General features: G+C 43.7%; 1 protein-coding gene across 1 annotated transcript; it reads right to left on the bottom strand.

The window, feature by feature from the left end:
* Positions 1 to 28,205: 28,205 nt before the first annotated feature.
* LOC126158378 (uncharacterized) lies at positions 28,206 to 139,288 on the bottom strand. The gene is made up of 4 exons (XM_049916439.1): positions 139,179 to 139,288; positions 63,224 to 63,590; positions 28,842 to 29,004; positions 28,206 to 28,252 (listed from the first exon to the last, which is right to left on the bottom strand). The coding sequence occupies exons 2-4, from the start codon at positions 63,587 to 63,589 to the stop codon at positions 28,206 to 28,208; spliced, it is 576 nt and encodes a 191-aa protein (XP_049772396.1). The 5' UTR covers position 63,590; positions 139,179 to 139,288.
* Positions 139,289 to 144,179: the final 4,891 nt, after the last annotated feature.

Raw genomic sequence — 144,179 nt, 5'->3', positions numbered from 1 at the left:
GTTAAAATTTCGTTGTTGCGTAGCGTAGGGGGAATGTGGTGGTACAAGCGTGGCAGAGTACCACCAGGAGCAGTGAGCAGAATTGAAACGGGTTGCGGGGAGTGGGAAGGGGATTGGGGGGGGGGGGGGGAGAAAAGAGTAGTGCCTGTTAGAGCATCCAGTTTGGGGGAGGGGAGCGGTTTCGAAGGGCTAGGCGCAGTGCACGACGTTCGAGGGTCTGTAAGGCTGGTAAAAGGAAGGAGGAGGAGGAGGAGCGGAGGTACATGCATCTTTGCATAGCAGTTGCTCGTCGAATAGGAATGGTTGTTTGTAAGAGATCCTACAGTCGCTGTTTTGCCGTGTCTTCCACGAACTGTCAGTTCTCAGGGGAGAAGATATTCCGTAAAAATTAATTTAAATATCACAAATAATATTTTTCATTACCAAAAAGGTTAAATTTTCATATCCTTAAATTAAATTCCTGATTAAATACTGAGTGAGATTTAAAGTCCTCTGTTATTTTGTCCCATCCTGCACACCTAAGTACTGGCGCTTGTAGACTGCGCTAGCTCGAAGACAGTGTCTTGACTCTATGGCCTCAAGCGACGGTTACTGTAGAAGGGGCTGCATCAGATAGAAGGCTGTGTTCGGTGGTGTGTTGGGCATCTCCAGTCGGAAGTTATTGCTTTAGGTATGTAGTTGGGACGAAGTCTCGAAAGTGATATCGGAGTGCATTGATTTTTTCTTGTCACTTTAACTTATTTGTGCTTTAACACAGTGAATTACAAAATAAAAATAAATATACGTGACTCTGGGGATCATCGTGTTGCTACTAAATTGTGGGCAAATGTCATTGTGGTGAAATATCGATACTGTAGTAGGAAAAAAGAATTGCACATCGGTTTAAGTCTGTCCCATTCCAGGACAAGACTGTCACCTGCGCAACCGGTATGCAGCACTGCCATTTTTAAAGGTAAGCTGTGGTACACTTTACATTTGCAGTAGTGATTTATAATATTTTTCGGAAAGGCTACGTGCAATTTTGCGGTTGTGCAAATAGGAAGTTGTGCGCTACAGCTGTGCTAAATAAATGTCGTGTGACTAGGGCCTCCCGTCGGGTAGACCGTTCGCCAAATGCAAGTCTTTCAATTTGACCCCACTTCGGCGACTTGCGCGTCGATGGGGATGAAATAATGATGATTAGGGCAATACAACACCCAGTCGCTGAGCGGAAAAAATCTCCGACCCAGCTGGGAATCGAACCCAGGCACTTAGGATTAACTTTCTGTCGCGCTGACCACTCAGCTACCGGGGGCGGACACAGCTATGCTGATATGTGGAAATGCAATCCGCCGTTCTGAGTCATACAACTCAATTTCATTTTCATTTTCAGCCTGTGTTATATAAAGAGATGTATCAATGGCGAAACTATGTTCCTGCTACGACTGGTGGACTGCAGCAGAACAAGTGTCGCAGTTTCAGTAAGCTGGGGAGGTGGAAGAAGTCTATATCGGTAACCCCTTGCCCGAGTAGTTTCCCATATCCACTCATATCGAACTCTGACGTACGAAAATTTGTACGCCGTATACGCTCTATTATTAATATCTTCGCAGAAATTGAATCGGACCCCTTGAGAGTACCGACCATAAAAACGTAGTCCACCTGCTTCGATTTCCTGCAATTCGTTAAATAATCTGAGCGCATGAAACTAGAACTGGCATTTGACTAAGACACCTAATCTTCTGAACTGCGTTCGTTTCTCATATATATTCCACCAGCACATTCTCTTCGTGAACTGAATACTATTGTGGCTATTACTTTCGACTAGTAGTTATTGACACAAATAACTGCAAGACTATTGTCACTTTATTGTTATTGGTTTGAGTCCTGTTTTTGTGAATATGTAGCTCATATAAAGGTGAAATAAAGACGCTACAGCGTAGCAATACTGTTTTCCCTACTATTTTTTTTTCTTGTATTTCACTTTTCTTATATCTGTTTCTAAGCTTTTCCTATGTACACTGAGGTGACAAAAGTCATAGAATACCTCCTAATACCATACCGGACCTCCTTTTGCTCAGCGTAGTGCAGCAACTCGACGTTCCATGAACTCAACAAATCACTGGAGGTCCCCTGCAGAAATATTGAGCCATGATGTCTCTACAGCCGTCCATAAAGGCGAAATTGTTGCCAGTTCAGGATTTTATGTACGAACTTACCTCTCTCGATTATGTCCCATAAATGTTCGATGGTTGGTCAAGTCATTCGCTCGAATAGTCCAGACCAATCACGAACAATTCTTGTCCGGTGACATGGTGCACTGCCATTCACAAAAGTCTCATCGTTGTTTGGGAACATGATGTCTATGAATGGCTGAAAATGGTCCACAAGAAGCCGACCATAACAGTTTCCTGCTGTGTAGTCCGAACAACATACAGTCAGGCCAAAAGCACCACAGGCGCAAAGATGAGACCTGGTACCATTGCCATGGGCGGCGCTGAGGATGAAGGTATCGACGTCGCCTCGGCCAATTGACGGCCGAGTACAATCCGCCAATGAGCGTACGAAAACGGACAGAGGCCTACTCGGAAGATAGAAGAGCAGCTCTCGCCCAATTTGTTATAGATCATCGTCCCGAGCTGACTTAGAAAGGGAACGTCGTTTAGTAATCTCTTATAAGCGAACAGACAGTTGCTGTAAATTGTATTTGATATGTACGGCGAAGTTTACTGCGATTAATTGCACTTAGCCATTGAGGGCTTTTTTTGTGTTATATTACATGCAGTGTTGCAGACTTAATCATTTAATATGTCACAAAGATAAGTAAATCTTTTTAACTCATTTTTGTGACTTTGTTACTAATTTGTTGGAGTGTTGCAGAACCTCCGTTCTCATATCCTGTTACCTGACCGTGGGGCATAGCTGTGTAATAGTGGCAGGGAGAAATTGTCTTAGCGGTGTACTGCACCAGAAGCCGTTTCACGAACTCACAGATACGACCTCAACAGCTGTAGCGATGAGGCCTTTACGAAACTGAAGACGAGGGTCTACAAAATTTCCAGTGAATTACCGGTTACGATGGAACAGAGGCCATTCGACTTATACATAGCCCATACCAGTACAGGGCCACCACCAGCTTCCACATTGATTTGTTGCTTGTTGACAATTGGGTCAATGGCTTCGTGAGGTCTGTGTCACACTCAGTTCCTGCCATCAGCTCTTACCATTTGAAATCGGGATTCATCTAACCTGGCCACGGTTTTCCGGTAGTCTAAGGTCCAACCGATACAGTCCCAAGCCCAGGAGAGGCGCTGCAGCCGTTGTCGTGCTGCTAGCAAGGGCACTCGCGCTGGTCGTCTACTGCCATAGCGTATCAATGCCAAATTTCGTCGCACTGTCCTAACAGATACGTCCGTCGTAGGTCACACACTGATTTCTGCGGTAACTTCACGCTGTGTTGCTTGTCTGTTAGCACTGACGAACAGCGCTGCTCTCGGTCGTTAAGTGAAGGCCGTTGGCCACTGCGTTTCTTGTGGTGAGAGGTAATACTTGAAATTTGGGATTCTTGGCACTGTGGATCTCGGAATATTGAATTAACTAACGACGTCTGAAACTGAATGTCCCATATGTCTAGCTCCAGCTACCATTCCTCATTCAAAGTCTTGTTTCCATTTGTTTGACTATAATCAAGTAGGAAACCTTCTCACATGAATCACCTGAGTAATGACAGCTTCGCCAATGCACTGTTCGTTTATACCTCCATCTGTGTATGTGCATACCGCTCTGGTCACCTCAGTGTAGCTAAAGTTGGGTTGGAGTCCCACTCTCCTTTTAAATGAATGAAATAACACGGAAAAATTGCTATCTTGGAAACTTTTTCGGTCTAAGATGGACTGCCACAGTTTCACATAAGAGATCTCCAGTAGAAGCTTCATGCCATATACACGGTGGTTTCAGTGTGCTAAACCCTGTTATTAGTACTACTCCTTCAGAAGCACCACGACGCACAACGGGGTGAACGTAAATTTGTGTGCATGAGAGTAACTAACGGTTTGTGACACTGCTAGAATCTTCACATTGTAGCCGTAGGACCTACAAAATGATTACACACGCACATTAAGGTAGGCATATAGTTCTTTTGGTTATTCATATGTAAACATCTAAACAGCTGGCCGGTGTGACCGAGCGGTTCTAGGCGCTTCATTCCCGAACTACGCGGCTGCTACGGTCGCAGGTTCGAATACCACCTCGGGCATGGATGTGTGTGATGTCCTTAGGTTAGTTAGGTTTAAGTAGTTCAGAGTCTAGCGGACTGATGACCTCAGATGTTAAGTCCCATTCGGGAGGACGACGGTTCAATCCCGTCTCCGGCCATCCTAATTTAGGTTTTCCGTGATTTCCCTAAATCGCTTCAGGCAAATGCCGGGATGGTTCCTGTGAAAGGGCACGGCCGCTTTCCTTCCCCATCCTTTCCTCACCCGAGCTTGAGCTCCGTCTCTAATGACCTCGTTGTCGACGGGACGTTAAACACTAATCTCCTCCTCCTCCTGTTAAGTCCCATAGTGCTCACAGCCATTTATTTTTTTTTTAACATGTAAACAGGACACAGAAAATCCAGTATCAACTCACACCAAACATGTAAAATATGTAGCTAATGCACACCAGATTTCCGCTACGTCATCGATTAAAACAAAGGAGGATTGAAATTGTAACCAATGACATACTAAATTCACCATCTTAATAGTGATTCAGATCTTTTTTTCTTTAGGCCCCATGCACTTCCTCTTTCGCCCTCACTGCTATTTCTCATTCCTCCTACTCTTCACCACATTCCTCCTCACTTTCTTCATATATGACGACGTATCCTTTCTAGCGTATGGATTAGTACCTCTTTGCAAACCCTCTATTGAAATTCTACATCCAATCTAATGTAACATGCGTCGCAAACCGCCTCGGCTGCTGCTGAAAACTGTTGCACACTGACGCCGGGAACGAAGCCGCCTGTATGGACCTCGTGACTGGAGTCAAGATTATCAATAAAATTACTAAAATGCTGTAGCGAATGAAGTCAAAATATTCAAAATTTGCATTCTGAAAGGTAAAATTCGAAATTTGTGTGTGATCCAGTCTGGCCATTTATTTTGCGCTCTCATAAGGTAGAATGCAATACATTAACGTAACGCTGCAAAATCTTTTGTCAAAACAGAAGTAGCTAAAATATTCAGACAAGGAACGGCTTGTCGAACAAAGGAAAGTGAATCAGATTTCCAGGAAACCTAGTGAACCTTCGTCATTAACATTTATAGTAAACTAGACAATATACAGAATCTTAAGTGTCGAACCAGATTCGGTCCATAGACAAATGGTGTAGTCAGATGGTAAATTCTTGGTGAATCCTTAGTTGATAGGCTATAAAACGTGATCATTTAAAATTTCGTGAACAGAAGTCTATACGTTCAAATATCGTAGGCTGATGGAGCCGTTTAAAGAAAGAAGAACTATGCATCATGGGACAATGCCTATCCGAAGCACCGTTAACATTATTTCCTTTTGTTTTTTATTTTATTTACACGTCAAGTTCCGTAGGACCAAATTGAGGAGCAAATCTCAAAGGGCGTGGAACGTGTCAGTACATGAAATTACAACATAAAATTAATAACAGATAAAAATAAAATGTTTATGAACCCGAAAAAAACGAGCCATAAGTTTAAGTAAACGCAGTCAACAGTACAACAAGAATCAGCTTAATTTTTCAAGGAACTCCTCGACAGAATAGAAGGAAACTCTTCAGTTTCGATTTGAAAGCTAAGATTTTTGAATTCTTGTTGTAGCTTATTGAAAATTGATGCAGCAGTATACTGCACATCTTTTTGTACAAGATTTAAGGAAGTCCGATCCAAATGCAGGTTTGTTTTCTGTTGAGTATTAACTGAGTGCAAGCTGCTTATTCTTGGAAATAAGCTAATATTGTTAACAAGAAATGACAATAAGGAATATGTATATATTGAGAGGCCAATGTCAAAACACCTAGACTCCTGAACAGGGGTCGACAAGAGGTTACACCACTTATTGCCCGAACCACCCGTTTCTCAGCCAAAAATATCGTTTTAGAATCGGGAGAGCTACCCCAAATTATAATCCCATACGACATAAGCGAATGAAAATAAGAAAAGTAGATTAATTTTTGTGTCGAACGATCACTTTCCAGATACCGTTCGAATAGTAAAAAAAATCATGAAGTTTTTGAACAAGATCCTGAACGTGGGCTTTCCACCTCAGTTTACTATATATATCAACACCTAGAAATTTGAACTGTTCAGTTTCACTAATCATATGCCCATTCTGCGAAATTAAGAAGTCAAGTTTTGTTGAATTGTGTGTTAGAAACTGTAAAAATTGAGTCTTATTGTGATTTAGCGTTAGTTTATTTTCTAAAAGCCATGAACTTGTGTCATGAACTGCACTATTTAAAAAGGAGCCAATGTTGCACACAACATCCTTTACTATCAAGCTAGTGTCATCAGCAAACAGAAATGTTTTAGAGTTACACGTAATACTAGAGAGCGTATCATTTATATAAATAATGAACCGGGGTGGCCCCAACAATGATCCATGGGGCACCTCCTAATTGACCGTAGCCCACTCAGACCCCATATCACACTCATTCTCAACACTGTGTGCAACACCTTTTGCTGTCTGTTGCTAAAGTAAGAGGCAAACCAATTGTGAGCTACTCCCCGTATTCCGTAATGGTCCAACTTCTGGAGCAAGATTTTGTGATCAACACAATGAAAGGCCTTAGTTAAATCAAAAAATATGCCTAGCGTTACAAACCTTTTGTTTAAACCACCCAGTCCTCACAGAGAAAAGAGAATGTAGCATTTTCAGTTGTTAAACGACTGTAGCATTTTCAATTGTTAAACGACTTCTACAGTCGAAGTCGTTTGATAGCAAGTCGTGTGACATAAAATGATCGATTATCCTTCCATACACAGCCTTTTCAAGAACTTTAGCAAACACTGATGGCATTGAAATAGGTCTAAAATTGCCTACATTATCCCTTTCTTCCTTTTTAAAAAGAGGCTTCACTACTGAGTACTTTAATCGTTCAGGCAGCTGACCGTTCCTAAAGGAAAAATTTGACGGTGGTGTTCTGAATTAAACACAACCCATTAACGATATGTGAAATCAGTGATATATTTCATGGAATCTGCTCCTAATTTTTCTGAATCTCTATCTCCCCTACCTGTAAGAAGAATGTGGATTACATCCCAGGCACAGTTCTCGATTTGGATAAATTCTAGTGTCCGATACCACTCGTCAGCTTTGACCAAAGACGTCATACGTAAGGCAAAGATGCTGCAACGGACAACCTATGAATGGAACGGATCATACTCGTAAAGAAACTAATGTAGCATGCCATTTAACGCAACTATTATTTACGCGCGTATTTCATTTAAACGAGTTGACTGAAATAAATAAGAACACGAGAGCAATTACGAGTGCATAATTTTCCACACGTACTACAAAAACAATGTAAATAATGAATTGTCGAGTAGCAACTTATGTAGGAGGTCATTTCTAGTTACCGATTCCAATATTACTGTCTGTTGCGCAAAAATCTTATAACATATCAGAAACGTGCTTAAAAAATGATCTTGTTTGTGAACTACAGAATACGACTACACTTTCAAAAAATGAAAATGTTTACTCACATTACTGCACACCCAAAGAAATAAAACGCAAAATGTTACCAAACCTTGCAACCGATACTACACGAAAGTCACGCCAGCTGCAGTAGCTTCTAACAACAGTCAGTAAAATCGACACACCAGAAGTGACAGTAACGATAAGAGAAGTGTAGCAGAAACATCGAAAAGGAAAACATAAAAGTGGCTACATAAAAAGAAACTTACCGCATATTAAATTTCAAAGGAGTCAAAGATCGAGGCTGACAAGAACGAAACAAGGACATAACAAGAAATAATAATGTTAGAAGCTCAAACTGTAGTGAAAGAAGCAAAATCTAGAATAACAAATGAAAAAAGTAATAAGAAACACAAACTGCCAGGCACGAATGAGGTACCACCCAAATCAGTTCTTCCCTATCGCCCGTCCTCAATTACACACAAAATTTTAAAATAATACAAAAAATTAAACCACGAGTCAATCACCCAAATCCTCTGGCAAAGAGACAGCAATACCACTCGGCCCACCATTGTAGCCAGAAAATATTAAAACGACAGAAAAAGTAGCACTCTCACAATTCAGTAACATAAAAAAACTGCAACATAAAACAAGAAAAAAGTATCAGACCCACCAACACCTAACTAACAAAACGAGGCTTGTACATTTTGCTGACTACTTTTATAAATGCAAGAGATAAACAATAAGCTTTAGGAATACTCTTCCTCCAACAGTATTCATCTAAATGGCCTTGCACACTGAAATCCTTCTCTTTCCCCGCCCATCACCATATTTTACAGCCCCCCAATACCCCTCGATAGTATTAGTTCATGCCCTCGTCTTATAATCTTTAAACTGAGTATTGTGATTCACGACCAAATGATGATAACCCCTTTCACCTAACCCTTTTACGAAGCAAACCCATCCGACATGACTACAGAACCTTCTTCCACATGTTCTTTTATTAAAGATGTCAAGACTTCCTTTGTCCGAGTTGGTGCAACCCTAAATACAACATTAGCACAATATCCTCCAGAAGCTACTACTCAAAAACCCAAAGTCCAACAACCTTGTGGCTCCCTTCGTACTTTCTCTTTCCAAAATGTGACTCATCTACATCTACTTCAACTATAGCCCCCCCACCCCCAATGACACCCTATACTTTATAAATTCCCCGCACACTTCTCTAGAAACAAGTCGACTACAGTGCCCACGAAACACCTTCTTCGAGCATGACAGATTTGCAAGAATATTCATAGCAAATATAGTAGGTTAGCATGACAGTTACTTCTAAATTCAACCTCGATCTTTCGAACAACGTCCCCTGCGTATAGATCTCCATACGTTATTTTTTCTGCACCTCCACATGTATTCCTCGGAAGTTCGCGATAACGAACCTTCGTGAAAACCAGATAATTTCCACAGACACTGCACTTGCAAAATTCAGCAATGACGCCCGATGATTGCAAAAAATTTTATAGTTGATTTATGGTCACTCATTTTCTGAAGCAGAGTTTTCGCAGTAAAAACAATTGACTCATCCATAACGAACAGCGTGAGGAATGAAGACCTTATAAATCACGACTACTTATAAATCACGACTACTTTCATTATCAAAAGATGCCGAAAACAAATTACGAGATGATAACAACACAATCTGCATCGAATTTTTAATATCCGCGCGTAACGAGCAAATCTAGTGAAATCATTTAACGTTCATCGACAGCAATCTGAGGCACAAACAAAATAACATCACACAATACGTCATTGCTCAAAGCCGACGAGTGGTATCGGACATTAGAATTGACCCCTCGATTTTACAGACTGTAGATTATTGAATTTTGCGATTTTGATGGGCACACAACAGGAAACAAATTTATGCGAGGACCTAACAACCTAATTTAGATGTCATACTGGTGAAATGCGTCTGAAACTCTTATAATAACGCATCACGACGGAACAGAAGGAACATTTCCACTAAAGATACAATAAGAATACATTGCTGCCGTAGTAATACTGGCCAGAATGGCCATTTATCCGTCGGCAAAAGCATGGAGCATCTCTACTGAGAGCGAAATATCGTAATACCAGCGTACCTGAAGCAAAAACCTACCTGCATCGTCTTGGTGGGTTGATGTGAAGCAACGCTGCTGCGCCATAGCCAGCGGTCGCTTAAAGGAATGGGTGAGTGGGTTCCTGCAGTTGCCTAGCAACTGACGAGCCCAAAGAAGCTCTGGAAGCTCTTCGCTAAAGAATTGTTGACAGTACCTAATATTCTAGCCCAATCACGTAAAACATAAGTAACGTAATTCGTTTATTTACCACGAAACCGCGTCGTTAGCTTTCTATGATTTCCATCGATGTTTAAAGACTTATTCCGGGAATGATTCTGCTACTACACTGCAATGGTATGTGAAACTGCACCTCCTGAGTAGAAAATTTACTTCTTTGGCTACTTAACAGAACGACGCAACTTATTATTTACAGATTTTATTGTATTTATGCGTATGGAAGAACAACAGTTTAATATGAAATGGGTGGCTTAGATCAAAGATCTATGTTAAGCAATCAGTATTAAATCAGTCTGCTTATAGACCGAATTGTATCCAAAATGTTTAACACTGATTCATGTGGTGAAAGGCTTCGAACACACAACAGCAAGTCAACTGAATGACAAAAAAGTCGTACCAGTAAGATCTTGGAACCTTACACGATATTAACACTTAAGGTATTCTTTGACTGTTATTGTTCCACTGTGTGTTCACGAGTTCCCCAGTTATAGATGCAAGAGTTGCTGTTTGCTATCAATACATAACACCTTGTGCAGTCGTCGTCATTCGATTTAGGCCAATACATATAGCCTTTTTGCATACAGCTTCTCCTACTTCACAGTGAGTTACGACATCTTAGTCGGTAACTGGAACTAATCCAGAATGAATTATCACTCTGCAGCAGAGAATGTGAAACTTCCTGGCAAATTCAGACTGTGTGCCAGACCCGGATTCGAACCTGGCACCTTCACCTTTTGTGGAAGAGTGTTCTACAAACTGAGATTTCCATCTCAGGATAGCTTAGTGAATTGAGTACTCGCCTACAAAAATCGTAGCTGCCTGGTTGGAATCCGTGTCTGGCAATCAGTTTTAATTTGCCAGGACTTTTCAGCTGGAAATACCTTACACAGCTATTGTCATTCTCGTTTCACATTGATAGTATCGTTCATATCCTATCGTACTGTATTCCAGAACTGAAGCTGGTATAGAAGACGGTTGTGTACGCCTCCTTCATCTGGAGGCCCTCTCGACGGTTGATCTGGCGTACCTTGTTCAGTGCTACTTTCGTAATTTCCTAAAACCTGTTATTATTCTGTCACGGGACTCTGCCTATAATACTTATTTTACGTTAATGTAAGTTAACGTCCATCTTATTAGTAAAATAGCTCAGTTACAAGAGGGGAGGTGGGACAGTATTCAGCAACTGGGTACACTAAGTTGCAAGTTGTCGTAAAAACAGCAGATTTAACAGTGGGATATGATTTAATCTTGATATTTTAACGTTTCTATTGGGTGTTTCCAAGAAACCTTCCGCAGTTTGGGGAACGATCCATAATTACTCTCAGGTACTTAAGGTCAAACTTGTACAATACCTTTTCCTTGTACATTGTCATATACTGTGATGTTATTCTGTTGCTGAAACTGAGTGCATATACTTCTGTCTCGCAGGGTGTCCAAGGCCATTATGATAAACATCACACAAAATGAGGTACGTATATTTCGTGATAAGGAACAAATGGTAAGAAATGAATATTTCAGGCCGATCTAGGTAGAGTATGATCAATGCGTTTTAGCCACCTATTTGTAAACCATCTCTATTTGTCGACAAACTAAAATCCTGCATCGACATTGAAGTAGCCACTTTGAATGAGAAACAACACACAACTGTCTGTGTTATGTCCACGGTCGAGTTTACCACGTCTACATTTCACGACAGATTGTTGCAGATGAAGTACTACTCGTCACAGGAAGCAGCTGGTGAACATATGATGTATGGTGCAAGACGGGACGACCTTCTGGATGAATGAAAAGAGGAAATTTTCGCAACATGCGTCGTAATAATTGATAATAAGTGGAAAAGTGTCGTGATGGACAGAAATGTATAGAAACTGACTCGCTGAAGTCGCAGAGAGAGAGTGATGTTCTTCTGGGCAGAAAATGGTTCAGGCATTACAACTGAAGGAGATGATGATGATCATGTGGGACATGATTCATCGATTAATACCCCTCACATTGCCCATGAAAAGCACGCCTTATAAACTTAGAGAATAAAATGCGGAGAGCGCTGGCGGAGAAGGAATTATATCCGTCTAGGAAATAGCCTGTGCAACAGTCCCAAAGATTCTCAACTAAGACTTCGGTGCTCCCTGCCGCCGTTGGATAAGCAGCTGCCAGCAGCAAGTCGTACACTCTTAGCTCACTTATTTGTTACATAGTTTAATTCTTAATTTCTTTGCGTGTTGTTGGGTACTTGCATTGTTTAATTCATAAATTTCGGGCGTATTATAGTATTTGAGAGTTATAGCGTCGCGCTTTAGTACCTGATTGTAGCGCAGATTGTAGTGCAGTCTTTAGGCATTTGTACAGGTTAGTTCATATATTCTTTGTGTGTTTCCCTTGCGTTACCTAGGCACGTGTTTCAGTAACTGTTGTTCAACATCGATTAGAATGGATAGGGACTGTGATTGCTGTGTTTGGATGAGGGCTGAGTTGCCATCCCTTCGCTCACAGCTGCAGGCAGCGCTGACTTCGGTCACGCAGTTTCAGGGTGTTGCCAATGGGCGCCACTGTGGGGAGCCGGACTTGGGTATCAAGGGGATGTCAACCTCGTCCCGTCTGTCCCAAGATCGGTCTGCCGCTGTGGTTGCCCCGGTTGCTGCCTGCAATGGGGCTGAGCCCTCGCCTGTGGTTGATTGGGAGGTCGTTCCAAGGCGTGGCAGGCAGCGAAAGACGTCCCTGGAGGCTGGTCAGAAAGCCTCCCCGATGCGTCTGACAAACAGGTTTCAGGCACTGTCTCTGGCTGAGCCAGATGCAGCTGCCTGCCCTGTTTCAGAGGATGATTCTCAGCCTTCAAGGTCCGGGCAACTGCAGAGGGTGGGCTTATTGGTAGTTGGGAGCTCCAATGTTAGGCACGTAATGGGGCCCCTTAGGGATATGGCGGCTAAGGAGGGGAAGAAATCCAGTGTGTACTCCGTGTGGAGTCATTCCTGATGTGGAAAGGGTCCTTCCGGATGCCATGAAGAGCACAGGGTGCAGCCAGCTGCAGGTGGTGGGACATGTCGGCACTAATGACGTGTGTCGCTCTGGATCTGAGGAAATTCTCTCTGGGTTCAGGCGGCTATCTGATTTGGTGAAGGCTGCCGGTCTTGCTTACGAGATGAAGGCAGAGCTCACCATCTGCAGCATCGTTGACAGAACCGACTGCGGACCTTTGGTGCAGAGCCGGGTGGAGGGTCTGAATCAGAGGCTCAGACGGTTTTGCGACCGTGTTGGCTGCAGATTCCTTGACTTGCGCCATAGGGTGGTGGGGTTTCGGGTTCCGCTGAATAGGTCAGGAGTTCACTACACTCAGCTGGCGGATACACGGATAGCGGAGGCTGGTGGCGTGGACTGAGCGGTTTTTTAGGTTAGAAGGCCTCGGGAAAGTACGGGGTGGGCTGCAATCTCAAAGGGTGCATGGCAAATACAGGACTTGCTTGGATCAAGGAACAGTCGGAATTATAGTTGTAAATTGTTGTAGTTATGCTGGGAAAGTCCCTGAGCTTCAAGCGCTAATAGAAAGCACAGAAGCTGAAATCGTTAAAGGTACAGAAAGCTGGCTAAAGCCTGAAATAAGTTCTGCAGAAATTTTTACGAAGTCTCAGACGGTGTTCAGGAAAGACAGAATTGGTGGTGGAGTGTTTGTGTCTGTCAGTAGTGGTGTATCTTGTAGTGAAGTCGAAGTAGATACTCCGTGCGAATTGGTACGGGTGGACGTTATACTTAGAAGCCGAACTAAGTTAATAATTGGTTCCTCCTACCGACCCCCAGACTCCGATGACATAGTTGCTGAACAGTTCAGAGAAAATTTGAGTCTCGTAACAAATAAATACCCCACTCATACGGTTATAGTTGGTGAAGACTTCAACCTTCCCTCGATATGTTGGCAAAAATACTTGTTCAAAACCGGTGGTAGGCAGAAAACATCTTCCGAGATTGTCCTAAATCCTTTCTCCGAAAATTATTTCGAGCAGTTAGTCCACGAACCCACGCGAATTGTAAATGGTTGCGAAAACACATATGACCTCTTAGCCACAAACAATCCAGAGCTAATAGAGAGCATCATGACTGATACAGGGATTAGTGATCACAAGGTCGTTGTAGCTAGGCTCAATACCGTTTCTTCCAAATCCACCAGAAACAAACGCAAAATAATTTTATTTAAGAAAGCGAATAAAGTGTCACTAGAAGCCTTCCTAAGAGACAATCTCCTTTCCTTCCGAACTGACTATGCAAATGTAGACGAGATGTGGCTCAAATTCAAAGATATAGTAGCAACAGCAATTGAGAGATTCATATCTCATAAATTGGTAAGAGACGGAACTGATCCCCCATGGTATACAAAACAGGTCCGAACGCTGTTGCAGAGGCAACGGAAAAAGCATGCGAAGTTCAGATGAACGCGAAATCCTGAAGATTGGCTAAAATTTACAGACGCGCGAAATTTGGCACGGACTTCAATGCGAGATGCCTTTAATAGGTTTCACAACGAAACATTGTCTCGAAATTTGGTAAAAAATCCGAAGAAATTCTGGTCGTATGTAAAGTACACAAGCGGCAAGACGCAGTCAATACCTTCGCTGCGCAGTGCCGATGGTACTGTTACCGACGACTGTGCCGCTAAAGCGGAGTTATTGAACGCAGTTTTCCGAAATTCGTTCACCGGGGAAACGAATAGAATATTCCAGAATTTGAAACACGAACAGTTGCTAGCATGAGTTTCATAGACGTAGATACCTTAGGGGTTGCGAAGCAACTCAAATCGCTTGATACGAGCAAGTCTTCAGGTCCAGACTGTATACCGATTAGGTTCCTTTCAGGTTACGCTGATACAATAGCTCCCTACTTAGCAATCATATACAACCGCTCGCTCACCGACAGATCTGTACCTACAGACTGGAAAATTGTGCAGGTCGCACCAGTGTTTAAGAAGGGTAGTAGGAGTAATCCATCGGACTACAGACCTACATCATTGACGTCGGTTTGCAGTAGGGCTTTGGAGCATATACTGTATTCAAACATTATGAATCACCTCGAAGGGAACGATCTATCGATACGTAATCAGCACGGTTTCAGAAAACATCGTTCTTGTGCAACGCAGCTAGCTCTTTATTCGCACGAAGTAATGGCCGCTATCGACAGGGGATCTCAAGTTGATTCCGTATTTCTAGGTTTCCGGAAAGCTTTTGACACCGTTCCTCACAAGCGACTTCTAATCAAGCTGCGGGCCTATGGGTTATTGTCTCAGTTGTACGACTGGATTCGTGATTTCCTGTCAGGAAGGTCGCAGTTCGTAGTAATAGACGGCAAATCATCGAGTAAAACTGAAGTGATATCAGGTGTTCCCCAGGGAAGCGTCCTCGGACCTCTGCTGTTCCTGATCTGTATAAATGACCTGGGTGACAATCTGAGCAGTTCTCTTAGGTTGTTCGCAGATGATGCTGTAATTTACCGTCTAGTAAGGTCATCCGAAGACCAGTATCAGATGCAAAGCGAGTTAGAAAAGATTTCTGTATGTTGTGGCAGGTGGCAGTTGACGCTAAATAACGAAAAGTGTGAGGTGATCCACATGAGTTCCAAAAGAAATCCGTTGGGATTCGATTACTCGATACATAGTACAATTCTCAAGACTGTCAATTCAACTAGGTACCTGGGTGTTAAAATTAAGAACAACTTCAGTTGGAAAGAGCACATAGCTAGTATTGTGGGGAAGGCGAGCCGAAGGTTGTGTTTCATTGGCAGGGCACAGAAAATGCAACAAGTCCACTAAAGAGACAGCTTACACTACACTCGTTCGTCCTCTGTTAGAATATTGCCGCGCGGTGTGGGGTCCTTACCAGGTGGGATTGACGGAGGACATCGAAAGGGTACAAAAAAGGGCAGCTCGTTTTGTACTATCACGCAATAGGGGAGAGAATGTGGCAGATATGATACGCGAGTTGGGATGGAAGTCATTAAAGCAAAGACGTTTTTCGTCGCGGCGAGATCTATTTACGAAATTTCAGTCACCAACTTTCTCTTCCGAATGCGAAAATATTTTGTTGAGCCGAACCTGGATAGGTACGAATGATCATCAAAATAAAATAAGAGAAATCAGAGCTCGAACAGAAAGGTTTAGGTGTTCGTTTTTCCCGCGCGCTGTTCGGGAGTGGAATGGTAGAGAGATAGTATGATTGTGGTTCGATGAACCCTCTGCCAAGCACTTAAATGTGAACTGCAGAGTAATCATGTAGATGTAGATGTATTGTTAATTCACTATGTTACAATGTCCGCCTCCGGTAGCTGAGTGTTCAGCACGACACAGTGTCAATCTTAAGGGCCCGGGTTCGATTCCCGGCTGTGTCAGAGATTGTTTTCTGCGCTCAGTGACTGGGTGTTGTGTTGTCCTAATCATCATCATTTCATCCCCATCGACGAGCAAGTCGCCGAAGTGGCGTCAAGTCGAAAGACTTGCACCCGGCGAACGGTCTACCCGACGGGAGGCCCTAGCTACACGGCATTAATTTTTGCTGTGTTACAATGAATGGGCTGGGATTAGTGGTTTTCAGATGACCATTTTCTATGAGCTCTGTTGTTGGTGTGAAGTGCAACTCGTTTATACCAATAGAAAACCAATTACTGTACCCCTAACATTAATTGCTAGTGTCAAAGTACTAATATTACAGTTCTCTAAACGTTGATCTTTGACTTTAGAGTTCAGGGACAAGCTATATACATTGAACATTTCTGGGTTCCAGGCAGACTATTGTTTCCTTCCTCTGGCATGGTAATTAAGAGTTTTTACTCGGCCGGCAGAGCAACAGAATTTGTTGTTGGTGATATAGGCAAGTGTTTGGTGTGCAGATGAGAAGCGTAACAGCGCTTGTATGTAGGGTGTTACATACCTTTCACATACTGTATTTATGCTCAGTCGTGTGCTCCTTGATATGACAGACCTCTAAAAGTTTTAAAAGTGGCTATTGGTTGTCACTGTTGCACACCTTGACACCTGGTACCGCCGATGATAGACTGCACGCGATATCTCTTTGGTGAATAAAATATATTAGTTAAGTGCCAAATTTTATGCCAATAAGAAGTTATTTAAACAGTATGAGAGCCATTACAAAATAATGAGGAACAGTATTCTTACCGGTGAATGATTTCTTTCTGATTTGCCTAATACTCACCTTGAAAGAGCTACTGGGGCTTTTCATTCTTATGGTCTTTTTGCACTAAGTAGGTCGTTGACGGCAGTAATTGTTCATAACGGTGTTACTGTTTTTGGAAAGCTGTTTGGGACACACGAGTATCAAGCAGATGTTAAGTATAATATGAGCCTCTATCTTGATGCCCAACTGTAGATTTGAGAACTGAATGTGGTATGAGGCACACTGAATTCAGACGTATAGCTTACCTCGTAAGCTGTCACAGAAGATTGTATTCAACAATATTCTTCTATATATCAAATAAGTCTTTAAATCTCGCTACGACTGGTCCACTCATATGATTTTCTACTCTGTGAACGCTTCAAGTATACTAGGTTAGTCAGAAGCAAAGGTACATGCTACGAGGGGCGATAGTATTAGTGATTTGAACAAAATACGTCTTATGAACATATGTCCTATTCTTAACAGTTTCCGAGGAAACTGATGAAAACAGTGGGGAACACAACAAGTGCAGGTGTCAGTAAAAGAAACATTGTGATGTAATGTTTCGTTTAATTGTGTACATACTTCTCACAAAAGTTATCCAAAAAGTTGACTGTCAACAGCTAGGCATTTTGTGGCTCTTTTCGACAGCAGCTATATTGCGAATCTGAACTTATTCGCACGTGCCTTTACTTGAGCACACGGGAGCCGGTCACGTCCTTTATCGCTAACAGTCACATGCGAATACAATCAAAGCGGCAGACTAAGTAGCGTTGTCTTTATTGCCCATTTCAATGTGCACTTCACTTTCGAGTGGTCGGGTGACGAGTCTTGCAAGTGTACACGTTGTTTGCTCACGTTTCAGTACTACAGTGGTTGCACCAATGTTCGATGGTGTTGTACAGTCATAGCAGTACGCCATTTGCGTACGAGGCGACGGACGCATGTACGAGCAAGAAATTCTCCTTTACGTCCTCTCTGCGCTTGTAGACTTGGCTGTTAATCCAACCCCAAAAACAGTAAACTAACGGAGAAGAGCGAGTGAACTCGGTGGCCAAGAGATGAGTACACGGTGATAGTGTAACGTCCCCTTAGAAAAATTTCGGAATTACTGTGCTGATAAACCTCTTACATTATTTGCTTTTCAAACAGCTGAGCAAAACTGAACGTACTCAAACATTCACTAAAGTGACACACAATATTTTTAGCGCAACGCAATCTGACTTTCAAAAATATCTACAAAAGAATGGCCCTGACTAACATTAACCTATACCTTTCACAAATCACTTACCTCACCAAAAATCTTCGTTACTCGAACTACTGCAATACAGCGAGAGCCACTACTGCCAAGATTCAAACTACTGAAGGCACTAACTACTGATAGGCATAGCTAGCAAATGAAAGATTTTGATAGAGAACAAACAATGTATTTACCTTAATAGTGTTGAAAAATCATAATAAACATAGCAGTTCATGACATCCAGTGTTACAAATTTCAAAACTCCACCATTTCTCTCCCCACATCCACCACTGCTGGCGGCTCACCTCCAACTGCGCAACGCTACGCGCTGTTCACATCCAGCTGCCCAACACTACAATGGCAGACAACAAAGCAAACTAGCCACAGACTGCACACAGCACAGCCAGTAATTTTCATACAGAGCGCTACGTAACGTTGCCAATAAGAAAACATAAACAGCCTACTTACAATAGATCCAACGCGCATCATACGTGCCAGGGTCAGTGGCCATAAGAATTTTCGAACAGCTCGATGTCGAGAACATTTAAGAAAAAGGCGTATGTTGATTTGACGATTTTTGTTCAGAATGGCCTACACCGTCACCGCCCAACGTATGTACCTTTCATCCTGACCCAGCCTGTATGTTGTTGACTGAATGACTTAGAGACGCAGGACCTTAGGAAATGTTGTGCACCTGTAGGGAGATCTACATACAGTACGAAGGGATATGCTGTCAGAACACGCAAAATGAAACAAGAGAGATACCGACTTAAAACGGCTGTATAAACGTAGAGAAACCGAACGCTGCTACGGATGTGAGCGGGTAGTTTGCTTTATAAACACTCATGTTCTCGATAAATGGCCGTTGGTTCACTGGAGAAAGATCCGAGAAGCTGTTAGCTTAACGGAACGATCTAAGTAATTTAATTAAAGCAATGGGTGAAGGTGGCAGCAGCGAATGTAAACTGTAGAATGGGAGACTGTGTACAGTACTCATTTAGAAGGATTGCTGAGTAGCGATGCTTCGCTGCTAGAGACTCACGCGCGAACAATATTCGCGCTGACATTTCCTTCTGTATTGACATATGCTTTAAAACGTGCTATATATGTAATTCGCATTTCGTCCGTGTTCATTCCTTTTCCTTGGCGACAAATAAAAACTCGCTTACTGTACGGAGGAAGTGTTGTGTGAAACAACTTATGAGCTACTATGTAACAATTTTGCAACGCTTGCATATCCACGAACGTACACTGACAAGCCAAAACATTTTGACCATCTGCTAAATAGCTTGCTTGTCCGTATTTGGAACGAAATAATCTCTGATTCTGGGTATCAGGGATCCGACAGCTGGCTAAGAGGTTTGTGAAGGTATATGGCATCAGATGTCTACTGTTGGTCCTGTAATTCGCGTAAACAACGGACAGCTGATTTGTAAACGCCGTCATGGCGCCCGATACTTAACCAGATGGACTGTATAGGATTTACATCAAGCGAATTTGATCGCCGAGACACGAACGTGAGTTCATGCCAATGCTCTTCAAACCACTGTAGAACGGTTCTGGCTCCGAGACACAAACAATTACACTGCTGAAAAAAGACATCGCCGTCGGGGTAGACATCAATCATGAAGGGATGCAGCTGTCAGCGTGTCTTCATTTACTACCACAGATCCCACGCAAGCGCAAGAGAATGTCTCCCACAGCATAACAATGCTCCCAGCAGCCTGCGTCCGTGGTGCGCTACACGTTTCGAGCTGCCGTTCACCTGGATGACGGAATTTGTGGAGACAACCTGGTTTAGCAAAAACGAGATTCATCCGAAGAGCCGACACGTTTCCGTAGATCGGCGGGTGAATCCCGACCACTGCAATCGTAATTACCGATGTCGTTTGGTCAATATGTCAACACGTAGGGGTGGTCTATTGCGGAGGTCAATGTTGACCAATGTACGATGAACGATGTGCTCTGAAACATTTTTGCGTGCACCAGCACTGCTCTCTTTCGGCAGAGATGCCATAGATCACTATCTATCCTACTTTACATAGCACAAGAGCCACCTAAGCCCACATTCTGCTAAGAGTGGCCAGCCGCGGTGGCCGTGCAGTTCTGGCGCTGCAGTCCGGAACCGCGAGGCTGCTACGGTCGCAGGTTCGAATCCTGCCTCGGGCATGGGTGTGTGTGCTGTCCTTAGGTTAGTTAGGTTTAAGTAGTTCTAAGTTCTAGGGGACTTATGACCTAAGATGTTGAGTTCCATAGTGCTCAGAGCCATTTGAACCATTTTGCTAAGAGTGGCGGACGGCCAACCAATTGGCGGATAGTGATAGTTTCACTGTCCTACTTCTTCCCGTAGATGCTCACAACAGTACCATGTGGACATTCGACCAGCTCCGCCGTTTTTTAGAAATTCATTCACAGGCTCTGCGTAGTAATAATGTGCCCTTTGTCGAAGACGCTGTCTCAATTAATTGCCCCATTTGCAGCCCGTATCATCGTTGTGGTGATCCCCGTCCTTGTCTGCTCCGCTTAAATATTTTTGTTACGCGTCATGTGGCCGCAACGGCACCAAGTAGCAGCCATCGTCGTGGTAGGCAGTCGTCATAATATTTTGGTTTATCACTGTGTGTGGACACAGTCAAGGAACCGGCGCAGGCAGTCGTGAGTGTTTCAGCGCCTGCCTCGGGAACAGGTAGGTGCGCCCGCCCCTGTTTTAAACCGCCCGATGGACTAATGACGGAGAGGTGTGACGGCCACAGTGGTTGTGGTTTTGAGGCTGTTTACCACATCCCACTAGGTGAATATCGGGCTGGTACCCGCATCCTGCCTCATATACACACTACAAAAACATTCAGAAAACTGTCTGACACTTGCACACAGAATTAACTCTAGAAGTAGACAGACAAGGTACACTGATTCCGTCCCGGATACGGTGTTTAGGAGATTGATGACAGCAGATGTTTAGTCTCGTTAAACTCGTAATCAGCTGCAAGAGCAGCTGCCCAAAGGGGACGAGGCTAGGCTGTGTAAGTTTTATGCTTTTTCCACGTCCAGCTAGGTAAATACTGGTCTGGTAACCACATCCCAACTCAGACACACGTTAAAACCACACCTGGAAGATTTCCTCACGTTATGAAATCCGATTTGCTGCAGAAGCAGACAGATGGCGTACACACATTCTTTTTATGAAGAAGTGATGGTTTCTGAGCGCCACCCACTAATATTGCCAAAACACTTATAACAGCACCGACCCTCATAGATACACGACGAAAAGACAAGAAGAAGAAGAAGAAGAAGAAGAAGAAGAAGAGGAGGAGGAGGAGGAGGAGAGCGAGACAAGTGCTTGTACGTAACGAGTTCCATTGGTGGAATGATTATTGAGAAAGAACAATTCTTCATCTTCGTAGCGACGCGTAAAAAGTGACAAGATTCCACTCGTGAGCACAACATAGTGAACTGCGTTTCACGGTAACACCATCAATGTCGATGGGGCTTACGGATGTTTACTGAAGGACTGAGACTATACGTGGTACAAGCGCTTGCTGAAGCAAACAGAGTAACTCACTGCCAGTGTTAAATGGCTTTTTATAAATAATGTGAGTTGATATCAAAACATCAGATATTTTTCCTTGGTGGTCATTTAGCCTGTGTACAGTTGCAGGTACGGTTAGAGATTTTAATACCCTTTCATAATATTTACATTGTATTGAAAAATACTTACACGCCTTGCGTCTTAGAAATTTTTAGAGTCAAACAGATACATGTGCGATAACATTATATTTACTGTACTATGTTTGAAGATTTTTTGGTGCGACAAATATGATATACATAGTAAAATACATTTTTACCATAAAACATTATGAGGAATTAAAGCAAAATACCATGAGATTAAAAGCAGTAGGTTAATAGTAAACGAAGTACCAAAATGAAAATATATTTCTGTGCTTCCAACACAGGAAAGATAATTCGTAGTTACTTTCTATAACGCCGTCATAATCATACGCTTCTGTGGTGACTCTTTAAGAGTGTCATCCTTCAGCAACAATCATGATGCTATGCCCTTGTGTTGTGCATTTTTCAATTTTTCTCTCTCCTTCTTTAACAACATCATCTTTCTCCACTCCCTCTCCTTACACCAATGGTAACAGCTGTCTATGAATGGGATATATTGTTATGGAGCTCATGATAAAGTTGAGGAATGCTGTTCATTATTTCCCTAAGATTTTTCCACTTCTCAAATTTTGGAACAAACTTATCTTGATGCGAAGACTGCAGAAAAGGTATTGATGGAGGACTAATATTGGGCTTCCTAAAATCCGCTTCTACAAACTTAAGGATCACGGTTTAGTGAATACTTGAACTGCACTATTACAGGCTTTTCTTTGCGGATTAAGATCCACCTGATGTTTTTCCAATGTGTTCCCCAATTTTTGCTTTGCTGAAACATCTATGGATTCAATTGAATGAAAGTTCTGTTCCATTTCCACTACGGAACGCTTTCAGATGACTCCATCACTGCCTATACCGTGTCCCGGGGAACCAGTACATATCTGAAGCGTTTCTTTTCCTTTTCAGACAGACTACAACCTTTATCAAATTCCATAAACAAGATATATAGCCATGGTCAAGGATCTTCTGATCTGTTGTGTCAGAAAGTTGGTTTTGCCTCAAGATATACAACCAATATTTCAAAATATGGCCTGTTTAGACGTGCATTAAATATTACAATAAGTATTCTTTGTGTTGAGTGGTACTTAAGATAGGTAAATAAATTAGTGAAATCAATGTGAAGTGAAGTAGAAATTAGAAAATAAATGAAAAACTTAGTTGGTTTTGCCTCAAGATATACAACCAATATTTCAAAATATGGCCTGTTTAGACGTGCATTAAATATTACAATAAGTATTCTTGGTGTTGAGTGGTACTTAAGATTGGTAAATAAATTAGTGAAATCAATGTGAAGTGAAGTAGAAATTAGAAAATAAATGAAAAACTTAGTTTAGTTTAGAATTACACACAGGCAAACAGCGGGCAAAGCAGCAGTGGCAACGGCCGGCGCTTGAAGTCAGCACATTCAGAAGAGAAGAGGAAACTGTCGATTCAGCCGTCAGGGCATCGCCCGACCGGCTCACGTGTTTCTCAATTGTCACATGTGATCAAAGGCCCTCGCCTACATTTCAAGAGCCAATGACCGACGTTAAGAAGATTCTTCGAGAAGCTTTTCAGCGTGACAGAAGAGGCAATGACCGTGAAGTCGTTCGCCTCCAGTGAACTGAAGTGAAAAAATACGCGAGACGCAGTGGGCCCGAAGAGAGTAGAGTAGTTTTCAATCAGTTTCGGTGCTGAAGACCGTCATGCAAGAAGAGACTACATCATACACAAAACCACCAAGTCCGCCGCTGTAATGGAATAGCAAGCAGCAGCCTCGGCGCCAGAAGACAGAAGTTGAAAGGTATTTGACGTCTGATTTTTACGTACCCGGGTGAATCGTGAGGACGGGAAGGAGACGGCCTCACATCAGCAGTCACCTGTGAGCTGGGATGAAGATCTGACAGCCGAAGACTGGTAAGCGGGAGTCCGTTGTTCGAGTCCGGGACACGGGCCTTCCCCCGTCGCGCCGCTCCGCTGGCCGACGCACAACACACGCGGCAGCTTAGAGAAGAGAAACACTGGGACGCCACATCCAAGGTATCACCATCCGATGCACGATTTTGCTCTCAATAATTAAACGGGCCACCGCACGAGGCGCGTCTCCAGTCAGCTGGGCGAGACTGCGAAACGAGATACACACCGCTACGCGTAATCAGACGCCACCGCCGCCGCTGCCGCAACAGAAGGCTTCGCAAACGACACAGCTGCCGCTCTCCGAGCCAGAACATCCAGTAAGAAACCGTTGTACAAAACTTTCACATGTTGTTAAGAGAGAAAAATTAATTTATTTAGTATTTTCACCCTGACATAATGCTATAGAATCAAATGCCCTTTGCAGTAATGTTCATCCTGACAATTGCCTAGCATCAAAAGAGAAAACACAGTTACATTTAGTGACAGAAGTGTTACATTGGAACGATACACACTAGGCTACAGCACTATTTATAAAAAAAAATCGTACTTGAAGCTTCATTAAAGACAACAAAATTCTTCTTCTGTCCTCATTTCATTTGTACTAATTGTACTACAAATTCATTCCACAGGGTCAATCTATATGCAGGAAATCGTTTGTACTTCTTTTACTCAGAATATGTCCACAAATTACCTTAAAAAATGCGCATTTAGATCAGTTTCTTGCGAAACGTCACTTTTACCTCTTTTATTCTCAGCCCCTCAACTGAAGACCTCGTTCCGCCTGAAATATTCAATTTCGAGTATTGGTTCCTTACACTAAACTTGCTATTTTATCTCTCGCACCACACACTGGGGTCCTAGGGACCCCAGAATAATTTTTGTTGTTTATTACGAAGAGTATGTTGGCTACAATTTACTGAAACTTAGCGTATATTAGGTTGGTAACACTGCCTTTATGTATGCGATGTTAACTCAAACATCTGCATTGTTGTTGCGGTAGTGTCAAGCTGTAGAGATTTTTGAACGTCCCTAGGGTCTTGTTTACTCCGGGCTGCGTTCTGTGTAGCACATTTATGCAGATTGAAAATAATAACTTGGCAAGTATACAATATCGAAATATATATTGTGTGTAACTTATAACTGCTTCCTTTCAATGTATCCCTATATTATTTTATTTTATTTTTTAGCGATAATGAGATAACTGATGACGATATACAGGGTGTCCCAGCTATCTTGTCCACCCAAAATATCTCTGGAACCATAACAGCTATTGGAAAACGACTTTCACTGGTATCAATGTAGGGCTGGGGCTCATGAATGTACATATTTGGAAACATTCTAAAACGAAAGCATATGTGTTTTTTAATACAAACTTATGTTTTTTTAAATGGACATCCTATTTTTTTCAGCAATCCGTAGCATGAGAAAGCACATACACAATGGCGTTGATTTCATCGCAATATTCTCATTACATCCCGAGATATTGAGACGCGAAGTTCACGCTTGAAACACCAGACATGCGCTCCTAGCGCACGTCCTGAGGCTGAGGCGTGAACCCCATGCTGCCCGTAATCGCGATGTGATTGACATGTGTAATCAAACCTCCATACTTATCAAGAGGGACACTTACTTATCATATTTTGACTAAAGTTCAGTCTTGATCACTCATGTATGTTTTAATGATACAGGTAACCGGTTTCGGTTCTTTCTACAGAACCATCATCAGACCCATGGCTCCCTTAGGATGGTAGGCAGAGTTCTCCTCGCTGCTACGCAGTTGACTGCGTAGCAGCGAGGAGAGCTCCGCCTACCATCCTAAGGGAGCCATGGGTCTGATGATGGTTCTGTAGAAAGAACCGAAACCGGTTACCTGTATCATTAAAACATACATGAGTGATCAAGACTGAACTTTAGTCAAAATATAACAATTAATTGATCACTGCTTTCCAAAAATGTTTACCAAAAAACTTACTTATCAATCACATCGCGATTACGGGTAGCATGGGGTTCACGCCTGAGCCTCAGGACGTGCGCTAGCAGCGTATGTCGGTTGTTTCAAGCGTCAACTTCGCGTCTCAATATCTCGGGATGTAATGGGAATATTGCGATGAAATCAACGCCATTGTGTATGTGCTTTCTCATGCTACGGATTGCTGAAAAAAATATAGGAGGTCCATTTAAAAAAACAAGTTTGTGTTAAAAAACACATATGCTTTCGTTTTAGAATGTTTCCAAATATGTACATTCATGGGCCCCAGCCCTACATTGATACCGGTGAAAGTCGTTTTCCAATAGCTGTTATTGTTCCAGAGATATTTTGGGTGGACAAGATAGCTGGGACACCCTGTATATAACGCACTTATGGACGAGTTGGGCCGGGAAGATTCATTTGGAGGCCTAGATTCTGATGAAGATCCTGATTTTGTTGAAATACAGGAACTATCAGATACAGAAGAGAGTGGAGGAGACGATGATGATACTCTTGGTAGTTCTTCCAATTCAAACATCATTCTAGGTAACAATGGCTATAAGTGGTCTTCAGCTACACCATCTTAGAGAGGTAGAACTAAATCCAGAAATTTAGTTACTCACCTCCCGATACCAAAGGGTCAGGCATGGTCTATTTCTAGTCCAATTGAAGCATGTCAATTATTAGTGACAGATGAAATGCTGGACATGATTGTCACTTACACGAACGCCGAAATTACTGGCAGACTTTCTTCAATCGGAAATCCGGGAAGTTACCATAACTACAAATACTGTAGAGCTAAGAGCTGCCCTTGGACTCTTCTATCTCTGCGGCGTAAACAAGGCTGCTCACACCAATTTAGAACTTTGATCTCCTAAATTTGACAATGACGTGTTTCGCATTACAGTGTTACTAAGGCTATTTCAGTTTTTGATTAGTTGTCTAAGATTTTATCAGAAAGCAACCTGCATGCAAAGAAAACAAGAAGACAAATTTGCACCCATTCTAGCCATCTGGACTAAATTCATTGATAACTGCAAATCCCTATAATCGCCTTTCGAATACTGTACAATAGACCAGCAGCTAATGGGCTTCCGTGGCAGATGCCTATTCATGATATACATGTCTTCAAAGCCGGACAAATATGGAATTGATTTTGATGTTGAATGATTCCCCGACTTATTACATGCTAAACACTATTCCACACATTGGCAAGTTAGTAACAGAAAAAAATGAAGTTGTCCTATCTTATCATGTGAGAAAGTTATCAGGACCCATTCATGGCACTAATAGGAATCTGACTGCTAACAACTCGTTTTATTTAGTTCCTCTTTATCAGACAATGATTGAAAACTTCGGTTTGACAATGTTGGGAACTGTAAGAAAAAATAAACGGGAAACACAACAATCATTTTTCCGTTCTCGAAATGTCGGAGAAACATAATTTGCTTTTGATGTGAATAGGTCGCTACTGTCATATGTCCCAAAGAAGAATAAAATTGTACTCTTGCTGACAACCATGCACTGCTCAAACGACATCGACAAAACAACAGGGAAACCTGAAATGATAATTTCATACAATAAAACAAAAGGTGGGAGTGAACTTTTGACCAACTGTGCAAAACTTACACCACAGCACGTGCAACAAGAAGATGAACTGTGAGGGTTTTCTGTGGCATTTTGGATCAAAGTGGGATAAACGCCATGATTCTCTTTACCGTTTCCAGCACTGGAGTAAAGAAGCCACGAAGAAAATTTCTGCATGAATTGGCATGGAACCTAATTGCGCCTCGCCTAAGGCCTAGATTGAATACACCTACACTATGAAGGAATGTGAAGAGAACTCTGGAAGAACTATTGGAAATAGATACTGAGGCACCAGACAGACCAGAACCTCTAACCAGCAAAGTGAGACGTTCACTGTGTTCAAGGAAAAGAGGCAGAAAAACAAAAATGAGTCTCCACGCCTGCAAAAGGGCGATCTGTGATTAACATAGAGCCCTAATTTGTACCAAGTGTGCTCACTGATAATAAAAATGGTGACAGATATATTACAGTTTTTCACTTGACTCTAATATACGTTAGTTTCATATTTCTTATGCGTTTTTGCACGAATATGCTATAATAGTAATTTTGTAAACACCCAGTGCCAAAATATCCAGTAAAAAGCAAATAATCCATTATATTATTTTATTTTGTACATTCAAGTTCAGACTCATGTTGAATTTATACATTAATAAAAAATATATGAAAACTCGTTTTCAGCATAGCGTTTAAGTGTAACTTATATCAAATTTGTAAATACGTATGTTACTCATTGTAACAACTAAGTAAAGTCAAATAAGACATTCTGTTCCATCGTACACATTCAAATATGAGGAAGCTAAAAATAAAGAAATATAAAACATCATTTATTAATAATACTACACACATTTTATAAATACCATGTGTTACTCGTTGTTGTAATAAAAAAAATAATCACTACAAGTAACTACTTAGTCATTTACAAATTCCGATACATATAAACAGTCCAATGTATATATTAAAGAGCTTGAAACACACGATATATGCTAACGTTTTATTGGGGACCAGCGGATCCCAATGTGGGGTGCAAGTTAATTCAAATCAAATCTGCTATGCCAGGGTTAAGATACTCTCCTGCCTCTGTAATGTGAGCCGTAAGGACACAGGTCACCGTGCATTGTTGAACACAGGATGTTTACATCGCAGAGGTCTCTGTCAGGACATAATTTTCAAAGAGCTCGGTACTATCGGCTTCACATCACGTCTTAGTTGTCCCGATCCCGAACAAAAGAAGTTATGAAACGACAGTACTTTCTGAAGAAGATCAAACTACTTCGCTGTCGTTCCTTGTCCATTAACACCGTGTACGTACCAGGTGGTGCTGCAAGCGCGCTACATGGTGCTGCTCAGGAGGAACAGTGTAGTGCAGATGAATGGCGGGGACCTACCTTTGGCTGCAGCACGCACGACGTCCAGGTAGCGCAGCGCCATGGGCAGAGGGCTGGCGAACAGGCGTAGGCGCGACCCGTCGGGCCTGGCGAGGAAGATGGCCGTGTGCAGGACCCGCAGCGTACGAGCCTCCACCGGGCTGCCGCCTCCGCGAAGAAGCACCTGAAGAGCGGAAATATTTACGTCTATTCATCGTCGAAAATAGCTCAGTGCTGTATGTTATTCACTAGCTGAGAAACCCATCGTTGCCCCGATACTTACTTATCCACATCTTATATTAGACCATCCCCTCCTCATCCTCCCCACCCACTCTCTGGCCACCTCCTTCTCCACCCCTCCCTCTGTCCACCACCACCTCTCCCCCTACAGCGAAGCTGTAGTGAGAAATAAACATTTTTCCTTTCATCTTTTTGTTCACCTCCACTCCCAATCTCTGTCCACTTTCTCCGCCCCTCTCTCTGTCCTCCACCTCCTCTCCCCCTCCCTCTGTCCTCCACCTCCTCTCCCCCTCCCTCTGTCCTCCATCTCCTCTGCCCCTCCCTCTGTCTACCTCCTACCACCCTCCCTATTTGCCCACCTCGTCCACCCGCCTTCTCCATCACCCCATTACTACCTCCATCTCAATGGAAAATTGATGGTTTTACCCCCAACAGTAATTCTTTTGAGATAGTAATATGTGTACCAAGTTCGGCTGAAATCGATGTAGGAGATAAGAAGATGTTGAACTTACACTCAAGTCTTTTAAGGACATAATACATTTACATAACCAACTACGCTTCATGAATATTACTTTTACTTAAACTACAGGCTTCATTGGGATATAAAGCAATCAACATATTCTATTTAATGTAACTTCTTATAAATTTTGGTACTTATATTGTATTACATGCAAGTTACTATGAATAATACTATTTCACATATGTTTTCAAGTCCTGACTTCCATGCAGTATCGTTGTTTCTGTTTAAGTCTGTTTGTTAATGATTACATTTTGCGTTAATGTAGGAATAATAATCAGTTTTGTTGTATGTTCTCACTTTTGTGTTAGTAGTGATTAAAAATAAATTTTATTCTGTAGTTGACATTTAATGACAGAAGTTGTGACAGATGGTCAGCGATTTTGTTATTTCTGTTGATGTTATTTGTTTACTCATTCCACTCTTTCGTTGTTACTTTAATACTAATAAGTTGTGCTACATTCTGATATTTCATTAATAATGGTCAGAAACGAAATTAATTTACAGTCAAAATTTCGTGACAGCAGTAGTGTCAGACGATCAGCGATATTCTGTAGTTACATCTGCTTGTTGACAATTCTGCCAATGACGTTATTCGGTTATATTGAATGTACATTTCTCTTCTTGTGTTATTTAAGTCACATTTTCTCTTTGTTTGTACTATAGTTTATCCTGGATCTTGGTGGATAATGTCAATAAAGTTGCTGATAAATTGTTCATCTTCTAGATCAATCTCCTCGATGAGGAAATTATGATAAGAAATTATCCACTTTTAATCCTCAACGAACAAACTGTCCTAAAATATAAACAGTTCATCGAAAACCTTATTGATATTATCCATCGAGATCCAGGATAGACCACAACACAACCAGAGACAAAATTTAGCTTAAATATCACAACACAACAGATATCCATTCTATATAACCCAATAACATCGCTTGTAGAATTAGCTGCTGGTGAACCTTCTGGGAAGTGAGGTAGTGATCCAAGAAACTCTTCTCTTCCTGATGTTTCGTCCAGGACTGCGCTGGACATCCTCAGAGGCGCTCCTCCGATGAGTCTTGCCGATTGACCGATCGGACGTCTTAGAGCGACATAAGTACTGTAGAAAAGGGGGTGTGCTCAAAGTAACTCGTGATGAGCAGAGATAATCCTTGTCAGAGGTAAAGCATAACTATCGATTATCGTCTTACCAAAGACGATTTATAGCGATTTTGCAGAGCCACTGTCCATATGTCGCTAAGTTTCATTGCCTCCTCTTTCCTATTAAAATTATCCTGATGCTTATAAATTTCAAGGACTTTTCTACATAGTAGTCGATAATAATTTGACGTTGAATATAAAATGGCTCTGAGCACTATGCGACTTAACTGCTTAGAACCACTTAAACCTAACTAGCCTAAGGACATCACACACATCCATGCCCGAGGCAGGATTCGAACCAGCGACCGTAGCGGTCGCGCGGTTCCAGACCGTTGAAGATAAAATTTCTGTTTCAGAAAACTTTACTATGTGGTTTCCTGACTGAAGAGCATCTCCCGCTACAACTAATTTCTCTATTTTTCCTAATCGGCAAAGACTTCTGTGCTCTCTTAGCCGCCTATTTACGCTCCTTTTGGTACTTCCAATTTAAACTTTACCACGTGTACATGGAATTTTGTAAACACCACATGTCGACAGAGAAGGGCGTTTGTCCTTCACAGATCGGAGTACTTATTCTCTTTGTTGGTCTAAAGACCAGTCTGATGTCATGTTTCTGTAAAATCGTGCCAATCTGATGGGTTACTTCTTTTAGTAAAAGGGAGATAAACTGTATTTTTCGCCGTCATGAGTGGCCGAGCGGATCTAGGTGGTACATTCTGGAACCGCGCGACCGCTACGCTCGCAGGTTCGAATGCTGCCTCGGGCAGTGATGTGTGAGATGTCCTTAGGTTAGTTAGGTTTAAATACTTCTAAGTTCTAGGGGACTGATGACCTCAGAAGTTAAGTCCCATAGTGCTCAGAGCCATTGGAACCATTCTTTTGTGTTTTTCCATCGTTGTGGTTCATCCTTTTCCTTCGGTCTTCTGTCCCTTGGTCGCAAAATCCTCTTTACCTCTTTCTCTGAATAGCCATTTTTCTCGAAAGCCTGCTTCAGACGTTTTATTTAAGCGTCCAGGTGTTCCGATGTGCATATCCGTTCGTATGATTTTCTATTTGCATGGTGAACTGGATTTTAGGATTAATTATAGTTAGATGCTCAACGAATTCGTCCAAAGCGTTTCTACCATGGGACCAAACCACAAATGTGTCGTCTACAAATCAGTAACAGCGATATGGTTTCTTATTTGCTTTGTGCAGAGCCTATTGTTCAAATTTCTCCATACAGAAATTAACGACCACCGTATCAAGATGATATATTCAGTGATAAAACAAAGCAGTACGCTTTACCAGAAATATCGACCCTTAGACAATCTGTCTAAAAGCGTATTTTAAATACGACAGTATGCCATCTTAGACACTGTATAACACTTAAAACACTTGATAATGGCACTTTGAAGCCGAAATCATGATCGTGTAAATGTAACAATGCAAATAAAAAACAGTCTAATGACGGTACTGACTTTAAAGAGGAACAAAAGCGTTTCTCGGACCTCACATCCCGAAAGGTTTACGAGCAGCTCTGTCATCCGGTCGTGAAAGCCTTCATTCTATGTTTGTAGAGTTGTCAACAAGCAGATGTAATCATACAATATTGCTGACCATCTGACGTAATTGCAGTCACGAAATTTCTACTGGAAATTAATTTTGTTTTTGACCATTATCAATGAAATGTCAGAACATAACACACAACTGATTACTACTAGAAGAACAACGAAAGGATATAACCAGTAACAAATGGACAGCAAAAGAGACATGATATTGCACCGAAGTCAAGACTTGGAAATGTATGTACAATCATAATATTCTGGAGTAGCTTGCATGTAATACATGGGTACCAAAATTTATCAGATGTTCTAATACAGATAACCTGATGATGGCTATATAGCCGAAATAGGCCTATACTTCGAATAAAAATAATATTCGTAGCAGCGTAACTGGTTATATTGATATTATTACCCAACAGGCCTAGAAGATTAGAAATGACTTACGTGACATATGCACACATACAGGATGGGTGAGAAGCCCTGTATTCCTGTAACTCGTATTCAGTATCAAACGTTATCATGCATGTAGGTAGCTACGATACTTCTTACTGGTGGTTGGAATACATTTTTGGAATTCTTGTTGATATGTTTCCGCAGCTGCAGGTCGAGTATTAATTTGTAACGAAGGCAGATGTGAGCGATCATAGTTACACTATAGGGGAGTTTAGTGGAAACGACAACACACAGGGCAGACAATGAGATAGATTTTAGGAGCGGTCCAGACAATATTTAATAGGCACCATCGGGAAAGGCAACACATCTGGATTTGGAAAGAAGTGGTTTTACTTTTGGCTGTGTTAAAGACGAGCCCCGGAGTGGAAGGAAGAAGACACGAGAGGGAACATGTGCCAGAGTCTCTAATTGAGCGGTCACCTATGAAGTCAACACCTAAATAAACGTGCTACAGAACTCGGTACACCGATGCCATCAATGCGAGATCACACGCAAAAAGACCTTAACGTCAGACCTCTCCGACCGATGATCGTAAATGAGATATGGAATACAGAGCGGAATGAGCGCGTTTTGTTAGCATATCGTGCTTATTTAACTCAATTTCAAAAAGCGGGGAACCATACCTAGTTTATATTTTCAGAGGAATGTATCATTTATCGCAATTGACGTGTTAGAAATATTGTCGTTTGGGCGAAAGATAATCCTCTTTGCAAAGTCGAGTTAGAAAGCAACGCATGTCATGTAATGACAGGAGCAGCGATGACATCACAACATTTGCTTGGACCGTACTTTTTTAAAGGGACTGTGATTGGCGCAAAGTACTGACACAAGTTACAAACATGGTCAATACCTCATCTTGAGGAAACGGGTCTCTCAGAACGCATATGGTCGCAGCAAGACGGAGCGCCTCCTCACTACCCTCCTAACTTCCTAAATGGACACTTTCCAGGACAGTGAAGAGTGGTTCATCAGCAACACCAGCGCCCTTGAAATACCCACAAAGAATACCTAACCTCAACTGAGAAGACATTATCGGGAGTCATTAAGGAGCATATATCTGCACGTCGTTAAGCTACAAACGAAGAAATGCGCGGACTTGTTGAGGATGAATTTTGCACTATAACACTGGAAATGATCAAAAATATGTCAAGAACAACATGGAGGTGCATGGACATGTGTTTACAGCATTATGGGGTACATTCCGATATACTGAACACTTAATACGTAAGGAAGGATTTGTGTTTAAAAAAATCAGTCAGCATTCGATGCTAGTGGGTATGAAGACTTCTCGCCTACCATGTATACGCCTCACTGTCCGTTGTTTTTCGCCATACAACTTGAGGCGTAGCGTCTTGCTTCATGCCAGTTGAGATCAGAGAACAGTGAACTGAAGTGCAGTATGAGTCACGCTCTGGACAAGTGGCGTCAGATGCTAGAGTGTGTGTAGTTTCTATGCAATGTGGTAGAGGTCACTAGCTGACGGACACTGAGCTGCAGTCGAAATACTATCATTTTCATTTGTAGTTCTGTTTGTTTAATTCCCTAATTGTCTGTTAGTTAACATTGTAATTGTGTTTAGTTTGAGAGTGAATTAAGGTATGAATGTGAAATAATGTTTTATGTAAGGTTTTTATACTATACATTGAGCTAACTGGTGTCTTGAGGAATGTTCGACAATAAAGTGTGTGTCAGTCATTCGTAGCGGGGAGTTTGTTATAAACTATTTGTTCGGTTCATGGTATTGGGGAAATGAGATTATGATTTCGGTAAATTGGTTAAGTTAAGACGGAGTTCATTTTAGATTTGTGGGTTTTCAAAATTTATTTATGTTAATTTACTATTGTATGGCAACGGCCTTGCCACAGTGCATACACCGGTTCCCGTGAGATCACCGAAGTTAAGGGCTGTCGGGCGTGGTTGCCACTTGGATGGGTGACCATCCAGGCCGCCATGCGCTGTTGCCATTTTTCGGGGTGCACTCAGCCTCGTGATGCCAATTGAGGAGCTACTCGACCGAATAGTAGCGGCTACGGTCAAGAATACCATCATAACGACCGGGAGAGCGGTGTGCTGACCCCACGCCCCTCCTATCTTTATCCTCCACTGGGGATGACACGGCGGTCGAAGGTCCCGGTAGGCCACTCACGATCTGAAGACAGAGTGCTTTAATTTACTATTGTGATGCAGTGGTTAATTTTGGTTGGTTCTGTATACATGCGCGGGATTTAGCGGATTTGATCCTGCTTTCCTACTGGCTGTGATGTTTCTCTGGTAATCAGAAATTAGGATATTGGCGCGTATTTTGGGAACTAGAAACTTTTTTTGTGCAGAGAGATGAGTAGAGTCGGGGCTTGGGTCTCATAGTGGTCGGACCTATTGAGAGGTGCTCCGACGAGAATGATTGGGTAAAGAGTAAGAGAGTTCGATTTAACCACTGTGTGAAATTCAGAGCTTTTGGTGACATTTTAAATAAGTAAATTTCCCATGGCGTGTTCCCTACTCGCGAACGTGCACATTTTTCTACATGAGATTGTTCATAGCAACATCTGAGCGAGCTATTCTAAAAGAAACAATCCATTTGTAAATTTTCTGTGAAGGGTAACAATAATTGCGATAAACTGACAACGGTTGTGAATGATGTGTGCGTATGGACTATTCAGACTTTTACAGCTTAGAGTAACGCTTGGTAGTAACTGCTGTATGCAAGCTTACCGTCATACAGAGAAATTTTACGCACTTATATACTTTCATTGAACTATTGATAATCTTCCACCGACAAAACAAATTTTAGTACGACTTGCGGTTACGAGGAACACACCTGTTTTTCCTACAGCTTTTTCCTACTGAGAACTACATTTCGTAAGTTCAAGGGCGGGTGCGTGTGAGAGAAGACATTCACCACAAGGTGAGCGGAACTTTATACGCAGCAGAATCTCAACGCTCCGCCGCAAATTCCAAAGAGGTTGTAAAATTTATCTGTGGTATTCATCCGTGTGGCTTAATGATACGTTCAGGAACAAAGTGATGAAATCATTGGCTCGCTGGAGCGCTCAATCTCGCGACCTGGTTGACAAGTTGATCAGCAGAAATAAGAGAAAAATTGCACTCCATTCTTTTAAAGTATTCGAAGTCAACTAAATACAGGAAATAAATACCAGCAGGTCGTTTAAGAATATTCACCCGTTCTCATCCACACCACCACCCCTACTGGCCCTTAGGAATTTTACTCCCACAGTATTTTTATACAAAAGGAGAGTTCCGTATACACCACATTTGGCTGAAATTTCTTCGGTAAATCCTGAGTTACGCTTCAATGTCACCAGATTCTCATTCCCATCCCTATGGTACGTAGATGGTTCTTAACCCCACTGCGCTTCTTTCCAGATAGCAAGTGATGCGTATATCAAGTATGGTTGAAATCTATGTGGAAGATTAGGAGGAGATGTTGAACATACATACATACTCTGACGGAAAATAATCATAACACCAAAAAATAATTATATAGAGTAATACAGTCTCGGGAATTCATTTTTCTTCATGACATATTTAAGTGATTAACATTACAAGATCACAGATTAATTTAAAAGAGAATTAAGCCATTGCAAGTGTGAAATGCTGGTACATTAACAGGCGGTGTAACCACCAGAAAGTTGAACACCTGGTGGGCTCACCACTCTTTGTTGAGTTCATGTTTCGTTATCACGTGGCCCCAGCCTTTGTAGCACCTCTTCGTGCTGTATGTCTGTCCTCCTGCTATACTTTTTTCCCCTCCCTTGCGGAACATGTCTTGGGTATTTTCGGGTATGCGTTGTACTGCTTCGGTAGCCCGGCATCGGAACAGCCCCTCATCTGCTTTTCCTTCTTTTACTGTTATCCTCCTTCTCCTCTTCCTCCGCTTCGGCGTTTGAGGTCTGTTCTAATTCCTTATACCTCCCTCTGCGCTCACGCGTTTGACACGTAACAAGCGACTGGGCAAGGCGTAATTCGCAGCCCCAAGTCGACAGGTAGAGTTTGCACTTACCTCTTGGTACAGGCAAGGCCCAAGGAGGGATGACTGCCTGAACTGTTACATTCCCAACTGCCAACTGGTTCCTCTGTCTGGAGGTCTCGAGGTGTGACTTGAGGCGCGAACAGTCGTCTGAGGCAGGTGCGCGCCCCTCAGAGAGGGGACCCCCAGCGGAAGGTGCGCGCCGTCGAAGACGCTGGCAATCCACAAGAGGTTACTTTAACGTCTGTAGACGTCTCTCCATTGAGAACAACATGCTGTGTTCGGTTTGCTAAGAGCTCTTCAATCCAGCCACACAGGTGGTCAGATATTCCGTAGGCTCTTACTTTGTTTATCAGGCGACTGTGCGGAACTGTACCGAACGCCTTCCGAAAGTCAAGGAAAATGGCATCTACCCGGGAGCCTGTATCTAATATTTTCTGGGTCTCATGAACAAATAAAGCGAGTTGGGACTCACACGATCGCTGTTTCCGGAATCCACGTTGATTCCTACTGAGCAGATTCTGGGTTTCCAGAAATGACATGATACGCGAGCAAAAAACATGTTCTAAAGTTTTACAACAGATGTCCATGGCCAACCATCTCATTGAACACCTGCCTGCAAGCTGTTGCAATTCGCATTTTCCATCCATTTCTCATTATACCGACGTACTAAGGAATGACGAGATACGGTTGAAGTTCTCTAAGGCTATAGATCAATGAGGAATAGCTCAGTAGGCAGTACAGTTGAAGAGGAATTAACATCTCTAAAAAGGGCCATAACAGAAGTTGGGAAGCAAAACATAGTACTAAGATGGCAACTGCGAAGAACCCATGGGTAACAGAAGAAACACTTCAATTGGTCGATGAAAGGAGGAAGTAAAAATATATTCTGGGAAACTCAGGAATACAGAAATACTAAGTCGCTGAGAAATGAAATAAATAGGAAGTGCAGGGAAGCTAAGAAGAAATGGCTGTAGGAAAAATGTGAAGATATTGAAAAAGAAATGATTATCGCAAGGACATACTCAGCATCCAAAAAGCCAAAGCCCGTAGCTCGTGGTCGTGCGCTAGCGTTCTCGCTTCCCGCGCCCGGGTTCCCGGGTTCGATTCCCGGCGGGGTCAGGGATTTTCTCTGCCTCGTGATGGCTGGGTGTTGTGTGATGTCCTTAGGTTAGTTAGGTTTAAGTAGTTCTACGTTCTAGGGGACTGATGACCATAGATGTTAAGTCCCATAGTGCTCAGAGCCAGAAAGCCAAAACAACCTTCGGTGATATTAAAACCAAGGATGACAACATTAAGATTTCAACGGGAATTCCACTGTTAAATGCAGAGGAGACAGCGGATAGGTGGAAAGAATACATTGAAAGCCTCTATGAGGGGGAAGATCTGTCTGATGTGATAGAAGAAGGAACAGGAATCGATTTAGAAGAGATACGAAATCCAGCATTAGAACCAGAATTTAACAGAGCTTAGGAGGACTTAAAATCAAATAAAGCAGAAGGGATCGATAACTTTCCATCAGAGACTCTGAAATAATTGGGAGAAGTGGAAACAATACGACTATTCTCGTTGGTGTGTAGAATGTATGAGTCTGGCGACATACCATCTGACTTCCGGGAAAGCATCATCCACACAATTCCGAAGATGGCAAGAATTGACAAGTGCGACAATTATTGCATAATCAGCTTCACAGTTCATCCATCCAAGTTGCTTACAAGAATAATATACAGAAGAATGGAAAAGAAAACTGAAGATGAGCTAGATGACGATGGCTTTAGGGAAGGTAAAGGCGCGAGAGAGGCAATGCTGAAGTTGCGGTTAATAAAGGAAGTAAGACTAAAGAAAAATCAAGACACGTTCATAGGATTTGTCGACCCATAAAAAGCGTTCGACAATGTAAAATTCTGCAAGATGTTCGAAATTCCGAAAAAAGTTGGAGTAAGCTATAGGGAGAAACGTGTCATATACAATATGTACAACAGCCAAGAGGGAATAATGGAAGTGGACTACCAAGAACGAAGTGCTCGCATTAAAAAGGGTGTAAGACAAGGATGTAGCATTTCGCCCGTACTGTTCAATATGTACATCGAAGAAGCAATGATGGAAATAAAAAAAGTTCAGGAGTGGAATTAAAATTCAAGGAGAAAGGATATCAATGATAAGATTCGCTGATGACATTGCTATCCTGAGTGAAAGTGACGAAGAATTATATGATCTATTGAACGGAACGACTAGTCTAATGAGTACAGAGTATGGATTGAGAGTAAATCGAAGAAAGACGAAGGTAATGAGAAGTAGTAGAAATGTGAAGAGCGAGAAAATTAACATCAGGATTGATGTTCACGAAATAGTTGAAGTTAAGAAATTCTGCTACCTAGGAAGTAAAATTATTAATGACGGACGGAGCATGGAGGACATCAAAAGGAGACTAGCAATGGCAAATAAAGGCATTCCTGGCCAAGAGAAGTCTACTAATATCAAATACCGGCCTCAATTTGAGAAATAAATTTCAGAGAATGTACATCTGGAGTACAGCATTGTGTGGAAGTGAAACATGGACTGTGGGAACACCGGAACAGAAGAGAATCGAAGAATCTGCAATGAAGTGCTACAGACGAATGTTGAAAACTAGGTGGACTGATAAGGTAAGGAATGAGGAGGCTCTGCGCAGAATCGGAGAGGAAAGGAGCATGTGGAAAACACTGATAAGGAGAACTGACAGAATGATAGGACATCTGTTAAGACATGAGGGAATGACTTCCATAGTACAAGAGGGAGCTGTAGAAAGCACAAACTTTAGAGGAAGACAGAGATTGGAATACATCCAGCAAATAATTGAGGACGTAGGTTGCAAGATTCAAACGAGTCAGAAGACTGGTGACAAAAAAAAAAAAGTCTACATCCCTTCGTTACGCGCTGTCTCCAGGGCACACTGACTCATGCTTATTGGTCAGTTCTATCACCCATTTTTGTTGTTTACGCCCACCATCCCCTTTGGGGCTTGGACCATTGCGTGATCGATAGGTCGTGCGACAGTGTCTAGCAGGACATCTTTGTTTAGGACGGCATACTTCGCGTGGTGGTTGGAGGCGTATGGGCAGTGGTAGTGAGACTGGGAAGGCCAAATGGTTAGCTTGGAGTGAGGCAGTGGAGTTGTACCCAGGTAGGGAGACGAGTGGTGTGCTGGAAGTTGATGGATGGTAGAAGTGTGGCAGTCAAGTCACCGGCTCTGAGCACAGCAGCCTCACCCGGAAGAGCCCCTCAGTTGGGTTCCTGGAATGCGAACCTTTATTATTTATGCTCCAGCTGGCTGCAAACCAGTGGAAGTGTTGGCTGTGTACAGAGGGAACGAGCATCTTGTGTGCTTCAGCGACTGACTCGACTTGGAGCCAGACAGTGGACTGCCGCTGTATTGATGTTGTTGGTAGCCCGATGCTGTCCTTCTCGGACCGTTTCATGGATATATCTGGTGGGCTTCTCATTTGGTTTATCGGATGCGAGTGAGCCAAGCATCGGCAGTAACTATATCCATAATAGCCATTTTCTGTACCAGAACTGTGGCTTTTTAGTTCACTATTTTCTAGTACATCTACATACATCTACATTTATACTCCGCAAGCCACCCAACGGTGTGTGGCGGAGGGCACTTTACGTGCCACTGTCATTACCTCCCTTTTCTGTTACAGTCGCGTACGGTTCGCGAGAGGAACGACTGTCTGAAAGCCTCCGTGCGCGCTCGAATCTCTCTAATTTTAGATTCGTGATCTCCTCGGGAGGTATAAGTAGGGGGAAGCAATATATTCGATACCTCATCCACAAACGCACCCTCTAGAAACCTGGACAGCAAGCTACACCGCGATGCGGAGCGCCTCTCTCGCAGAGTCTGCCACTTGAGGTTGCTAAACATCTCCGTAACGCTATCACGTTTACCAAATAACCCTGTGACGAAACGCGCCGCTCTTCTTTGGATCTTCTCTATCTCCTCCGTCAACCCGATCTGGTATGGATCCCACACTGATGAGCAATACTCAAGTATAGGTCGAACGAGTGTTTTGTAAGCCACCTCCTTTGTTGATGTACTACATTTTCTAAGGACTATCCCAATGAATCTCAACCTGGTACCCGCCTTACCAACAATTAATTTTATATGATCTTTCCACTTCAAATCGTTCCGCACGCATACTCCCAGATATTTTACAGAAGTAACTGCTGCCACTGTTTGTTCCGCTATCATATAATTATACAATAAAGGATCCTTCTTTCTATGTATTCGCAATACATTACATTTGTCTATGTTAAGTGTCAGTTGCCACTCCCTGCACCAAGTGCCTATCCGCTGCAGATCTTCTTGTATTTCGTTACAATTTTCTAATGCTGCAACTTCTCTGTATGCTACAGCATCATCCGCGAAAAGCCCCGTGGAACTTCCGACACTATCTACTAGGTCATTTATATATATTGTGAAAAGCAATGGTCCCATAACACTCCCTTGTGGCACGCCAGAGGTTACCTTAACGTCTGTAGACGTCTCCCCATTGATAACAACATTCTGTGTCCTGTTTGCTAAAAACTCTTCAATCCTGCCACACAGCTGGTCTGATATTCCGTAGGCTCTGAACTTTGTTTATCAGGCGACAGTGCGGAACTGTATCGAACGCCTTCCGGAAGTTAAGGAAAAGATCATCTACCTGGGAGCCTGTATCTGGGTCTCATGAACAAATAAAGCGAGTTGGGTCTCACACGATCGCTGTTTCCGGAAACCATGTTGATTCCTACAGAGTAGATTCTGGGATTCCAAAAACGACATGATACGCGAGCAAAAAACATGTTCTAAAATTCTACAACAGATCGACGTCAGAGATAAAGGTCTATAGGTTGGTGCATCTTCTCGACGACCCTTCTTGAAGACTGGGACTACCTGTGTTCTTTTCCAATCATTTGGAACCTTCCGTTCCTCTAGAGACTTGCGGTACACGGCTGTTAGAAGGGGGCAAGTTCTTTCGCGTACCCTGAGTAGAATCGAATTGGTATCAGCGATTCGATATCAGCCATTTTTTCGTTTGCGCGAGGATTTAGAGAAGGAACTGCAGTGCGGTCTTCCTCTGTGAAACAGCTTTGGAAAAAGGTGTTTAGTATTTCAGCTTTACGCTTGTCATCCTCTGTTTCAATGCCATCATCATCCCGGAGTGTCTGGATATGCTGTTTCGAGCCACTTACTGATTTAACGTAAGACCAGAACTTCTTAGGATTTTCTGTCAAGTCGGTACACAGAATTTTACTTTCGAATTCACTGAACGGTTCACGCATAGCCCTCCTTACGCTACTTTGACATCTTTTAGCTTCTGTTTGTCTGAGAGGTTTTGGCTGCGTTTACACTTGGAGTGAATCTCTCTTTGCTTTCGCAGTAGTTTCCTAACTTAGTTGTTGAACGACGGTGGGTTTTTCCCGTCCCTCACAGTTTCATTCGGCACGTACCTGTCTAAAACGCATTTTACGATTGTCTTGAACTGTTTCCATAAACACTCAATATTGTCAGTGTCGGAACAGAAATTTTCGTTTTGATCTGTTAGGTAGACTGAATCTGCCTTCTATTACTCTTGCTAAACAGGTAAACCTTCCTCCCTTTTTTTATATGCCTATTAACTTTCGTATTCAAGGATGCTGCAACGGCCTTATAATCACTGATTCCCTGGTATGCACTTACAGAGTCGAAAAGTTCGGGTCTGTTTGTTATCAGTAGGTCCAATATGTTATCTCCACGAGTCGGTTCTCTGTTTAATTGCTCGAGGTAATTTTCGGATAGTGCACTCAGTATAATGTCCTTCTAGATTCACGTCTGTTTCCTTATCAGACTTCTGGTTATTGGTCCCACTTCTTTCTTTAGGCATAAAGTTAAGTGTGCACTCACATCAAATTACCGAATTTTTTTCTTCATTTAATGCTCAATTCTAAGTTAAAAAAAAGTGGTTCAAATGGCTCTAAGCACTACTTAAACCTAACGAACCTAAGGACATCACACACATCCATGCCCGAGGCAGGATTCGGACCTGCGACCGTAGCAGTCGCGCGGTTCCGGTCCATTCTAAATGTTATTTGTGAAGTTCAGTCTCAGCTTCCCAAATGGACACTGTTAAGGCGTCGGATTTGTGGTGGGACACATTAATATATTAAATGGGTTCATTTCATGTGCCATGCCCTGCATAAACTATTAATGGAGGGCACAGTTTCATTTCCTGTCTTATTGGGTTTTTATACTACCAATTTTAACTGTATTTTAATTGTTTGTAGGGATTGGAGTAGGCGGACGAAACCGTTACCACTCCAATATTGATATAAAATTGATATCAAAATAATTAACTGATTAGTTTATTACCCCTGACGACAATCATCCCCAGCCAGTACAAGGAACCCCGCCCCCTTCCCCTTTCCCCTTCGCCACTCCCTCAGAACCTGCCCTACTGGTTGGAATTTCGAATTTTAGCGGGAAATTCAAGAAACACTGGGAATTTCAAAATGGTGGGAATTTCTTTCTCCCAAGGCTTTGCTGAACGTCCCACCCCCACCTCCCATCTGGGAATTTGCGGGAAATTCAAACTATCAGATACCCTTTTCGGGACTCTAACCCCAGTACTCCTGGACGGAAAGCCCAAGTGCACCCCATACACAGGGAAACTCTCCAGCTGCAGGTGAGTAAGATTAGATTACTTCATTAATTTAGGGTGGGAAAATGAAGTACAGATCCCTCCTAATTACGTAATTAACCATAAAGATCTGTCATAATTATACAACTATATGCAGAGTGCTCACCAAGGAGCGCTTAAAATCGCAATACAGCTCAAAAATTGACGATGTCATAAAACTGCTGTTATCCTGGTGGCAAAAAAAAATCACAATACCTGTCGAAGCTATTGGCAGATATACTCAAAATAAACCCTACGTACGACGATCCCTTTACTCTGTTCTAAATGTGAACTGCGAGGAGAAAAGCTGCAGTGGAAGATATTATCTTTATTTTTGGTGGGAAATGTGTTCAGCTAACAAGATATTGGGGTCTGAGACAGAGGAGTTTAATGCGTGTGCTGCCTGTTAGCATACAGCTCAGGACTCTTTCTATAGCCTCCTATCTGAGGAATAGATGGAAGTGATAATGGACGAGCGTAGGGGGAATACTTTTCAGCAAATAATAGTGATGCAGTAGGGTGAACTGACGATGCGTTTTACAACTCATAGGAACTATCAGTTAAATAATCCACAGCTGCAAAATACTAACACGAATTCTTTACAGACGAATGGAAAAACTAGCAGAAGCCGATCTCGGGGAAGATCAGTTTGGATTCCGTAGAAATACTGAAACACGTGAGGCAATACTGACCTTACGACTTATATCTTAGAAGAAAGATTAAGGAAAGGCAAACCTACGTTTCTAGCATTTGTAGACTTAGAGAAAGCTTTTGACAATGTTGACTGGAATACTCTCTTTCAAATTCTAAAGGTGGCAGGGGTAAAATACAGGGAGCGAAAGGCTATTTACAATTTGTACAGAAACCAGATGGCAGTTATAAGAGTCGAAGGGCATGAGAGGGAAGCAGCGGTTGGGAAGGGAGTGAGACAGGGTTGTAGCCTCTCCCCAATGTTATTCAATCTGTATATTGAGCAAGCAGTAAAGGAAACAAAAGAAAAATTTGGAGTAGGTATTAAAATCCATGGAGAAGAAATAAAAACTTTGAGGTTCGCCGATGACATTGTAATTCTGTCAGAGACAGCAAAGGACTTGGAAGAGCAGTTGAACGGAATGGATGGTGTCTTGAAGGGAGGATATAAGATGAACATCAACAAAAGCAAAACGAGGATAATGGAATGTAGTCGAATTAAGTCGGGTGATGCTGAGGGTATTAGATTAGGAAATGAGACACTTAAAGTAGTAAAGGAGTTTTGCTATTTGGGGAGCAAAATAACTGATGATGGTCGAAGTAGAGAGGATATAAAATGTAGACTGGCAATGGCAAGGAAAGCGTTTCTGAAGAAGAGAAATTTGTCAACATCGAGTATAGATTTAAGTGTCAGGAAGTCATTTCTGAAAGTATTTGTATGGAGTGTAGCCATGTATGGAAGTGAAACATGGACGGTAAATAGTTTGGACAAGAAGAGAATAGAAGCTTTTGAAATGTGGTGCTACAGAAGAATGCTGAAGATTAGATGGGTAGATCACATAACTAATGAGGAAGTATTGAATAGGATTGGGGAGAAGAGAAGTTTGTGGCACAACTTGACCAGAAGAAGGAATCGGTTGGTAGGACATTTCTGAGGCATCAAGGGATCACCAATTTAGTATTGGAGGGCAGCGTGGAGGGTAAAAATCGTAGGGGGAGATCAAGAGATGAATACACTAAGCAGATTCAGAAGGTAGGTACTGGGAAATGAAGAAGCTTGCACAGGATAGAGTAGCATGGAGAGCTGCATCAAACCAGTCTCAGGACTGAAGACAGCAACAACAACAACAACAACAACAGGGACTATTACCTGTGGTGGAGCTGTTGTGTATCTAAAATGGTCAGTCAGGTCACAGTGCAGGTGATGACTTCAATCGCCCACAGCCATTCCATTTACTGACCATGTAAGTGTCTCACTGTAAATTCGTTACAGATGCCTCCCGCTGCATTGCTGTAATTAGAACAGTGAAGCATTTTCCATCAGTTGTGGTATCGTGCCTTGGTCTTCCCACACCCAATGATGGTTTGTCTTTTACCCCTTCTTACTATGCATCAATGTACAAGTTACAGAGCAGCGATACCAAAGTGGTCTCTCACGGTTACTGGAATATGACGAAGTTGTCGAGAAACAAAGGGAGAACCATTTGTTTGAATTTCGAGTAACAGGGTGCTTGTCAAGCAATGCAGCGGGAGGCATCTGTAACGAATTGCGACGTACGTCAGCCACCAAGACACATACGTGGTGTGTAAAAGACATGACTGTAGGTGCGCGAAATCGTGTCCTGCACTGTGGATTGACTGGCCATTTCAGAAACACAAACAGCTACAGCAAATGGCAGTAGTCCCTACGTGTTGTGGAATTTTACAGGTAATACACTTATTAAGCTCCTCTCTGTTCATCACTATCTCATCAGTTGAAGACATTTCCCGCCAAAATACAGATAGTGCCTTCCACTGCCTTTCTCCTGGCAGTTCACAAGAGATTTACGAGGGTAAGTGAATTATTATCCGCAATTTAGTTAAATTTTTGTTTGTTTTGGTAGTACTGTCGTTTCACGTTGATGATGCATGCTTTGTTTATTTGTTGTAATATCTGCTATTTTCAAGCTGTTAAGTTAACTTCGTTACCGCTGCCGTGCTGTTAATCATGGCTGCTCCGCTGTCTATTTGCACCAAAGAAGAGCAACGTTCAGTGATCCGTTTTTTGTGGTCGGAAGGCGTATCAGGGGCCAAAATTCATCAAGACGTTCGGTACAGTACGGGAACACTGTTTTGCCACAACGAAGTGTCTACGAAAGGCTTGAAAAATTCCGAAATGTTCGCACAAGTGTTACGCACGATGTAGGAGCTGGACGACCGTTACCGACACTAATGAAGAAACCACTGAGCGTTCACGTGAAATGATTCTCTTAGACAGACGATTAACTATTGACGTAGCGGCACATTGTCTGTAAATTAGGCAAGGTTCTGCCTACGAAATCATCCACAACAGTCTTTGGTTTTATAAAGTTTGTGCACGATGGGTCCCAAAACAAGTCACACAGTTGCATAAACAAACGCGCTTTGACATCTGCAAAAACCATTTGGATCGCTATGGTAACAAAGGGGACAACTTCTTAGATAGGATCATTACTACTGACGAAACATGCATCCATCATTACGAGCCGTTGAGTAAACGGCAGAGTATGGAGTAGAAACATCCAAATTCGCCGTGCAAGAAAAAGTTCAAGATCCAAGCATCTGTAGGAAAACTGATGCTTACGATTTTTTGAGACGCACAAGGTCCGGTATTGGAACATTGTGGGGAAAGTGGCACAACAATAAACAGTGTACGTTACAATGAGATGCGTACGGCCAGGCTAAAGCCTGCGATTCGAAGCAAAGGCCGAGGATTGCTGTCAAAATGTGTTGTGTTGTTGCACGACAATGCCGATCCGCATACTGCTGCCCACACTGACCAAACGCTCCAGAAACTCAAATTGTAAGAACTGGATCATTCTCCATATAGTCCTGATCGTGCCCCTTCTGACTATCACTTGTTTGGTGCACTCAAACGGGCATTAAGGGGCCGTCGATTTACCTCGAACGAAGCAGTGAAAGAAGAGGTGCATTCTTGGTTCGCAGCTCAACCGCAACCTTCTTTTATGACGGCATCAGGAAGCTTGTACAACGATGGACCACGTGTGTTAAAACGCAAAATGATGTTCATGTAAGTTTCCTATTTGATTGCAATAAAATTTTATAACTATTTTGCTTATAATAATTGACTTACTCTCGTATTTCTACTTGTAGGTAAATGGATCATTCGACGTATAGTTTATTTTGCGTATGTCTACCACTAGTTTTGAGGGGTATTGTGAATTTTGTTCCCCAGCAGGATAACAGCAGTTGTGTAATGTCGTCAATTTTTGAGCTGTATTGCGATTTGATTCGCTCCTCGTGTAGAGCTCTGCATGTAATTGTGAAATTAGGACTGATCTTTAGATTAGCTATATAATTAGGACCGAACCTTACCTACGTTTCCCACCCAAAATAAATAAAGTACGCCGTCCGATGTGGCCGTGCGGTTCTATGCGCTTCAGTTTGGAACCGCGTGACCGCTACGGTCGCAGGTTCGAGTCCTGCCTCGGACATGGATGTGTGTGATGTCCTTAGGCTAGTTAGGTTTAATTATTTGTAAGTTCCAGGTGACTGATGACCTCAGAAGTTAAGTTGCATAGTGCTCAGAGCCATTTGAACCATTTGAAACAAAATAAAATACGCTAACCTAACCATTCACTCATACAGGAGTATAACAGGGTTTACTTCGGCTTTCCACCCAGAACGATCAGGCTTCGAGTCCCGGAAAGCGCTTCTGATAGTTTGAATTTCCCACCAATTCCCATGTAGGGGTGCAGTGGGATATCAGCATAGCCTTGGGACAAAGAAATTTGTTCCATTTTGAAATTCCCACCATTTTTTGAATTCCCCACCGAAATTCGACCAAAATTTGTGTTTCCTGCCAATAGGGCGTATGGGGGGAGGAGGATTACAGGGGAGGGGGAGTTCGAAACTAAGGGGAGGAGGAGGGGACGTCGACCCATCCTACCAGATGGGGAAAACCTATTACATAATGTGAGGGTAATTAATTGATCAATTGGGGTGGTACGGGCTTTGCCCCAGTAATGGTGGGGCCTCTTTATCTTAATTATTAAGTCTCACTCAGTGGGTACTTTATTTTGCAATTGTTATTACTATATTATACGTTGCTGTGATGTTCAATAAAATGTTATGTTGTATCTGCTGTTAGTCGGGGGTTCATGAAGCAACCAAATGCGTTTGCATGGGATTTAGTGCTCCGCTCCACGTGGCGGTTACTTGTTTAGTCCTCACCCACGTGGCGAGAGTAAGTACAATATGTGGTTGGCAGTCAAACTTCCTGCCCGGTGAATGTATCTGGAACTGTGTTTAGATTTCAGCCGCCTTACAAGTTTCATTGATTTGAATCCGTCAGTTCACTGAAAAATTACTTACTTGTTTTCTTTTTGCTGTAATTTTGCCTATCCCTTTCTTATTGCTGTAATTTTGACTGTTGTACAGCGGCTTTCGGTCTATAGTAGACGCCTGGCCCAATTCTTGTTTCTTTGCTAATTAGTATACCATTTGTGTTTCTTTTGGTGGGAACTGGTTGAAATATGCCTGGTTGATAGAGCAAGCGCAGCGTCCGAACATGGAGCCAAGTCAGCGATCGGCAGAACGGGCAGCCGCGTTCATGAGGTCCTGCACTACTCAATCTCCCTGAGCCCACTATGCCTTGCTAAGAAAGGGCTGTATAGCACGTCGATGTACATATTGTTCATTTAATCGTTACGCGCCTACTGCAGCTCTCCTTTTAATTTTTTTATTTCATGTAAATTTTTCAAGTGTTAATCAGTCAATATGCCAATTGCGTGATTACTAACTTTATTTACTTAAATGTGTTACGCAAGTGTGACTCAGAAAACAGAGATTATTAATCTTACCTCTTTTATGCATTTTTGATTTTTGAACCGGCCAAGCACCAGGAGATTCGAGGTCTGTTAGTTTCATGAAGGTTCTCACTGACTATTTCTACCATTCAGGACAAAATGTTTTACATTAGTTTTGTCTGGTTATTTCTCTTTCGTGTCTTCTGCGTCTTCGCTATCTGTCCGTCTAATAATTTTTCTATATGATGCTTATTTGCGGAGTATACTTCCAATTTTGACTGTAAATCATATTCTTTCGAGAAAGAATTTTTAGCTCCTTTATTGTACTGCTTTAACTATTACTCTGTTTCCTATTAATAAATGTGGTACAGTTTTATCCTTGTAAATTATTCTGTTTCTTAGTAATCAACTGTGGTGTCACCGCAAGGCACCACACTTGCTAGGTTGTAGGCTTCAAATCGGCCGCGGTCCGTCTCCGACCCGCGAGTCGCCACTGTCGACGCTAGCAGACCGAGCGCCGCCACTCGGCTGGTCTTACGAGACAAGCTAGCGCACTGGCCAGTTCTACAGCCGACATTAATAGGAATGGTTCACTTGTTACAGCTTCAGAGATCTCATTTGCAGAGACGCTAGTTAGCATAGCCTTCAGCTAAGTCAGTAACTACGACCTAGCCAGGCGCCACATACAGTTTATGCATTGACAATTGATCTATATGTGTGAAGCAATCAGAATTGTATAGAAGTATTCGCAGTTCAGTCTATAACTGCACTTTTAAATATTATTGTACAAGGTCAAGATCGACGTTCACCGCTAATGCTAAATTAAAGCTAAGTATTTAACTGTATTCCGGCCTACTAACTTTCTAATCACCTAAGATGTTCCAGATCCATTGATCCTCCCGTCAGCCTACGTGATCAACGCGTGCAATTAATGACCACACATCGTGATCAGACAGAGTCAAATTGCGTGACTCAGCCGGGTCACCCTTTTTCCATGAGGCCACAGTTCCGCCTCATACATAACATCAGCACCACTGAATGTGAAACTTCTTGGCAGATTAAAACTGTGTGCTGGACCAAGACTCGGACTCGAGACCTTTGCCTTTCTCGGGCAAGTGCTCTACTATCTGCAGATGGTCTGTCACACAGTTTTAACCTGCCAGGTAGTAAGCACACACTCAGCTGCCGTGTGAAAATCTCATTCTGGAACCACTGAATGTGTTTTTCGAATAGATATTTAACAAATACTGCTTGTGTGTTCTGTTAAAATAAATGGAAAGTTCATACCACGAATGACGTTTAGTCTCCCTTCGGCCCTGTCCTTCCTACAACAGACAGCCTGTCGCGTGTATTGTGTACCACCTGTCCGAGAGGTTCCCTCTTGGCTAACCTTCTCAGTCAAATCAACTTCATCTGTCTGAACAATGGAGTTCCCATGTTCCTTTTAGACCCCACCCACACCTATTCCCATGAGGACTTTTCATTCTTCACTGCCTAGCTTGCATATCGTCTTGAGTGGTCTGTTCTCTCTGACACGTAACCGAGTGACCATTTCTCGTGTGCTATACGTTTGCTGACTCCTACACAGCATGCGTGTAAACCCAATTGGCAGCTTTCTAAAGCCGACTGGAGGCTTTACTCCTCTCTGGCGACCTTCGACGGGCAACATGTACCCATTTGTGATGGTGACCAGGTAGAGTACCTTACGAACGTCATCCTTTCAAGAGCAGAGTGTTCCATACCTCGCATTACTTGTTTATCGCGCCCTGTCCTGGTCCCCTGGTCGATTGAGGCTGGCCGCGACTCGATTAGTGCGCGGAGACGTGCTCTCCGCATTTTTAACCGTCATCCCACGATGGCGAACTGTATTTTTTTATTAAGAATTGCGTGCACATTGTCGTTGCATGCTTCGTAATAGCAAACAAGCTAGCTGATATCCTTTACTATTTCTTTTAACAGTTGCAACCTCCTCTTCCATCGTGTGGAGCAACCTCTGGCGGCTCTCTGGGACCGTGGTTGGTTCCCCGATTTGCATCCTGACAATAACAGATGACGTCATTGTGCGCTATCTCCAACACCTTGGACCTCTGTTTAGCGGAGATCTGGACTCCACAGACTATCAGCCCGCCTTCCTCCCTCGGAAACGAGTGTAGGAGGCTCGAGTAATATCCTTATCGTCTCAAAATCATGAATGCTACAAAACCGCGTTCACTATGAGGAAGCTGGACCATGCTCTCACCTTATACCTTATACCAACCTCCCCCCTCCCCTCTCTCCTGGCCGGACGATGTTAGCATTCAGGTGTTGCAGCATCTTGCTGTTGAGGGCAAGCACATTCTCCTTTGTACGTACAATCGCATTTGCACAAAAGGCACGTTTCCTAAACGCTGGCGTGAAGCCACTGTCATACACACACCTAAGCCCAGTGCGGACAAACATTTTGTTTCTAGCTGCCGCTCCATTTGACTCACCAGCTGTGTTTGCAAGGTGATCGAACTTACGATTCATAGCCGTCTGACATGGTGGCTCGAGTCTCGCAATCTACTAACCAGTGTACAATGTGGCTTCTGTAGTTAACCGTTTCGTCACTTTGTCAACCCATGTTATGAACGGTTTACTGCGAAACTACTAGACTATGACCATGTTTTTTGATTTGGAGAAAGCCTATTACACCTGCTGGAAGACTGGTATCCTCCATTCTCTATACACGTGGGGTTACCGAGGCTGCCTGTCCAATTTCTCTCAGGAATTTTTAAAAGACCGAGGTTTCAAGGTATGTGGGGGTTCCGCCTTATCAGGCATGTTTATCCAGGAGAACGGGGTGCCTCAAGACTCCGCTCTAAGCGTCGTCCTCTCTGCTACAGCCATTAACCCTATTATAGGCTGTCTCCTGCCGGGCATCTCTGGCTCCTTTTCGTGACGACTTTGCGTTACGTTGCAGTTCTCCTCTGACTTCTCTCCTTGAACGGCGTCTTCTGCGGTTTCTCGATCGTCTTTTCTTGTGGAGCATTAACAATTGCTTTCGCTTTTCCGCTGACAAACCCGTTTTATGAATGGGTTTCTCCCACCGTCTTTACATGTGGAGTCTGCTGCCCTTCCGACGCCAAAACAACGAAATTCCTGGAGCGGATGCTTGATAGGAAACTTTCTTGGTCTTACCACATGTCTTACCTGACCACACGCTCTACCCAGTCCCTTAGTGTTCTACATGTCCTAAGCAGTACTTCTTGGGGAGCGTATCAGACCACCCTCCTCCGTTTATACTGGTCCCTTGCCCGTGCCGGCCGGTGTGGCCGTGCGGTTCTACGCGCTTCAGTCTGGAACCGCGTGACCGCTACGGTCGCAGGTTCCAATCCTGCCTCGGGCATGGATGTGTGTGATGTCCTTAGGTTAGTTAGGTTTAATTAGTTCTAAGTTCTAGGCGAATGATGACCTCATAAGTTAAGTCGCATAGTGCTCAGAGCCATTTGAACCATTTGAACCCTTGCCCTTTCGAAAATAGACTAGACGTTTTTCGCTTATTCATCTGCACGTCAGTCCAGCTTACGCCGTCTTAATACAGTCCACCGTCGTGGATTACGTTTGACCACTGGCACCTTTTACACTACCCCGTCTGAGACACTAAGCAGAAGCTGCCGAACTACCGTTCTCATACCGGCGTGATGGCCTTCTCAGCGCATATGCACGCCGTTTGTCTTCCATGCCCGGTCACCCATCATATGCTCCCTTTTTCGATGACACCCTTGATCGCCAGTATGGAGCGTGCTTTTCATCTCTGTTACCTCCTGGAGTTCGCTTTCGGCTACTGCTCTGGCAGCGTAACTTCACGCTACCTGCCAAATTCCCGATTGGTGCGAAACCTTCACAGCCGCCTTGGCTTTGTGTGGCGGCCCGTGTTCAAATGGTTCAAATGGCTCTGAGCACTATGGGACATAAAATCTGAGGTCATCAGTCCCCTAGAACTTAGAACTACTTAAACCTATCTAACCTAAGAACATCACACAAATCCATTCCCGAGGCAGGATTCGAACCTGCGACCGTAGCGGCCACGCGGTTCCATACTGAAGCGCCTGGAACCGCTAGGCCACTGCGGCCGGCGGCCCGTGTTCATCTTGGACTTCATTCAGTTACCAAGGACATTACTCCAGATTGGATCTATCGCTGTAAGTTTCTCGACCTTCGCACGCAACTTAGGACGATGCCTTCGCTTACACTAATGGCTCTAGGACCGACCGTGGTGTCAGGTGTGCCTTAGTCATTGGCTTCCCGGACATTGTTCGATTTTAACAGATGGGCTGTTCGCCCTCTATTAGGCCACCCAGTACATTCGGCGACACAGGCTTTTTTTGTGTCGTATGCTCCAATTCTCTTAGTGTCGTTGTTGAGGGAGTCACCGTGATGTTTACGTGTGTTTCCTTCTGACGACCGTCTGACGGGAGATGCGGCTGTCGACAGTGCTGTCAAGGCTGCAGTCCTCTCCCTCTCTGCTGGGTCTTCCATTGCTTCGGATGATCTCCGTGTTGCCGTCTGTCGGCAGGTAGTGTCACTTTGGCTGCACCACTGGACATCTCTTCAAGGGAACAAGGTCCATCGAATTAAACGTCTCCTAACGGCTTGGCCGACCTTCTCTCGGTCCTCCTGTCACGAGGAGATCCTTTTAGCTAGGTCGCGTTTTGGACACAATTTTTAGCAATCGCCATTTGTCACGTCGGGAACCGCTCCGCCGCTCCGGCCCCCCCCCCCCCTCCCCCCTATTTGTGCTGATTGTCAGCAGCCTATGACGGTTCGCCATTTTCTGAACCAGTGCTCCTTTTTTAACCGCTTACGTTCCAGTGTACGTTTGCCGTCTGAGTAAACGGCCTTTTTAGTGAATGACGCGCTGGCTGTCGATTGCGTTTTACTTTTTATCTGTCGTTGCAATATGGCGAACAACATTTCATCTTTGGTTAGGTACCTCCGCTGTCTCTACGATGTATTTTGTTGGCCTTTCTCCAAACGAAAGTCCTTGGTTTTAGCTGTGTTTCGATTGAGATTGATTTATAGTCGCTTGTAACTACTTTTACACTAAGGTTATGATGTGGACGCTTATGACCAGCTGTTTTTGCGCCCAAAAACAGAAACAAATAAAAAAGCGATAATATTGAATGCAAGCATGCAGATGTGCATGAATTTTGTTGTAGAGGTGCTGGACGTCAGTTTGTGGAACGGAGTTTCTAGGCTTTGCGCTTGGTCGGTCAATACAGAGACGGTTAATGTTGTTTGTGGATACCGCTAGAGTTATCATCCGATGATGTCCCATGAGTGTTCGATTGCAGACAGATCTGATGTCGGTCAGGCCAAGGCAACATGTCGCCACTCTGTGGAGCATGTTGAGTTATATGCGGGCGAGCGTTATTTTGTTGGAAATCACTCCCTGGAATGTTGTTCATGAATGGAAGCACAACAGGTCGAATCACCAGATTTATGTAGAAGTTTGCAGCCAAAATGCGTGTGGTAGCCACGAGAGTGCTCCTGCTGTCATACAAAATCGCAACCTAGACCATAAAAGTTCCACTGTGTCAGCACGCAGACAGGTTGTTTGCAGTCCCTCAAATGGCGTCCTCCTAACCAACACACGACCATCACTGACAGCGAGGCAGAATCAGCTTTCACCAGAAAATACAAGCCTGCCGTCCAATGTGCTCTCGTTTGACACCACTGAAGTCGCAAGTGGTGGTAGCTTACGACCATTGGAATGCACGATACAGGCAGCTTGGCTCGGAGCTGTCCTTGGCGTAATCGATTTTTAACAGTTTTTTGCGTGACTATACTGCCTAGTGCTGCTCAAATTGCTGCTGAAAATGCAGTACGATGCGCCAGACCCATACGTCGATAGTAATGGTCGTACATCTCGGTAGTGCGGAGCCCAGTCTTCCTGCGACCGTACATCCTCGTGATAACCGCTGCCATCAGTCACGAACAGTGGCTACATTCCCGCCAAATCTTTCTTCAATATCGCAGACGGAACATCCAGCTTCCCGTACACCTATTGCACGACCTCGTTCAAACTCAGCGAGGTGTTGATAATGACGTCTTTGCCGGCTTGAAGGCATTCCTAACACCAGCTCACAACGTCCTATCTCAAAGATAACGAACGTGAACTACCGTTACAGCGAGTATTTAAAGCATACCTGATTTTCATCCTCATAGTGGCACTGATAGTGCTACCCTTGTGTGTCTGGCCTGAAATTTGAATAGATGTAGAAACTTGCCTACCAACTTTCGTTTATGTCGCACAACTCCTTGGCGTTGCGATTTTTTTCTCGTCAGTGCAGATGGTACAAAATACAGCGATTCTGTGTTTTAGTAAGACGATGGTCATACGACATTACAAAATCTCTACTCGTCATTATGCCGAAAACGTGATATGGGCAAGTTGTTAAAGCCCAACATTTAATTCAAGTTTTGCAGTTGGATACAGCAGTTTTACGTTTAATAATAAATACAAACCATTTAGATAAACCATAATTAAATGTAACACTGTTTAGTGCACTCACCCGTACTGCATACGTTTCCTCCGCATAGGCTCACCTAAAGCCTCGCCCCCCCTCCCCCACCCCCCTGCCACCAAACTTTCAGAATATCTGTTCTCCAATGCTATCTAGAGGCTCGAAAGGGCATCACTTCCTTACAAGGGCGCGTTACTAGCAATCAACTGAAGGCTAGAAACATGAACTTCAGTCGTTGCAAGTATTCTACCACGGACTGGGCCATTGAGTTCAGCACATAGTGCACAATTTTGCACTTTCCATGTACCACATTGTGGCAGAAATCGCTGTCTTCCAATAAACAGATAGCATGTCTCACATTTGGCACGCCTGAACACAAGGGCCATTACACAAAAATATTACATGTTTGCAAGGTAGTGTAATATAACGGCTTATGTGACCGTTGATGTAGGCAATATAGAGAAAACACGTGTATCAGGCATGGTGATGCCTTCCAACACCGGCGGGTGTTCAGTAGGGTTACATCCACGTCGGGGCGACGGAGCTGTTGCGTAGGATGCGGCGGTGTCGGACCGTGTTCGATAATCGAACTCCGGGAAGACGCAACCAGCACATCTCTAGACAGATGTAGAAGTATCAAGAGGCAGCATTCCACGAAGTCCTAGCCGAATGGCGTGTTGGTGCTTCGGCTAGTTGCTCTACCGGCACTGTTCTTCGAACCGCAGCCGTCCCAATTGGCGAGCTCCAACTACTGACTCCAGTGTGAGGAAAGCTCCAACTGTTTATGGGCCGTGTGTCGGCCGTGCTTACGACGTGGTCAGATTTCCTCGGCTGAATCGATGCTGCTGCGTACGGCTGATGGCGTTGAAACTTGCCCGGTTTGGAAGCGCGCTATCGTGAACATAAAGGCGCCGAGCGGCGTGTGCAAGACTGTGTGCTCACTTTACTGTTTGACTTTGGCGGATTGTGCGGAGATTGGAGGAACTAAGCCCCGCGTACAGCCACTGTACCTTTGCTTTGAACTTTGCCTCGACGATCTGCCAAAACGAAAGTGACACAAGGAGGTAACCTTCTGCATAATCGGGAATTCCGCACGCAGCGATATGTTCAACGGCTGATAAACTGACTCATCTCTCATTATAACAAAAAGACAAAGAACACAACAAATGACAAATGTAGCGATACTTAATAACCACTATTGTGATACCTCACACACTGTTGGTGGACCATCGGTGTTGACACTAACAGGGCACAAGACATCAGTGGTCACAGTATTCAGACTTTTAGCCCTTCAGAAACGAGGCGTCTACATTCCGAAGTAAATGTTGACACACTATTCTATTCTTGGGTGTTTTATATTCACGAGAAAGTGAACTACTGTCACTGCTGTTATTAAAATACCTGTCATGAATCATGGAAGATTTCACAAAAAATTCTTGTATGAATAGAGACGAAACAGATTGTCAAAGACTAGCGTGAGTACTTACGAAACCAGAAAACTCTGAATAAGGATATTTTAGTGTCTCCTACCTTCCTCAGTATGACATTAAAAACTAGTACCATGAAGTGAACGCCACACTAATGTCGACACACTAGCCAGCATGAATCTGGATCTGATGTGGTTTCTCATTCTCGTTTAGTGAAATATCAGATAGTTCTGCAAATTAGTCTCAATTATACTCAAGAAACGACGAAAATCTAAGTTCACTTGGTACAAAGAGAGACAACAAGTGATAAGTTAATTGACACTAAGAAGTGAAGTTTATGTTCATCATCAAACTTTCCGATGCTGACCATGATTGTCAGAATTACCTCATGGCATACGTGTTACAAAATAAATTGTATGAAATTTAATATTTCAAGAGAAGTTACATAATAAGGGCGGAGTGTATTGTCAAGTATAGCCGACAACACCTGCTAATTAAGGCTACTGTAAAAAGCTGAATGATAACGCACTGATCAGTTTTGGGGGTAATGGAAACTGTAAATGCTGCATTTTGAATGAACAGAAATTTGTGTAGGATAGAATTTCGTGTTTAATTAAGCTAACATTGTCCATAATTTTCTGGTGGGCAAGAATACTCTGCTTGCAAAGCGGCGATTTGAGTTCCTGAAAGAATAATATTACTACAGAACTGAAAAACTTACTGAGCTTTCCGGTGGGCCCATCTATTATGAGAACCAGCATCGATCATCCTTTCTATTATGGAAAGTAATTGCTTAATTGTTCTTGAATTCTTCTATCTACACAGTAGACAGATTTAAATTTTGATGAATGGATTTTGCTTTATTGAACCAGCTGAAACTCTCGTATTTTCATGGCTTCTTTCATCGTTACTACGAAGAACAAATACATTCTTAACTATGGAAACGCTAACGATGGGTATTCTACTGCAGATACTGATCTTTAGAAACGATTATCCAATTAGAGGGGCATCGTTAGTCAACCATCTTTAGCGAAAGGGACAAGACACAAGAAGAGTGCAGCAAAATATAGGGATTGGTTCAAATGGCTCTGAGCACTATGGGACTCAACTTCTGAGGTCATTAGTCCCCTAGAACTTAGAACTAGTTAAACCTAACTAACCTAAGGACATCACACACATCCATGCCCGAGGCAGGATTCGAACCTGCGACCGTAGCGGTCACGCGGTTCCAGACTGCAGCGCCTAGAACCGCACGGCCACTTCGGCCGGCCAAAATATAGGGATTTTGAGGTAACATTTGATGACGCAAATCACGACTAATCAGAAGACATTAAAGCTAAAAATTAAATAAATGTAAGCGAATATTTCAGGTCTGGAGTACTTGTCACAACTGCGAATTATTACAACATTTTCTGCAAACATCGGAAACTCAAGAAGCGGAAAGGATGGATAAGAACTGTATTTTCATCTTCTTTAACGATGGAAGGACAGATAGATTTAGAATTGTTGGGCGATCAACAGCTCGTTCATCAGTGTCCTAGTTCAGTATAGTGGTTCTGTTGCACGAGTGGTCAGTCTTATTAAAAAGAAATCAATGGCCATATAACTAGAGCCTCAATCATAACAAATTCATACGATTTCTTCAGTAGATTGTATCTGATGGTTTCGTAGTCATATGTTAACAGTATTAATAAAGCACACTGATGGCATGGATGTGGCTGGTTGATCGCAGAACTAATATGAAGAGCCAGCCATATTACATTACTCGTCCTGTCTATACTAACTCGGACTGCACTTTACACTTAAGTCAGTGGTGCCTAGTAACCGTAACCACGCAAACGACTCGCCTGTGAGCTCAATTTTACGCTTAGAATTTGTGATTTAGTGTCAGATTCCTCTGTTAATAATGACTACATATATTTAATGATAAACTGTTATTGTGACTTTGTAATAAAATGGTTCAAATGGCTCTGAGCACTATGGGACTTAACATCTGAGGTCATCAGTCCCCTAGAACTTAGAACTGCTTAAGCCTAACTAACCTAGGGACATCACACACATCCATGCCCGAGGCAGGATTCGAACCTGCGACCGTAGCAGTCGCGCGGTTCCGGACTGCAGCGCCTTAACCGCGTGGCCACCGCGGTCGGCGACTTTGTAATACCTGAGGCCTCCAAAGTAATGCAGTTCTTTGCATTGTAGTTAAACACGAACTACATAAATTGCTTCATGTTGCAAGAAGAATTGAGCAGACACATATCGGAAGCAGCGTGTTGTAACGCTCTACGTAAGAGATTCGTGAAATGAACCTATTACATACTACGAAATAACATATCACGATATTTTTAGTTCAAATGAAAACGAAATTTAATTTGATATTCGATAATAAGCGTTAGCAGCTGAACTTATTGAACGTTAATTGGTATCCCTATAACACGCGTTTCCCGGAGGTTTAAATCAACAGTGCAAATATAAATATTTATAACTCCTTAATTACGTAATAACAGGCTTATTTTTATCGTTCTGCAGAGTTTTCCACTTTTTACGTGAACAGATATTTTTCCTGTTGTATTAAGCTTTTAACAGGCAAGTAACCATGACGCTGTATATATTTAACTGATCAGTGATCACGATTTCGAGACGATACCTTCGTAAATTCTACAAAAGGATCATTTGGTCATTGCATATCTGGTTCTGTCGAGCCCACGGTTTCAGCGTTACGCAGTGGAATTTTGTTTCTGCTCTCAGGGACGAGTGCGAGTGCATTAGCTGGTTCCATTCTGATAAAAAGCTTGTGTGGCGCCGCGTTCCGGCGGGGTAGTGTTCTCCCATGCGTGCGACCGACACCACGTACTTTTTGCTCTAGGGGCTAATTAATTAATTTCTGATACCAATCTGTAATGGCCTGCAGCAACACTCCGTATGTTGCAGGTGGGCTACATGTAAAGTTCTTTATAGCAAATGTATGAAAGAAAAGCCTCTCTGACGCAAAAATGTATGGTGTTCACTAAAAGCATCCGTCACGTCATTTACAGAGGTGAGTTTCTCTTGCTGGAAGTTGGATGGCCTACCATATTATTGAACAAAGAGATCTGCCGTGCCGCTGGCTTACAGTATTCATCACGTGCAAGGGGCACTGAGGATCTGAGGTATAACAAATAACTAAAGTATCGTACTTCGTTATACCGGATGTCTAAATAAAACAACAATCTACATTAACGAAACTTTTACAAAATTCACGTCGTGTTTATACAGTGACACACACAACGCCAGGAGGATTCACTTACAGTTTACATAAACTGTGTTAATTAATGCTCATGTCATTGTTCTTCGTATCGAGCGGCAAGAATGACATATGAGAGGCTTTCATGAAGACCAATAACACTTTTTGCATATATACACAATCCTCCGCATGAATTTGTTGTGTTGAATATTTCACGACAAACGTTTCCAGGTGTTCGCGATGTTGTGATCTGAAACACGTAGTGAAACGAGTAAAAATGAAACTAACGCAAAATACAGTTATATTTCTGTATTATTAATTACATACAGACCTTGTGCTGCACTTCATTGTAAAAGATGTACTTGGTGTAAGTGATCCGAACTCCGGATTCACAGGTCGCACAAAATTTGGTGTGGAACGAAGCTAAAATAGATGGAATTGCATTCCACTGTACAGCAGGCTACATCCATCCTTTGGCTATGATGTTACTGGATGACAAAATTGGATGGACATGTAGGCTACACATCGTCATTCCATCTGTTAGTGGTTTATTTCGAAAGCGGAGACGATACGAACGTAAACATAGAGCTCCAATACAACTCAAAAGCGGAATGAAAACTGCTTCCTGGCAGCAATGTAAATTCCTTAACTGTTACGGAGATCAAATTCACGCCTTTCTTGGGGCATTTAAAAATTATCACCGCTGGACTACGATCGTGGCGGAAGAAAATTCTTGGTAGACAAAATCGGCAATAGTTTCATTGCGCCCATAAGTTTTCTGGCATCCTTCTGGCTGCGGTTATACTCAATACTTACGAAGGTCAAGCGCTGTGTGACGCAAAGACATTCTCAGCAACATTCCATTTCTCTTTGGGCACTCACTACAGTCCGATTCGCGAGAGATGGCGGTTGGCGCATTTCGAGGCACGGACGGGGTTTGCGTTGCTGATGGTGCCAAGCGGTTTCGACACGCGCAAGCGCGTGCTTCACGCTTGAAGAGATCGTATTCCTGCAAATTATGTCTCTCGCTTACTTATGCGGAATTTATCGCTTACCACCACTAAACAACTCGCTACGATCACGTTTAATACTCGAATTAGTTACGGCATTTAACAGCAGGGGGAACATACTGAACGCTCATTGACTGTCGGAGCATACGTGACATGGGTGCGCAGAACAAGCCTAAATTAAACCACCATCGTTTGTGACTCCGACTACACCATTCATTGATCAAAAGACGTCCATTACGAACGTAGGTCCTGATTTGAGAGTGGTAAATATGATGATACAGGATCGTTTCACAATACTTTCCAAGGACTGAATGCACAAAAGTCTGTATTGTTTCTCTCTACAACGGAGTGTGCGCTGACCTGAAACTTCCCGTCAGAGTAAAAATGTGTGCTGGGCTGGGATTCTTACCTTTTGGAGGAAATTGTTGTAGAGACTCACAACACGTTCTAGGGCTAACTTAGGAAGGTAGAACAGATACTGGCTGAATTAAAATTGTGAGGGATGCGTCGTGAGTTGTGGTTGGATAGATCATCCGGTAGGACACTTGTCCGCGAAAGGCAAAGATCCCAGGTTCGAATCCGGGTTCGGCACATAGTTTTATCGTCAGGAGGTTTCGAGAATTGGTAGATGTTGTGTATCCTGAAGGTTTCGTTTACGCTTGGACTAACATAAAATGACAATCCAAAAGACAAATATCGAAAGAATTTATCTTCCTTTCCAGTTTCCACTGTGAACCAGACAGTGTTTATCTCCACATTTTGATTGGATAATAGGACGTATAATATTTGCTGCAAGTGCTTAATCAGTATGGGTACCTTGATAGTTTTTGTTTGCTAAACACTTTCCTAATCCGACGAGTTTGTGCTGACTTGCACTTCCACTCGCGTACGAAATGCGCTGATTGCCTTCAGCAATTGGTAGCACTTTATAGCTAGCTTACTGCAATTAACATCAGAAAAGCATCAGTTACTGTGAGTAGTATATTTCACGATGTGTGCATTATTCATCAGCACGAAACGTAAGTGTCGATGTTAACACTGCCGTTCATTCGTGCTTAAATGGAGGCTTCAGAAGAAGAGCAAAGGAGTTTAGTGTGTTTGCTGATAGTGTAAGGAGTACAGGGAACGGAAATGAACTGAAGGTTGGCACGTGTGTACGGTGTACAATGTACGACCGTTGGAGAGTCAAGACATGGCACAAGTGATTAAGAGAAGGATGAATGTCGCTGGTCAATGATGCACGTTCTTTAACACCCCACTGCACGACCAATCGCAATGTTCTGAGGGACTAAGCCACCCTTATTGACGACCTGTAAGTAGCGGCAGCAAAAGGAATTCCAAACTGCGTCAGGATCCACTGTAAGTACTATGACAGTTGGACGGGAGGTGAGAAAACTAGGATTTCATGGTCGAGCGGCTGTTCATAAGCCACACATCACGCCTGTTAATGCCAGACGACGCCTCGCTTACTGTAAGGAGCGTTAACATTGGACGACTGAACAATGGAATAACGTTGTGTGGAGTGAAGAATCACGGTACACAATGTGGCGATCGGACGGCAGGGTGTAGGTACGGCGAAATCCTGAATGCCATCTGCCAGCGTGTGTAGTGCCAACAGTAAAATTGTGAGTCGGTGGTGTTATAGTGTGGTCGTGTTTTTCATAGAGGGGGCTTGCACCCTTGGTTGGTTTGCGTCGCTCTATCACAGCACAGGACTACCTTGATGTTTTAGGCGCCTTCTTGCTTTAAGAGCAATTCAGGGATGGCGATTGCATCTTTCGACATGATCGAGGACCTGTAATAGACTGGCCTGCACATAGTCCTGACCAGAATGCCATAGAACACGTCTGGGATGTTTTGGAACGCCGACTTCTTGCCAGGCCTCACCGACCGACACCGATACCTCTCCTCATGGCAACACTCCGTGACGAATGGGCTGCAATTCCCCAAGAAACGTTCCAGCACCTGCCTTCGAGAGTGGAAGCTGTTATCAAGGCTAAGGGTGGGCCAACACCACACTGAATTCCAGCATTACTGATGGAGCGCTCCACGAACTTTTAAGTCATATTCAGCCAGGTGTCTGGATACTTTTAATCACATAGTGTACATAATTTCCCCTGATACGGATCCTAGAATTCACATTCCGTGCTTTCGTTGACGATTTACTAACGGCTCACTGTGCTGAGACGTATCAACACGCAGGAAGCGCTCACCTCGACAGTCTTGCGAGGGAAGAGGTAGTCGACGGGCTCCTGCGGCGGGCGCTGCCCGGGCAGCGTGCCCTTGACCATGGTGCGCACGCTGACCAGCAGCACGGCGGCGATGGCCTCGTCGGGCACGGGCCGGCCGCCCGCGGTGACAACGCGCGCCCGCCCGTCCATTTGCAGCGACAGCACCTCCCTGCGGCTGGGCAGCAGCACGCGCGCCACGCGCCCGCAGAACACCAGCGGCGCCGCGCGCACCAGCGACGCCAGCGTCGACGGCTCCACCAGCGGCAGGCTCGCCCTGGCCAGGCACCCGGGGGCCGCGGCCGCCGCTAGCAGCACCCAGGCCAGCGCCCACCACCCAGCCGACATCATGCTGCGAACAAGTACAGCACTAGAAGACTCGGACTCGACTACCTGTGCACACACACACATGAACGCACGCAGGCACGCACGCATACGTACATATACAGGGAGAAAAGGAGAAGGAGGGGGGAGAGGGGGGAGAGGGGGAGGGGGAGAGGGAGAGGGGGAGAGAAAGAGGGGGAGGGGGAGAGAGAGAGAGGGAGAGGGAGAGAGAGAGAGAGGGGGGGGTGAGAGAGAGGGGGGAGTGAGGGGGGAGAGTGAGGGGGGAGAGTGAGGGGGGGAGAGTGAGGGGGGGAGAGTGAGGGGGGAGAGTGAGGGGGGAGAGTGAGGCGGGGAGAGTGAGGCGGGGAGAGTGAGGCGGGGAGAGTGAGGCGGGGAGAGTGAGGCGGGGAGAGTGAGGGGGGAGACTGAGGGGGGAGAGTGAGGGGGGAGAGTGAGGGCGGGAGAGTGAGGGGGGGAGAGTGAGGGGGGGAGAGTGAGGGGGGGAGAGTGAGGGGGGGAGAGTGAGGGGGGGAGGAAGGCAGGTAAAGAAAGGAAGTGCTGTGGTAAACTGTAGTTCCTTCAGATTTATGACAAAAAAATGACCGAAGGGCAATTAAAATGCTGTATAAACATGAAATTTAGGAAAGAGGACGGAAACGGAAGCCGTGAATTGGAAATCGTGACGGCTAGCTGTAAAGGGCTATGCGCTAAAGCGGTGGCGAAAGTTGAAAATTCGTGCCTGATTGGGCCTTGAACCCTTATTTCCTGCTCCGTGTGATCGGCTGCCTTAAACGCTTCGGCCATCCGGACTCGGTCCCTGTGAGACTTCTAATCTCCCCCTCCTTCCTAATTGCATCCACTGTGCACATTAGTCTTTTATGAAGATTTGAAAGGAGCGGAGGTTACAGTAAACTTTCTAAGTTACTTAGCTTGTCATGTAGAGTTGGCTCCAGTCCTTGTCTAGGGGTCTGATTCTTGAAGCTGGAAACGTCACACTTTAGGTCCTCACGTTTGCATTCAACTATATAAACTTGAAGGTTGTTGTTGCAGAATTTTTGTTTTTACGTAAATATATTTTCTTAGATTTTAGTATATCATGCAGTCTTTTGATTTTTCACATTAACAAAGCTGAAATTACATTGTTCGCACAGAATACAAAAATACGTCCGACCACACGAGAGGCATGCTTACAATTCCCATACTCTGCGGAAAATAACAATATTCCGAACGGTTTACAATTTTTTTCTTAATAAACGAATTCCTACGTTACATTATTAATTTCGATTATTATTTCATAAATGAATCCAGAAATAAATATAGTGAACAGTGCAGTATTCCGTAATTAATAAAAGAAATTTTAAGCGTGCCAATAATTCATAATTATTTCAAATATTTCTACAAAAAATTATTTTAACTGTACATTCAGGACTAGTACTTATTGATTATAACATCGTAACTAAAGCATTTTCTAAAGTAAATCCTTTTCATAAATTTTAGCTCGAAATATAAGATACTGTGTATTAAAGTAAATGAAAGTTTTCGGAAAAGCAACTGAGATAATAGTGATCTGTGCAAAATTAGAAAAATAACACCTGTATGTTGAGGAAAAGTAACGCAAGAGGAGGTTGTCCCGTTACGGATTCAAATTTCCAACTTAGCGCACGGTGCAGTGGAGCATCCCTCTTCCATTAAACGAACTACTCGCAGATCCTGATTCGCATTAGAGTTCTGACGATACTTGCACGTTCTCACTGATACCGACGTCGAGGTACTATCTCCCTCTTTCTCATTTTATATGTTATTGTAAAAGTGAGATGATTGGTAAGTCTGAGAATTTACCTGTAAAGCTTAACATTTACCATCGCTGTGTGTTAACAGTCCGATCCGAAATTTCTGATTATGTGCGTAGATTTCTAACTTTCGTCAAGAGACGTAAGTAACTCTTTCGATTTCCCATGCGAACTGGTAAAAGCAGGATGGAATACTCCCACATCCGTCGTCCAGGTGCAAACATGTTTCTTTGTTGGTAATATTCTGTTCGCAGGCCGCTCACCCCTGCGTAGCTTCAGTCCACGTCGAGTATCGTGAGCGCATGTGCGGTCAACTTTGCGACTCGCTTTAGTGGTGTAGCTTCTTGTTAAGCTTTGCCTCAGAATTAGTGATGTTATGCGCAACAGATTTTATGAACTTGTAAGTAAATCAACGAATAAGAAGGACAACAGTTTTTAAGCAACAACTCAGTAATGTAACATTCTGTTAAGTGATGTGAAAAATGCAAATCCCGTAGCCAATAAAAAAAAATCTGTTCGATACAGACGCTTGAAGCAATATGTGATATTCACAACATCGGAAGTGAAGAGAAACCGATAGCACCAGTATCTGCTGGAAAAGAAGAAATTCGTTATTACGTTTGTCTTCATGAATTTCGTAACGTAATACAAGAGTCCCACATTGCTATAGGCCGTGGCAGCCCGACTCTGATGATTATGGAACTGAATTTAAGTACAATAAAGTGACTGTTGAGTCAGTCGTTACTTTTCTGAAATTATATGAACCATATTAAAAAAAACTGAATAGGTGTGTTGTAGTGAAACCTATCTCACACACTGAAATGAATTCACGATGCCAAATTCACTTAATCGACATTCAGGCAAACCCACGTAATAAGTCGAAGTTCGTACTTGTACAGCAGATTCACTTGACAAAACATTTTCTCCTCCGAGCACTACCTTCGGAAAGGGCTGATGAATCGGCATTTCATCTTTGTGACATCGGGACAGACACCACTCAAATATGTGGTTAAAATAATAAAAATTTAACTCGGTGATGGAGCGCAGTGGATCATGCTATGTCCATCAACGGCTGTGCCGTTTCCTCTCTACTTTGCCGTTCGTATGTGTACAGGGACGGAACATCTGCACACTGTTCTCTCAGCCATTTCCTGCGCTCTGAAACTTTGAGCCGCTAATTCCTCAGTATACCTCTTGACGCTGAGTGCACACTGATATTATCGATAGCTCGCCGGTGGCAATGCTTTCGTTTGTTTGTAGTAGCTTAGAGACGGCTGGCATGCGAAATGTAGTTGGAAAGGTCCCTGAGGTGCGTGTCTGAGTACATCATAGTATGCGACAGGCGAGGTACTTGTGTGTTTGAGAGCAATCTTACGGGAAGTGTTCCGTATTCGTAAATACCTGCCGCTGTGCATTGACTACGGCATGTGCATCGAACTATGAACCACATGGACTACTCGCAAAAGCATTGTGCTGTGCGACGTATGCTGATCGTGAAGTTACTATCGTTTTGTCCGACGTCGAATAAAGTGGCTATCGCGACTAGAAATCAATCGCTATACCTGTGCGATTTGGTTAAGAGAGAATTGCTTATGTGTCTGTATATAATATTAGTTTGTTAACAGTGCAGCCAAGTGAAGTAATATTTCATAATAGAAATAAAGTTCTTCCACAACTGGGTTACTTCTCATGTAAATATCGATGGCCCATTTTCCTTGCGTTTATGTGTATTCTTTGAGTATGAAGAGCGTAATGGATATGTGCACAGTGTTGTATTATGTATACTTTGTGTGATGATAATGGGGTAATGGAGAGGCTGAAACGCGGTGCCGCACATGACGAACTCCTCTCGAGTAGTACCAGGGGTTCAAATGGCTCTGAACACTATGGGACTCAACTGCTGTGGTCATCAGTCCCCTAGAACTTAGAACTACTTAAACCTAACTAACCTAAGGACATCACATACACCCACGCCCGAGGCAGGATTCGAACCTGCGACCGTAGCAACAGCGCTGCTCCGGACTGGAGCGCCTAGAACCGCACGGCCACCGCGGCCGGCAGTACCAGGGGTAGCCGGCCGGAGTGGCCGTGCGGTTCTAGGCGGTTCAGTCTGGAACCGCGCGACCGCTACGGTTGCAGGTTCGAATCCTGCCTCGGGCATGGATGTGTGTGATGTCCATAGGTTAGTTAGGTTTAAGTAGTTCTAAGTTCTAGGGGACTGATGACCACCGATGTTAAGTACCATAGTGCTCAGAGCCATTTTTTAGTACCAGGGGTAAAGCCAAGCTGAACGTCCCCATCTAGCGGGTGGATCACCATCAACAGTGTCACATACCCTCATTTCATCAAACAACGTGGAGTGGAGTGGTTTAGCCCAGGAAATTGGCGCAAAGACTGGTGATAGCGAAGAATTTCATCCACCCCTAGGATTCGAACAGGCTTAGAGGTCACACAAGATAATGTGGCCCATGCGCAGAAATGCTTTTTCTTCCTGGTCGCTCAGTGAGTCTATCCTTCGTTCTGAAGGGGTGGCCGCCTCAGTTGCCTGTCGCCTGCTGAGCTGCACACTTCATGTATAAGTGGAAGCCACCAAAGTAATTTGTAGCCGACTGACTTGTGTACTTCGAGAGTTCTCACTGCTATCTTTGTTCTACACAGCATGGTTTTGCAGTCTCCACTCCAATGAAAGTGCGTCATACCATGTACGGGATACTGTGTGCAGTACCATAAAATTTATATCGGAAGAGAAAGATCTACATTTACATCATACTCCACAAGCCGCCTAATGGTGTGTGGCGGATCGTACTTTCGGTACCACTACCTGATCCCTCCAACGCTGTTCCACTCGCGAATAGTGGGTAGGAAGAATGATTGTCGGTAAACATTTGCATTGCCTCTAATTTCTCGTATTTTCTCCTCGTGATCAATACGCGAGATGTTTGTGGGGGGAAGAAATAATTTGTCCGACTCCTCCTGAAAAGTGCTGTCCCGAAATTTCGATGGTACATCTCCCTGTGATGTGCCTCTCTTGTAACGTTTGCCAGAGGAGTTCGTTTAACATCTCAATGTCGCCCTCTGGCCAGCTAAACAATCCCGTGACGAAACACGCCGCTTTTCATTGGATATTCTCTATCTCCTCTATCAGTCCTACCTGATAGGGACCCCTGATAGATAAACCATACTCAAGAATCGGGCGAACAACCGCCACATAAGCTGCGGATCTCATGAGGAACAAAGCGAGCTGTGTTTCACAGGATCTCTGTTTGCGGAAGCCATGTTGATTTTTATAGAGGAGGATTTTCGTGTTCCAAAAAGTCATAATTTTTTAGCATAAAACGTGTTCCATGATTCTACAACAGATTGACGCCAACGATATAGGTCTATAATTTTGTGGATCTGTCTTACGGCTTTTCTTAAAGACGGGAACGACCAGCACGTTTTTCAGTCGTTACGTACCTCTCGTTGCTGAAGCGATCTACGATACATTACTGGCAGAAAGGGAGCAAGTTGTTTCGTATAATCTTTATTGAATCTTACAGGTATCTCATCTGGTCCTGACCCTTTCCACTACTAAGTGATTGTAGCTGCACTTCAATTCCGTAAACGGTTATCTCAATATGTGCCATTTCGGCGTTCGTACGACGATAGAAAGGAGGAACAGAGTCACTACCTTCCGCGGTGAAACAACTTCGGAAGACCGAATTCAGTATTCCGGCCTTCTCTTTGTTATCTTCCGCTTCGGTACCGGTGTGGTCGCTGAGAGATTGAATAAAGGATTTTGGCCCATTTACTAATTCTACACACGATCAAAATCTCTTAGGGATTTTATTCTCGTCGGTTGACAACCTCTTACTTTCGAAATCATTGAAAGCTTCTCTCACTACTCTCCTTACGCTCATTTTCGCTTCGTTCAGGTTTTGTCAGCTACGTTTTTACTTCTCTTGAATCTGAGAAGTAGTGCTCTTTGTTTACGTAGCACCTTATCTGTTTCAAATGGCTCTAAGCACTATGGGACTTAACATCTGAGGTAATCAGTCCCCTAGACTTAGAACTACTTAAACCTAACGAACCTAAGGACATCACACACATCCTTGCCCGAGGCAGGATTAGAACCTGCGACCGTAGCAGCAGCGCGGTTCCGGACTGAAGCGCCTAGAACCGCTCGGCCACAATGGCTGGCAGCGCTTTTCTAACACGGCTATTAAACCATGGTGGATCCTTCCCATCCCTTAAAAACTTACTCGGAACATACTTGTCTAGGGCGTATTGAACGATGCCTTTGAATTTTTTCCATTTGTTCTCCGCATATTTGTCTTCATCACCGAATATTTGATACTGACTGCTGAAATATTCTGAAATTTGTATCTTGTCGCCTCTGATGAGCAAATATATCTTCCTACCTTTCTTAACATTCCTTGTAGGACCCGTCGTCATTGATGATGTCACTGCCTTATGATCACTGATACCTTCCTCTACGTTAACTGATTCGACCATTTCAGGTCTGTTTGTAGCCAGAAGGTCAAAGACGCTACACTCACGTGTTGGTTCTCTAATTATCTGCTCAAGGTACTTTCCGGACAAGACTTCCAGAACACTGCCACACGAAGTTGAAGTCACCCCATGTTACAACGGCATGATCAGGAAATTTTTTAATGACATTCTGCAAGTTCTTTCTGAAACGCTCTACAACTACAGATCCTGACCCAGATGGTGTATAAAAGCATCCGATCGCCATTTTTGACCATTCCGTCAGGATTCACATTCGTAATCCGTGATAACCTCGCTAGATTTTATCGAATTTTTTACCGGAATAAACACGCCGCCACCACTGGCGACTAACCAAGGATAAACATTCCAATCTGAACGTAGAATTTAGTTGTCACTGACATCTGGTTTCAACCAGCTTCCTGTTCCCAATACTATCTGTGCATTCTAACCTTCAGTAAGTTATACGTATTCTGGTACCTCTCATTGGATGCTCCTGCAGTTTACTAAAATCATATTAAAGTTTTTAATCTCTGCTCTGCGAGGACCAAGATTCTCTGAAGTCACTGCGGCTGATTTAACAGGCAAATCGTCTTTGATTCCAAGGCAGGGGTTCTCTAACCTAAAAATGCCCCATGTGCAAGCCTCACGTACTCCGATACCCTAGCAGCCGCTTCCTGCGTATTGTGCACGCCTGATGAGGGAGTTAAAGTCCCATTAATAAGTTTGCTAGAGAGGACTGCAGCGGCCTCTGGCGTTTCCCGTTGAACACAAAGAATCAATGCACATCAACTTACAACTTACACTTTCACGCCACCCGCTGTCAACATAGTGCTTATGACGTTAGTCCATAGAATACGAGACGTGTAGGACTATACGGCGAGCTACGCCACCTACAAAATGGGAGATTGCCTGATCTACATCTACATACATACTCCGCAAGCCACCTGGCGGTGTGTGGCGGAGGGTACCCTGAGTACCTCTATCGGTTCTCCCTTCTATTCCAGTCTCGTATTGTTCGTGGAAAGAATACGTAGGAGGGAGCAATATACTGCTTGACTCTTCGGTGAAGGTATGTTCTCGCAACTTTAACAAAAGCCCGTACCGAGCTACTGAGCGTCTCTCCTGCAGAGTCTTCCACTGGAGTTTATCTATCATCTCCGTAACGCTTTCGCGATTACTAAATGATCCTGTAACGAAGCGCGTTGCTCTCCGTTGGATCTTCTCTATCTCTTCTATCAACCCTATCTGGTACGGATCCCACACTGCTGAGCAGTATTCAAGCAGTGGGTGAACAAGCGTACTGTAACCTACTTCCTTTGTTTTCGGATTCCATTTCCTTAGGATTCTTCCAATGAATCTCAGCCTGGCATCTGCTTTACCGACCATCAACTTTATATGATCATTCCATTTTAAATCACTCCTAATGCGTACTCCCAGATAATTTATGGAATTAACTGCTTCCAGTTGCTGACCTGCTATATTGTAGCTAAATGATAAGGGATCTATCTTTCTATGTATTCGCAGCACTTTACACTTGTCTACATTGAGATTGAATTGCCATTCCATGCACCATGCGTCAATTCGCTGCAGATCCTCCTGCATTTCAGTACAATTTTCCATTGTTACAACCTCTCGATACACCACAGCATCATCTGCAAAAAGCCTCAGTGAACTTCCGATGTCATCCACCAGGTCATTTAGTATATTGTGAATAGCAACGGTCCTATGAAACTCCCCTGCGGCACACCTGAAATCAGTCCTACTTCGGAAGACTTCTCTCCATTGAGAATGACATGCTGCGTTCTGTTATATAGAAACTCTTCAATCCAATCACACAATTGGTCTGATAGTCCATATGCCCTTACTTTGTTCATTAAACGACTGTGGGGAACTGTATCGAACGTCTTGCGGAAGTCAAGAAACACGGCATCTACCTGTGAACCCGTGTCTATGGCCCTCTGAGTCTCGTGGACGAATAGCGCGAGCTGGGTTTCACACGACCGTCTTTTTCGAAACCCGTGCTGATTCCTACAGAGTAGATTTCTAGTCTCCAGAAAAGTCATTATACTCTAACATAATACGTGTTCCAAAATTCTACAACTGATCGACGTTAGAGATATAGGTCTATAGTTCTGCACATCTGTTCGACGTCCCTTCTTGAAAACGGGGATGACCTGTGCCCTTCTCCAATTCTTTGGAACGCTACGCTCTTCTAGAGACCTACGGTACACCGCTGCAAGAAGGTGTCTCTTGTCAGAAAATGCAAGGCCATAACTAAACGATACATTGGAATTGTAATCTTGGCATACGTCGGCGATGTTTCTTCGAAAATATAAACATTACTGAAGAAGTATAAAATTAAATTCGTCATCCATCGACCAACGAAAGTCAGACCTCTTCAAGTCCCAGTCAAATCCTGATTTGAGTTGCTCCAGTGCTTATATGACTCTTTGTATCTGCATGAAGTCATACATCGGGCAAACTTGTCTCACCGTGGGAGACAGATGCACTGAATACACGTCTGCAGTAAACAGAGATATTTACAGCGACTGAGCACTGTCTCAGTACAGGGCACGTTGTGGACTACAAAAGTACCAAAAGTCTCTCGTCCACTTATTGGCAGTGGGACAGTGTAATTAAGAAAACTGGCCAAATTCTCAGCTCAACTAATCGTGTGAGCAGATCTACAATTTTCGATCTTAGCGCAGTGTGGTATACGTCACTGGCAATATTAGTTATAGTGACCACAAAGAGAAATTGGTGGTCATTCAAGGCACGACACTTTGGTGGCGACTTAAGTATTAGGATAACAACGGCGAAGATTGCCACACGCCACCGCGGACGCGTATTTCGGCGTTCGCTACGAACAGGGGATGTTGCCACGGTCGTCGGCAGTGCATTGTACTAACACTGGGCTTTGCGCTCGTGACGAAGTCCTTGGCTCATCGTCCGACAAGTGGTGTAGTTGCCCTCCCGCTACTGATTTGGAAATCTTCGCCGTTGGCCGACGTAATTGACCCCTCCAAGCCTGCACGTTTTGCTCTTAGATAGGCTCCAGTCACAGGTCAGTACCAGTTGATTGTATCTGAATATGTCGGTCAGTTCCGCTATTGAAATATTGTGGGGATTAAACAGCAAGATCAGAGGTTTCGCCCGAGAACCGTTCCTTCAACTACGGTTACTGTTTAATATCACAACTACTAACTCAGGATTCTCTTGTAGGTCGCACTTGGGTCTATATTGGTCCTATCCGTTGCGATCATAGCTTTAACCTTTGTCTTGTCCATCAGACAGGGAGGGGGGGGGGCAAAGGTTCGATATCTGTGACTTTACGATAAAAGTAACTGTCCCTGTGCTACAGCAGTTGACCAAGCCGGTAGTGCTACGTTGAAATATGGTAGTCGACGTTTTAATTTCGACTGTGCTTTGCAATGCCAGTAAACCGTAGGTGCACATATACAATAGTAATGGGGATACCAATCCCACAAACAGTACCTGTGAATGCCGAACTACTGAAATTTCTTCGGCAGCAGTATCAAAGGCTAAGCCTGGTTCCCATTAAGGCGTGGCAGGACGGCAGGCGGATTTATATCTGAAGCCGCAGCTCCTAGCCGTAGCCAACGAGAGAAAGAACAGAGTTATGGGTGGGCAAACAACGAAACACGCTGAGCAAGTGGCACCTTCGATACAGGAAACACTATTATGTGTCGGAACGGCAAATTGCAGTTTGCATCTGCGGTAGTTTTCAGCGAGTCCATGTTGTCCAGAGACTGTACGTTAACGACTGTAGCAAGTACGGCAATGCGCATGAATGGCTAAGTAATGAAACTACACGCAAGAAAAACAAAATTTTGCGAAGAAATGTTAATTCCTTTAAAGTTGTTTACTTTATTACATACTCTTTCAGATATATCAGTATACGTGTTTCTTCTTTCACCGTCAACAGATTCGATGAATTCGCTTTACGATTGTTCCTACGTCATTATCTAGTCAACGACATTTAGAAAACCGATCGTTCCAGAAGAAAAACTAGCTGCGCTTGCCTAACAGAGCTTAATATTTTAATTGGATGCGACTAAATGTTGTTTGCTAAAATTATAGTACCCTACTATTTATGCAGTAGACATTTCTTTCTAACTGCAAACGTTTATAAATAGCTCCTTCGTATTTGATATACGAAAAGCATACATTTTAATAACACTCAAAGTATTATACTGAAACAATCATTCAGGCAGTGTAGGAATGAGAGAAAGCTGCCTTGTGCAATTTTACAAGGAGGGTAATGATCCGCAACGCTTGGTTTAAGAATTATGAAAGAAGGCTGCATACGTGGTATAGACCTGGAGACACCGGCAGATATCGGATTCATTATGTAATGGTGTGCCAGTGTTTTAGATTCCACATTTTAAACTGCAAACAGTCCCACGGCCATAAGACTAGTAGTTTTACAGTGTACCCTTCGTCACGCACCGTACGATGGCTTGCAGAGTAACTATGTAGATATGTTGACTCTAAGCATAATTTAGTGCTAAGAAGGTGGAACTTGGATAAGTTAAACTGACCAGAAGTCATCGAGAGTTTCAAAGGAAGTATTGATCAACGACTGACTGAGAAAAGGGAAAATTATACAGTATGCACATTAGAAAGCCTTAGTGGCTTTGAGTCATGATATAGTGCCGACAGTACAGGATCAAATCTGCAAAAGACAACATCTATTAGAAATCCTTTGATGAAACACGATATATTAAATTTAATTGACAAAAGGAGGAAATGTAAAAATCCAGCGAATGAAACAGGTAAAAATATATAAAGCAACCAGATTATAGTAACAGAAGTCGAAATGCGTGAAGAGTAAACAGCAATCGAGAATGTGCTGAGAAATGGTTGCAGCCTATCACCATGCTTTAATATCTGTGTATTGAGCCAGCCGTAAGGGAAAAAGAAATTAAATGTATGTAGCAGAAATAAAACATTGAGGTTGAAAATGACATAGTAACTGTGAAACATGGCGAAGGACTTGTGATATCAGTTGAACGGAATGGATAGTGTTTTTAAAAGAGATTCTAATGGATACTAATGAAACTAAATCAAAGGTAATGCAGGTAGTCGAATTAAAAGACGAAACTAGAGAAGAAAATAGGCCATTAAAAGTAGTACATTTTTTTCTGTTTAGGTATTCAAGCAACTGACAATGGTAGATGTAAAGAGGATATAAAATGCGAATTAGCTATAGTAAAAAAATGTTAATATCTAACAAGTGTCAGCAAGTATTTTCTGTAGACATTTGTCTGGGGTTCTGCCTCGTACGGAACTGAAAAGTGGATGATAGACAACTCGGATAAGAGGAGGATAGAAGTTTAGCAATGCGGTGCTACAGAATGCGGCAGTTTGATGGGTACATCGTATGACTAACGATGAGGTACTGAATTAAATTAAGAAGGAAGAAATTTGTAGCGTAATTTGACTAAATGAAGCGTTCGCTTTGTAGGACACATCCTGAGGCATCGGGAAATAGTCAGTTTGGTAATTCAAGCGAGTGTGGGGATAAAATATTGTACAGGGAGATAAAGATTTAACGTCAATAAGCAGGTTAAACTAGTTGTAGGTCCTAGCAGTTGCGCAGAGATGAAGAAGCTTACACAGGATAGAGTAGTGTGGAACACTGCATCAGAACTGTCTTCAGACTGAATACCTCTACAAGCAACTCGTAAGACTAATAGTAATATTAATGTTGTTAGTTGAACAATACCATAAATTAGACAGGAAGTACTGAAGAATATAATTAGCACTATGCCTTTCGATCTCTTCTTCATTCACGACAGCCGGCCGGAGTGGCCGTGCGGTTCTGGGCGCTACAGTCTGGAGCCGAGCGACCACTACGGTCGTAGGTTCGAATCCTGCCTCGGGCATGGATGTGTGTGATGTCCTTAGGTTAGTTAGGTTTAATTAGTTCTCAGTTCTAGGCGACTGATGACCTCAGAAGTTAAGTCGCATAGTGCTCAGAGCCATTTGATTTCATTCACGACAGTAATGTTTGAATAACTTCGCCCTCAAATGCCTAAAATTACGTAATTTCGGGATATATACGACTTTCTTCGTCTCTGAGGTCCATAGAGACACAACATTAATACACGAGAATATCATCTGAATGTTTGAATACAGTTTCTGGAAAAATTATATGGACCATACACACATCAAAAAAAGTTTTCCATCTCCCGGTTCCCAGAACTCCTGAAGATAGTCGTTGACTATGGATATTGTATCACAGACACAGTCACTTTGACTGTTCAGAGATGTCACTAAACCTGCCCATAGATGTTAACAACCATACATGAGCAGCGCCCATTAGACGGAGAGGTTTTTTCAGATGATCAGTTCCAGTCATTCCACCAAGAAGGAGGTACACGGTTCGCGTTGTCCGTAGTTCAACCATGCCTAGACGGTCATACCGCTGCTCGATCGCGTCCGCATTGTTACTATGTGCCAGTAAGGGCTCTCAACAAGGGAAGTGTCCAGGCGTTTCGGAGTGAACCTAAGCGATGTTGTTCGGACATGGAGGAGACACAGAGAGGCAGGAACTGTCGATGACATGCCTCGCTCAGGCCGCGCAAGGCCTACTACTGCAGTGGATGACCGCTACCTACAGATTATGGCTCGGAGGAATCCTGACAGCAACGCCACTATGTTGAATAATGCTTATCCCACAGGACGTCGTGTTACTACTCAAACTGTGCGCAATAGGCCGCATGATGCGCAACTTCACTCCGACGTCCATGCAGAAGTCCATCTTCGCAACCACGACGCCATGGAGCGCGGTACAGATGGGCCCAACATCATACAGAATTGTCCGCTCAGGATTGGCATCACGTTCTCTTCACCGATGAGTGTCGCATATGCCTTCAACAAGACAATCGTCGGAGACGTGTTTGGAGCCAACCCGGTCAGGCTGAAAGTCTTAGAAACACTGTCCAGCTAGTGCAGCAAGGCGGAGGTTCCTGGCTGTTTTGGGGTGGCATTATGTAGGGCCGACGTACGCCGCTGGTGGTCACGGAAGGCGCCGTAACAGCTGTACGATAAGTGAACGCCATCCTCCGACCGATAGTGCAACCATATCGGCATCATACTGCCAAGGCATTCGTCTTCATGGACGACAATTCGCGCCCCCATCGTGCTCATCTTGTGAATGACTTCCTTCAGGATAACGACATCGCTCGACTAGAGTGGCCAGCATGTTCTCCAGACATGAAGCCTATCGAACATGCCTGGGATAGTTTGAAAAGCGTTGTTTATGGACGACGTGACCCACCAACCACTCTGAGGAATCTACGCCGAATCGCCGTTGAGGAGTGGAATAATCTGATCCAACAGTGCCTTGATCAACTTGTGGGTAGTGTGCCACGACCAATACAAGTGTGCATCAATGCAAGAGGACGTGCTTCTGGGTATTAGATGTACCAGTATGTACAGCAATCTGTACCACCACCTCTGAAGGTCTCGCTGTATGGTGGTACAACACGCAATGTGTGGTTTACATGAGCAATAAAAAAGGGCGGAAATGATGTTTATGTTGATTTCCGTTCCAATTTTCTGTACAGGTTCCGGAACTGTCGGAACCGAGGTGACGCAAAACTTATTTTGATGTGTATATTAATGCACATCTTTATAATACCTATGCACTGTCAACATTTGTCAGATACCATATGTGAAAGACGCAGACCATCGACACAACAGTAATAAAATACTGGAAACATGCTGTATACAGTAAATTACGGCTGGCCAAATAATTGATTTATATAAGGAAATTGGTTTGTTAATCAGAATACGGAGTGATGACAATGAAATAAAATTGAAATTGACTAATTTTTGAAAAAAGTTAATTATTTTTAAATGTCTTTTAATAACGAAAAATGATACTGTTACGTGAAAATGAACACAACAAGTTACGTTGTAACTACAGAATGCGGAGTGAAAAAATTTCTATCACCTGTGCGTTGGTCCAACATTCGAATACAGTACAGCGACGATTCTGCGTGCGAGAGATCGGAAAAGTCCGTGACAGGTTTCATTATCTTTGATGCACCAGATGTCTGAGCACAGGTCACGCAGTTACCGAAAATTACCCGGCCGGTGGTCTGTTCGCGGCGAGCTGATGCCCGACAGAGTCCTAGATGAATTCAGAGCATGTGAAGTCGGTGCACATGACATGAACCTAAGGTGACTGACATGCTCTTCAAATCACTGTCGCACGATTCTGGCACTGAGGCACATTCAGCTCTATTGATTGAAGATGCTGTCGCCTTCGGAGACGTTACGAAGCGTGAAGGAATGCAGATACCTCACCGGAATGTTCATGTAGCCCCAGCTACCACGGTGCCTTCGATTAGTACCACACGTCCGATGGAAGGATAGGTGAATGTCCTCCCCCATCTGCTTGTGTCCGTGGTGTGCTGCATGTTTCGAGCAGATGGCGTATCTGGGCACGACCTGGTGTTCCAGTAAACTTGATTCACCCCAGCCAAGTAGGTGACACTTTCCCATCGATCCACGGTTCAATCTCGATTGTCTGGTACCCACAGCAGTCTTAATTAACGGTGTCATTGGGTCAACGTGAGCAGAAGTAATGGTACTCTACTACGTAGCCCAGTGTTCAACGAAGTTCTCCAAATACTCGTGCCAGCACCAGCATTGTATTACATAATTGGAGCTGCCATTTATCCTACTTTACCACCTCTACGTTCTGTGTTGAGACGTGGAATTCAAACACCCTGTCATCTGGTCGCGGCTTCATCGTCCTTCAAGCACTTTCCATAGAGGTCATCATTCCCCTAGAACTTAGAACTACTTAAACCTAACTAACCTAAGGACATACACATATCCATGCCCGAGGCAGGCTTCGAACCTGCGACCGTAGCGGACACGCGGTTTCAGATTGTAGCGCCTATAATCGCTCGGTCACCCCGGTAGGCTTGTATGAAGTCAGAGTTGTACAAACTAAAGATAAATATGAGAGAAACTGTTTTCCTCGTTAGGGAACGTGCAGAGGCACTAAGACAAGCAACACATGTTCTCCGGGCGCTGCAGTCATGGACTGTGCGGCTGGTCCCGGCGGAGGTTCGAGTCCTCCCTCGGGCATGGGTGTGTATGTTTGTCCTTAGGATAATTTAGGTTAAGTAGTGTGTAAGCTTAGGGACTGATGAACTTATCAGTTAAGTCCCATAAGATTTCACACACATTTGAACATTTTTGAGCATGTTTTCCTAACAGTGCACTAATTCACTTAAGTTGACTGTGGGATATTCGAACATTTGTTCTGAATTGTAAATTAGTTGTAATGTGACATGTACGATAATGCTTAATGGTGAACGTGTTAAAAACACGTATTTTTCAAATTATTCTATGAAAAACACATCTTGTAATATTTACTATTGTACATGTGTGAACCTGACACTGTACTAAATAATACAGAAATAAATAACAATACATTAAATTTGTTATATCTCGGAAAGCGTATTCAGTATTGCATATGTCCATGCGAAGCTTTTTGTTTCAAAGGATCCTGTCATATCCCTGAATATTAATCAACCCTAATGATATACCCTGTGTAAGTGATACAAGAATGTAGCACAGACGTATTATAATCACCTGTAATATACAATGAGGAAAGCCGGTTACGAATGACTGATCGCTAGGAGTTGAGAAGGTAGCTATCGCAACACAGTATTCCTGTATACGAAATCTTTCACAAAGAAGTCTTTGGACAAAAAGTTAGTGTGCCGTGTCAAAATCGGATAAAATTCCAAGCTTTCATTCAAGCTATGTCATTGTCATCAGGAGTTCAGTGTGAACGTCGTGAAACTGGCGAGGCAGCAGCTTTTATTTCTAGAGGACGCCATCTGATTAGCTGCAGTACGTTGTGGTAACATGACGAAGATGGCACATGCTGAGGTGGCTCCCTCTACGTCCGCAAATAACGTTTTCGCTCTATCCGTTGTCGCTTGCAGCGCTAACAGTCACATACTGAGGTAAACTAAGATGTCTTCCTCAGTTCTCTCCATTTATCTGTTGTATAACTTCATCCCTTGCTAGGTGCATAGCCGGGGTCATGATGGACAGAGTCTTTACTTTTAAAAACCACTTAGAAAAAATAGGAACATAATGAACATTAAAATTGTGATTACTAGGAAACTAGATGTTTCAGGATGGGACGAAACGTTGATGCTCTTCGTACTCTTACAATGGCGTCGGTTTATTGCAGCACACTGTGGCCCAGAGTGGAAAACACTGCACATGCCCGCAAAGTTGATACACTACTGGCCATTAAAATTGCTACACCACGAAGATGACGTGCTACAGACGTGAAATTTAACCGACTGGAAGAAGATGCTGTGATATGCAAATCATTAGCTTTTTTCATAGTATTCACACAAGGCTGGTGCCGGTGGCGACACCTACAACGTGCTGACATGAGGAATGTTTCCAACCGATTTCTCATACACTAACAGCAGTTCACCGGCGTTGCCTGGTGAAACGTTGTTGTGATGCCTCGTGTAAGGTGGAGAAATGCGTACCATCACGTTTCCGACTTAGATAAAGGTCGGATTGTAGCCTATTGCGATTGCGGTTTATCGTATCGCGACATTGCTGCTCGCGTTGGTCGAGATCCAATGACTGTTAGCAGAATATGGTTGGTTGGTTGGTTGTTTGAGGTGAAAGGGACCAAACAGCGAGGTCATCAGTCCCTTGTTTCAAATAGACTCCATGCTGCTAACGGGACATCTCAGAAAAGGCAGAACAATAAAACGGAAAAAGGGGAAACGTAAACGGGCAGTCACGTTGTCATTAGTAAAAACAAACGAGGGAAGTTGGCAAGAGAACGAACCCAACACTATGCTGAAGCAGCATAGGCAAGACCACCTGTGACTTAAAAGGGACAACCGCTATAATGCAGAAAGTACGGATGGGAATAGAAAAACTAACCAAGCCTTAAAAAGAAGGGGTAAAAACAGAGTAAAAGGGAAAGAAAAGAGGATTCCAGGCAGGGAGGTGAATCGGGAATCTCTGAACACCGCCTACAGTGGGAGACACCCAAACACTCACCGCCCTGCCCCAACACCAGAGGGAGATTAAAAACTTTAAAACTGAGAATAAAAACCACTCTCCCGGAGGAAACCTAGAACCAGAGAGACCATCCGGGAATCGTCAGCCAACATCAAAGGTAAAGTGTGGGGGAGTCTGTACTTCGCACGCAGAGCCAAAAGAAGGGGGCATTCAACCAAAATGTGGGCCACTGACTGGAAGGCTCCACAACCACATAGCGGGGGTGGCTCATCACGCAAAAGGAAACCATGGGTCAGCCTGGTATGGCCAATGCGGAGACGACACAGTGTGGTCGAGTCCTTGCGGGAGAGGCGAAAGGAAGAACGCCATGGGCCTGGATTCACCTTAATGGCACGAAGTTTATTAGACAGTGGGGTAGCCTCCCAAGAACTGGCCCATGACTGTGCAAAGTGGGATTTGATGTGAAGCCGTAAATCCGCTGCAGGAGGGGTTACAGAAAACGGGGGGTAAGTAACTGCTCCCCCAGCCAAACGATCAGCGAGCTCATTACCCGGGATACCCACATGGCCCGGGACCCATAGGAAGTCAATGGAACAAGCAGCACGGTGAAGATCAGCGAGATGGTCATGGATGGCGGAGACCAAGGGATGGCGCGAAAAACACCGGTCAATAGCAAGAAGGCCACTCATCGAGTCCGTACATAACAAAACGCGGTTGTGTTGGGATTGTTTAATAAAGGTAAGGGCCCGGGATATGGCCATCAATTCCGCGGTAAACACCCCACATGAGGGTGGCAGCAGATGATTTTCCGTTCCAACAAAGGACGTGAAGGCATACCCAACATGATCAGCAGATTTAGAGCCATCAGTGTAAAAAACAACAGCATCCCGAAACTCCCATAAAATTTGGCGGAAAAAGGAACGGAACACCACCGGGGAGATGGAATCTTTCGGACCGCGGCGGAGATCCATCCGAATTCGAGGCCGAGGAACTAACCAAGGAGGGGTGGAGGGGAGGGAGCGAGGAAGACAGGACAAAGAAGGAAGCCGGAAATCACGGGTAAGAGACGCAAGGCGCAGCCCAACCGGTAAACCCGCCCGAGGGCGGGAGTCAGGCGGGCGACGTCCATGGTCTGGAAATAGGATAGAATAGGAAGGATGAGCGGGAGAAGAACGGATAGTAAGGGCATAAGACACCAGAAGCTGGGACCGCCGAACAGAAAGGGGGGGGATCCCAGCTTCAACCAGGAGACTATCAACAGGGCTAGTAGGGAAGGCACCGGTGGCTAAACGGATACCACGATGGTGGACCGGATCCAGCACGTGCAGCGTGGAAGGAGCAGCTGAACCATAAACTTGACAACCATAGTCCAAACGTGACAGAACTAGAGCACGATAAAGACGGAGGAGGAGGGAACGGTCCGCACCCCAAGAGGAGTGGGCAAGGAAGCGAAGGACATTGAGTTTACGGAAACATGCTACCTTCAGGAGTCTGATATGGGGCAGCCAAGTGAGCTTGTTGTCAAAAAGAAGACCCAGGAAACGAAACTGTGGAACCACAGGCAATTGTTGTGCAGCAAGATAGAGCTCTGGATCAGGGTGGACCGTAGTACGGCGACAGAAGTGGACCACCCGCGATTTTAAAGGAGAGAATTGAAACCCGTGTGAGTGGGTCCATGCAGAGGCACGCCGTATAGCCACCTGGAGCTGCCGTTCTGCAGATGCCATCGAGGAGGAACTAACCCAAATGCAGAAATCATCCACATACAGGGCAGGAGCGACCAAGGGACCGACAGAGGCCACAAGTCCATCGATAGCAATGAGGAAAAGAAGGACACTCAAGACAGAACCCTGTGGGATGCCCGTCTCCTGGGTCCGTGGAGAACTAAAAGCAGTACCAACTCTAACTCTGAATGACCGATGGATCAGGAACTGGCGGATAAAAATCGGGAGTGGGCCCCGAAGACCCCACTGATGAAGGGTTAGTAAGATGTGATGGCGCCAGGCCGTGTCATAGGCCTTGCGAAGGTCAAAAAACACTGCAACCAAATGGCGGCGCTGGGAAAAAGCCTGCCGAACTGCGGATTCCAAGCGAAGTAAATGATCGATTGGAGATCGTCCCTCTCTAAAGCCACACTGGTATGGGGACAATAGATCCCGAGATTCGAGGACCCAAGTGAGCCGACGGGCTACCAGCCGTTCAAGTAACTTACAGCCAACATTGGTCAAACTTATTGGCCGATAGCTGTCAACAGATAGGGGGTTCTGACCAGGCTTAAGGACAGGAACCACAATGCTATCCCTCCACTGAGAAGGGAAGTCACCCTGGAGCCAGATACGGTTAAACACCCGAAGAAGATGGTGCCGTTGTGGAGCACTGAGATGTTGAAGCAGCTGGGTATGAATGGAATCGGGGCCAGGGGCCGTATCATGAGAAGAAGATAGAGCAGAAAGAAATTCCCATTCAGTGAAAGGTTCGTTGTAAGATTCTGACGCACAAGTGGTGAAACATAAGGCGACAGCTTCAGCCTGCTGTTTTTGATGAAGGAAAGCAGCTGGATAGGAGGCCGACGCCGATGCCATGGCAAAATGTGTCGCAAGATGTTCTGCGAGAACTAATGGGTCCGTACAAATGCCATCTGGGAGGTGAAGGCCTGGGAGGGTGGACTGCCGATGGCAACCTTGGAGAGAGCGAAGTGTAGCCCATACCCGCGACAGAGGGACAGTGGAACCAAGGGAAGAAACGAATCGTTCCCAACATATCCGCTTGCTCTGTTTGATTAAATAACGGGCTTTAGCGCGAAGGCGCTTAAAGGTAGAAAGGCTGGCTACAGATGGGTGCCTCTTGAAGTGTTGCAAAGCTCGACGGCGATCACGGATGGCAATGGCAATGGCCGTACTCCACCACGGGACTGGCCGACGACGAAATTTGCCAGATGAGCGCGGGACAGCAAGGGTAGCCGCGCGAACAATCGCGTCAGACACGTCACGTACGACGTCATCAATACAACCCGACAAAGAGGGAGAAAACTCGACCTGTGCAGTGTATAGAGGCCAATCGGCGCGGTGGAAAGACCAACGAGGTAACCCATCCATCGGGGAGCGGGAAGGGAGCGTGATAATCAACGGGAAATGGTCACTATCACAAAGGTCGTCGTGTGGCGACCAGTGTAATGAAGGGAGGAGAGAGGGAGAAGAAAGAGAAAGATCAATGGCAGAAAAGGTACCAGGACCAGCACTGAAATGAGTAGGGGAGCCATCATTAAGAAGGCACAGGTCGTGGTCTGCAATAAATTGGTCGATAAGAAGACCTCGTCTAGATGGAAAGGCACTGCCCCACAAAGGATGATGAGCATTAAAATCCCCAAGGAGGAGGAAGGGAGGAGGAAGTTGCTGAAGAAGGGTGGTTAAGGCAGCAGGTGTGAAAGTCCTGTCAGGAGGGAGATAAAGATTGCATACTGTGACTGCAGAGTCTAAGTGGACCCTAACAGCAACCGCTTCCAATGTAGTTTGGAGAGGAATCCACGTGCTAGCAATGTCTGTACGGACCAACGTACAAACGCCACCAGAAGCCCGCAAGGGTCCGACCCGATTTCGACAGAAAACACGGAACCCACGGAGGGTCGGTGAGTGAGCATCAGTAAAATGAGATTCCTGGAGAACCACACAAGCTGCTGAGGAGGACGAGAGAAGGGATTTCAATTCCGGAAGGTGACGATAATAGCCATTACAATTCCATTGGAGAACCACAGAACGATGGTTTAAATGAGGGCTGAACACGCTGAATCCAGTCATACCGCCGGGTCCCCACCCGTCACCGACAAGGAGGGGGCGACGTCCATAAAAGACAGGTCAGAATCCGGTTGCGAAGTCGGGGAAGGGACCTCCGGTGGTACCAGAGGCTCTTTGTCCCGGGACTTATGTTTCTTCTTCTTTTCAGGCTGAGATCTAGGAGGGCTGTGTGGCATAATGGAGCCAGCTGCAGCAAGATCAGGAACAGAAAGAGACCGGGCGACCTGGGGGCCGATAGACCGCGGCTCTCGCGGTCGCCGCGCTGCAGCAGACCTCTGACCTGGAAGGTGCCGGGAAGGGGCATCCCGGGAGAGGCGCCCTTGACCGGCAGACGCCGAAGGAGTGGGACACTTCTCCGGCTGGGGAGGGGGAGCAGCGCCCAGAGGAGAGGGGGTGGGAGCCGCAGGGGAGGGGGGAAGGAGAGGGGTCCGGGATGGGGGTAAGGAAGGGGGAGGAAGGGATGAAGATGTAACCAAGGCGTAACTAGATTGCATGGACACAGGGTGCAATCGTGCATATTTCTTACGGGCCTCTGTGTAGCTTAAACGATCAAGGGACTTATACTCCTGTATCTTTTTTTCTTTCTTATAGACTGGGCAATCTGCTGAACGTGGAGAATGACTACCATGACAATTTACACATACAGGAGGGGGAACACAGGGACTCCCCTCATGGAGTGGACGTCCACAGTCACCACAGAGGGGGTCCTGGGAACAGCGAGAAGACATGTGGCCAAAACGCAAGCACTTAAAACACCGCATAGGAGGTGGGATGTACGGCTTCACATCACAGCGATAGACCATAATCTTAACTTTCTCAGGAAGGGTATCCCCTTCAAAGGCCAGGATAAAGGCACCAGTATCAATACGATTATCCTTAGGACCCTTCTGAACACGCCGGACGAAGTGAACACCCCGCCGTCCGAGATTGTCCCGAAGTTCCTCATCAGTTTGAAGGATGAGGTCTCTATGAAAAATCACACCTTGTACCATATTTAGAGACTGGTGAGGGGTAATGGACACGGGAATTGTGCCAAGGTGGGTACAGGCACGAAGGGCCGCAGATTGGGCAGCCGAAGCAGTTTTTATCAGCAACGAACCCGACCGCATCTTGCTCAGGGAGTCCACTTCGCCGAACTTGTCTTCAATGTGTTCCACAAAGAATAAAGGTTTGACACTGGTGAAAGTATCTCCATCAGTCCTAGTGCAAACTAAATAACGGGGGAAAGGTTTTGCCCCTAGACGACGGGCCTGACCCTCCTCCCAGGGGGTAGCCACGGAAGGGAAGGCCGAAGGAGCAAGAGAAGCAGCACTTGAGGAATCAGTACCACGCAGAGAGACGGCCGCAGAAGAGCGGCCAGAGGTTTGGACCCGTATGCGTTTCATCTGCATAGCGTCCGCCCTGATACCACCCACTCCGATCAGGGGCTCTCCTCACGGGCGCCACCCAGCCACAGCAAGGGCCGTCTGGCACGGCGGCCATTGCCGGGAGTTCCGATGCTCCAGGATGACAAGCAACCACTCCAAGGCATGCATGAGGAGGTCACAGCTCAGGTATCAGAAGTGTGATCCCTGTGTGTTCAGGGGGCTCAACCAAAAGGGTACATAGCGACCCCACCACACGGGCTGGCTACCGTGCTGGCTATGCACCCTAGCATCAGACAACGACGTAAAAGAAAAGGTGGAATGTACTAGAAGGGCACACGTCGGAGACACTAGGTAAGGTGCTCTTCCCCAAATGGCTCACACTACGGAAGAGGAATTTTGGAATGGAGGTCAAACCCCAGAGGGGGACCAAGGAATGCCAAAAGGAGGAGATGATTACGCAACAAAGCCGGAGTGTAAAACCAACAGAACCAGGAGGATAGCGAGGGCCAACATAAGCAAGGACACCAATAGAGGGAGAGGAGAGGGCGAGGGGAAAGGGGTATGGAGGGGAAAGGAGGGGAAGGGAAAGGAAATGCAGCCCGGGAGAGAAAGAAGGCTGCAATGGCTCGGGGCCCCGTGCTCGCCACACACGTATCCACAAAAGAGTTGTGGACCCCCTGGGGGGAGCAGAATATGGAATCGGTGGGTTCAGGAGGGTAATACGGAACGCCGTGCTGGATCCAAACGGCCTCGTATCACTACCAGTCGAGATGACAGGCATCTTATCCGCATGGCTGTAACGGATCGTGCAGCCACGTCTCGATCCCTGAGTCAACAGATGGGGACGTTTGCAAGACAAGCACGAACAGTTCGACGACGTTTGCAGCAGCATGGACTATCAGCTCGGAGACCATGGCTGCGGTTACTCTTGACGCTGCATCACAGTCAGGAGAGCCTGCGATGGTGTACTCAACGACGAACCTGGGTGCACGAATGGCAAAACGTCATTTTTTCTTATGAATCCAGATTCTGTTTACAGCATCATGATAGTCGCATCCGTGTTTGGCGACATCGCGGTGAACGCACATTGGAAGCGTGTATTCGTCATCGCCGTACTGGCGTATCACCGGGCGTGATGGTATGGGGTGACATTGGTTACACGTCTCTGTCACCTCTTGTTCGCATTGACGGCACTTTGAACAGTGGACGTTACGTTTCAGATGTGTTACGACCCGTGGCTCTACCCTTCATTCGATCCCTGCGAAACCCTACATTTCAGCAGGATAATGCACGATCGCATGTTGCAGGTCCTGTACGGGCCTTTCTGGATGCAGAAAATGTTCGACTGCTGCACTGGCCAGCATGTTCTCCAGATCTCTGTCCAACTGAAAACGTCTGGTCAATGGTGGCCGAGCAACTGGCTCGTCACAATACGCCAGTCACTACTCTTGATGAACTGTGATATCGTGAATGACCAGGCGTATCAAGGCCGTTATTACGACCGGAGGTGGTTGTTCTGGGTACTGATGCCTCAGGATCTATGCATCCAAACTGCGTGAAAATTTAATCATATGTCAGTTCTAGTATAATACATTTGTCCAATGAATACCCGTTTATCATCTGCATTTCTTCTTGTGTAGCAATTTTAATGGCCAGTAGGGTATAATGTAGCAGTTTTTCTTTGTATGGCCCAACTTCACTCGAGCTACGTACTTCCCAGTGACACATTATGGGAAAGTTCATCCTTAAGCTTTCCACTACACTGTATCGGTGAGCACGTGGATCCATTGGTAGCAAATGATTATAAATTCTAAGACAAAAGAACGACGGACCACGAATGAATTATCCGAAAGGGATGGCAATCGGAGGAATGATGTACATTTACAATGGAAGAAAGTCAGTAAAACTTTAGTCCATCTGTGGGACTTTTAGAAGGAATTATTCAGTTTGGATGTCATCCTGAGCGACATTGTGTCACCATCTGTCCAACTGGCACCATAGAATGGCAGAATCCCGAGCTGGTTGTAGGGCCCTGACCATAACGCTCCAAACGTTTTCAACTGGGGAAAGATCAAGAGTGCTTAATGGTCGAGGTAGCGTTTGGCAAACACGAATTCAGCTGATGATGGCTATCCGTAAAGGCCAGAAAACGACAGCTACAATATCGTCGACCTATCGCTGTAATGTAACGATGCCGCGGATGACAACCAAAGGAATCCTGGTATGAAAAGGAATGCCAGACCATAACTCCAGGTTGTTGGGCAATATGGCGGGCGAGAGTCAGGTTGACATTCCACCACTGTCCAGGGCCTCTCCAGACACATCTCTACCTGGAATCCGGTTGACTCCAGTATAACTGTTTTCGGTGATGAGTCCCGCTTCGAACTGAGCCCCGATGACCAGCGCAGACGTGACTGGAGACGCCATGGAAAGCGGTGGGATACCAGCCTGACTGTCGACCGCCATACTGACTGACAGCCGGCCAGTGTGGCCGAGCGGTTCTAGGCGCTTCAGTCTGGTACCGAGCGATCGCTACGGTCGCAGGTTCGAATCTTGCCTCGGGCATGGATGTGTGTGACGTCCTTAGGTTAGGTTTAAGTAGTTCTAAGTTCTAGGGGGTTGATGACTTCAGATGTTAAGTTCAAAATGGTTCAAATGGCTCTGAGCACTATGGGACGTAACATCGGAGGTCATTAGTCCCCTAGAACTTAGAACTACTTAAACCTAACTAACCTAAGGACATCACACACATCCATGCCCGAGGCAGGATTCGAACCTGCGATCGTAGCGGTCGTTCGGTTCCAGACTGTAGCGCCTAGAACCGGATGTTAAGTCCCATAGTGCTCAGAGCCATTTGTACCATACTGACTGACAACTAGGAGTGATGATCTGGGACGCCATTTCTTTTCGCAGCAGGGTCCCTTTGGTTGTCGTCCGTGGCACCCTTACAGCACAGCTGTACGATACGTTATTCTATACCCCACTTTTTTGCACTTCATGGCAAGCGGCAAATGATCCTGGGCTTACATTTTACCAAAAAGATAATGTCCGCCCACACACGGTGAGGGCTTCTGCCGCGTGTCTTTGTGCAAACCCTACGTTGGCCAGAAAGGTCCATGGCTCATTACGAAATCTTCCAGGTATTTTGACGATCTAATAGGCCCATTGGACAAATTTTGGCATGATATATCCCAGGAAAAATCCAACAACTCGTATCAGTCAACGCCAAGGCGAATGACTGCTCGTTAAGGGCCACAGATAGAAAAATGTGTTGCTGACTTTCGTAAACTCTTTCTCTTCATATGATCATCCATTTTTTCTGAATCTGTGTAGATTTGTTTATCTGTATATATAAATCACATCTCCCGATTTCCGTCAGTGAGGGCCGTATAACACTGCAGAACGCTGGAACATCGTAGGCACGTTCATTAAATGATGCAATCGTGGAGTACGCTGAGAAGAACAATAATTCCACTCCCTGCCACCAGGTGAAAATATGGCGCTGTAAGTAGTCATAACTTGGTGTGAGCGCAGAAGTGGAGTAACTATGAATCAGATGATTGCGGTGGTTCTGGCATTCTGGCATGTCTATTAGTATACGGTCACACGTTGCAACTTGTTTCCAGTACAGCCTCCCTACTCAGCAACGTACTGTATCTGTAACACGACGTGGTTGGCAGTTGACTGCAGCATATTCAGCTAATCAGGGCGACGTGACGTCATACATTATTCTTCAGATCAGGAAGAGTCAGGGTACATTCCTGATACACACGATTTTTCAGATATCCCCACAACAAAAAGTCACATGGATTTAGATTGGGGAATCTGGAAGGCCATATCTGAAATTATCTAGATATGATGTGGTCGTTACCAAGGTTTTCTCGTAGGACATCTGGCAAGTCAGATGTGGTGTAGTCCCATCTTGTGTGAAAATAATGGTGTGCACACGGTTGAATTTTTGAAAAAATGTCCTCATTTGTTCAAAAAGAAGGTCCTTAAACGTGCAGATTTCTGTACACCCAACAAGCTCAGGAGTTGCCATCCACTTGAAAAAAAAAAAAAAAAAACAGACTGTGCACGGAACAGCTTGTGAAACCGCATCACCCAGTCACATAAGCTGAATGCAGTGGATGTCACTGCACAACATTTAGCGGGGTAAAACTCCATATGTGACTATTCTGTGCAGTCACGGCACTGTGTAGAGGAAAATGTGCCTCGTCCATCCAAAGAATATTCTCCGGCCACATGTCATCCATTTCCATGCGTGCCAAAAAACTAAGGGCAAAGTTACAGTGTTGAGGCCTATTTTGGGCCTTCATTTGGTGCACATTCTGAATATTGTAGGGATACCAGTGTAAATATGCCGCGAAATCTTTTGAACTGTTGACCAAGGGAGAAACAGTTCTGGTAACACAGCTCAATTTTGCGGAATTTGAGGCGCGTGCTGCACTCTTGGCTAAGGGTTCAGAAGCTTCATCGACAACTGCCATGGTAATGAGCCGCCTCCATCTCCAAGCTGCACCACTTAACTAAACTGTTTCTTCAAATTTTTTTATTGACATGTGTCCTCTCCGCAGCTGTTTCTGTAGGTGACACTCCCGCAATGCAGCAGTGTTGCATCTGCCGCTTTCATAAAACGACTTCACCAGCAGTGCACGGTCTATCTTCTCAATAGGCAAGGCATTGCGTTTCGTACGGAAATCTTCAACCTTCTTAACACTTTACACCAACAGTCATTTCGTAAAAGAAATCAACACACGTCGCCAAGCGACGAACAGCATACTGACGTGAAAACAGGGAACATTTCACATTCTGACTACTTACAGCGACGTATTTTCGCGTGGTGGCAGAAAGAGGAAGGGTTTTTTTTTTCGCGTCCTTCGTCGTGAAGCAAGAGATCTACTGATCTTCATTAATATAGGCTGAATTTAATATCCTTGATTTCAAATTGAAACGAGCATAAGCACTTATACCAACTTCTCGACGGTTTACGCGATAAATCCTTTAAAAGCGTATAACCTGAGAGAGTTTGGGGAGCAAAATAACTGCTGATGGTCGAAGTAGAGAGGATATAAAATGTAGACTGGCAGTGGCAAGGAAAGCGTTTCTGAAGAAGAGAAATTTGTTAACATCGAGTATAGATTTAAGTGTCAGGAAGTCATTTCTGAAAGTATTTGTATGGAGTGTAGCCATGTATGGAAGTGAAACATGGACGGTAAATACTTTGGACAAGAAGAGAATAGAAGCTTTCGAAATGTGGTGCTACAGAAGAATGCTGAAGATTAGATGGGTAGATCACATAACTAATGAGGAGGTACTGAATAGGATTGGGGAGAAGAGGAGTTTTGTGGCACAACTTGACCAGAAGAAGGGATCGGTTGGTAGGACATGTTCTGAGGCATCAAGGGATCACCAATTTAGTATTGGAGGGCAGTGTGGAGGGTAAAAATCGTAGGGGGAGACCAAGAGATGAATACACTAAGCAGATTCAGAAGGATGTAGGTTGCAGTAGGTACTAGGAGATGAAGAAGCTTGCACAGGATAGAGTAGCATGGAGAGCTGCATCAAACCAGTCTCAGGACTGAAGACCACAACAACAACAACAACCTGAGAGACGAACATAGTTCTAGAGAATGTCTGGTTTGAGCCACGTACCCACGAGAAGAATGTTTGGAAGTTCAACTGGTACGACAGATCAAACAATATATCACCATGAACTGTTACATATTACACATGGTAATGAGAGAAGGCAATTCACATGTACCTCCTACAGTGAACTCTGCAAGCGGTACCTATTTTGTCGCTTAAGTAAACAATATATAAACGTTTGTTACCTTGTAATGAGTTAATGAACTTAAACGTAATTTGGGAGAAAAAATCAATAAAAAAGTCATCAATAATACTGAGATAAATGCAAACTATCTAGTAGCAGGGCAATCAAGGAGATTTCTATTAATATAGCAGGTAAATGAAATTCGTTCTCCTATTTCGTCCAATAGAAGTAAATGCTATCCTTAATGGTTTCGTTAGGTGACCTAGGGAACAAGTGTAACACTAGATATCTGAAGGTCTGGATTGCATCCAAAGTCGGTCATAAGATCTTTTTTGTGTGTCCTCTTTCAGGTCTGGAAACGATTTGTTACGTGGAAAATTTCAAGGCTCTCTGTGGTTCGGAGTAGTTAAACTGTAACCCCATGAAGCTAGCTGGACACGTCATTTCAAAGGTCGGAGAAAGGAAAGATCATGTGTCTTAGTTCTGCGAATACTTCCTCAGTGTAGAATTCCAAAGTTATTTAATCCAAGGCAAACTTAGTTCCTTACATGTACACGCTCAACATGCTTCTGCAAGGTTACTAAGTTACAGCATCTTCTATTCTAGATTGCTAGTCGGGATATGTTTTGTTGGTTTCCGTACCACTTAAACTGATAACATTCACCCGTCGTTCATTAGTCGATTTAGTACAACGAGGTGGATGTACGCTTAATTGCGTCGCTACTCCACTTGTACTCTTAAACTAAAAGGCGCAACAAATACGGTTCTGAAGGTGAACAGAAATGTTACATCTTTGTGCAATCACAAGGATTATTGCAGATTGTCTGCTCCAGTCCTGGTAAGAGGTACTGAAGGCCAAGTGAATGCAATTTTCGTCAGATTTTTGGACACTACGCTGTTGTTTGGGACTGAAGGTATAAAAATGGTGTTGCTTAGCCTTACTGTTTAATGCAACCCGTTGATTGTTCAATATTTGTGGTTGTAGCAACTCTTACACTTCCGATTATTTCTATACTACTTAGAGCTACTTAGCACTGTCGCCGCCATGGAGGCACTGTGTTTTGTCACTTGGTCTTTTTATCCTCTGTGGTTCGTAGCTCACAATAAAATGTTTTCGGCACAAGATTCTACTGAGATCGGGCAGTGTGGCTCGTCAAACTGAACTGAAATTTTCTCCTTTGTCCTTTGCGTTAACTCAGAATCATTTTACGTGTTAATTCGATGCCAGACATTTCAATTATTTGTGTTCACGTTTATCCATTATATTCGCATAATATCTGGTTCCTACAGAACTCTTCCATTCTAAAAGGCTATTTCTGGCTCATAAACGGGCGATTTCGGCAGTAAGTGGTGTAAGTTCGCGAACCTCTTGTTGACCCCTGTTCACGAGTCTGGGTATTTTGACATTAGCTTCTCAATGTATGTATATATTACTTACTGTCATTTCTTGTTAACAATATCAGCTTATTCCCAAGAATAAGCAGCTTTCACTCAGTTAATACTCGGCAGAAATCAAATCTGCATTTGGATCTCATTTCCTTAACTCTTGTGCAGGAAGGTGTGCAATATACTGCTGAATCCATTTTCAATAAGCTACCAGAAGAATTCAAAACTGTTAGTAGTAATCCACGCGCTTTCAAATCGAAACTGAAGAGTTTCCTCACCGGTCACTCCTTATGTTCTGTCGAGGTTGGTTGGTTGGTTGGTTTGGGGAAGGAGACCAGACAGCGTGGTCATCGGTCTCATCGGATTAGGGAAGGATTGGGAAGGAAGTCGGCCGTGCCCTTTCAGAGGAACCATCCCGGCATTTGCCTGGAGTGACTTAGGGAAATCACGGAAAACCTAAATCAGGATGGCCGGACGCGGGATTGAACCGTCGTCCTCCCGAATGCGAGTCCAGTGTCTAACCACTGCGCCACACCGCTCGGTCTGTTCTGTCGAGGAGTTCCTTGAAAAATTAAGTTTATTCTTGTTGTACTGTTGATTAATGTTGTAAACCTGGCTGCGTGGTCAGCGACCGTTTACAAAGTTGACTGCATTTACTTAAATTTATGGCTTGACTTTTTTCGGGTTCATAAATATTTTATTTTTATCTGTTATTACTTTTACGTTGTAATTTCATGTACTGACACGTTCCATGACCTTGGAGATTTGCTCCTCAATTTGGTCCTACGGAACTTGGCGTGTAAGTAAAATAAAAATGAGAGGCAACAACGGCTTCGTGCACAATGTAAACGTAAGTTACTAAAAAGGAAAGAGCGTCGAATCAATTCACAAAATGCAGCAGCAACTGCTACGCGGCTATTGACGTGGAAATTCCTCTGGATTTTCGTGGTCGTGGTGTCAACCAGGTATTTAAATTATCCACAGATTAAATCTCGTATCTGATAATGTGGACGGCACTTCTTATCGTAACGACTTTGAGTAAAAAATTATTTCATTTTTATGGATTATGTTTGCACTGTTCTGGAATATATTATTTCATATCTTTAGCTGTAATTGCATCATACTTCGAGTGATGATGGTGGTGTTACATCAGACCTATGATTTACAGAACTTAATCTCCTTCTGGGGCAACGAAAGTAATATCAGAACAATGTCCATCCACTCCTTCAATGATTAACCTATTTTATATGTTACCTGGTACAACAGCTCTTAACGTGTTGTGAACGACATTCATTGTCTAGCATAACAAGCAGGGTAAGCTATGTCTCATTCATCAGAGAGCAGAACTAGAAGTTTGCACACAATTACGCGTTATGGAAGCCGAGAAATGCTTTGTTCCCCACTTAGCACGCAGAGGAATTCACGGAAAGGCTATTTGTAGCGTACTCTCTCAGTGGTTCGGCAAATATTCCAAATCAGACATTATTCAAGCTAATGGAACTTCCAAGAGAGAAACAGCAGAGTTATCCATTAGGATCGGTTACTGGGAACGCGCTCCGTCAGCACTTCAGCTTAGTCCTAGGGAAGTGCTCAACGCTATTCTCTACGACCTCTCCACTACGTATTTACACTGACCGAAACAGTGGAGTGTACACACACACACACACACACACACACACACACACACACACACACACACACACAAAGTAAACCATAAAAAGAGCAACAACCTCTATGGAAATAACTTCATGAACATTGCAGCACTAATACTGATGGTCTCGAATACCTAAAAATGAATCAACAGGTATACAATTATAGAGAAATAATTAGTAAGCAATTAAGGTAATGTTGAAACAAAACAAATAGTTCTCAAATATTCTAGTAAGATATCTTATCCAGTGCTATTGTAATAATGGTATTCTATTGTCAGATTTGATCGCTAAAACGCCGCAGGCACTAGTCGGACAGTTGAAGTAACGATGCAAATTCACAACGCGAAATCTACATGACTGCCTTCACTAACGATTAAACAAAATTTAGCATAAGGAGAGGCCTGCGGTGTTCTATGGCAGTACACTATGGTTTTGGTAACTGGTCATACGGTAGAGATATTTTTAATGCCATTACGGTGAGAGATTTACATTTGCCAGTTATTTACCAACTCTAACAAAATGTCTCCCATACTGCATTACTGTTGCAAGTGAAGTTGTAATGTTCAGTATTTACTTCACATTACGCTTGACTTATTTCTTTTGACACATGCACGTTAGTGATCGCCGTCCCTTTATTCATATTAATGTAACAGGAAAGACAAGTTATAGAAAAACCTACTTGAAATCCGCATTTGCAGTTCTGTCTAACTAAGCGAAGTAAACGTAGCAGCTTTGTGTATGAACTCTGTCAGTACGGATTGCTGGAACTTCCGATTAGACGTAAGCAAACTGCACTATCACGCCTGTCACTCGACTGCTAAACTCCACGATATCTGCACCGAAACACAGCAGACGCGTGATGCGGCTACTGTGGAAAGAAATCATACGTCCAGTATGCGATAAACAGCCTATAACTACAGCCCTGCTTTTTAAGTAATTACGTTTTTCCATTAGCTCCTAAGCACGTGAAATGCGAAATGTGTAAATGTCAACCAATAATGTTACCAGAGTTAATGTATCTCCTTTTACAGTTGCATATTTTTTACATGTTTCACAACAGTTACGCGTTTTTTTTTACATATTTTAGTTTCATACTACATAAAATTACATATTACCGTATTGCTTTAAATCCTCCTCCATATTTCCCCGTGCCCGCAGCAGCCAATTCCATGAGACAAATATCCGAATAAGACCTACCCCAAACGTTGAACACAGGAAAAATTATATTCTAGTGCAATGAAGCGTGATTCATTGCACACTGAGTTGGATTATAAAGGACGTGCCTCAGCGTAATTTTCGAAGATTTGGAATTTCAGTTATGAAAAGCAAAGCTGATAAAATGACAAACTGTGTACAGTACGGGTCTACGTTTGCCAAATAGTTCTTCCTAAGACCTCATGGTTGTTTGTGTTCCTGACCATCACAAGTATCACTTAAATTAAGATTCTCGGTTACGATGAATGAAACTTTCACTATTGAAGGAGCGACTGCTCTAGTTCCAATGCGTAATAAGCAGATGGGAAGCTATAAGAAGTCCCAATTTCTGCAACATACACATAATAATGCGCAAACGAACAACAAATCAGTACAGTCGTACAAGGAGTAAATGTTACTGGTGCAGATACAGAAGGCTCCAAACTCCGCGAATGATTTTTTTCCCCATTACGTGTGCTTTGCAGCGGATTGTGCAAACATTACATCGTACAAACGTCAAGTGCCTGAATATAGCACGTTTATACAAAAGTTTTGCAGGCAACAGATACCTGATGAACTGACATTAAAGAAAACTGTGTGGATTTAGATTTTTGTTACCAAGAAGCTGTGAAAAGTGTACGGCGCTACATAAATAACCAGAACATATGGATACCCATCGACGAAACAACTGATCTAAGTGGACATTTCATAGCAGTCTCGCCGTTCGCAATCTATACGGAGAACAACCCTCAAACCCGTTACTGACTTCGTGGCAAGTCCAGTCATTCAACACTAGCATGATTGGTGGATGACAGTCACGCAGTACTACGGCTCGAGGGAATTCAAGAAGAAAACATGCTGAAGACGGCAAGTTTATTACAGCAAAACAGATCACGATGCCAATGGACAGCACCTCGAGGGCAGAGGACAGAAACTCAGTTGTCTGCTGGATTACTGCGCGACTTAGACGTCCGAGTATTCTATCATTTTGTCAAACCGTCCAGATAATTTGATTCCATGCGGAATTCAACTAATACCTATTGTTTTGATTAATTAGGTTTTCCACCATGCTCCTTATTTGATAATGGATCCCCAAAACGATGCAGTAAGAGCCATTTAATCTTATTCAAATTGAATGTTCTGTGGATATACAGTGCTCAGCAATGGCAGAATTCCTACGGCTACAGATGGTTTTGTTTTGTATTGTTTTGAGGCTCAGAAAGAACTAGGGTCATACGCGCCCATGTCAGAAGCATAGAACACGCAGACGAAAAGGAGTTAAAAGTGACTACACATTAAGTCCAATCGATGGAAGGAAAGACAGCTAAAACATTGTCTTGGAGAAAGATCCATAAAATATGTCACAGGGACAACGGAGGTCCTAAACTAAAGGTTAAATATTCTACGCCATATTGCTACGACGGATATAAAGCAAAACGCCGTCGACAGCTCGCGCGTCATTCGTTAAAACGGCCAATAACTCAGATGGCAAACATAACTGAGAAAGTAAGTGATTAAAAAGGCGCATTCCGTCAGGAAACGGCGAACCATTAGAGGTTAAGGATAATGAGCACAAAGTGGTGGGGTATCACCATTTAACAGACAGCGATGGGTAAAAGTGCAGTGCTCAATACGCATCCTAGCTAGAACGATCTCCTCACGGCGAGAAGACCGAGAGGGTGTCGGCCAAGCCGCTGGAAGGGGTTTAATTCTTTGGAGTTTGTTCCCATGAAGGGAAGACCAGTAGTGATGTCAAAATGAGACCACCTGCTGAGAGACGGCAATAACGAGATCATTGGAGGGGATAGCGGCCTGAGATAGAGGACTGCAGTCTTGGCAGCAGGGTCGGCGGCCTCGTTTCCCTTCAAACCTACGTGACTAGGGACAAACACAAACATCAGAGTGGCTCCATGAAGAGTAAGCAAGTGAAAGTATTCCTGGACCCGTTGCACTGAGGGATGGAAAATTTAAGCACACAGAGACTCTGAAGGTCATTGAGAGAGTAGATGACACAATTTAAAAGCCTTAAATACTATGTAGCCTTCTGAAAGCCGACACCGAAAATCATCGGTGCCAATGACGAAGGCATACCCGACACCACGGTCAATCCGAGATCCATTAGTGTACACGAAGGTCCTAACGCGAAGTTCCGTGCGAAGATCGAGAAAGTTACAGCGACACAGCGAGTCAGGAGTAGTGTACTTAGGAAGCGAATGAAGTCCAACGTGAACATGGGCCGCCGCGCAAGCCGAGGTCGTGAAGAGTTCACACCCACCGGGAAAGTGGGAGGTAGCATGAAGTTAAGCTGCCAGACCAATAGCCGCGATCAGCAGGAGGTAAGAGGAAAGAGGGACACGCCCTCTGGCGATCAAAGCAATCATCGAAGAAGGAGGCACGGGGTGGGTGGCCAGTCATAGCAGACAAACGGCATGCGTATCTGCCGAGGAGAGATTCACGTCGGTATGACAGTGGCAATTCGGCAGCTTCTGAATACAGACTCTCATCTGAGCTAGTGTAAAAGGTGCCAGTGGCCAAACGGAAGTCACCATGGTAGATTGTATTGAGACGGAGTTAAGATGGACGGACGTGCAGATGCATAAACGAAACCCCTATACTCTGGGTTGGAATGGACGAGGGATCAGTACATACGGAGGAGGGTGGTCCGATCCGCTCGGCAGGAAGTACTGCTGAGGACATGTAGGGCATTAGGCAGCCAGGTAAGGCATGTGGGAAGACCGAGAAAGTTTCCTATCGAGCATGATCCGCAGGAATTTCGTAGTTTCAACGAATGGAAGAGCAACAGACCCAAGATGTAAAGACGGTGGAAGAAGCCAACTGCGCCGCCAGCAGTTCATACAAACAGTTTTTTCAGTGGGAAAGCGAAAGCCATTGTCGATGTTCCACGGGTAAAGACCCATCGAGACAACGCTGAAGACGCCGCTGAAAGAGACAAGTCTGTGGAAAACTGCAATAGATGGCAAATCGCCAACGAAAAGGGAGCCGAAGAGACCCAACGGGAGACGGGCCATAGTAGGGTTAATGGCGATAACAAAGAGGACGACGCTCAGGACGGAACCCTGAGGCACACCGTTTTCCTGGGTAAATGTGTCTGACAAGGCATACCTTAAAATCTCGGTCTTCTGAAGGAAACGGTGCATGCGGCTTCAGAAACCCCACGTTTAGAAAATACAGAGGATGCCAGACATACAGCAGGTGTCGTAGGCTTTCTCCAAGTCAGAAATCACGGCCATAATCTGGTACTTCCGCAGAAAACCATTCATGACATGGTTTGACAAAGTGACAAGATGGTCAACTTTAGAACGACACACTCGAAATGGACATTGAGTAGTGGCTAGTAAACTGCGAGACTCGAGCCATCATGCGAGCCTGGTATGGATTATACATTCCATCACCTTGCATACACAGCTAGTGAGAGAAATGAGGCGGTAGCTACAAAAAAGGTGATTGGACTCGGGCTTAGGTATTGGTATGACAGTGGCTTCACACCAGCATCTCAGAAACGTGCCCTGTGTCCAGATGCGACTATACGCATGAAGGAGAAACTGCTTGCCGTCAGAGAAAGGTTCTACAACAAGTCTCCGCGTGCGAATTGCGTCGCGGCACGCCTCAATCACAAAGAGACCAGGACACGGTGCGGCAAAGAGGAAGTGTGAGGAATGGAAGGTTCTGCGGCGGTCATCACAATAAGGGCACATGTTGTTCGTCGATGGGTGCCAGGGAGGAGTAAAGCCTTCAGTCGGTCTTAGAAAGCGGCCATTTAGGTGTGCACGTAGGTGGGGCAGGAGTCAACAAAACGATAGCACACAGGAAATGGTCGCTCGAATACGTGTCAGAGAGAATGGACCATTCTAGATCACAGGTAAGCTGGCAGTACAGACGAAAATGTCCAAATGAGAATAGGTGTGATTGGAGTCTGAAAGGAACGTGGGTGCTACCGTGTTAAGACAAATTAGGTTAAGTTGATTGAGAAGGTCAGCCAGGAGGGCACCTCTCGGACAGGTTCTGGTAGAACCCCAAAGAGGATGGTGCATATTAAAGTCACGGAGCAGCAGAAAGGTGTGAGGAAGTTGCCCAATAAGGTGGAGGAAGCCTGCCCTGGTGACACCGATTGACAGACGGTTGTAAACGGTACAAACGGAAAAGAAGATGTGAGGAAGGAAAATGCGTACTGCAAGACCTTGTCGCTGGGTAGTCAGGAAGATAGTTTGACTATGAATGTCATCTTGGATGAGCTGCATGACTGCCCAATGATACGGAATACCGTCCTCAGGGAAGGTCGAAGTGGGCCCAAAAGAACTGCGAGAGGTCAAAGTTATCGTGAGGACGCATTTTTGTTTCCTGGAGGCAGAGAACAAATGGACTCTATGATTCCGAGGGCAGCCCCAATTCCTCTTTGTTATATCTAAGGCCACGAGCGTTCCATTGGAGGAGAGTCATGGCGAGGAAAGGGGAGAAGGGAAAAAATGAAGGGTTATCACCTCAGCGGCTGCCGAGTGCCAGCCTTCTAAGACTCACTGCTACAGGGCGCAGAGGCTGAACAATCCTGCTCTATGAGATCTACACAGACGTCAACATTCTCCCTATGTTGGTCCGCAGAATCCAAGGTAGAAAAAAGGTTTGTGGTGCGCATCGGCGACATGGAGGTTGGCCAGGTGAAGGTATCACGAGGAGACACCGTTGAAGATGATCTCCAAGTCGACGAAGGAAAAGACCGTTTTCTTTAGTTTGATTGCTTGGAGCCTTTGAGAGTGGTAGGTGACGATTCAGATGTTTGTAAAAAGTCTTCGCAGGAGTATTCCTTCTGTCCTTTCCGGCCTCCCGGTTGCGTAGCAGGTGACTTCTCCCTGTGCGGCGAAAGTTTGGCGGCTTGTTGCACAGCTGGAGGAGGTCGAGACGGGGATGCTACCGAGACATTGGGCGATTTTACAACCATGGTGCTGAATTTGAGGTCGCAAGTCTGCGTGGCTATGTCCTTCGTGGCGCGAGATGTAGCCAGAATAGAACTGTATGAGCCGAATGGTAAAATGAAGGGTTTATGCCTAACCAACAGCGAGTGACAGGGTAGGGCGCTTTTCTCCTGGACGGCCTGCTCACCGAGATACACGGGACATTCTCGGGAGGAACCTGCCTGGGCGCCATTGTAACTGAAACTGGGGAAAAGGAGACAGACAATTGCCTACCACAGATTACACATTTGGCCAGGTGTCAAAAGGACATTCGAGCGTGGTTGTAATGATGACGCTGGTAGCAGCACATCAGGTTTGGAATGGACGGTTGGACTGTGATAACTTCATAGCTTCGATCTTTGATGAAAGCACTAATCTAGCAAATATGAGAGTAAAAGTGCGTGTGGGCACTTTGGATGTATCTACCTTTTTCATCGCCCGATGGACTGTAACGACGGCCTGATCAGAGAGGTACAATTAGATTTCTGCCTTGGTCAAACCATCGAGTAGCCTAGTGTAAATAACACCAAGCGAAAAATTCAGCATTCTATGGGCCTCGACACGAGCAGGATAGCCGGGGAGGAGTGAAGCTGCAAGCAGTTGTTATGCTTCAGAATCAGAAGTAGTCTCCAAACACGAAGTGTCATTGCATGAACGAGAGAAGGATTTCATAGGGCCAGCCACTGCGTCAATAACTTATTGAATAATAAATGGCTTTGCCTTAGCAGAGAACTGACCATCTACAGTATGTGATACCACGAGGAGCCATGGTGCAGCTGGGAGAATCTTTGAATCGTTAGCCTCATTCCGTTTACGTTTATTATAGATAGACCGTGAAGAAGATTATTGGCTCATTGCGAGAAAATCCCCCATGATTGTCAGTGTCTCCGATGGCGCGGTCCTTCCAACTGGGGGCCTCCCCTCACAGGGGGACGCACCCGCCTTAGGTCACATCTCCCGAACACCAGACAGAGGGACCACGTGGCAATTTTGGAAGGTAACAGCTCTGCAATCACCCCTCCCTGGGCCTGCTGTCACAGTCACCTTCTACACGATAGTTGAGTGGGCCGGTCTTCGGGAACACACAGGGAGGAACAAGAGAAAGAGGAACCTCTATCGCCTAAGCAGAGGAATAATAATAGACGGGAAACGAAGACAGAAGAAAAGGAACGAAAAACAATGGAGAGACTTCTCTGATATCAGGCTGGTGAAAATGCATAACATATTCCCAAAAACATCCCATTCATGTTCCCAAACGGACGGGAAAAAGAATAGCAAGGGGATAGAGATGCAACACGGGACAGAAAAGATGCTGCAAAGGATGGGGCCCCATGGCAGCCAAGCTCGAACCCGCCAGAGAGCGGCGAACCCCATGGGGAGGGAAATGGTAGGGGTTGCAAAAGGTGAATGTAGCGTCGTCGTTCTACACATTTTATTCCCATGGTGAATGTGGTCTCACCACTGTCAGCTGTACAACACTGAGAAAGCATTTTACGTACCCCTGTGTTTCGTGAAAGCAAATCATGCTTTACCAATAGAAGATAGCCTTCCATCTTAGATGACGGGCGGAAGCTGTATCAACTTGAGATGTCAGGAGGATCCCGCCTATATTGAAAGAAACGTTGCCAACATGCGAAAGGGAATCTGCGAATTTTGTCGGTGCAGTACCTTCCTCATCCATTTCTTGCTTCCGTAGTTTAACTGACGTCAGATTTTCCCTGAACTCCGCTCTCAGAAGCCTAAATCCTTAGGCAGACACATAGAATCGGAGACTGCGGGCTCTCTCTCTCTCTCTCTCTCTCTCTCTTTCTCATATAGGGTGAAGCGAAATTCGCGCACTCGAGCTTCGCAGCGCGACTCCTCACATGCCAGTGATAAAAAAATGTCTGTCACAGAATTTCGTCTGGCGAGTATATGGGTTAGCATGCAGGAGGTCGATGGTTCGATCCTGGCTTGAGACATGTGTTTTTTATATGGTAAATGTAGTCCAGGTAGTGGCCTATTAATCCGTCAAAGTGACTGCAGCGGGTCCTCCAGAAAACAATTGCACTTACATACTGCAACAGTAGAAATGGAAGACTGGTCGGCTTTGAAAGAAGCCGTTTCCACGTCGTGAGCGTGAATTTATTCGCACCACTTCATCTTCTAGATGCGAAACCTGTTTTCTTTGTATCCTCCTCCAATGGTCCCATAGATTAGAACCAAATATTATTCTTGCCTCGTTCAGGTATATTACAATTCGAAAGGGCCTTACGTTAGCAGTCCGACTAGCAATATGGTTTGCGAATAATCTCCAAACTCGGTTACTATTTGCATGTGTTATCACCATAGTCCCACTAATTATGCCTTTCGACATTGACTGTGGTAACCGCGTGCTGTTTAGTACGTATCTCAATGTATTGTTATTACAGGGTTATTACAAATGATTGAAGCGATTTCACAGCTCTACAATAACTTTATTATTTGAGATATTTTCACAATGCTTTGCACACACATACAAAAGCTCAAAAAAAATTTTTAGGCATTCACAAATGTTCGATATGTGCCCCTTTAGTGATTCGGCAGACATCAAGCTGATAATCAAGTTCCTCCCATAGTCGGCGCAGCATGTGCCCATCAATGAGTTCGAAAGCATCGTTGATGCGAGCTCGCAGTTCTGGCACGTTTCTTAGTAGAGGAGGTTTAAACACAGTATCTTTCACATAACCCCACAGGAAGAAATCGCATGGGATTAAGTCGGGAGAGCGTGGAGGCCATGACATGAATTGGTGATCATGATCTCCACCACGACCGATCCATCGGTTTTCCAATCTCCTGTTTAAGAAATGCCGAACATCATGATGGAAGTGCGGTGGAGCACCATCCTGTTGAAAGATGAAGTCGGCGCTGTCGGTCTCCAGTTCTGGCATGAGCCAATTTTCCGCGGGCTACGCGTGAAACTTGCCCGCATGCTTTCAACCGTTTCTTCGCTCACTGCAGGCCTAGCCGTTGATTTCCCCTTACAAAGGCATCCAGAAGCTTCAAACTACGCATACCATCGCCGAATGGAGTTAGCAGTTGGTGGATCTTTGTTGAACTTCGTCCTGAAGTGTCGTTGCACTGTTATGACTGACTGATGTGAGTGCATTTCAAGCAAGACATACGCTTTCTCGGCTCCTGTCGCCAGTTTGTATCACTGCGCTCTCGAGCGCTATGACGGCAGAAACCTGAAGTGCGGCTTCAGCCGAACAAAACTTTATGAGTTTTTCTACGTATCTGTAGTGTGTCGTGACCATATGTCAATGAATGGAGCTACAGTGAATTTATGAAATCGCTTCAATCATTTGTAATAGCCCTGATTTATTATTATTATTATTATTATTATTATTCTATGGATGGGATTGTGGAAACATCATTTCTATTACCGTTCGTCAAACAGTGTAATTCGAAACCGATCATTTCACAATTAGCGGTATCGAGATGAATCATGCAGAACAATATCTGTCATAGGGGTAATGCGCATTACGTGGAACAGCGCGCAAGACTGACGGCGTGTTTGTACTGTATGCGCTGTCCACCAGACATGGACTAGATGCGAGCAGAGTAACGCTCCCGTGACAGACTGCAATGTAATGCGTACACGTATCGAATTTTCTCATTGTAAGTCGCTAAACCAGTGCGTCAGGCGTATGGCATACACAAACGATGAATATGTGGATATGCTTCCGAACCTTCGTAAATCTGATAACTGGGCTGTTGTTGCTGCTCGTGAGTATGCTGCTCGATATCCTCGTTGACGCCATGCACATAAAAATATATTACGTCGTCTGGGGGCTGCGCCTTCGGGAGTCAGGTTCCCTCCTTCCACCATCACGTGGGAGAGGTCGTTCACGGACTCACCGTACTCCAGCTACATCTACATCCATACTCCGCAAGCCACCTGATGGTGTGTGGCGGAGGGTACCTTGAGTACCTCTACCGGTTCTCCCTTCCACTCCAGTCTCGTATTGTTCCTGGAAAGAAGGATTGCCGGTATGCCTCTGTGTGGGCTCTAATCTCTCTGATTTTATCCTCATGGTCTCTTCGCGAGATATACATAGGAGAGAGCAATATACTGCTTGAAACCTCGGTGAAGGTATGTTCTCGGAACTTCAACAAAAGCCCGTACCGAGCTACTGAGCGTCTCTCCTGCAGAGTCTTCCACTGGAGTTTATCTATCATCTCCGTAACGCTTTCGCGATTACTAAATGATCCTGTAACGAAACGCACTGCTCTCCGTTGGATCTTCTCTGTCTCTTCTGTCAACCCTATCTGGTACGGATCCCACACTGCTGAGCAGTATTCAAGCAGTGGGCGAACAAGCGTACTGTAACCTACTTCCTTTTTTTTCGGATTGCATTTCCTTAGGATTCTTCCAATGAATCTCAGTCTGGCATCTGCTTTACCGACCATCAACTTTATACGATCATTCCATTTTAAATCACTCCTAATGCGTACTACCAGATAATTTATGGAATTAACTGCTTCCAATTCCTGACCTGCTATATTGTATCTAAATGATAAGGGATCTTTCTTTCTATGTATTCTCAGCACATTACACTTGTCTACATTGAGATTCAATTGCCATTCCCTGGACCATGCGTTAATTCGCTGCAGATCCTCCTGCATTTCAGTACAATTTTCCATTGTTACAACCTCTCGATGTACCACAGCATCATCCGCATAAAGCCTCAGTGAACTTCCGATGTCATCCACCATGTCATTTATGTATATTGTGAATAGCAACGGTCCTACGACACTCCCCTGCGGCACACCTGAAATCACTCTTACTTCGGAAGACTTCTCTCCATTGAGAATGACATGCTGCTTGATGTTATCTTGCAACTCTTCAATCCAATCACACAATTGGTTTGATAGACCATATGCTCTTACTTTGTTCATTAAACGGCTGTGGCGAACTGTATCGAACGCCTTGCGGAAGTCAGGAAACACGGCATCTACCTGTGAACCCGTGTCTATGGCCCTCTGAGTCTCGTGGACGAATAGCGCGAGCTGAGTTTCACACGATCGTCTTTTTCGAAACCCATGCTGATTCCTACAGAGTAGATTTCTTGTCTCCAGAAAAGTCATTATACTCGAACGTAATATCCAAAATTCTACAACTGATCGACGTTAGAGATATAGGTCTATAGTTCTGCACATCTGCTCGACGTCCCTTCTTGAAAACGGGGATGGCCTGTGCCCTTTTCCAATCCTTTGGAACGCTACGCTCTTCTAGAGACCTATGGTACACCGCTGCAAGAAGGGGGGCAAGTTCTTTCGCGTACTCTGTGTAAAATCGAACTAGTATCCCATCAGGTCCAGAGGCCTTTCCTCTTTTGCGCGATTTTCTCCTACCGAGGAAGCTACTCTGGAGGTCATACACCATGAACCTCAGCGAAACACATGTAGCGTAGCAAGGCAGCTGCACGAGCATGGGCTGCACCCCTATCATTATGCTTTCATGCAACACCTGCATTCGGCAGATCGCCATCGGTGGATGCAATTCTGTAAATACTTACAACAACAACAACAACAGGAAGCCAACGATGACTTTGTGAACACCGTAATACGGTCATATGAAGCAGCATTCACTAGTGAGGGTGTCTCCAATACGCACAATGCCCACTAGTGGTGTGAGGTTAACCCGCACGTCACTCGCGACCGTGGATATCAAGTTCGGATTGGTATCAACATCTGCAACGGAGTGTTTGGGCCCCTACATGTTGCCTGACCGGTTGACTGCACAAGGGTATAATGCATTCTCTCAGACTATCTGCCTGATGCGCAGGAAGGTGTTCGACTACATGTACGCTAGTGGATATGGTTCCAACATGATGCTGCACCTCCACACTCTGGAATTAATGTGCGACAGTATTTCGACAGATCGTTACCAGGGAAATGGCTCGGAAGTGGAGGTCCAGTTGTGTGGCCACCGCGTTCAGCTGACCTAATTTCTTCCTGTGGGGACACCTGAAGGACCAGGTGTACTCTACACCACCGACGAAAGAATTGGTAGCGCGTGTTCATGCTGCTCTAGTTACTGTGGACGCAGCTTACTGCGAAGAGTCCAGAGCTGTATGATCAATGTTTGGACATGCAGGGTGGTCGCTTTGAGCATCTGTTGTTCTTAGAACAACGTATTCCGTTGTGAAGGTCATGCGGCCATTAATATGGACATTATTATTGTCATTGGTTGCTAATGTGCGACATCTGAGCGCTCATATTACATGTAGTATAAATGACAAGTAGATGTCGTGTTATCGTACTGTGCTGTAATCTTTAGCATCTCGAAATAGATTTTGTTTTTGTAGTTATTCTGCCCTATGACAAGTGATTTGTTTTAACTGTCGATTTCTTATTTGAAAGACCACGTATTTGTTATGTTCAACGTTACAAAATGTTGTAAATTTAGGATACATTCGACCTAAGAAACGGTGTATATTACAGTACGAAATGTCAGAATGAAATTAGCAAACCAACAGTACAATACAACAGAATGAAATTAGCAAACCAACAGTACAATACAACAGAATAAAATTAGCAAACCAACAGTACAATACAACTAATAGATGTTGACAGAGATAGTTACCATATATGTGGTTACAGTGTTGCCAGAATGCCACATTTTAACGTCCTTTTCCTGCCGGATGGACTCGCCAACGAAATTTTGTAAGAGACATTTTTTTATCGCTGGCATGTGAGGAGTCGCGCTACGAAGCCCGAGTGCGCGAATTTCGCTTCACCATGTGTGTTATATGTGATTGGTGACGACAGCTCTAAGGTTGGAAAAATGAAGTTTGAGTGGATTTACAATAATCTGGATGGTCCAGAAAGCCACCATTATTCCAGTGGACAACAATGTCTACGAATTTCAAACAAGCATCTTCTTCATTTCTGTTGTACGCTAGGTGCTCTTATGAACAGAGATGAAATGCTGGATAAATAACATGTATTTTTCCCCTGTATGTGGCCTTATTAGGAAAGTATTGTCAAAGTAGTACAAAAACCGGTTTATTTAAGGAGTATGTTGCCAATGGAGAAAGAGGGCGTCCATTGACGATCCCGTCAGTTGAAGGAGTTCCTTGTTAAACGTAACGTTGAGTGAAAAATGAACAGGCCATAAAGAGATATCATGTAAGGCTGAAATATTTATTGCAAAAGAGTCCGGGAGTGATACCGTCGTGAAAAGTGAAACCTCATCAAAGCTAACTGCATTAGGTGAGCTACGTAGTCGGAATGCTCCGAAGTGACAATACCGATACATTTTGAGACAGAATCCGTTCCACAAGCTCCTGATGGACCGACTCTGACTATAAACAGATCAATCTCTTAGCTCTTCTGTTGGTAGATTAACTAGAAAAGTGAAACCTTACAGAATTCTAGAAATTATGAAACATCAACATGACAATTAGAAATAATTCCATGGAGCACAAACAATCCTCCAAACAATAGACAAATCATTATCTAAGTAATTATAAATATTATTTCATATTTAAAATAATACCTTTTGTAGCAAATCTCAAAATAACTAGCTTTATCTGCAATATACAGGGTGCTCATTTTTAATTGAATACTCTGAAATGTCTCAAAAACTACACATAAGATCAAAAAAGTTATAATACCACTTTTTTTCTCTCGGTGGGGAACATCCAATGACACCACATTCGACCCGCCACCCAACCCCACCCTGTGGGTTGCGTCGGGGGCAACTTTGAAATCTTCATTGGGAGGCCCCGTTTATCATGGAAGATTACGATTCTACGGCAAAATCTGCATGCGTTTTGTCTGAAGCATCTTCTTTGGTTCGCCACAGATGGCGGTGTAATCGAAGGAATAGAAATGGGTACATAATCGTAATCTACGACATGCCACTCAGTGGCCTTTGAATATCCAATGGCACGTTGGGTCTCATCTCCATGATTCAAGGGTAGGAGAGGCCAGTATTTCACAACTTCTAACTGGAAAAGCCATTCGCAACGTTGTATTTCTCCAACATATCGAACATGGGACAACTGCATGCGGCACCGCGGCCGTGTAGTGAACTACGGCGTATCGTAACAGGCAGTACACTGCAACCAGAGCTCATGTATCGTACATACGTATAACAGATAGCGGCTCCAAACATTACAGTATTCGTGCAGTGTTTACTGCCTGCACACCTGCCTATCATTTAGAGAACAGACGTGCAAGTGGACGATGAATGTTGCAGCCACAGAAGAAAACTTTGAAATGTTCCTGATTTACGGAGAATGTAGGAGAAATGTTGACGATGCTGTTGTCTTGTATACCAAGCGTTTTTCAGAGTAAGCTCGCTCTTGTTCATTCATTTACGTTATGAATGCCTCTAAGTATGATGGCAGTGTATAGACAGGCAAAAGGAAACTAAGCAAACGTGTCACATTAGAAGCTAACGAAATAACTGTACTAGAGGCAATGCACCACAACCTATGGATAAGCCCCAGCAATTAAACCGTGATTCCGGTATGTCCGTAGGTAGTATTGTCACAATATTGCATTGTCGTAAGTATCATCCATAGTCGTGTCACAGCATCAAGAACTTATATGCGCCAATATCCATAACCGGGTAGTGTTTTGTAAGTGGGAAAGTCAAAAAAAAGTAAAGAAGCCCCACTTTCTTTCCGTGGTACTATTTCCCGATGAGTCGACGTTCACAAACGATGGCAGCGTTAACCGGCATAACATGCGTTGAAAGGTGGCTACACTGAGCCACAGCGCCAAAGATCGCGCCAGAGAGTATTGTTCCGCCGCCTCCACTGGCAGTGCTTATTGAGACGTAGCGGCAGGTAGTTCTTACCGAGAAGTTGTGGTGGACACTGCTTGTCGTGAAGTCAGAGTGAGATGTGGTAATAGTGGGTGTTTGTTCCATGTTTTATGCAGCTATTTGATGGGAGAGATAGCAGATGTTATTCTAATGGAGACATTGTAATGATCAGAGTGCATTTCGTCAATATAAATTAAGGTAACAAACTACTTTTATTTTTCTCTCTCATTATTTCAGTGACCTAAATAATGCATCATTACAGGTTCAGTCAACAAAGCATCTGGCTTGTGTTCTTGTATTAGAGTGTAATTTTGGTTTTCTTGCACAATTATAGTATTTCTAATTTTCTTTTATCACGTCAGTATAATTGGTATTTAAAAATTCTTGTCTTGTTGAAGAAGAACCGTGCCAGATGTGCGTTGAGTCATACTACCACATACAGAACAGCTACACTTGTGCTTTGTTGGTTTCGTAGGTTTTATAGTTGCTGGGGACTTAATTAATTAATTGTATTAACTGAAATTTTCATTTCATTCTTTGTTGTTGTTCTATGCAGTCAGATCGCGTACAAATACTAGTCAGGGCCAGCCGTTTACGAGACACAGCGTAATCGGACATACAGCGACAGAAAATTAAAAAGTATTTGCATTGCATTCTTATATCTTTATTATAATAAAGCCCCCATGCAGCGTTACTGGAGTGTAGACAATCCCCACTGGTTACAACAAGTTGAGCATCATCGTCCTTGGATGGTTAACGGAACAAACTCATTGGTCCGTATTTTATCAATGGAACGTTGAATAGACCCAAATATCGAACGTTTCTGGAACAGGAGCCACTGGTACTACTGCAGAACGTTGGCGTGGTCGTTCGACAACGCATGTGGTTTCAACATGATGGTTGCCCAGCGCATTACACAACTGAAGCACGGAAGGTATTAGGCCGTGTTTATATTGGACGGAGGCTCAGCAGAGGTGGCCCTATTTATTGTCCCGCTAGATCGCCAGACTTGATGTCGCTTAAGTTATGTCTGTGGGGATATTTAACAGATAAGATGTACCAGAAAGTGCCAACAGATCTTGAAGACATGGTTGACTGCATCAGAAACGCCTGTGCTGACATTCCGGCATATATACTTCTGTCCTGTGCACGACCATTCGAAAAGTGGATCACTAAGTGTATTGAATTTGGTGGCAGTACTTTTGAACACTTACTGCACCTGGAAAAGTAGAACCGTTCGCCTCAAGCCATGGTCACAGTAGCGTGTCGAGTTATCCCGTTTTCGATATGTCGGAGGAATACAACATTGCGAATGTAGTTTCCAATTAGAAGCTATGAAATACTGGCCTCTCCTACTCTGGCAGTATAGCGGTTGGGTCCAATATGCCACTGGATATTCAAGGGTCATTGAGTAGCATATGGTGGTTTACGATTGTGTTCTCATTTCTATTCCTCCAATTACAGCAACATCTGTGGCAAAACGAAGAAAACGCTTTATACAAAGCGTTTGTAGATTTTGCCATAGAATCGTAATCTCCAATAAAAAAAGGTGATTCCCATTGCAGCCACGGAAGTGTAACTGGAAGTCAACTTAAAATTCCCATTTATTACCCCAGTTACACCAAACACATATGAATTCACTCAATAACGTTTACATTTAACAACCAGAAGTCGTTGATTATTTCATTAACATCAGCGAGCGAAAATGCCCATTGGCAGGGGAGAGGCGGGGGGGGGGGGGGGGTGGCATCTCAGGTTCTACTAATCACAGAGATCAGGTTAGGGGTTCTGGATAGCCTTTGGCCTACCGACTATTAGCATACCAAACGGAGGAAAGGGCATGCTGTAGAAATCCAATAGCACAGGAAAATTGATCTACCGGTTGCTTCTTTTCCGTTAGGTGTGGTCTAGGATGTAACTAACTTACAAAAGGGCCACTTTTTAAAGTCGATTCCTGATAAGAGCCCAAGAAAAAAGTGATTTTTGTGTACGAAAAGTATCAGTTGTGCGATTGACTACCTGTATAATTTCTATTAATGGTAGATTTTCAAAATTTTTGTCTTATGATCTTGCGATGCTTTCGGGGAATTTGGAAATTTTTCATAATCATTATCCGTTACCGACATCTAGAGATTCAAAATTACCGTACTACACATGTAAAATACGCTCGTATATCCGGTCTGAGGCATAAATGCAGTTTTAGCTAACGTGTTGAACACATGGCGAGGGTTCTGAGGAGAGTAAGCTAAACTTTAGCATTTTTTTCACCAATAAATCTTAATGATTCGATGTCCCTAAACAGGGTGTTACAAAAAGGTACGACCAAACTTTCAGGAAACATTTCTCACACACAAATAAAGAAAAGATGTTATGTGGACATGTGTCCGGAAACGCTTAAATTCCATGTTAGAGCTCATTTTAGTTTCGTCCACCTACGCTCAATGGAGCACGTTATTATTTCATACGGGATACTCTACCTGTACTGCTAGAACATGTGCCTTTACAAGTACGACACAACATGTCGTTCATGCGCGATGGAGTTCCTGCACATTTCAGTCGAAGTGTTCGTACGCTTCTCATCAACAGATTCGGTGACCGATGGATTGGTAGAGGCGGACCAACTCCATGGCCTCCACGCTCTGCTGACCTCAAACCTCTTGACTTTCATTTATGGGGGCATTTGAAAGCTCTTGTCTACGCAACCCCGGTACCAAATGTAGAGACTCTTCGTGCTCGTATTGTGGACGGCTGTGATACAATACGCCATTCTACAGGGCTGCATCAGCGCATCAGGGATTCCATGCGACGGAGGGTGGATGCATGTATCCTCGCTAACGGAGGACATTTTGAACATTTCCTGTAACAAAGTGTTTGAAGTCACGCTGGTACGTTCTGTTGCTGTGTGTTTCCATTCCATGATTAATGTGATTTGAAGAGAAATAATAAAATGAGCTCTAACATGGAAAGTTAGCGTTTCCCGACACATGTCCACATAACATATTTCCTTTCTTTGTGTGTGAGGAATGTTTCCTGAAAGTTTGGCCGTACCTTTTTGTAACACCCTGTATAATGGGCACTTCACGCCTATACAAATACACCCAAACTGGTACGGCAGTGGCAATAAATGGACTAAAAAGACTCTTAACACGCCTGAAAAAAACTTAACATGACCGCCAAAAGTTATGTAACGCTGTAAAGATAGCAAATTCGGTAAACTATTTCTTTTAAGATACAAACCATAATCTGGGAGGTTTCGGTGAACTGCGACCGATGAGCAAAGCATCCAGAAAAGTGTGAAGCAAATGGTTTTATGTACGTCCTATAAACATTATATGTTCTCAATTATTTATATATGTCGAAGTATATAACTGAGTAGTAGCATATAAATAAACTGTTAAAACTTTACTAACCCATAGAATTCATGTCGTATAAACAGCACACCCTGCTGAAACGTGCAAAACAACGGAACTAGCGTAAAAATGTTTGTGTCGGAACACAGCAAAACGAATATGTTCAGTTTTCAAATGTTCTGAGAGAGAAGTGGGGAACCAGCTTCCTGAATTCTCATTCCGCTTTCCTCACGAAAAAAATTTCGCATGCATACATGTTCGCGCTTTTTTGTGGTGAAAGAGGGTAGCAGAGAAGCAGTGACGGTGGAAAAGAGGGGAGACAGTGGGAGAGGAAGTGAGAAGAGACTGTGATGGTGGGAGAGAAAAAGTGGCAGTGAAAGAGAAAGAGAGATGGATGAAGACAACTGCAGTGGGAGTGCAAGAGAGAAGAGATATTGATGGTCAGTAAAGATAGCGACAACAAAAATGATAGGTGAATGCAGATGGAAGTTGTTGGAGCAAAAGAGAGAGGAAACAGTGGAGCAGAAAATACAGAGGAGAGGAGACCATAAATAGGCTAAGAGGGGGGGAGGGGTGTCTCTGGATCCTCTCAGACCGGCAAACTTTAACACGTGGGTGTACGGAAGGTTTCACAGAATTTCTGAGCAACCGAGGTATAGAAGAGAGAGTGGCAGTGGGCAAAAACGGCAAATGGGGGAATCGTTAGTGAGAAGAGCACACAGTTGCACAGGAATATACTGCAGATCAATGGGAGAAAATGGAGACAATGGAGAGAGACATATACAGACAGTCGCAGTAAGAGGGAGATGTTGAGTATGAAGGCTTACCTGCAAAGACAGCCTGGGTCAAAGAATTTAGAATGTACTGTGGTAAAAGAGCGCGGATACGTTCGCATGCCAAAATTTTTGGTGAGGAAGGTGGAATGCGGTCTGAGGCAGCGGCTTCCCTACTTTTCTCTCAGAAGTTTTTAATGACGTCCATATTCGCCTTCACTGGGCTCCGATAGGAGTCTTTTTGCGCTAGTGTCTATATAATTCAGCAATAGCTCATTTACTACGATTTTATTGGGTACGTACTGACTATAGTCAGTGTCACGAGTGACTGGTATTGACAGTTCAGGCGTGCAGACCGCTATGCTGCCGCACGTGGCTTACGGCAAACCGGTCGCTACTTACACGCGTTCTCTAGGAGCAGAAACAAGAGCGTCAACAACATGCAGGTCGTCTTTGCACGCGTGAATCTATATATAGTTGCTACCTGTAATAAATAATCTCGAAAAATTGAAAAGAGCTATTTAGTCTAGAATATGCTGAAATACCATTAAGTTATTTACCAAACTTAACCATGAAAACTATTTCTGCAAATTCTTTGTTACAGTTGTTAAAAATTAGCAATATTTATTAGATCTACTACTAGGAACAGGATAATTTTTCAGTATATTAAAAGTTATAACCAATGGCATGATAGGTCGTCGGTATGATCCTTCCTTATATCCTTGAGTGTGTTATAGTTATGCTAATGCTCCACTCTCATTACTATCAGAATCTGATTTGAAATGGTCTTCTTCAGCACCGCTCGATCTATCACTGCTTGCTCCTAGACGCATAATTAAATTTTATGTGCATTTTAACACGACGCCTTCGTTCCTGGCTGCCTCTCTGACAACACTTTCAGTGTGGTTCGCAATTTTTGTCCCGGTCTCTCTTCTCATTTGACTGACAGCTGCTACAAGGAGATTCTCAGCTTTAGAGATCGTGTTTGCAGCGACTTAATTTTTTATTTGTGCCCATACCCCTTCAATGACACTGTTCTGACAGCGGCGTGGATGAAACCGAACGATTTCATACCCGTGTCCTTTAGCAATCTCATTACTGACGTATGTCTGAAATTGTGGTTTCTTTTGTGCCACAATGTCGAATAATTCTGCCTTCTTCAACCCTGCTCTGAAATCCACTTTTAGTCCGTTCAGCCCCTGAATACTGTCGGCTTTTTTAAATTGCCATACTTGATGTTTTATCGTGAAAAACGATATAGAAAGAGACATTCTCCATGACGATCACTGATAGACTTTTCCGATTCGTCAAAAGTGATGTCTCTAATCACTTTTGTAAAACCGCACTGTTTATCTCTTCGTGGTAATCACCTGTCTTTTTAAAGGAATTATTAACAAGTTGTTTGGCACAAAACCGGCCGATTTACTTGCATGTAAAACAATAGTTCACCCTCCTTTTCTGTTAGGCAGTGCCATGGTCCCCTCGGGCATTCCATCGCTCCAGCTTCTACGTAATGAATGGCTACCATTAACTCGAGTTTCTTCTGTCCACACTATATTTTCTATTCTCTCACCCATGGTCCTACGCAGAGACCTGGACTGCCTTGCACTGTTCTTTCCATCAGTATTCTGCATCCGTTAAACACTGAATAGCTGAAGCTTGAGTCTTTCAGCACTGTGCATAATGAAAATTTGCTCCCTTTAAAAATATCGTTTTTCTGAAGTGACACGAGTAATTTAGTTAGAGAGGGATGTTTCCTTCTCTTATAATAGCTACATACAATGTTGTCCATTTAAATGTTTCAGCAAAAAAAAAAAAAACTCTGGAACAACGATAGATACAGAGAAACGACTTTCATGAGTATGGATTTAAGGGAGGGGCTCATGAATGTAAATACTATGAGACATTCTAACACGTAAGCAAATATCATTTCAAAGCAAACATGTAATTTTTAAAAACAAATGAACACCCCATACTATTTCTTAAGCAACTGGTAACATGAGAAATAAAATAAAAAAAAAGAATAGCGTTGGTTGCATTGTTATACATCAACTACATCCTGAGAAACTGCAAAATGAAGCTGACACTTGAAATAAACGAAAAGCGCCGCTACTGCACATCCAGAGATGCAAGTGTGAATCCCACGTTGCTCATAATGAAGATGTGATTGGCGTATTACGATGCAACAAACACTGTACTTATTGCTATTTATCCTGTTATTAAGTGGACTGGAAACAATATAGATGTCACATATCTATGTACAAATACCATTTACCTCACTGTTAGATCGTTGGTCCACCGATAAATATGTTTACCCTGGCCGCTGATATTCGGGTTTTCGGTACCGTTATGTCCGTTCTAGTACTGCAGTGAAGATCAATAAAACACGAACGAGCAAATCCTTTCCTTATTTTTCTGTGTGTGACTGAATATCTGTTTTGTCACCAGTCCACTTACAGGGTAACAATTACTGAACTACGTGGAAAAAACGAAAATTAGTAACAAACTACGGCGTGCACACACTTATTCAACATGTAAACTTGACTAAAGATATTCGGATTTAGATTATGACGTGTTCGATATCCCTGTCATCAAGTGGCGCAGACGAATAGCGAAACTGTACATGACCGGCTGAAGTGTCGGGACACCGATGCTGTCGATGACCTTCTGAACGGCTGTTTTCAGCTCAGCTATGGTTTAGGGGTTATTGCTGTACACCTTGTCTTTAATACAGGCCCAGGAGGAGGAGTCGCATGTGTTCAGATCCGGAGAATATGGTGGTCAATCGAGGCCCATGCCTGTACCTCCGGGTATCCCAGAGGCACAATGCCGTCACCAACGTGCTCCTCCATGACATCACTCTCCTGCTTCGATGGGGTCGAGCTACATTTTGCATGAACCACATCTTGCCGAAATCACGATCACCTAGGATAATGACGATGAAATCATCTCCCAAAACCTTCACGTACCATTCGGTGGTCACCGTGTCATTAAGGAATATCTTACTGATTATTCCGTTATTAGACACTGCACGCCTCACAGTCACCCTTTGAGAGTGCAGAGGCCTCTCCATCTCGAAATATGGATTCTCGGTCACCCAAATGCGCCAATTTTGCTTATTGACGAATCCATCCAAATGAAAATGGGCTTCGTCGCTGAACCAGACTATGTATGAGCATACTAATTTCCATCACGCCCTGTGGCTAGCCGAGCAGTCTGAATGTCCTAACGCAAACTTTTTAGAAGTTATGACTATAATAAAATTATAAACAGCCGACCAGTTGCAATGGATAAAGAATTCTTTACCTAGGTTTCGAAAAAATATAAATTTGTCTTCTTCAGAAGCTGGCAATTTTACATTAGTAAGGACTAATGTACCATCGCCGTTTTTACAAATGTCGGCATAGATCCATTTGTCAAAATGAAATATAGCCCTAGAATTAGGGTTTGTCACGTAAATATAAATTAATACATAGATCTTGCAGAGCTCACAACCGACTCAGAAAAACAGAACTATAAGTATCTTAGGAATTAAGTAAATAAGAAATGCAGGGAGGCCAACGCGAAACCGCTACAAGAAAAATGTGAAGAAATCGAAAAAGGATGGTTGTCGCAAGGACTGATTCACCACACAGGAAAGTCACAACAGCTTCCAGTGAGAATGAGTTTTTCACTCTGCAACGGACAGTGCGTTGATATGAAACTTCCTGGCAGCTCAAAATTGTGTGCCGCACCTAGACTCGAGCTCTTGACCTTTCTATTATGTGGGTGAGTGCTCTACCAACTGAGCTACCCAAGCACGACACACTACTCGTCATCACAGCTTTACGTCCACCAGTACATCATCTCCCACATTCCAGACTTCACAGAAGTCAAAACTTCGTAGAACTCTTGCTCGCGAAAGGCAAAGGTCCTGTGTTCGAGTCTCGGTCCAGCACAATGTTTCAATCTACCTGCAAGTTTCAGCTGACAGTGAAATTGAAAGTAAGCGTGCCAACATTAAAAGAGCAAAGGGAATTCCAAAAGCGCAAAGGAGAAAGAGGACAGATGGAAAGAACACACAGGTCCTACGAGGGTGGGATCTTGTCTGGTATCATTAAGGATGAAATGGGAGTGATATGGGAAACATAGGGGACCCAGTACGTGTTAGAGCTTCCAAAGACTTCTAATCAAATAACGCAGATATAATGGATACAATTCCTCCGGAATTTCTGTTACCGAGAAAGGGACGTGGCTGGGGCGGGGGGAGGGGGAGGGAAGAGGGGGAACGATGGCAACCATGTGACTATTCAACTCAGTGGAGCAATCTGTGAGTCTGGAGACACACTGTCACTATTTTGGACAAACATTATTCACACAACAGCGAAGACTATAAGGGCAGATAAGAGGGAGAACTCTCGCACAATCTGCTTAACGGTTCATTCGTCGAAACTGCTGACAAGGAAAAGAATATAAAAGAAAACTGAGGATCTGTTAGATGACTATCAGTTTGGCTTTTGGAAGGGTAAGGGCACCAGAGAGGCAATTATGGCCTTGAGATTGATAGTGGAATCAAGTAGGCATATGACAAATCAAGACCTATTAGTAAAATTTGTCGACCTGGAAAAGCATTCCACAATGTAAAATGGTGCAAAATGTTGAAAATTCTGAGGAAAAGAGGAGTAAGCTCTAGGAAAAGATAGACAGTATACAGTACGTGCAAGAACCAAAAGGAAAAACGAAGCATGGAAGGCCAAGAACGAAGTGATTGGATTGAAAAGAGAGTAAGGCAGTTACGTAGTCTATCGCCCATACTGTTGACGGAAGAAGCAATGACTGAAATAAAAGAAATATTCAATAGTGCGAGTAAAATTCAGGGTTAAATGATATCGATGGTGACATTGACTGATGACGTTGCTATACCAGTGAAAGTGAAGATTTAAGAAATCCGTTGAATGGAATGAACAGTGTAATCAGTGGAGAATATGGCGCGAGAGTATTCTGAAGAGAAACGAAAGTAATGAGGAGCAGTAGACATGAGATTACAAATGACCTTAACATCCAACCAGGTGTCTATGAGGTAGACGAAGTTGAGGAACTCTGCTATCTTTGAAAGGAGAAAAGCAAGACAAACGAAGCAAAGAGGACATAAAAAACTGACTAGCACGGACAAATGGGTCATTCCGGACATATAAAAGTCTGCTATTGTCAAATACCGGCCTTAATCCGTGGATGAAATTTCTTAGAAAGTACTATATTAATGTAGGAAAATCGGAAAAGAAGAGACTCGAACCGTTTGAAAGGTGGTTTTATAGAAGGATGTTAAAAATTAGGTCTAGAGAGATAAGGAAAGAGGAGGTTCTCCGCAACACCGAAGAAGAAAAGAACATGTGGAAGATACTGACACTAAGAATGGACAGGACGTTAGAATATCTGTTGAGACATCGTGGAATAACTTCCATGCAACTAGAGGAGCTTGTAGAGGGTAAAAGCTGTAGCGGAAGACTGAAACTGAAATACATCGAACAAGTAATTGTGGATGTTGGTGGAAGCGCTATTCTGAGAGTAAAAGGTTGGTGCAGGCGAGGAATTAGCGGAGGATCGCATCAAAAGTCAGAAGACTGTATATGCGTCAAGTAGCGTGCAATGCATTATTCAGGATAAGAAAGGTTGAAAGTAGATGTTGGTCAATATAACCAGGAGGTAGGTTGTCGACCACCCCTCTCAGAAAACACACAGATAGGAGGCCAAAAGGTACCACGATTCGAGAACACAGAATAATCATCTGGCTAACTCCTCTCAAGCAGTTTGCAAACGTGGTTGCAGAAGCTCATCGGTAGGTAGGAAGTTGGGTTTTTTGGTGGCTTGAGAACTGAGATGACACTCACTTTTCATTGCGAAGGAATACTTCCCAGCCAAATACGAATGAACAAAATGATATATGAAGTCTTCGAATCACATCCAGATGATGGGACATCTGAGTACGAATCTCATCAAAGCCGGGGTCTGCATAACATGACCAGCAAAAAGCGTAAAGCAGTTCCCTGGCAATGAAAGGTAAATTATATAGTTAATTGTTCTCGTGTACAGAGGATGGGGGATATGTTCAGCTTGTCTTTTATGCATTCGAAGATTATAACTGTTAGAAAATGACGCCAATGCTGCCGCTAAATGGGCTGCTAGGTGTGCAGCAAGAATCGACGCATGAGAAGATATAGATTCACGAAGGAGGGGACTAGGAACAGGTTCTGATCTTTCGCAGGCCTCTATACTACCTAGTTGGCCACACCTGTGTACAAGGGGCCTCCGTTCGCAAGGAGGAGACGTAGTGCTACAAGTACTCAACCCACCCCCAATCTTTTGATTGGTTTGATGCGGGTCGCCACGAATTAATCTCTTAAACCAAATTCTTTATATGAGTAACACGTGAACCCAATATCCTTCGTAGCGCATTGGAGACTTTGCAAGAATCTGCTTAAAAGAGAATGTCGCTACAGACGTTACAGGGCCTTTCAACGGTTCTGAATAAAGGTTGCAAAGTGATAGTGGTTGCTTTGGAGGGGGCCTGTATAAAGAGGAACAGCAGTTCCAGCGGCTTAAGTGATTATGTTAGAGAGGTCTGCAATAACTTTGTTGAGGCAGTTTGAGAGTAAGGGTACGAAGGTCACGGATGGCTGGGACAGTAAATTGGATCTACGAAGAGCCCAACGTGGCAATTGGTTCTTTGCTAAGTGACAAGGCGTTGTCAGGTAGTGGGTAGTCTGAAAGATCGTCAGGTAGCGACCACTGTAGGGACGCCACAAGATAGAGATCGTAAGGCTGATAGACGATAATACAGGGTGAATCACCGCAGATACTGAAGAAATGGAGAGTGCTACTAATGCATGGTTTTCAAAGAATGGTTTGGTAGTCGAGGGCTCGTATATTTAGCCTATAGAAGATTTGAATAATACTTAAGCAGTGTATTTTTGTACAAAAATACATTTTTAAATGCAAAAATGACTATTGACATTAACAAACAAAAAGTAGGGCAAATTCGAATTTCAGTGTGGTTTGTTGCAGGATCCCCGTGCGAGTCGTTTACGAGATAACATATTTTGAAAAGTTCACACACAAACATTTGTTTGTACCATTCAACATGTGTAGTTGCTAGGCGATAGAGAGATGACAGACAAAGCGGATAGATGCGCTCTGGCTTGATACGCACTGTTGTGCGGCATGATTCCCGGCATAAATGAGCATTACACACGAAAACGTGGCGAGTGGAGCCGTATAAGAAAGAGACGGCACCTCAGCCTGTGCTGCTGTGCTTCTGGCGAAATGTACGGACCACGAAGTAAGCCGGCTGACAGGTGGGCAGCAGGCAGGCTGAAGGATTACTGCGAGTGGTTTCCGCGGGCCGAATGGTCGTTGCAGATCCGCACGTAGCGAGAGGTGTTGCCGTGAGGCAGACTCGACGGCCGCAAATTTTTTCACGGCCACTGCATAATTAAAATATACACTAATTTATATACGGAATAGTCAACGGCACACATGGCTGAGAGAAATGAGATGAGGAACCATATTTGAATACCAAATCTGTAGATGTAATACTGCTTCAGATACTGGAGAAGGAAGATACAAATGTACCTATTACTTTTAAAAATAAATAACTCCCAAAAGTCTTAATCGATCTTAACGAACGTGTCGAAAATCAGCTTCTGAACTTCTATTAACCAGCACGTTTTGAATCATCAGACGGAATGTTGATTGTAAGGATTAAAAAACGCGTTTAAGTACAAAACAAATTGTAAAGCAATAAATGTAGTGAAAATGATAGCTGTCTGTAGAGGTATAATTTATTTATGCTTTAAAATAGTTTAAATAACGCTAATTGTGACAGTTTCACTGAAAGTAGATACAAGAAGAAGGTAGATCGTTAAATAAAGAGTACTGTGCACTTTGTTTACGAAGTAGCTTAACACATTAGACTTTTGTTTTAAATCCCTGAAGTCTTATAAATGTCCTATCATTCTCTCCCTCCTCCTTTCCATTGCTTTTCATATGTTCGTGTCGTCACCGATTCTGCGTTGTACCTCCTCATTCCTTATCTTATCAGTTTAGCTAATTTTCAGTCCGCCCCCGGTAGCTTAGTGATCAGTGCGACAGAATGTCAATCCTAAGGGCCCGGGTTCGAGATTTCCTCCGCTCAGGGACTGGTGTTGTCCTAATCATCATTTCATCCCCTTGTAAATGGCGAACGGCCTACCCGACGGGAGTCCCTAGTCACACGACATTCATTCATTCACATAATTTTCAACGCTCTTCTGTAGCACATGTCAAACGTTTCAATTCTCTTCTATTCCGTTTTTCACACAGGACTGCCATCTTTGCATGTGTTATTAATTTAAACAATTTACTTTATCTTTCTTTATTATCATATCCTCTTTGCTTCTTCCGTGACAAGTTATTTTCCTTTCAAAGTAGGACAATTCCTTAACTCTGTCTACACTGTGATCACCAACTTTGATGTTGAGCTTCTCGCTATTCTCATTTCTGATACTTCTCATTACTTTTGTCTTTCTTCCGTTTACTGTCGATTCGAAGTCCGTACTCAGTAGACTGTCCAATCCATTCAACCGATCTTGTAATTCTTCGTCACCTTCAGTGAGGATGAGCAGTGTTATCAGCGAATCAACGGTACTCTTTCAGCTTGGATTTGAATCCTACTCTTAAACCTTTCTTTTGTTTACGTCATTGCTTCATCGATGTCTAGAATGAACAGCAGTGGGCGAAAGACTGCATCAATGTCTTACAGCCTTCTTAATACGAGCACTTCGTTTTAGATATCCCAGCCTTATTGTTCCCTCTCGTTTCTTATACGTATTGCCCATTACCCACCGTTCCCTTTAGCTCAAACCTATTTTTCTCAGAATTTCGAATATCTTGGACCATTTTATATTATTGAAAGCTTTTTCCGGATCGACAAATCCTGTGAACAGGTTTTCATGTTTCTTCACTCTTGCTTTTATTGAGAACTGCTTTCTGGTGCGTTTACATTTCTCAAAGCCAAACTGGTCATGCGACAGGTACTGCGTTTTCAGTTCCGTTCCTCTGTGTAGTTTTCGTGTTTGCAATTTGGATGCACGAGCTTGTGTGGATGATATTTTTTGAAAGTCTGATGGTATGTCGTGAGTCTTCCATATTCTACATATCAACTTGCATAGTCGTTTGGTTGCCACTCTCTCCAGTGATTTTAGGAATTCCGATGGAATGTTATCTATCTCTTCTGTCACTTCATCTCAAGTCTTCCACAGCTCTTTTAAATTCTAATACTGCATCGCGTACGTCTTGCCCTTCAGTTCCAATTTCTTCTTCCATCACTTTTTCAGACAATTCCTCCCCCTCACACAGGCCTTCAGAATAATCTTTGCACCTGCCTACTCTCTCCTATGCGTTTAACAATGGGGTCCCTACTGCAATGTTAATGTTGGCACCCATGCTTTACGTTTCACTGGAGGTTGTTTTGACTTTTCTATACGCTGAACCAGTCCTTCCGACGCTAATTTTGTTCCATTTCTTCACACTGTTCGTGCAACCATTTCGCCATTGCTTCGCTGTACTTATTACTTATTTCATTAATAAGTGACTGATATTGATGTAGTCTTGTCTCTTCCTGAACATTTTTGTACTTCCTTCGTTCGTCGATCAGTTGAAGCATTTTCCTGTTACCCAAGGTTTCTTCACAGTTATCTTCCCTGTACGTATGTTTGTCCAACGTATGTGATTGCTATTTCTTGAGATGTCCACTGCTATTCAACTGGACACTGCCCACTATGGTACTCCCTATCGTAGTAAGCACGTCTTTAGTGAACTTCAAAGCGTCTCATAATTGCTCACTACTTCAGCATCACACTTGTTTCCATCCTGGTTCTTCCCGACTATTCCCTCTAACTCGAATTTACTCTTCATCACACCTGAATTGTGATCTGGTTCCATTTCTGCGACTGGGTACGCCTTACAATCAAACATCATATTTCTTAATCTCTCTCTGGTCATTATGTAATACAGCTGGACTCTTCCCTTGTGTCCAGGCCTTTTCCAAGTATACCACCTCCTCTTGTGATTCTTCAACAGAGTATTCGCTATTACTAGCTAAAATATATTTCAGAAGTCAGTCAGTCTTTCTCCCGTCTCATTGCTACTACAAATCCTTTATTCTCCCGCTACTCTTTATTCTTCTCCTTCCCTTTGAACCGAATTCCAATCGCCCATGCCTGGAGCAGAGAGGCCAAGTGTGTGGTGTCACCGCCAGACACCACATTTGCTAGGTGGTAGCCTTTAAATCGGCCGCGGTCGCTAGTATACGTCGTTCCCGCGTGTCGCCACTGTCAGTGATTGCAGACCGAGCGCCGCCACACAGCAGGTCTAGAGAGACTTCCTAGCACTCGCCCCAGTTGTACAGCCGACTTTGCTAGAGATGGTTCACTGACAAATTACGCTCTCATTTGCCGAGACGATAGTTAGCATAGCCTTCAGCTACGTCATTTGCTACGACCTAGCAAGGCGCCTTTATCAATTGCTATTTATCTTGTGATGCCTGTATCGTCAGACCGATGTACACCAATTATGGATTAAAGTTAAGTATTCCAGCAGCAACGTACCTTATTGGCTATATTAATTACATTGTCCTGTTCCAGACCTCATGCCAGCCTGCGTGAGCTTAAACGCGTGCCTTTCGGCTACCGGTCATAGTGGCTTGGCTGTCTTGCCAAGTCACAACAAAGTGTTTTGCCAGTTTATACGCTGGTGTCTTAGATCGGCTAAGGAGAAAAGGGACCCACTCGCAATGTCGGGAATATACCGTATACCATGGACATGCGGAAAAGTTTATGTCGGAATGACTGGACGATCAATAAACACCAGAATCAAAGAACATAAGCGACACTGCAGGTTGGGGCACGTGGAGAAATCGGCCGTGGCAGAGCACGCACTGAGTGAGACCGACCACGTAATAAAATTCGCCTACACAGAAGTTCTGGCTGTAGAGAAGTACTATCACACTCACTTGTACTGAGAAGCTGTAGAAATACAAAAACACGCGAACAGCTTTAATACGAAAGAGGAAAGCCTTAAGGTAAACGAATCTTGGCTTGCCGTACTGCAGCGAACGACCGTCGCAGATAGCAAGAGGAGAACCGCACCGGAAATGACCGCGGAGAAGCCCTCGGACGTTGGCGCGCCAGGTACATACAGTCTGCGGCCGCGAGCTCGGCTCCAGTTCGCCACCGGCAATGGAGGGCGAAGCTTTGACAATGCCAGCCACTCGTGCTGGCGAAACGTCAGTAAAATCATTAGTTGAACATCGGCCGAAGAACCCGAGACAGAAGCCAATAGGCAGTTTGTAATATGTTACATTAGGTGGTGGTGGTTGTTGGGATGTTTAGGGGGACTAAACAGCGAAGGTCATCAGACCCCCATGTTACATTAGTTCTTAAGTTTCGCACACCAGTGCAGTATTGCAAGGGCATTCAAGACTGGCATTTGTCGCCTTACACGTGGTTTTTGATCTTTAGCATTGCCCTTCATAAATTTTTGATACGGTAAGTTCTGGACCCAACAGGAACAATAATCTCATAGATACTGAGGTACTGTTATCTTCTATAGAGCTCTATTCGTCTAGCACGTCATGCAGCAGACGGCCAAACATATAATTATATGAAAGCATGGTACCTTTTCTTTCGGACATACAATTCATGTAATTGATTCACCTCGATGGGGAATGAATTCACAACCTTCAGTGTGGATACACTATTACGTCCAACCTCACTGCAGAGATTTGAAAGAAGCGAACATGGAGGACATGGGTGGGGACTGCGAATAGGTGGTGCTAGGTGGGAATGCGGCTCGGCAGAGAGGCGTGTCGAGACAGGCCTCACAATTACGATAAACACTGTGTCCAGTAGGGGCAGTGATTAACTCAAACTGTCTACTAAGCAGGAGATTCTGCATTCTAATTCCAATCCGGCATGCATTTCCACTCTCAGCCGCTGATTCCGCATTAAGTTCCGATGCAGCTGACTTCTAGAGTCCCTTTCCTTTCCTTTCGTGTCTCTGTCCTCCCCCCCTCCCCCTCCACCTGCAATTTACATATACTTGTCAGTCATACTTTCGTAGCAATACGTCGTCACACAATATCGCTGATTCGGCTGTTGCGCTTCCAGCTGATGTGGCGATACGGCGCGAGGCACGGGAAGAGGCAATTTGAAGACGGCGAGAGAGTGCGAATAAGGCAGTTGTCTCTTGGAGGCCGTCGGGCAGGGGAGTTTCAGAGCACCTGTGGCCAAGTGAACGCTGCCACGCCCATGTTGACGTTGCTGAAATGGTTCAAATGGCTCTGAGCACTATGGGACTTAACATCTGAGGTCATCAGTCCCCTAGAACTTAGAACTACTGAAACTTAACTAACCTAGGGACATCACACACATCCATGCCCGAGGCAGGATTAGAAGCTGCGACCGTAGTGGTCGCATGGTTCCAGACCTAGAACCGCTCGGCCACCCAGGCCGGCATTGACGTTGCCAATTGTGAACAGATAGTGGTCCTAACAGTCTGGACCCGGCGAGAGGTGGAGACGAGGTACACTGGAGGGCGCGGCGTGATATTGCTGGCCTGGAATGTCGTAGCGTTGGGGATCAAGTACCGCATCGTGCTGCAAATCTGTAGTGGCTACCTTCATTTTCTCAAACTGTTCTGATAAATGCCGAGCTTCCCTTTCTGTTTTAAAAGGAGCCATGTTATGCTGAGATCAAAGGGGACTGATTGATCATGTTTCAGCTTTAGCGACTGTCCGTGGAAGTTTACTCTTTAACTGATGTATTGAACTGTGCAGTTTGAGCTTCGCTATTGCCTTGCTGAATTACCTGTTAACGCCTGCCCTACTAATATGCCAGTCTGTGGATTTAGATACAGGAGTGCAAATACTGAATTGTAGGCATACGTCCTGTCACGTTTGGGCTTTAGTGTGGCTGGAAAGGACGGCCGCGTTTACTGTTAAATTTGTGGTAAGGTTCTATGGGACCAAACTGCTGAGGTCATCGGTTTCTAGACTTACACACTACTTAATCTACTCACTTACGCTAAGGACAACACACGCACCCATGCCCGGGGGAGGACTCGAACCTCCGACGGCGGGAAGCGCATTCTCTGTTAAGGTTTAATCTTCGACAGTCAGTAACTTGTATATTTATGTGCAGAACATTGTCACAAGCATGCACCTTTTGACACATTCTTGTTCACGTGTGTATTTGTACTTGTTTCTTTTGTTGTACAGTTCCGAGCTGTTATTTGTGTGTACTAACGGTGTTTCTAATTGTTTCTTTTGTCGTAGTCTTCCGAGCTCTTATTTGTGTGTACTAATTTAAGACGGCAACGGATCTATAGATTTTGTCCAGCTTCTGTTCCTGAATATGCTAGGCGCTGGTGTAAACAGCTTGCTGTGAAACAAGTTGCATTTGCCAGTTGTTAAAAGTTTGTTAGTATAAGAAATGGTATTAAATTAAACATTGTATGACCGTAGTTCTCTTTCTATCTGTTACTGCAGTAATAAAAATAATAATATAATAATAACTGACTATGAACTACTAAAGTTTGTACCAGGACTTCTTCCATTACTGCTGCCCATAATAATTATAATAATAATAGTGGCAGTGATAGTAGAAGATCTCCCGGTATCAATTTCACTAGTTCACAGTCAGTATCATTTACTTACACTGCCTCTACACACATGCAGATACACACATGCAGATAGATACTACGCTACGCCGTGAAAGTTTACGGAGCCACATTTTAATACTACTGGTCATATTACAATCGTTATTTCTTAAGTAACTATGGTGTCAAATGTGAAAATGTACTGCACCGTGATCCATTATGAGAGAGGACCTGATGGCCCTTTCCGCACCAGGCTAAATAAATAAATAAATAAATACATATTTTGATCATAATGTTCCAGAAACAGGCAGCCACGAGAATTTTTAAGGGGTCTGATTGTAAAAGCCTCAAGAATTTTTTAACGTTCTGATTGCACTTAAATTATGGGGTATTGCCGATTATGGTAAAACCTGGCTGGGTTTTGTTAAAGTAACTTAGGCCGTTGGCAGTGATCCTTGATTGTTGAATATTATGTTGCGTGACGGATCAACATTTGTTCAAGTACATTCAAATAATTCAGTAATTAGTGACATTCTGTTTGTTTGCTGTAAATTTTCGTGGGCCTTTTGCCGTATTCAAGTTGTTGTATTAAATGAACTATCCTTCCCTGTAAACAACTATGGGCGCCATCCATGTTCAGGTTGCTTAGGTAAGAAGTATTATTTTTCCCTTTGGGTAAGTAAGATTCTAAGTGCCTTTGGCTTTTGTTTAAAACCTATTGTTTTATAACTCAGCCAATGTGTAAAACCTATCAGCCATTGTTTAAATTGTAACTTTATAGCTGGGTTTTATTTGTGATGAACTTTGAAGGCCAATGGCTGTTGACGTCTAGAATATTTTAATTATAAAATTTTAGTTGACATTGCCTCTGGGCTCAAGGTACCAAGGACTGTTGCATGTGGAATTTGTTGTCATTAAATAAAATTTTTCAGTGTCGTTTGAAGAGTCTAGCCCAGTAGCTTTCCACACCCAGATCCTTGTATCCTACCTGTATGTCCCATTGAAAACATGAAGTATTTCAGTCGAAAAATGTGACAAAAGCTGTAGCAAAACATAAACGCTATAGCTTTTTTCACACTAGATTTCGTTTCTTTCCCAGATCGAGCTGAGCTTGTACTGAGTGACCAAGTCTTGAACTCGGCAGAATGATAAACAGTAAACAACCGTATGTTCGCTCCTCAGTGCGGAATTTCAAGAGTGTTCCATGGATTTTGAGACCTTGTAGCATGAAAATTTGACGACAGTACAAGGCGGTTATTTTCACAATTGTAAATCGGTTCTTTTAACAGTGACCAGTGCAACAGTTTTTTAAAACGATCGTCAACTTAAACAAGAATTACTCTACACTGAATATGTATTTTTAACAAAGAGACGAAAGCGGCATTGTAAACAGCATATGTCTATAGGAAGACTATTCTTTCGCTACACATACAACGTCCCATTTTCGCAACTTTTCCTTTCGTAGGAAAACTATTTCCAATAGCAAGCTTCGTGAACGATTATCAAGAAACGTTTGGTTGTCTATCTTCTATATCAGTTTATTCGAATTCAAAATTCGAACTGTGCATGTCTCCTGAGTTCATATACGGTAAATTCAATCAGAAAGCTAAGGCAAGAATTGTTTAAACGAATATCTAGCTGAACTGTTTCCTGTCACCAACGCTTGTGAACGCATGGGCCAGCAGGTCATTGCTCGGTCCCGATATAAAGTGAACCCAACATACCGCAACAAAGCGTGCAGTGCGTTAACACAATGTTACACGGCACTCCCGCATTCCAGTCGCTCCTACGTTTGCTTTGAGATCACAAATAATGTAAATGCTCAAAGCAAAATTTCGCCTCCCCTACAAGCCACAAAGCAAGCGCATGTCAAAGTGACTCGGTATCTCTCTGGGCGAAATTAATTCATTTGACAAAGTAAATATGAATTAGGAAGCAGAGATGCAAATATTACGTTTCCTTTTTCACCCCAAGAGTTTATTTACACGAAACAATACGGTTCCTTTTCTGAAGCGTCAGAAGTTTACTCGGTTTCAGAGAGCTATTTCACTTTAACACGCTCTTAATTCTAAACAAAATTATGGAGTAAATAGTGGGCACTATAATAATTTTGCTATTACATTTTATGACTTTAAAGGTGTTATCGCTGTACAGTCCACGTGCAGTTTATATGAATTTAAATACAGACTTGAGCAGGAAACTTCACCGACAGCAACCAGGTCTGTCACCTTTGTCATGCCATCCGAGCAAACCTGCGCTTTCTAACTGGTTAACCGTACACCCAACAGTGGTGCTTTTCTGCAGTCACACACTGCGAGAATCAACTTTATTTACAAGTAATCATTTACAACTACTAAGCGGGGTGTTCAAAAAGTCTCACCGCAGTGCTGTACGATCGTTAGCCGCGCGTGCCGTATGATTGTTCGCCCGCCTGTGGTACTTCCCTTAAAGTGGACTCTCCCAACATTCCACTGTTTCGTTTATCTCAGCCAGTGACAGTAGTATCGTTGGTGTGTGTCTTTACGTGTTGACGTGAACGTTTGAGTTTAGTTCCTTTGTCTCTTTTTGTCACTCTTTAATTTTTGTCACTGTTTCGTTTTTGTCACTGTTAAAAATGCTAACCATTGAAGAACGTGTGTTTTTAGTCGAACAAGTGTTCAAAGCTGGCGGTAAATACACAGTTTCAGTTCGTCAAACAATTAATTCAGTTTTCCCGTAGACAACACTCTCACATGACGATACTTGCAATTTCTAGACGTCGGATTGTGGGTCCCATATTTTTCAACGAAACAATAAACGCACAACGATACTGCAGTGATATTCTGTACCCATTCATAGGAGAACTTGTGTTAAGTGAAATACTGAACGGTTATTTTCAACAAGATGGTGCAACCGTGCGCCGGCCGCTGTGGCCGAGCGGTTCTAGGCGCTTCAGTCTGGGACCGTGTGACCGCTACGGTCGCAGGTTCGAATCCTGTCTCGAGTATGAATGTGTGTGATGTCCTTAGGTTAGTTAGGTTTAAGTAGTTCTAAATTCTAGGGGACATAGTGCTCAGAGCCATTTGAACCATTTTTGCAACCGCGCATACAACTCGCGTTTCAATGTCACTTCTTGCTGATGTTTTTGGTGATTGCATAATTTCACAGCGACTTTGACCTCCTCGATCGCCTGACCTAACACCACCTGACTTTTTCTTCTGGGGCGCAGCGAAAGTAACTGTCTATAAAAACCGTCCAAATCCATCGATGAACTGAAAACTGCAATATCCACTTTCGCTGCTTCTGTTACAGAAGAAATGTTACAGCTTGTGTTTGGAAACATGATTATACGATTTGAATTGTGCATTCAACAACCGGGGCACACTTTCAACATTTAATGTGAAAATTTGTAAGTCAAAATGAATATTCAATAAATTAATAATTTGTATTTCACTGAGTCTCATTTCGGTATATTCACTGCGGCATACGTCACGTGCGGCTAAGAATCGTACGGAACTGCGGAAAAACTTTTTGAACACCCCATAATATGTAATTTGTAAGAGGAATAAGCAGGATATAGGCCATGGTTTAGCACCAACTAAAAAATGACTGATGAGAACACAGAAAATGAATATTTACTTTAAAATTACAAGTGTGCACTTTACATTCACTGCAAGACACACATAACCACGAAAATCCTTCTTTACGCTGTCTGCTGGATGCTGCAGAGCGGCTTTTTCCGGTCTGGTTTTACTACGTAAATCGTGCGTCCGGCCTTGTCGTTGTAAACTGCCCTTCACGTAAATCTGCGACGACGCATTTAATGGTGATCCTCACACTGCCAGTACTCTGGTGCAAACTACGTTAAATCAATTCAGCTTTACGGCCTCGAAAGGAACTTGGCCCTGAAACTAGTGTCGCTGAGTAGTGTTACCGAAACCGAAAAAAAATGGCTCTGAACACTATGGGACTTAACTTCTTAGGTCATCAGTCCCCTAGAACTTAGAACTACTTAAACCTAACTAACCTAAGGACATCACACACATCCATGCCCGAGGCAGGATTCGAACCTGCGACCGTAGCCGTCGCGCGGTTCCAGACTGTAGCGCCTAGAACCGCATGGTCACTCCGGCCGGCACCGAAACCGAATATTATTTTTGTAGACTAGTACATAATTTAAAAGGTAGGTCTGCAGGCTTCCGTAGCCGTTGTCACTGAAGTTAAAATCTTCTGGGTTATTTGGCTGCATCATGTTTCTTCTACAATGTTCGACGTTTCGACCAATCTACTGGGATCTTCCTCAGGATCTTTTGGTGTCCACTACTGCTAGAACACTCTACCAATAGTGGACACCAAAATATCCTGAGGAAGATCCCAGCAGAGGGGTCGAAACATCGACCACTTTAGAAGAAACATGACGCGGCCTAATAACCCAGAAGATTTTAACTTCAATTTAAAATGTGATACCAAGAAAATAATTTTCTGGCGCTAACGAGTTAACCTACGATTAAATTTTTAAACAGAAATGTTAAAAAATTATAAATGTCCATAAAAATTTTTTTTGCTGATGATATTCTTAGGCGAAACGTTCCGTTGTGTTCAGAAATCTAAGTTAACTTTCTCTTTGCCATTCCAAGAATGAAAATGGAAATTAATGGCTTCTAAGTCATAATATTCTCATAAAAAACACGAATAAAACCATCAAGTTTGTATGTTTACAGTTGCCGGTAACTGATACTCATAATGCCTTCTGTCTTGGCCTAGACACAGCTCTTACAGTCCCCGTATATTTCCGACATCTCGACCAGCATACATTCAAATTCCTCTTATTTCTTGTTCGGCTCCCACTGACACACTGAGTCTCCGATGGGACCTCAAGAAGAAAAAGAAAGAAAAAAGATCCTGTTTAATGCGGTGCTCCAATTCAGTCCATCGTTCCAGGCTACACCACAGTCTTATAGTTCATATCGGCGTGAGAAAAATTCAAAGGAACTTGCCGTCAAACAGGCAACTATTTCCTGTTGTACCGTTACTTGTTCTCCTCCACTCTTGAACTCTTACTTGTACTACTCCACTTTCCAACAAATTCCACACAATGTGGTGTTCACCAATCAAGTGGTCCTAAAAGTTTTGCCTCTGCCGTATTTCTCAAGTAAAATCATACACGAATATTTCTGGAAGAGATTGGCTCTTAGAGAAAATTGGAACTGCTGTCTTGAATGTTCATCATACTTCTGATTGCATACTATGAATCACAGAATGGCGCAGTGGTTAGGACACTGGTCTCTCATATGGGGCCGTGGCTCAGATCACCAGTAGCCCATCCCAGTTAGGATTTTCTGTGGGTACCCTAAACCGATTAATGGATGGCTGCCTTGACAAAGACACGCTGTACTACTACGCCGTTCTTCTACAAACTGACGTCACACTCCGTATGTTTTGCTCTTCATTGACGGCATATTAAACTCTTACGCTTTTCTTTTTCAGCGATGTGCTCAATACGAACGACGGAGGTCGATCGGTTGTTAATATCGATATTGAGCAACCCAGAGCAATCACGTGTTTGTCAAAACATCAAAGACAAATTCATCAAATTCCATGAACAGCATAAAGTCTACTCACAGTTTAAAAATCTGATCAGGCCACGAACCTCTGCATGCTTCTCATAGGAGCTGCAGATGTTTAGTGAATTTTTTGCAAGGTCTTCTGACGCTTCTCGCATTCTCTGCTTCGAGTATTCCTTTCTATCTCGTCAAAAACCTTCTGGTATTCTTCTTCCTGCCATTACTAACGTTTCTTATTCTGTCGTATCATCTCTTGGTCTCTCCTTTCTTCCTTTTTTTGCTTCCATTGGAATTCATCTTGAACTGGTAGGTAGATTTAGCAAGTTAAGAACAATGGTTCAAATGGCTCTGAGCACTGTGGGACTTAACTTCTGATGTCATCAGTCCCCTAGAACTTAGAACTACTTAAACATAACTACCCTAAGGACATCGCACACATCCATGCCCGAGGCAGGATTCCAACCTGCTAGACTAGCGCCTAGAACCGCTCTGCCACCCCTGCCGGCTACGGTAAGAAACAGACGACTGTTCCTGTGATACTTAACGCTCCCAGCTGCTGCTTCGTAAGACGGAAGAGATACGTAAAACAGATCCCCCACTGCTTGTATGCGACTAGAGCTGTAGGCAAAGCAGCGAATATAGGGAACTCAAGTTCAACGCAAACTGCCTGGGAGTTGGAGTGATGGGTCTGTGACGAGACTGCATCACACACTTTTGATCCGTAACACTTTTATAGCATGTTTAAGTATACCGACACGGCAGTAAAGCAGCAGGAAACTGCGTTAGAGACGTATTCTGTAGCTTTCGGGCTTTGCGTAGGATGTCGTCGCTGAAAATAACATTTTAATGTGGTTCATTTTGTGCAGACGAGAGTTGGTTGTAGGCCACAGATGAGTTGATAACCGTGGCACAAAATGAGTGCAGAGTAAGGGGTATATGTTCAGCATTCGATATCACCGAACGAGGAGGGACAGCACACTCTACTTGCATTTGCGACGACAACGGTTCAAATCCGTGTCCGGTACAGGTTTACCTCATTTCCCTAAATTTGTCCAGGCAAATGCCCGTCTGATTCCTTTCAAAGGGCATGGTCGATTTCCTTCCGCATCCATCAAACATTTCCGAGCGTGTGCTCTGTCCCTTATGACCTCGATGACGATGGGACGTTAAACCATAAGCTTCATCGCTTCATCCATCCGTCCATCCATCCATCCATCCATCCATCTATCCGTCCATCCGTCCGTCCGTCCGTCCATCCATCCATTCATTCGATACGTTGTTCTTTAATACCGGTTTTGGAAATTTGAGCCTTTACAAGTACCTCCGCAGCTATTCGGCAAAGGGTAAGTAAAGTGTGTTTCATTCCATTTAAGGAAAATCCTTCACAAGGCTTGCGGTCAAATACAAGCCCGTGTCGTGACCATCAGATGTGGTGTCGTGATGACAACGGATGCGTACTTCATTATCATTATAATTGATAATAACTGCGTGTAAAAAATTACGTATACAGTAATCGTCGTAATTTTATTGGTATCGTTGGCAAATTGTTGGTTCTCTCTTCCACGCTCTCACAAATTTAAAAGTAACCTCAAGTCGCGATGCAAAATCGATTTGTTGTAGGCCTTTCTTGTATCTTCTCTGCCCTTGCTGAGGAAAATATTAAAGTATCGGTCGAATGAGTGGGCTATCTCGTTCGTCAGTGGGTTTCACTTCTTGAAGATACTGTCAATGAATTTTATTCCATGGTCTGCTATTCCTAAGATTAATTTTATGTGGTCTGTCAGCTTTCAATCGCTCGGACGCATAGTCCCACATATTCAGTGAATATGAATGTTCCCAATGATTATTCATCAGTCCTGTAATCAAACAATACTTGGTCTCTCTGCGTATTTATGTGCCATATGATATAGCTTATAGCGTGTAAAAAACACGCTTAAGTATTCCATATTTTGAGAGGTTATAGTCTGTATCAAACAAGACAAAAATGTCTAGTCAGCATGGCCCCTAAAATGTGTACCTTATGAACTACAAGCGCGTGTTCATCTTCGGTATTGTGGAACTCATTCTTCTAGTGTAAGTTCATTGTCATTATAAACAGCCAGCATAGCGCAGTAAACCTAGACGGCTGAATTGCTGTGCTGGTGGTATCCTTTGTTGTGGATATTTTTCGGGATACAAGGCACGTGGGCGCCGGTTGCTTCCGTTTGAGAATAACTGTCATCTCCTGTGACAAATAATAGGCTTTCATTATGCTGGCAAGTGAAAAGAAAGAACTACAATGTAAAAGCATTTCAGAAACTTATCAAAACACAAACTGGTTCCATTAGAACCCAGACCTGTGAATATGATTTATAGTAACAGCACTAACAGATGTTACTATGTTGCATATTGCATTCCCTACGACTTCCGTGATAGCGATGTGCTTGCCGTAGAAGAGATGTTTCACAATAATGAAGATGAACACCAGCCTATAGCTCTTAAGGTATACTTTTCAAAGGCCATGTTTACTGGGAATTTTTGTCTTGTTTGGTCCAGACCATCACATCTCAAAATGTGGAATATATTTTTAACATCATGTTTTTTAAGCTGAGAAAGAGCTTCCAATTCCTGCACCAAACGCCAGTCCTACATGCATTTCAGCACATTTTTATAGCGCTGCTATTTAGAACAGTATCAATTGCGATTAAGGAAGACATTGGGAAAACAACAATTACGGAAAAATTAATGAATGGGATGAGAATTAGAATTTAACGCCTCGTACACAATTAGACCATTACAGTAGAAGAGCACGTTAGCATTAGGCAAGGGAATCCGGTGTGTCCTCCTCAAAGAAAAATAATTACGTAATATTAATAATCTACTTCCGCTCCCAGGTTTCATGTGGTCTGATACGTGCTACATTCAATTATGTATGCTTCCTGAATGCGCGAAAGCAGGAGCTGATAATGCAAAAACGGACATGTCTCATTTACGTCAACGGCATACTCTTGTTACAGACGGGAACGCGTTTTTCACTTGCTGAGATGTGCATCAGTTGCATGCAAGTAATCATGTCTTCATGGAACTCTACGTTTCTCAACTAGACATAGAATCATAGAACGCTGGATCTCTTCTCCTACTAGCAGTCTTTCATTACAACAAATGTGTTACATTTAGAGACAAAGAATACCTTATTGTGCTCAAAAAACACCAAATAAAAAGAAGTGAAAGGCCTGTTGTTGTGTCTTCCTAGCTTGGATCAGGGGAAGTGAACTATGATAGACAGGTTAGTTGGTTGATTTGGGCGAGGAAACCAAACAGCGATGTCATCGGTCCCATCGGGTTACGGAAAGGTGGGGAAGGAAGTCGTACGTGCCCTTTCAAAGGAACCATCCCGGCATTTGCCCGAAGCGATTTAGGGAAATCACGGAAAACCTAAATCAGGATGGCCGGACGCAGGTTTGAACCGTCGCCCTCCCGAATGCGGGTCCAGTGGGCTATCGACTGCGCCAACTCGCTTGGTGGAATACCTGCGTTTAAGATACGAAAACAGAAGGTTAGCGGCCTGCCAGTGAACTTCGGATACGGGAAAATACGGAGCGAAACTACGAAAAAATCGTTCAAATGGCTCTGAGCACTATAGGACTTAACATCTGAGGTCATCAGTCCCCTAGACTTAGAACTACTTAAACCTAACTGACCTAAGGACACAGACACATCCATGCCCGAGGCAGGATTCGAACCTGCGACCGTAGCAGCAGCGCTGTTCCGAACTGAAGCGCCTAGAATCGCTCGGCCACAGTGGCCAGCGAGCGAAACTACGTATTATAGCTTTACTCAGTATGAATATTATAACATAATACTTTTCGTTAATATTTCATGAATGGGGCTCGTAGTCTGGTGGTAAAGTGTATACTTGGAAAAGCTTTTGTGACAGTGCAAAGTGAGAAATTTTAATCGTTAACTTCTCGTAGTCATGTAAAATTTCATGATTGACAGCGTGGCGAGTTTTGAGTGTAAAATTATTTATTTATAAAGCCCAATATTGCAATGTCAAGTGGAAATAGTTGCTATTCAGCAGATATCAAAACCTAGAACCAGCTGATATGACATAACACAGAAGTTGGTTTTATCGCATACTGTTCCTGACTGCGACCTTCTTGTGTGTATTACAACGTTTGAATTGCCCTGTAAAAGTGTTGCTGTTATTCTGCTTAACTTTCGCTCAGTTCCTTAATACTGTATTGGGTGTGGTAAATGCTTTCATATTTGTTTTTGTTCGATGTAAACCAAAAGCTAGTTTCTTCGCATGGTATTCCGTGGAATCAACGTTTGTTTCGCATTTAATGCAGGCATCCGATATTTTAAATCCGGAAAAAGAATATTTATGCCATCACCTGTACAGTGTATGTTTATTCTCTATCTGTTTCGATATTACGATCATCTTCACAGGAGGAAAACAGTGTACAAGCAGTACATCAATGAATCGAACATACAATTTTGTCATACATAAGCCAAGAACATATATAATTATCGTAAGTCTGTCTTAACATAGTCTGTATAAACGCGCTGTACCATGGCACGATTACAGTATTACACTTTGTGAGAACTCCACACTTCAGTGGATGTTTTTCTCCTATTAAGCCAATAGTAATACCAGAAACTGCTAGAGAATAAACATAGAATTGTACAGCTGACGGCACAAATACTCTGTTTTCAAATTATCTAACAGCTGTGGATAGTCACCTACGAAAGCTCCGACATTAGAATTGGAGTGAGAGGATGATTCTAGTAAATGTATTTCTGCTATAATATATTGTTTTAAGTACCTATTGATAACGTGAGAAGAGATTTGCGTAAGAACTATCGTATTTCTAACATTTTCAGAGAAGAAAACAGTAGTCATCAAGACTACGAAGCATTCTCCTCTACATAATTTGCAAATCACTGTGAAATGCATAGCACTCACTGGCAAGAAGAAAACACAGTTCAAAGAAGAACTACACACTCATTCAGCACAAGATACAATGAATACCAATTCTGTCAAAAGCTGGTAACATTGAGTTCCCCTTTATATGTGAGAAAGAACGGAAAACGGATGCAAACAAGTGAAGTGGAATAAAACAATATATTTGGAACGCAGGGCCAAGAGGAATGTTCGATACGAGTCGTTGGCGTTGGGCACTGACTTGATGTTAATAGTTGCCATCAGGACGCTTTTACGTACATATATTCACAGATTGTTGTTAGTTGTCGAAGACAAAAACATTAAGCAATAAAAATAATTAGTTTTGGTGACAGACTGTTCTGTCTAGCCCGAGGTTTAGGTTAGATTGGAATGCGACAGGCTGGTTACTAGTTAGACTGATGTGTATATTTGCCAAGATCTAGGTTAGGCTGGAAGGCAACAGTTCGTTTGCGAGTAGGCGAAGCCAACGAATGTGATGTTAAAAAGCGTTGTGGCAGTGACAGACTGATCTGTAGCTTAGCCCGTTTGAATGCGTTGTCAATAAGATCACATTACAGTCACCATATTGTTTACGGCGTTTGTCGTATGTTTCCTGTGCCACTGGTCAAAGCTGACAAGTCGCATCGAACATTCCTCTAAATCCAGAACATATTTACGTGGAGCAGTTCACACACGGATCCGTAAACAGTAATAAATGTACGTAACCCCACAGAACAACATATGACGAAACCAGCTATTCTGCTTCATATGAAACAAAAACAAAATATATGGAATCATTTACTCCGTCCAGTACTGTGGACGTGAGCAGAAACCAAGCGGAATACTAGCAACGTATTTCCAATGGAATTCACACAATGAGTCGCAAGCAGAAACCAAATGTGATGGAACCTGCAAAAGTTTACTACGGAACACAAACAAGTACGAAAGACCTTAAATCACCCAATAGGAAAATGACTGGACGAGGGATTGACAAATTTGCAGCGAACCAAGCGGCCTGGCAGCGAACCAAAGTCGTGTTACCGGAAGTCCCTATGTGAACTTCACGCCCGTGATTGTACTTACTGTGGCTCTTATACGGCTGAAGACAAGCGCGGAGACGGCAGGACACGGGCGGTACGTGTGGAGAGCCGCGTCGCTGGAGACTGGCGACCAACGCGACGAGGCGTGGTCCGTGGTGCCCCTGGCAGGCAGCGGCGCGGTAAATATAAACGACGCGGCGGTGCGCTGCGGCTTGGCCGCTGCCGCTACTTAGCACGCCGGCCCGCGCGCTGACAGTCGTAAACACGCCTCGCCGGGGAGGGGACGACTCGCCGGCAGGTGCTCTGGCCGCTGGCGCTCTCGAGTTCTGCTTAAACTGGGGCCAGCCTTGCGTACCGTACCCTTCAGTGGTACTGGCGACGCACCGACGGCCCTCAGGCTTCCGTATCTGTTGCACGTGGGCTGCGCCATGTGGCGGCAATCACATCAGTTGGAACGGAGGAGGGACGCGTGTAAATGAGATCAAGGAGCGGCAGCGGAGAGGTCCGTGGTGTACTCGGAGAAGAACGCCAGCGGTGGGGAGGAGTAGGGAAGGTGTAGAATAGCGTCTCAACAAATACACAGCCATGACTCAATACTAAACCCCGTATTACACGCTGCACGTAAAGGAACCAGTGTATCGGCCAACCGACCGAGCAATTTCGTGCAGCCTAGTTACGTATGAGATAGGCGAAATACCCTCAGACTTGAAGAAGAATATAATAAGTCCAATCCCAATGAAAGCAGGAGTTGACAGATGTGAAAATTACCCAACTATCAGTTTAATCAGTCACAGCTGCAAAATATTAACGCGACTTCTTTACAGACGAATGGAAAAACTGGTAGAAAGCCGACCTCGGCGAAGATCAGTTTGGATTCCGCAGAAATGTTGGAACACGTTAGGCAATACTGACCCTACGAATTATCTTAGAAAATAGGTTAAGGAAAGGCAAACGTACATTTCTAGCATTTGTGGACTTAGAGAAAGCTTTTGACAATGTTGACTGGAATACTCTCTTTCAAATTCTATAGGTGGTAGGCGTAAAACACAGGAGCGAAAGGCTATTTACAATTTGTACAGAAACCAGATGGCAGTTATAGGAGTCGAGGGGTATGAAAGGTAAGCAGTGGTTGGGAAGGGAGTGAGACAGGGTTGTAGCCTCTCCCCGATGTTATTCAATCTGTATATTGAGCAAGCAGTAAAGGAAACAAAAGAAAAATTCGGAGTAGGTATTAAAGTCCATGGAGAAGAAATAAAAACGTTGAGGTTCGCCGATGACATTGTAATTCTGTCAGAGACAGCAAAGGACTTGGAAGAGCAGTTGAACGGAATGGACAGTGTCTTGAAAGGAGGATATAAGATGAACATCAACAAAAGCAAAACGAGGATAATGGAATGTAGTCGAATTAAGTCGGGTGATGCTGAGGGAATTAGATTAGGAAATGAGACACCTAAAGTAGTAAAGGAGTTTTGCTATTTGGGGAGCAAAATAACTGATGATGGTCGAAGTAGAGAGGATATAAAATGTAGACTGGCAATGGCAAGGAAAGCGTTTCTGAAGAAGAGAAATTTGTTAACATCGAGTATAGATTTAAGTGACAGGAAGTCGTTTGTGAAAGTATTTGTATGGAGTGTAGCCATGTATGGAAGTGAAACATGGACGATAAATAGTTTGGACAAGAAGAGAATAGAAGCTTTCGAAATGTGGTGCTACAGAAGAATGCTGAAGATTAGATGGGTAGATGACATAACTAATGACGAGGTATTGAATAGAATTGGGGAGAAGAGGAGTTTGTGGCACAACCTGACAAGAAGAAGGGACCGGTTGGTATGACATGTTCTGAGGCATCAAGGGACCACAAATTTAGCATTGGACGGCAGCGTGGAGGGTAGAAATCGTAGAGGGAGACCAAGAGATGAATACACTGTAACCTCCCCCTCACCTATCGACCTTAATGACAGTGAAAAATTAAACCGCGTGTACCTAATGGAAATTTGGGAAAAGCAATCGTCACTGAAGTTAATCTGTCGGTAAAGAAGGAGGAAAGGGTTACATCTAAATGAAAGGAAAAATGCTAATGAAACTGGTGGAAATTAATTTTGAAAGGGGGTAAAGTTAATAAAGAAAGTAAATGTGCGGCCTTTACGTTAACAATTAACTAGCGGTAATTAGATATTTGAGAAATGGGGGAATTACGGTCGCCAGTCCTAAGGACAATTACTATAGTAACTGAAAAAGAAGGGTTATTACACATATAATTAGCACTAGAAGCGTGGCAACTGAAGGTTGACACGCGCAGTGTGAACACTGAAAGTTTGTCAGAAGTAATAAATTTCGCTACACTCTGACTTAATTTAGCAAAAGAATTAATAAAACAGGAAAATCGAAAGTTAATTTAATGACTGAAGTTAATAGTGAGCTTTCTTTCTGAAGCACATCGAAATTCAGTAAAATACGGTTAGTCTTGGACTACCTCAAAAATCATTTCAAAAGCTACTTGAATCTACGCAATTTAGAAATAAGGGATTTAACTTTGAACTTGAATTAAATGATTCTGAACAATTAACAGAGTAAAATTTAGTACGTACCAAGCTGAGCTGCAGTCACAGGTAAGCTAAAATACGGTAACAAAACTCGCACTCTTAATTTGTGCTTGTGTAATCTGAATATTGTAGCCAGCTATGAATACCTTAACTGAACTTTGAAATTAAAGCAGTGAAATTGAATTTGAATTTCAACGACACTCGGGTTCATTCCGGAAAAGGAAGGGACCCTGCTTGGTAATGCAATTGGGACAATGAGCAACAAACGTTCATGCTAAATTGCTGTAATTTTGTGATGCAACAATTTTAAAAGTTTGAAAAGCTGAGGTCTGCCATACAGTTCTAAAACTTTACGAGCTTCCAGTCTTCGTTGTTGGTTGATTGAAGGTTTAAAGCCGTCGATCGAGGAGGTGGCGACAGTCACTCATTGTCGGCCGTCGCTGTTGCAGAAGCTGGATGCTGGCGCGCCTTCTTCCCGACACGGTCACCAGACGAAACGGGCTCTTGATGTGCGCCAGCTAATGCTTCCCGTCCACGACACCATGTCAGAAACTATCATCGCAAGACGAGCACAATTACATGCTGCCAAACCCCGAAAGCGCGGCAACTCGCGGGAGCTTCGCACAAAACACCTGCTCCACTGCACCACCCCAGCCAGACTCCTCTGCTCAGCCCGCGCTCCACGCGGCAGAGCTCAAACTACCAAAGATCCTAAACACTTTCGTTCTCCACACGACCTATCGATGTATTCGTTCGATAGTATAGTTTTCCGTAGGCCAGACCCAGCGTATAAATACAAATAATATTCACAAAACAAACCAATTATACATCGACATAAATGCATATATATACAAATAGTAAAACAATTACAATATACAAAGACACAGAAATGTTATATCTTCAGGTAACAAAATAAGGAAAAAATTTGCAGTGCAATAGATGGAAATAGGAGGATATGCATTTCCGGCGTTACAACACTAAGCAGATTCAGAAGGATGTAGGTTGCAGTAAGTACTGGGAGATGAAGAAGCTTGCACAGGATAGAGTAGCATGGAGAGCTGCATCAAACCAGTCTCAGGACTGAAGACAACAACAACAACAGTTACGTGCCGACCGATTACAGCGCCGCCATATTGTAGTGATTTGTTTATCGTAAGTACATTGTGTTCGTGTTCTAGAGATTCCGCTTAGTTTTACACTGAAACAAAGCGGAGGTTTGCCTTTGCTGGTTTGGAGAAAACAAGGCCAAAAAAAGCCGAGATAAAGCTGCGGACAAAGAAGTGGCTAATGCAAGCGAAGAATTCACCCATGTTATGCCACGTCAGCAGTTGGGATACGATGATATTCGTAATTATCTCAGAATGGATGAATCATGCATTTCGGGGTTGTCGAACATCCTCAAACCATTCTTAAGGAAAAATAATAGTCACTGGAGAGGGTCTTTCCTACTTTATGATTTGTAGCGACTGGCAGAAGTTACGAGGACCTCAAATTCAGTTCTGTAGTATCCCCAAAAATTATCAATTAAAATGATCCTGAAACCTACAACCCGATTTATAGTTAACTGAAGTACTACATCCTGCTAAAGCAAAATAAATAACACAGAACACGTTCATGTAAACACTATCAATTTGTTTCTTTATGTAGCATAATACATGACCTGTAAGTTTAAGATGGTTCAAATGGCTCTAATTACTATAGGACTTAACATCTGAGGTCACCAGTCCCCTAGACTTAGAAATACTTAAACCTAACTAACCTAAGAACATCACACACATCCATGGCCGAGGCAGGATTCGAACCTGCGACCGTAGCAGCAGCGTGGTTCCGGACTGAAGCGCCGAGAACCGCTCGAACACAGCGGCCAGCGTGTAAGTTTAAGAAACTAGTTTCAAATTCGAGCAAGAAAAACAAATTTGGTGCCGGCATACATCATCCGATACATACGACAGACAGATTTCAAAATGGTTGAAATGGCTCTGAGCACTATGCGACTTAACTTCTGAGGCCATCAGTCGCCTAGAACTTAGAACTAATTAAACCTAAGGACATCACACACATCCATGCCCGAGGTAGGATTCGAACCTGCGACCATAGCGGTCGCTCGGTTTCAGACTGTAGCGCCTAGAACCGCACGGCCACTCCGGCCGGCGACAGATAAGGAATGAGGTACTTAGCAACTGTTAGACGTGTAAAGAAGTCTCACTCTTTGCATTCTATAGCAGAGGGCTTGGATATAGGCTGGAATTTTTTAACATTAATCACAATGAAGCAGTATACTTTACTAATTAGTATTTACTGAACGTCGATATTTCTGTTTCTATATTTCATTTCCGATTAGTATCGGAAATAAAACAAAAAAATAGAAACGCAGAAGGTCGACATTTAGTCTCTGTAAGTAACACACGAAACCACAGGTTCATTTCATACTCGTGTATTGCTTTTCTTTCCGCACCACGAAATCCACAAACATCTGCAGTCTTTAAATTTCTCGAGAAACA

The sequence above is a fragment of the Schistocerca cancellata genome, chromosome 2, assembly GCF_023864275.1.
Source record: "Schistocerca cancellata isolate TAMUIC-IGC-003103 chromosome 2, iqSchCanc2.1, whole genome shotgun sequence".
NCBI lineage: Eukaryota > Metazoa > Arthropoda > Insecta > Orthoptera > Acrididae > Schistocerca > Schistocerca cancellata.
Note: the sequence above shows the minus strand (reverse complement) of the source record. Positions and strands in the feature narration are given on the sequence as shown.

Excerpts from the sequence above, each read along its gene's own strand:
- LOC126158378 (XM_049916439.1), bottom strand. The coding sequence starts at position 63,589 with ATGATGTCGGCTGGGTGGTGGGCGCTGGCCTGGGTGCTGCTAGCGGCG. Across the intron at positions 29,005-63,223 it reads TCCCTCGCAAGACTGTCGAG|GTGCTTCTTCGCGGAGGCGG; the intron begins GTGAGCGCTTCC and ends TCCGCTCTTCAG. Across the intron at positions 28,253-28,841 it reads CGTGCGTGCTGCAGCCAAAG|CTTCCTCATATTTGAATGTG; the intron begins GTAGGTCCCCGC and ends CTTTATTTTTAG.